The sequence below is a fragment of the Tasmannia lanceolata genome, unplaced genomic scaffold, assembly GCF_043159265.1.
Source record: "Tasmannia lanceolata isolate RefF3 unplaced genomic scaffold, GAP_Taslan_0.1 ptg000018l, whole genome shotgun sequence".
NCBI classification, from domain to species: Eukaryota; Viridiplantae; Streptophyta; class Magnoliopsida; order Canellales; family Winteraceae; genus Tasmannia; species Tasmannia lanceolata.
The window spans coordinates 3,952,735-4,068,007 of NW_027518695.1; the positions used below are offsets into that span (position 1 = coordinate 3,952,735).

At 39.6% G+C, this 115,273-nt stretch overlaps 7 protein-coding genes and 1 long non-coding RNA gene across 9 annotated transcripts; 2 read left to right on the top strand and 6 right to left on the bottom strand.

Moving 5' to 3' along the window:
• Positions 1-1,547: 1,547 nt before the first annotated feature.
• FIP1[V] (FIP1[V]-like protein) lies at positions 1,548-20,544 on the bottom strand. The gene is made up of 9 exons (XM_077361545.1): positions 19,314-20,544; positions 14,035-14,285; positions 9,026-9,152; positions 8,864-8,932; positions 8,626-8,775; positions 8,275-8,376; positions 7,795-8,141; positions 4,929-6,648; positions 1,548-2,936 (listed from the first exon to the last, which is right to left on the bottom strand). The coding sequence occupies exons 1-9, from the start codon at positions 20,430-20,432 to the stop codon at positions 2,340-2,342; spliced, it is 4,482 nt and encodes a 1,493-aa protein (XP_077217660.1). The 5' UTR covers positions 20,433-20,544; the 3' UTR covers positions 1,548-2,339.
• Positions 20,545-38,138: 17,594 nt separating this feature from the next.
• LOC143851097 (DOMON domain-containing protein / dopamine beta-monooxygenase N-terminal domain-containing protein) lies at positions 38,139-41,610 on the bottom strand. Its single transcript, XM_077360425.1, has one exon. It carries the CDS (start codon positions 41,372-41,374, stop codon positions 38,624-38,626), a length of 2,751 nt encoding a protein of 916 aa, XP_077216540.1. The 5' UTR covers positions 41,375-41,610; the 3' UTR covers positions 38,139-38,623.
• A 1,061-nt stretch (positions 41,611-42,671) lies between these two features.
• Positions 42,672-52,579, top strand: LOC143851199 (Transport protein particle (TRAPP) component). The gene is made up of 9 exons (XM_077360545.1): positions 42,672-42,832; positions 43,457-43,545; positions 45,898-45,961; positions 47,278-47,355; positions 50,186-50,262; positions 50,354-50,420; positions 50,521-50,628; positions 52,156-52,221; positions 52,314-52,579. Exons 1-8 carry the CDS (start codon positions 42,761-42,763, stop codon positions 52,183-52,185), a joined length of 585 nt encoding a protein of 194 aa, XP_077216660.1. The 5' UTR covers positions 42,672-42,760; the 3' UTR covers positions 52,186-52,221; positions 52,314-52,579.
• A 2,657-nt stretch (positions 52,580-55,236) lies between these two features.
• Positions 55,237-56,781, bottom strand: LOC143851612 (putative CCR4-associated factor 1 homolog 7). The gene is made up of 2 exons (XM_077361095.1): positions 56,473-56,781; positions 55,237-56,331 (listed from the first exon to the last, which is right to left on the bottom strand). The coding sequence occupies exon 2, from the start codon at positions 56,183-56,185 to the stop codon at positions 55,361-55,363; it is 825 nt and encodes a 274-aa protein (XP_077217210.1). The 5' UTR covers positions 56,186-56,331; positions 56,473-56,781; the 3' UTR covers positions 55,237-55,360.
• Positions 56,782-57,689: 908 nt separating this feature from the next.
• On the bottom strand, positions 57,690-67,924 carry LOC143849542 (RTF2 RING-finger protein). The gene is made up of 2 exons (XM_077358599.1): positions 66,643-67,924; positions 57,690-58,048 (listed from the first exon to the last, which is right to left on the bottom strand). The coding sequence occupies exon 1, from the start codon at positions 67,779-67,781 to the stop codon at positions 66,645-66,647; it is 1,137 nt and encodes a 378-aa protein (XP_077214714.1). The 5' UTR covers positions 67,782-67,924; the 3' UTR covers positions 57,690-58,048; positions 66,643-66,644.
• A 1,987-nt stretch (positions 67,925-69,911) lies between these two features.
• On the bottom strand, positions 69,912-83,278 carry LOC143849544 (stromal cell-derived factor 2-like protein). Of its 2 annotated transcripts, XM_077358601.1 has the most exons (7): positions 82,772-83,278; positions 82,464-82,604; positions 81,268-81,408; positions 70,667-70,716; positions 70,450-70,579; positions 70,235-70,337; positions 69,912-70,070 (listed from the first exon to the last, which is right to left on the bottom strand). In XM_077358601.1, exons 1-6 carry the CDS (start codon positions 82,871-82,873, stop codon positions 70,254-70,256), a joined length of 648 nt encoding a protein of 215 aa, XP_077214716.1. In that variant the 5' UTR covers positions 82,874-83,278; the 3' UTR covers positions 69,912-70,070; positions 70,235-70,253. The 2 variants fall into 2 exon arrangements, with proteins under 2 accessions (XP_077214716.1, XP_077214715.1); XM_077358600.1 differs by having other exon boundaries at positions 69,912-70,337; positions 82,772-83,276.
• Positions 83,279-87,302: 4,024 nt separating this feature from the next.
• LOC143849545 (putative WRKY transcription factor 40) lies at positions 87,303-91,397 on the bottom strand. Its single transcript, XM_077358602.1, has 5 exons — positions 91,266-91,397; positions 91,099-91,164; positions 90,051-90,308; positions 89,742-89,855; positions 87,303-87,923 (listed from the first exon to the last, which is right to left on the bottom strand). The coding sequence occupies exons 1-5, from the start codon at positions 91,320-91,322 to the stop codon at positions 87,576-87,578; spliced, it is 843 nt and encodes a 280-aa protein (XP_077214717.1). The 5' UTR covers positions 91,323-91,397; the 3' UTR covers positions 87,303-87,575.
• Positions 91,398-102,993: 11,596 nt separating this feature from the next.
• LOC143851983 (uncharacterized) lies at positions 102,994-105,384 on the top strand. The gene is made up of 3 exons (XR_013236579.1): positions 102,994-103,411; positions 103,688-103,877; positions 105,076-105,384. It is a non-coding gene; the product is annotated as an uncharacterized LOC143851983 (long non-coding RNA).
• The last annotated feature ends 9,889 nt before the right edge of the window (positions 105,385-115,273 follow it).

Genomic DNA, 115,273 nt, shown 5'->3' on the forward strand with positions numbered 1-115,273 from the left:
TTTCTTCCTTTCTGAGACTTCAATGAATCTTGATGGATCAAGGGTCTAGGATCATGGTGTTCTCAATGCCATCCTGATGGATCAAGGGTCTAGGATCATGGTGTTCTCAATCATGGTTTAAAATTTCGACCGAACCGAAACCGGAATTTTTTGAAGTTCCATTTTTTGCCCTTTACCAAATTTCGGTTTAATGACATTATTTATTAAAAAAAAGAGTGATACAAAATTTCGGAATTTCGGTCCAAAATTTCAGAATTTTGGTCTGAAATTTCAAAATTTGGGTCCGGAATTTGGAACCAAATTACCAAATTTCGGACCGAAATTTTAAACCTAGTTCTCAATGCCTTTCAACCGGCCTTATGGATGCCGTTTGGATAAACAGATCTAGTCATGTGGATTGTGGACGAAGCAAATGTGGGGCCCAATAAACCTTTTAGGAAGGAGCAAACAAGTGACTTTCTTCCTTGGAATTTTCTTTGGGATTTGCTAGCGTCCATCGCACATGCTCTGTCGCATGTCAAAGCAGCCACATGGTCTTACAGGGGTATATGGAGGCAAATCCGTGGGATCCAAGCTGATGATCTTACAAAACATCATGAGGTGACCCACATGGTCATGGTCATGGTCCCATCCAGAACAAACATCCCATGTGTCACATAAAATAAAAATAAAATAAAACAGTTTGGCCTTTCTTGATGGAAAATTGATCAAAGCTTGATGGATGGAGGGTCTAGGATCATTCGATCAAGGTGGTCTCAACAACATTTGGCCGAATTTATGGGTTTTCATTGAGATCAATAAATCTGAGCACATGAATGAGGGGGAAGTGGGGCCAGTAAGTGTCTTTTAAAAAATGGCTTTCTAGCAACCATTTCCCTTTCATTATTATTATTATGACAATAGGATGAAACCAAGGGAAAGTTGTGCGGTTTACCTATACCACGCTAACAATCCATTTTTTCTCTGTTTTACTGCCCCATTTCATGCTCTTCTCATGACTACAAATCTCACTTTCTATCTCGCCTCTATGTCACTCTATTACGCTAGGGCCATGTTTGGCAACCATGACATTTTCTCATGGAATATTAGTTTACGAAGTGATGAAAGAGTAGGGAGAGTGGGAGGGTGAGAGAATTGAAATGGAGGGGGAGAGTGGCTGAGAAATAGGGAAAACAAATTCTCTATTTTGAATAGTTTTCTTTTGTTTTTAGCCACTTCTCAGCCTTTCTTCACTCAGGCCATCTCAACTATCTCCCTCTCTCACCCCCTTGCCCCTCTTTCACCACTTGATAAACTAATATTCCATGGCTGCCAAACATGGCCTAGATAAACAAACATTCCATGATATTTTTTTTGAAGGTTGCCAAACATACCATCTCAAAAAAAAAAAAAAAAAAATTTTGAAGTTTGCAAACATGCCTTTTAAGGTAAGAGCTCTCCTGTGAGAAGCTCTTAAGCCACTCGTGAAATGAACCCTGTAGGTTTGAGAAATGTGTTTGGTAAGACAGTAATCCCAAATGCAATTGCACAGAGTTAGCTCACCACAATGAGGACCAAGGTAATACTTTGATTATCTTTTCTCCTTGATATATTTAACAACTTTATTCCCTGAACATCTGAGGGACTTCTCCCCACGACCAGCCTCTAATTTGTAAAAGGAAACAAAATAAGAATGGAAATTTTTTCGAATTAATTATGAAAATACACACTTAAATACTCCTTCACAGCTTCGTCGAGAAGTTGCAAGCTGTCACAAACATGCAAGGTGGGTAGAAACCCAACAATGGAAGAGTAGACCTCTCAAACGCCTCCCAATCTTCCCTTTCAATCCTTCCACCGACGTGCAGCATTGCTAAGGCTTTTAATCGGCGGCCGGCGAACAGAGAAGAGAATTCTGATTGCAAGCAAAATGGCCGCGAAAAGCCCGTAACTTTCTGATGTGTCACACCCTGTAAAGAACACACCCTGGAACATGACTTGCATGGGATGAAAAAAATAGAAAAACCCTCCCTGCATAGTACGACCTGCTACTCAAAGCAGGAAAGTTTTTTTCAGTCACTGGGGACCCATTTAGTGTTATAATTTCCAGTATCCATACAATAGAGAAACATAAAGATAGCAGCATATGAATGTGGAAAGCAACCACTGTTGATGCACAGTCAGCCCATCACCACGAGGGCGCCGACCGAGGGAATGCTCTTTGAGAAATCCATCAGAATTCAAGATCACATCCTAGGATCAAGAAAGATGGGATCCTTGGGAGTTCCAAGTAAAACTACAGGCCGAGTAACATTGCCTCAAGGCCAATAATTACAGACGCCAAAATGAGTGGTACAAACTTAGCTACTGACCCACCTCCGTTTTCGAGCTGGCCGCTCTTGCTTGACCTCGGATGCATCAGTAGTAGCAATCTCACTCTGGGCCGGCAATACTTCGTTTTCCACCTTCCTGTTTGATGGGGTGTCCTTTTCCCTTGGCATTGGAAGCTTGAAACGCTCGCTTCTCTTCTTCAGCTTCTCAACTGTGTCCAGGTGGCGCTCATCTCCAACCCTGTCTGAGTCAACATGTTGGCATTCTGACATGGCTGCCATGTCATCATCCTTGGGCTCCAAACCAGCATTTTCAACCTCGGAAGGAAGTTGGTCTTCAAGAGCAATACTTGTCTTGTCCAATTCATCAGGCACTTTGTCCCTCAAAGATCTACTGTGAGTCTCCCTTTCACTCTCCTTAACTTTTGACAAGACCGTCGGTGATTGAGCTTTGGAATTAATCTCCCTCTCTCTGTGGCTCGCCCAACGTTCTAATTTGGACCGACCTCTTCTGGAATTCTGTTGTTGCTCATCATCTGAGACAGCATCTTCTCCGTGTTTTCTTGAAGGGTGACGCTGTGGAATCTCATGCTGTTCATTATGATGGTGATGACTTTTCGTGTTAACCTGAACAATGAAAACTCACTTGTAAGCAAACAACCCTTCATGTGGACAAATGGATATCTCATTTAGCAGTCGGATTGTGTCTGTGATCTATTAATGTATTTATGATAAGTTTCCGCCCAGAATAGGACTAGCAATGAAGGTTGGGCAACACTATGAAAGCAAGCAATGAAGTGGCATATCCAGATTCTCAAAGTGACTGCAAGGCTTAACTTCAGGGGAACGTGTGATAAGGAATGAATAGTTTCTTTGATGTTTTCTCTCTTTATACATTCTTTCTTTCCCCCTTTTGTATTCGACCATCTTGGTCTTTTTAATGAATTATTTTGCCATTCAAAAAAAAAAAGGAATGAGTAGTTCCTAAACCAAACTTTACAACATTGCCTTAACGGAAGCTGTGATAAGGAATATGTAGTTTCTAAACCAAAATCCCCTTAACTTCTACACAATAACCAAAATCACGGACAATCCATCAAAATCTCACTTTTAAGTACTTCCTCTGCCAATTTTACCCTTTTAATTTTTATTTTAACCAGGTCAATTAGATTTTTAATTAGTAGTTGTTTAATACTCAACTCTGCTCAACTCAACCCAACTCAACTAAGCCTTTGTCCCAAACTAGTTGGGGTCGGATAGTAGTTGTTTAATATTTATTTTATTTTATCATAAATGGATGCATGGTTTTCCTCTTTTTGTTGAAACTGTCTCTCTGTGAGCCACAGGGACGGTCTGAAGTCCATTTTATAACGACACAACCACAATAGGACCTACTTGATGTTAACCAATCCATGGTGGTTAATTAGATTTTTAATTAGTAGTTTTTTTTAGTGGCTTGATTTTTAATTAGTAGTTGTTTAATATTAATTTTTTTTTATCATAAATGGATGCATTGTTTTCCTGTTTTTGTTGAAACTATCTGCGAGCCGCAGGGATAGTCTTAAGTCCATTTTATAATGACACGGCCACAATAGGGTCAATTTTTTCCGGAAAAAAAACAAACAAAAGCCCCCATTTTAACCTTGGGGCAAGAACCATCAATTCGGTGTGATGCCTGTTTTGCCACTCATATAGCCTAATGGTAGTCCACCAGATCAACAACCTCGACCACCACAATGCCATGAGTACAGTAGGCAAGTGGGCTTTGTAATCCTCAAACCTATATTGAGTAAATAGTGATAAGATAAATCATATTGCAATAAAATAGTGATTTGATTTAAAAAATACGGGTAAAATTGGAAGATATAATATTTAAAAAGGGTACATTTTTCTGTCAAGTTAGGTGACAATTTTGGTTACTATCCAAAATATAGGATAATAAGGGGATTCAAGGTTACAAACTTAGATGGAGGATGTTTTTGGATGTTTCGCTAAATAGAATGCCACTTGGAAAAAATAACCAAGTAAATAGCATGCCACCATGCCTCAAGTCCTAAAGCAATGCTAATAAGCAGTTTGGCATGCAGAAGTGAATCTCTTGAAGGTTTTCCTCTCAATTTACAGATATTATACCCAAAGTGTACAGGTTTTTGTGATAAGTTGAATTTTGAGGAAATAGATTTAAAAAGATACAGTTTTCAACAGTAATTCTGAGCTTCTCCCAGTAGGTTTAATACTGATAAAACAATAGTATAAATCTCACCATAAGAAAAATATAGTTGTAAGTTACTCAAATTAAGCCATCAACATACTGAAAGAAACATCACCTCTTGGGTTTATCATCTCCTAAATACAACAGCAAAAATCTCATATAGGATTTAAATCTTATGGGAGATTGAATCCTCCGATCCTCCCTTCATGAGGATAAATATAATGGGGAAGGATAAACCTTCCCCACTTATCAATAATAACAGAAAGCAAAGTCAAGTTATTTCTTTTGAAGAATTTTATGGTATTTTATCTTCAGTAAGCAAGTCCGTCTTTTCTTGTTGTTTCATCTTGATAGGTTTATCAAATTTGCAAAGAATTTCAATTTGATCATCAAGCTATAAACCATACCTTCTCATTTCGGTGAGCACTGTGGTCATCTTGCTTTCTCTTTCCAGACCCTAGATCGCTCCTTTCAGGTTCTTTAGATTTCCTTGCATTCTCTTTGTGCTTATTATCCTTGTACATGCGTTGGCTATCAGAGGCACTTACAGGTCGATCATTCTGAGTGCTCGACTTTTCAAGCCTGGATTTCCTATCCTCATTACTGAATTGATTCTCACGTGTGTATGTATCCTCACGTCCTCTATGCTGTGAAGGGGTTTCTTCCTCTGCCCGGTGGTCTCTTCTCTTGGGATGCTCACTGTGTCTCCGTTTGTCTTTAAGTTGATAATCCTTGTCAGATCCTAAACCTTTAGGCTCATCTTTGGCCCTCAGATTTCCGACAGATTGTTTGTCTTCTATAACTCGCCCACTCCTTACCACCCCCCGCATTTCTTCTCTTTCCCGGTTTGCCTGTGTATCTTCACGAGATTGTTTCAGTCCCTGCCGATCTTCCCTCTCCCTCTGCCGCCAGCTTTCATCTCTGTGTCTAACAGAGTGGTGATCCTCAGGCATATCTCTTACCCTTTCTTGGTTCTCCCTCTTCCTCTGCTCTAAACTATCATCTCTTTCTCGTTTTCTTCGAGCAGTATCTTCCCTAGCTCTGTAGCCATGGAAACCATCTTCCTTGTCAACATGTTCTCTCCTATGAGGTTCCTCATCCATCCTCCTTTTACTATGAAAATCATCCAACTTTTTTTGACGAATAACCAAAGTATCATCCCTTTCCCTCTGTCTTGCACTTCCATCCTTGTCATAACGGCCTCTCCAATTTCCGTCATCCACCCGTTTCCTCAAATGGAGATACTCATCTTTTTCATTTCTATCAATTTCACGAACATTGCTCCTGTGCCTTGGTCCTGTTTCCTCAACAAGCTCCCGTTCCCTTCTCCTAGTATCTTCATCTTTCACCCTTCTACCATGTGTACCTTCATCTCTTCGTTGCCAAACTCCAACAGAACTATCTCTCTCCTTAGGTCTCTCAAAACCCTCAGCCTTAACCCGTGTATAGTGACCCAAATTAGAATCCCAATCTCTCTGTGGATGAGAATGATACAAATCTTCCCTTCCTTTTGCCAGCATGTGGTTTCGGTCTATCTCTTGTCTACCATCTCGGCTATAGTCATCTCGCCCCCGATAACTACGTTCATCTTCATAATGGTGCCTTTTTGGATCTCCACTCCGTCTTGAACGTGCATCTTGCATAACCTCATCCACACCGCCCTCGGGTCGCTTCTGAAAATCCCTACTGCTCCCTGATTTTGCTTTGCTGTTGCCACTATGTGTGGTCCTTAAGTCATCTCCACTGCCAACATCTTGACCTGCGGGTTGTTCGACTCGAGAGCTCAGTTTTTGTCTCTTAACGGAATGAACCAAGCTGCTATCTCCAGGATTTTCCCTTGGGATCCTCAAATCTGAAGCTATCTCCTCTCCATCTACGTCAATGCTATCAGCCAAAGCATCATTGTCATGCAAGTCATCTTTGTGTTCCACACTCAGCTCCCTCACAGATTCAACTGCAATAGGGGATGACAATTCTGAGGTTTTCTTGTCTTCGTTGCTGTCCTGTGATTTTTCTTTCTGATGACCATCAAATTTGTTTACTCGGGCACTGTCACTATGGATGGCGTCATTTCCATTCTCACCACTTCCATGAGGGCTCCTCTCGCGTGCTGTCCCTTGTGGCCACCTGAAGTTGTAAGGAAGACTCGAGGTGTTCATCAATTCATATAAAATGCTAAGGAACTGAACTAATACAATAAATATAAAGCTTCAAAGACAATTGAAGATGGTGAATGACCAAAAAGATTCTTACAAACAAGAAAAACTGCACCGTAAGGAGAAACAAACAGATCTTGGAAGTTCGATGACAGAAATCTAATCCGCAAAATCACATAAAAACAGTAACAGGAAAAATATAAAGTCATCAATCTATACTCAAATTTATGGATCCTCCCCTAAGACAAGGAATTCACTAAGAAAAAAAAAGGAAGCAGCTCAAAGTGCTGGCTGCCTATTTGTTACTTAAATGGTAAAGGCTAGTGCAATATCTTCATAGTAGCAGGCCCTGGTATTCAGTAGAGCCATACATGGAACAACCAATCTCTCTCATAAACACAAAGTTCTGCTGATTGTGTTTCTGGGTTCACAAAGCAAATAGAGGATATTAGCTTTCACAGTCTTACTATTATTTCTATCTGCTGATATCTTCAAAAAAAAAGAGAAAAAAAAAATACTGGTAAGAGTCTCTTGGAATTGAGTGGGATCAAATCTAGTCAACTGTATTTACCACCGGTCGAGAGAGACGTTAGAAGCAAGATATTTCCACTCAGGGCTTGCTCCCCCCAGTCCATGTTGTGGGAGCTATATCACGCCTTTTTTCCATTCTTCCATTAGCGGTTCCATGCTCCTATCTTCAACAAATTCAGAAGTCAACAGGTTCACAATTCTAATCTTTTCTCAACAAATAAACTAATAGTATCATCTCAACAAATCTTTGATACCTTCAGCAATCCATGTAACTATTGAGATTATATTATTTAATTCCTACGATGGTAGTTTCATGTTCCTGATTAGACGGATTCTTACCCTAGTATCAATTGCCTCACGATCCTGCCTCAACAGATTCATAGTTCAGAATTGACGGGATCATATTTCCTTTTTTTTTAAATCACATACAAAAAGGATCCATAATAGAACCTCACTAGAGATATCTAGTCATTCACAAGAACAAAAAAACATTATAAACAGTCTCAAGTAAATTACAGAAACAAAAAGCATTTTATATGCGTGGATGTATCAAGCATCTAACAACTGCGCTGTAAGTATGCAGTACCTTCCTCCATGAGGCGTGCCATAAGGCCCACTAGGGTACATGGGAGTCCGTGATTTAGAATTGGGATGATATTGAAGGGATGCCTCTGGAGGGAAGGGCAGTATCCCATCACCTTCATGCATATTAATGTGGTTAGGACCCACAAAGGGAGATCTTCTAGCCACTATATCCCTCTTCCTGCCATTATAAGTTGGTGGAAAGCGGTCGAAGTATCCGGCGTCAGCAGGTCTATCATCTACTTCAACTTCATGGCCTCCTTTGAGATCTTCAACTTGGGGTTCATTCTCTGTTTGTTCTAAAGCGCCATTAGCTGTGACAGAATCACCTACGGAATCCTGCAAAACAATCTGTACACCCAAATACCTCCATAAACTGTGTACTTTAACTATTTATATAAAGAGATGCATAGAACCTAGGGTTAGGGATTTAAGTGCCAAAGGGAAACAGAAAAGTTCAATAAGCAGTTCATAAAAGCTTTACCTCTATGATTGCATCGGAATCACGAGTTCGTGGAGGCCTGGTATCTATGGAAGGAAGGCGCTCACCATAACCACCTTCAACCTGTATTTGCCTCCCTGTTGGCTGGTTATACATAAACAAATTCCAAATCATGAATGCCTGAAACCTGACAATGAAATTGAAAAGAGATGCATCTACAAGTAGTGGAAAATATCAATCACATGGAAGGACATATAAGGGAAATAAATAATAACGGGGAGAGAGACGTCTGCGGCAAAACAACAAAAAATGCAGCTAATGAGACGATTTGAAATATACTTTCAGAAAGTTCACACAATGAGTAGCCAAATAGGTACGAAAATTAAGACATACAAGTTGTGGCCGCATCCGAGTAGCTCCCCTTCCAAGCCCTATTCCATCTGCTTGTCTATTATCTGTCCTTCCAAGATGTCCACCTTCAACAGAGACATCATGAAGGCCCGCTGCCGCCGCAAGTTCTGGGGGTAAATCTGGGTCATAATCCTGAAACAAAAACAACACATATTGATATTAGAAGTTTAATAAGAAAGAAATAATGAACCATTTTCCAATATTCCAAAGCCATAATTACCTGCTCAGATCGCCCACTTTCATAAACACGGATTTTGCTTTGCATGGTAGCCTCCAAACGGAGTTGGTCCTGCATAATCCAAATCATGTCCCGCTATTAATATGAGTATACTCAACTAAAGCATGAATTTGTTTCCATAATGTCTACAATACTGTCACTTGCCAGTTGCTTGCAGTAATCTTTCCAGTTGTCCTCGTCCAATCCGAAGTTGAAAAAATCTGATGTATCAACACCAGGGTGTCTCCATGGTTTTTCCTCAAAAGTATCAATGTCAATATCGAATACTGTCCTGAAAAGAGTAAATCAAAACCGTTAATATCCTACAATTTTTGCTTCTCTCAAGCGATGACTTTCAATAATTATGGTCCGCAACTAGAATTTATTTCGTCTTGTCACGGATTTTGGCCTTAGATTTTAAGAGAGAAAAAGCCTTCTTGTTTCTTTCCCCGCTCATAGGCATAAGAAAATAACGAGAATATTGAAGGTTACCTTTTTTTTCTGAAACGTTATAGAAGGTTACTTTAGAAAACATTACGATCAGCCACCACTGAAGAGACAGCATAATAATGATCTACCAGTTACGTAGGATTTCATACTATTTTCTCTTTTCATTCAAAAAATAAATTTTTTTTTTGAAAAGAAATAAAACAAGAAGGATACACGAGAAAGCTCAAGCTAAAAGATAGCAGAGGAGCGAAAAAAAATCTCTAAGGCGGCGGTAGAAAACCCAAAGCCTCCAAACGAACCCCATTCCCTAGCAAGCCTATCCGCCGCCCCATTGGCAGATCTCCGAATATGACGAAAGGAAATACTCGAATTGCCCAAAATGTCAAATAGCTCAGCAAATCTCCATGGGAAAACATGGGAGCTGCTCAACCAACGTATCAAATTGAGGGAATCCCCCTCTACCACCACTCTATCTAAATCTTCTCCCACTAGAAGCTTGATGCCTTGGTGGACCGCATGCACATCCGCCTCGCTAGAGTCAGCCACTCCAAAGGGTCCTGCAAAGCCCACCTCATTGATCCCCCATCATCTCTTAGGACTCCCCAATACCTGCCAGACCCGGGTTTCCATAACTAGAACCATCGAAGTTAAGCTTCAGGAACCCAGGAGCCGGAGGCTCCCATTCCTGCACAATTGAAGGTCTCATCTCCGTGCAGTAGCAAACCTCCCTCCACCCATTTCACAAGTCAAAAGCGGATACAAATTTATAATTTGGAAGGGTCATTACCCAAGAAATTGTAAGAGCCAACATCTTGGTGGATAAATAAGAAGAGCTCTTAGCATACCCCTTGAATATCATGGCATTTCTCTCTTTCCACAAAACCCAAACAATTGCAAGGAAGGATATATATTCTGCCGAATTTTGCCTTTTTCCCCTATAAGCAACCATTGATATATTCCACTGAATTTTGCCATTTTTTCTACAAGCAATCATTTGCCAGCAATCCAATAAGTCAATGAGGTGCTTTGGGAATACCCATGATAATCCAAATATACCCAAAATGCCGCTCCAGATCTCCCAAGCAAGCTTGCAGTGGATGAATAAATGATCAACTGATTCCCCATCTTAGATACATCTATAATCAACATCTTTCGCTCCCTCAAAAAAATCCACCATCTGAAGCTGCTCGCGAAGAGGGGCCCATCCAAACACACAAACCCTGGGTGGAGCTTGGAAAGACCAGACCCTAGCTACTCTGGGGTAGCAGGAAAAGACACGAGGTGTTGGTAGAAACATTCGACAGAGAACTCGCCCGAAGTATTCCAAACCCATACCCTTATAGCTGATTCATCCCTCTTTATGTAGCATCCCTCTAATAGTTCAAAAAGTCTAGTCACCGATTGTAATTCCCTGTCAAAGAAGTTTCGATTGAAAGCAGGCATCCACACAATCCTATCCTCTCTCCTCTAGAAGAAGTCCTTAACAAAGGCCTCTTTCGAAGCTGTCACCGTAAACAAATCCGGAAACAAATCCTTCAATGGACTGGAGGAACACCACTTGTCATACCAAAATGTTACTCTATCAATGGACTGGAGGAACACCACTTGTCATACCAAAATGTTACTCTATCGCCGGATTGGACTATGAATCTAGTGCATGCAAGAAATAAGAGCTTATACCTCATAATATCTCTCCACACAATACAACTAGACTACCTAAAACGGTCCTCTGACTAGTGCCCCACTCGAGACCCATACTTGCTGTCAATTACTTTGACCCAAAGTAAAAGAATAGAATTGCATACACTTCCATGGAATTCGGATATATATATATATATATATATATATATATATATATATATATATATATATATATATATATATAGTGGGCCCCCATGTGATTGGGCGCTTAAGCGCACCAACAGTTTCGTCATATATATATATATATATATATATATATATATAGAGAGAGAGAGAGAGAGAATAAAGTACGTGCAGCTGCACAGATAAGCTCTCTGTGCATGGGTATAAAAATCAGCCCTATTGGTCCATTTTTTGGGGGATCCACAGCATTCATTTGGAAGGCCATTCCAGTGTCTGTCCATTTTCCCCTCCAACTTTGATTGGGTTAGGATGATTCTATAGGGCTGATTTTTGGTACACACCCTATCCATGGAAGGGCCTTCCAAATGAATGCTTTGGATCCCATGCACAGATAGCTTATCTGTGCAGCTGCACATACTTCATTTCCTCATATATATATATATATATATATATATATATATATATATATATATATATATAACTTCAACCTCTACATTCAGTATTACCTTATTTACCCCTAGAGCAATCCTAGTAAAGAAAGCTAGATTTGATCCCATCCACAAGCCAAAAGACTTTCAAAAACGTTGTTCCTAGAAATTTCTTCCCACACATCACATTAAAAAACAACTGGTGAATTGAGAGATGCTTGAACACTTCCACCTGATTTTTTTCCTTATTTCTTAAGGCTGCATTTACACTCTAAAGTTGCATTCTTTCCACCAACAGAAACTTCCCTGTTCCATACACTTCCATGGAATTCGGATATATATAGTGGGCCCCCATGTGATTGGGCGCTTAAGCACACCATAAGGTTGGTGAGCTTAAGCGCACCAACAATTTCCTCATATATATATATATATATATATATATATATATCACAGTTGTAAATTTCGTTTCGTTTCATCCGAAATGGACGAAACGTTTCGGTTTCAGCCAAGAACCAGAACGAAATGACGGAAATTTTGTTTCGTTTTGGATTTCGGCTGAAATTCGACCGAAATTGACCGGAATTTACTGAAATTTACTGAAATTTGACAAAATTTACCAAAAGTTTCAAACGAAATTTTCCGAAATTTCGTTTCGGTGGCCAAAACGAAATTTACAACTATGATATATATATATATATATATATATATATATATATATATATATATATATATATATAGAGAGAGAGAGAGAGAGAGAGAGGGAGAGAGACCAGACACACAATATAAAATTCAAATTCCATTTGAAGGGTAGGAATCACCGAAAATGCATTCTTGAGAAGAATAGATTGGATACATCAAAATAGATTCTTTAAAATACAAAAAAGAAATACTAAAGTAAAAAATATATTAAGCACGTACATATGGTACATTAAATATGTATACAAAGCTGGTACAATATGAACATTAGACGTCATAAAAGAAAACAATATGAACATTAAATACAATGACTGAAAATATGATTTTAAATATCTTATTGCTACCATCTGGTAGAAGACTTCAACCCTTGAGGAGGAGTTGCAGCACCTTAGGCAGAAGTAGAGGATCTAACCCTAGTACAAATGATAACCCTGAAAAAGGATTGGTTTGGGGAAGGAAAATTGGATGCAGCCATGGATGTTACAAGATTGTTGTGGTGTAGAGTGGCACTTGGAGATGGGAACATACCATCTTATAGCAAATTGCACCAAAGTAAAGATCAATAATCAGCCTTCAGGTGTGTTGCATTGGCGAGAAGATGCTCACCATTTATTGATTCATTGTCCAGTAGCGAAAGGATCAAGCTTTGTTTTTGGTCCTGAGGTACCCACGAAAGTGTGGAAATACTTTGCAAAATTTTACGGAAGTCCATGGAAATCTTGTAAAAATCAGGGAAGTTTATGGAAGTTCACGGAAACTATGGAAATTTAAGATGATAACTTTAGGAAATGCTAGAATGAGAACAAATGCACAATTAGAAACCATCATATAAGAAAGACAGCCATCCATGATGGTTTAACAAGATCAAATGCTAAGTGGCATGTGATGCTGTGCATATCTAGAACAGTTGGGTTCATTCTAAACATTGGTATTTCACATGATTTAAAGATGAGGATCTTGACATTTCTTTCACTTTTCAACTTACTCGTCATATTCATGGAATGAGCATTTATACTTTGCTGAATATATGGGTTTTTTTGGTTACGTGGGTGCATGCAAGGAATCAAACTTTGAACTTCGGTCCAGACATACTTCGGACTCTGGTTCCCACAAAAGTGACATATGTCATCCAATATCGACTAATATTAATGGAAGTTTAAAACCATGTCGGTAGCCTTGTTTCTTTGCAGATCTGGTCTTCTTTATTTGGAGTGGGTCATGTCCAAGACCTTAGGAGAGTTGAAAGGTGTTTGGACTTTGGTTCCTTGAACTGTTCAAGGTAAGCTCCTTTGAACTTATGCATCTATGCCATTCTTTCGACTGTTCGGAGAGAATGGTAGAATCTTCGAGGGGAAAGCTAAATGAACCATTAAAAAGCAAAAATACTATGGTACAGTATATGTTGAGAAAGCACATGAGGACAACAGGATCCAGAATCCGAAGGGAGAAATATAAGAATGCATATTATTGCATTCATGATACACACTGTTTCCTTAGCTCATAGATATGCTCAATCAATATAATACAAAGACAACTCAACCCTTCAGTTGAACAATGAAGATTTCATTGTGTATTGGGAAAAAGAATCTACGAGTAGAAAAACTAGTTCAGCTAAGCTAACCAATTGAAACAAGCATAAAGGAAATATAGATGCTTGTGAAGTAAAATAATATAGAAACAAGTAAAGTCGAAGAGAATACCGATGCTTGTGAAATGAAATAATATAGAAATAAGTAAAATCAAAGATAATAAGTTTATGCAAATTTGCAAGCTTACTTATGAGATGGAAGAGTAAATTCCATTCCAGTGCCAAAAGTGCGTCCAGAATTGTTGGGCCAAACAGGCAATCCAAATCCTGAATGAAAACTTTTCTGCATAGTAGGAATGCTTTTAGCCCCTATTGGTCTCCAATCACCTCGCCCACGACCAGGAATGGGACCCATGGTGACAAGAGGACGGATTTGACCTGGAGCACCACCACTAACTGCAATACCCCCGGGTACCACAGCTGCCCCAGGTCTTACATACTGGAAGCAAAAGAAAATTTAACATTAGAGCTGTAACCTAGAATTTGCAAGGAAAATAAGTGGCACGAGCATTCAATAAAATGATGTGAGTGGGCAATCAGCAAAAGTTTAGCGCAATCAAGAACATCTACATAAATATTTCAGTAAGTACTATTTATTTTCCCAACATATCTTCAGTTTCAAACAATTTTCCCAACATATCACAGATTTCATAAATAGCATAAAATACACAGAACGGAATCACATTATTGTGTAGGAAGGATCCATTGCGATCTCCAACCATGTTTTGCATTATGCTGATGATCACTATGACTCTTTATGATCGAACATAAATATATCAAAAAATGATTGTTCACGGTAATTTTTTTTGGAAAAATGACAATTTATTATAATATGATTGGGACAGGGCGTCCCCACGAGCTTACAAGTAATATTATAGTCATTTCCCTGAATCGGGCGTACAAAAAAGATGCAATCTATGTTTCTTCCCTTTGGGCTCCAGCCTTTGCTAGGCTATCAGCCACTTTATTCGCCGATCTCCTACGATGTTCAATCCTAGGATCCAGAAGTCTTATCAAGTCCAATACTTCCGCAACCAATTCATGCAATTTCCAAGGCCCCTTTGAGGAACCAGAGGCCCACGCCACGGCATTTGTGGAGTCACCCTCAACAATTAAGGGACGTTGATTGTTCTCGTATGCCCACCTCAATCCGAAAAGGAGTGCCCTGATTTCCGTTTTGTTTGCATCACAGATGCCAGCCGGTCCGGAGAAGGAGTGCCCTGATTGATCACGGTAATTGAATGGCGTAAAACTATTATGTGTCAGTTTCGAACTTAAAGGATACATGGTCCAAACAGGAAGGACTACAGAATGATTTATGAGATGGAAAAGCTAAATTTCTTTCTTCACAGACACTAAGAAGATTAATCAAGGAAACAAGTTACTACCTATATCAAGCAGGCAACTCAACTCAACTAAGCCTTTGTCCCAAACTAGTTGAGGTCGGCTAATGAATCCTTTAGAAAATTTTCATTAAGAAGGTGAAAGGATCTACCCGGCTCAAATTGACTAAGTCTAATCCTGACACTAGTTGGGTTCGTCTACATGGATCATTTTCTTCCATTCTATCCTATCCAAGGTCATGTTCTCTGTTAGTTTCCTAGCCATCAAGTCTTTCCTCACTGTTTCTACCCAAGTTGTTTTCGGTCTACCCTACCTCTTTTTACTCCATCAACTTGGCACGAGTCACTTCATCTCACTGGAGCATCCAAAGGCCTACGTTGGATATGCCCAAACCATCTTAAGCGGTATTCTCTCATCTTCACCTCAATTGGTGTCACCCCCACCTTTTTACAGATGTCTTCATTTTTAATTCTATCTAACCTTGTGTGGCCGCACATCCATCTAAGCATTCGCATCTCCGCTACACTCATCTTATGCACATGCTGCTTCTTAGTGGCCCAACATTCTGAGCCGTAGAGCATGGCTGGCCTCACAACTGTCTTATAAAACTTTCCCTTCAACTTGGTAGGTATTTTAAGGTCGCACAGAACTCCTGAAGCATACTTCCACTTCAACCAACCTGCTCTCATTCTATGGTTAACATCCTCTTCTATCTCTCCTTCCTTATGTAGGATTGAACCAAGATAGCGAAAGATATCCCTCTTAGGTACCTCCTGTACAATCATATTTACTACACCCTCGTCTCGCCTCCTTACATTACTAAAGTTGTTCTCCATAACTCTAACTTAGCATTAACTCCTACTTTGGTTTCCTCAATTAATACTACGTAATCTGCAAATAACAACACCACGGCACCTCATCCTCGATACCCTCCATAAGTTCATCCATAACTAGCGTAAAAGATAAGGGCTTAGAGCTGATCCTTGGTGCAGTCCTATTGTAATTGGAAACTCACTAGACGTGCCATCCGTAGTTCTGACACTAGTTACTACTCCATCATTCATGTCCTTAATCATATCAACATATTTAGTAGGCACTTTTTCCTTTCAAGGACCCACCACAAACACTCCTGGGAACCCTATTATACGCTTTCTCCAAATCAATGAAAACCATATGAAGGTCCTTTTTATTTTCTCTTAATCTCTCCATTAACCGCCTAATCAAGAAGACAGCTTCCATAGTCGATCGCCCAAGCATGAAGCCGGACTGATTCTCTAACACCTTAGTCTCTTTTCATAGTCTCTGCTCAATTACCCTCTCCCAAAGCTTCATGGTATGACTCACTAGCTTAATTCCCCGGTAATAGGTGCAACTTTGAATATCCTCTTTATTCTTATAAATAAGTACTAGCGTACTCTTCCTCCACTATATCGAGCAGGCAAAAGCAGAATTTTTTTATTATTATTATTTTTTGAATGGTAACTTAAGGAATCCCCCATACAACTCCATCTTTTCAAAATTCAAATCAACCATTGGATTCACCTTGCTATGCATATAAGGAGCCCAAGCAACCTCGAAGGTGAATAAGGCACTGGAGATATCATTGAAGATTGAAAAGACTCAAAGGAGAACAAAATCAAGAGCTAGGATTGGTGCGACTGAATATATTTCATTATTCATCTTAAATACATAACGAAAACTGATGATATTTTAGGATTCCTTTTCAATCAAAAATGGAAGTGAGACTGTAAGTGGAGATAACAATGACTCTCTTAAAAATCCCTATTTTTTAACTCTCTTAATAAAATAAAACAGTTAAGATAACAAAACAGGTAATGATTTCAGCCCCCACAATACAAATGAAACCTCCTAATTGAACCTTCTCCCAATTCTCCAATAGAATGAAGTTTCCATGTACCAATGAAAAGAGGAATCATATAATTTTTTCTTGAACATGAAATGCAGTACACCCTTCTTTACCACAGTGAAGTCAAACAGTGATCGGGAAGGCTTAGGTTAACGGCCTCCCTTGCAATCTAGAGGTCTCCTCAACAGGGAGATATTTCATATTTTTTAGGGTTGAGCATGCAGCTCAATTGCTTGAGGCTTTGTGCCTCATTCTAGAGATCGTCTGTTCAATCCCAGCTTACTTACCAAAAAAACATATAATCTGATGTGGGAAATCCACTGATTGTGCCTCATTCTAGAGATCGTCTGTTCGATCCCAGCTTACTTACCAAAAAAACATATAATCTGATGGGGGAAGTCCACCGAAATTTAGCAAAACTTTATGAGAGACAAACCTTCAGGTCTATAAATGAACTTATTCCTTTTGTTACAAGAGAGAGAGAGAGAGAGAGAGAGAGAGAGAGAGAGAGAGAGAGAGAGAGAAGGAAAGCACAAGTTATACACATCATAAATTATCTTTTTTCATTTCTCAGAAAAAAAAACAAGTCATAGAGGAGGAAGAAGAAGCTAAACATGAGGGTTTTCCTATATGCACTTCAACCTTTATAAAAGGTTGACATTGTTTGCAGGTAATCCATTACTTACCTCATTAGGCACATGAGAACCTGTGCTGCCAAAAATTGGAGCAAACTATCAAGTATCTCATCAAAGATGTGTGAGACCCAAAGAGTGAACCAACATAGGAATCAGGACTGGTCCAACTAAGAATACTCTAGGGGACCACTTCGATCCATAATGGATGCGAGAGTGGAGGTTAAGAAGCAGTTTATGATTCTCTAAGAGTCTCATCTTTCAGTTCCATAGCATCGTCTAACCAATAGGACTAGAAAAATAGGTAATATTTTCAGTCCGCTCATCATGAGTGAACCTCCTATCATAGCATAACCACAGATTTTCCCACTGCTCCCATCAAAATGAACCTTCCATGTTCCAGAAAGAGAAAAGGTTGCACCCATGTCCAATCCACACTATTATAATCAGTATAAAGAAGGTAAACTAGACAACTCAAAATGCACCCATGTCCAATCCACACTATTATAACCTACATAAAGAAGGTAAACTAGACAACTCAAAACATTGAATACTCATCATGCTCTCCGCCACATCAACAAAGTTTATCTACAAAATTGATTAAGTGACGAAACCTCATTTCTATATATCATTTTGTCCCTTTGCTACAGAAAACATGAATACCTAAAAGGAAGCTAATAGAGAAGGATGAGAACTTCTGCCCATTCGGGGCATCAAACTTCTCTATGGCCTGAAGGGGATTCCTAACTTAATTAGGTGATAAAATAGGGTATGTTCCTCTCCCTAGAGGAGATTCCTAACTTAATTAGGTGGGAAAATAGGATATGTGCCGCTCCCTAGCATCTATCAGAATTTTTGGCAAATCTTGGAGCTTTTAGTCACTTTAATGTTGTGTGTGCGGGCGCGCATAGGGAGGCAAGGGTTGTTGCTGATATCATGACCAAGAGCTAGCTTGGGTGTGCAATCTAATTCAATCATGGGTGCAATTTGTGAGTAAATTCGATTAGATTGCAAATTTATACACAAATTGCAGTCACAATTCAATCAGATTGCACATCTAAACTAGCCCTTAGATTTCAAATTTACACACAAATTGTACCCACATTCCAATTAGATTGCACTCCCACAGTAGACCTAACATCGGTGCTTATCCCTTGTTTGTAATGGGATTTCTTGACCTTTCTTCTTGTGCTTCTTTTTCCTTACGGAATTCATTTATGCTGGTAAAAAAATAAAAGAAAAAAGAGGCTGCTAGATGAATCATGAACAAAAGGAACATCCAAAGTGGAAGATATGTTGAGGATAAATGGATCTGGTTACTGTGATCCATATAATTTGTTAATAGCATTCCAATATCTACGAACGCATAGTCCATGAAGGATAGAACCTACAAAATGCAAAGCTCTGACACATTTGTTAAGTTCATAAATGTCCAAAGTAGATGCCAAAAAGAAAATTCACCTTTCAAAGAACCAAAGAACATTTACATTGTACAATGAATCAATCAAGTGCTTCACCATATATTCCCCACTATACAATTTCATTCCAATTCCAAAGGGGCAATAAATACAATCCATATTTAACGTTGTTTTTTTTTACAAGCAATACATATCAAGAAACTGACCTTGAACTGAGAATGGTGTGGATGAAACCCATGATTGCTATACCCAATTCTGGCCGCTACAACATTCGCCATCGCACCGTTCCCTTTACCCGCCTCCAAAATTTCCTTCCTCTCCCCATCTAATCCCGTCTGCACTGATTCCTCGCCCCACTCCTGCTCCTCAATAGGCTGGTGAAGCTGATCAGTGTCTGCTACAATCACCAAATCCTCTCCATCTTCATCCTCATCATCGCTCCCTACCCCTTCATTCCTCTCAACACCAATCGGAGCGCAATTATCGTTCAGAACAATCTGCAGATCGTCCTCGCTATCACTATCCCAATCTTCTCCTCCCCCACCACCGCCACTATCATCTTTCCCACCCGCTTTCACATTTCCACCATTTTCTGTGCCGAGAAAAACCACAGCCCTGCCACTACTATCATCTTTCCCACCCGCCTTTGCAATTTCACCATTTTCTGCGCCGAGAAAAACCCCACCCCCAAAGGGACCGCTCGAGAGGCCTGGAATTATCGGCTCAGAATCCAAATCCCCGATCCCGATATCGATCTCTATCTTATCCTCCTCATCTTCCCCCAAAAAGAATCCACTTTTCTCCACGCCTTCACCCTCAGCAATTTGATCTTTTTCCGATGGCTTCGAAACCCTAGCCTCTTCAACACGTAAATCCGCGACTCCTGCCTCCGAAACCCTAGCTTCGTCCACCGGCGGTACATCTAAGACCGGTTCGATCAAAACCCTAACCCTAGCCGCTCCTTCTTCTTCTTTTTCTTCTTCTTTTTGCTCCAATCCAACATCCTCCTTCCAATTCGTGTGTTTATCAAATTTATCGGTGTCCCCTCTCGCCTCTTTATCAAATCCATAGTCTTTATTATTACCAGATGGATCTAGGGTTTTTGGAGGATCTAGGGTTTTCGGAGGAGCAGATGAGAGAGAAGGAATTGGAATTGGGAGATTAGGATCGGGAGTTCCGTACAAGATCTCCTCGTCATCACTTTGGAAGAGATAATCGGCGGAGGATTTTGCAGAGGAAGAGGGAAAAAGAGGAGCTGTTGAGGCGGAAGAAGAGGGGCGGAGAACGTCGGTGTAAAGATCGCCGAATTCATCGTCGTCTTCCATGGTGAAAGGGTAAAAGAGAAAAAAATACAGAGGATCTTGGGAGAGGAGGCTCTCTTGAGTCGCGTTACAATTCTCAGGAAGACTGAAGACAAAACAAAGACTTATGGTTTTGGGGACAGATTTTGTCACCCCACTTTTAGCCGTTCCACCCCTCGTTTTCTACATTTTCGTGGCAAAACAAATACCTACAGCAACTGATCCGAACCGTCCACTTCATAGGCCTTTGTTTTGGATATGTTATGGGTCTAAAATTAGGGCAATAACGTAATTTTAACATGGCCGGCCAGAAACTCCATACTCACAGCATTTCACATTCAGGCTTTCAGCAACAGAAAAAAGATATGTTGTGGTTGCACGATTGGCGTGGCTTTTGGGTGATAAAAGCTCCAGAGTAAGGCGACACAAATGAACGGTTTGGTCTCCTGATCTCCTCTACTTAAGTTAGAGGCAGTCTCTTTATCTACATACACAAGGCTTTGGATCTTGGAGAAGAAGAGAAGTTTTTCTAATGCGAGACAAGGGGTGTGAATGAGCAGAGCCGAGCTTGGCCCGGCTCGGCTCGCGAGCCTTACCGAGCTCGTTAATAGACCCCCAAAATCCTATATTCACATCCCTTCATCTTTCCTGGACAGCCTTCTCTAGTGTAATTCGACTACTCTTTTTACACCACAGGAGGTGGTCCAAGCAACAAAAGGAGTTCCAAAAAAGAAGTGACATATTTTGCCTCCCCCTTTCACTCTTTGGACAACCCTTTTAGTGTGTGTATACTAGTAAAAAACCTCGTGCATCCGACAAAGAACTGTACGGATCACATCATAGGTCGATCCAAAATGTTCATGTGATGGAACACAACATAAATAGGTTGTGCCCCAAAAATCATTTCCATTGGCTGATCCTAGCCCTCCAATCTATAGAGGTTTCCATATTATGTTGTTCCTCTTAAATCGGATGGTTAAGATCACCCTATAGATTTTTATTAAAAAGCATAGAGGAGGGGGGTAAGATTGAAATTATGTGGCTTTAATGAGTGCATTTGTTAAAAAACATAAAGGATGGGGTAGGATTGAAAATATGTGGGTTGAATGGGTGCCTTTGTTAAAAAAAGTCAAAAAAAGTGATACGTAATTCTCATAGAATTTTGGGAGAAATTCAAATAATTCTATCATTTTCTCTTCTGCTATATAGTATACTAGTAATACCCGACGTGCGATGCATGACACGGCCAAAAAAAGGACTATGATACCCTAAAAAAAGTAGTTAAAAATATGTAGAAACAATAAACAAAAAAGTATGCATAACCACTTACCAAGTAACGAAAAAATGCAAAAGAAAATGTTTTCTAATTATTTTTTGTGTAAAACAAAATATGCATGATGCGGCGGAAAAAAAAGTATATGATACAAAATTTTCTAATGAATTGTTGTGTAAAAAAATAAAAAAAATGCATTACACGGCCACAAAAAGTATATGAAACATAAAAAACGTAATTTAAAAAATATGTAGAAAAAATAAGGGAGGGGGTAGGATTGTAAATATGTGGGTTGAATGGGTGTCTTTGTTAAAAAGCATAAAGGAGGGGTAGTATTGAAAATATGTGGGTTGAATGGGTGCCTTTGTTCAAAAGTATAAGGAGAAGGTAGGATCGAAAATATGTGGGTTGAATGGGTGCCTTTGTTAGAAAAAGTAAAAAAGAGTGAGGTGTAAATCTCACCTATTTTTCAAGAAATTCAAAAAAGCATGGGCTATATATATATATATATATACTAGTGGGACCAACTGTGCGATGCACAGTTTGGAAATAAATTAATATTGAGAAGACATTTAAAGATGATTAAAGAACATAACATAAGAGTGGAGCAAGAATAAAAAAGCATCCAACAAATCCAACAAAGCTATAATTTTGATTGCTGGGATGTGAAATCTATAGAAGCGATAACTTGTTTCCAACATTTGCCTCCCTAGTGAATGACAAAGAGAATTGATTTTTTAATTTTATAATCTAAATGAGTTATTTAGATAAATTATTGCTATGTCATGACATTTTTTTGACCAATCACAGATTTTTAGTGAATAAAGAAGCAAATTATTAAATTAGTAAGTAAATATTTTCTTAACTAATAATCACTGAAATATTTAATATTTTTTTGCAGCAAAAAAAATAGATGTGCATAGGTCCATCGTGCTTTCATTATCAGTGTTTGATTTACGCTAATGAACACGACGACACACAATTTAGTAAGCAAAATAGCTCAAAACTTGGGCCCAATGGGATGGTTTTGGGCAACACACTTGTGATGGCAGTGAAATCTAAATTAAAAAAAAACATAATGGACACAAAGGTGACCCTCTCAACAAAACACATACAGAATACAAAAAAAAAGAAGAAGGAATAAATAATATAACATGGAAATCAGGATTTCTTCATACAGTTATGGAAGATCCACCCACAGTATACACTCAACATGCATCCGGCCTAATGATTTTGCTCCAAATATTTCCGTGTCTCAACCCTAAGGGCCCGTTTGGACACCTCATGCATTTGTATTTTGATTTGGATTTGAGTTTTGGATACAAAACACATCAATCATCTTCATGATCATGTTTTAAGAGAGAGGGAGGGAGTAGGGGAGGTCTCGCTGCTGCCGGAGCAACGTCGAAGAGCAGGCGGTGAAGGAAGTTTCCACAAATATTGATTTCCAAATAATGTTATCAGAATTTTTTGCACTGTTGTAGCGGATTTGGAAATCTAAGGATCTCATCCAGTTCAAAATATCAGCCAAATCCAAATCTTGTGGGTATCCAAACGTGGCTTCTCTAACCTCTTCTGCTCGGAAGAAACCGATAGAGCAAAAAACCAAGTACATCAACCATCCCCAAACCTTGAAATTCGCCAGCTAACTCTATAAATCGAACTCCTGTTCGGCAAAGTAGCAGAATTTGAATTCATGACAGCCTCAACTTCTGACATAGAGAAATTGAGGCTACATCACTCATAAATGCTGGAAAATCTGGGTCATATCCTTCTAGCACGGTGGGAACCTTATAATTCACTCAAGGATCTCTGCAACTTAGTTTCACATCCTTGTGAAGGGCTAAAATAGATGGCCGCTTTGCAAGCGACATGCCACGTGTGAGGGTATGAGGGAGAAGGCTAGGATCCATCGCATCTGTGAGAGGGGTTGGAAAGTTTTATAAGCAATATATATGAAGTTGTGGAATATGAAGAGAGTTAGTTTTGAGATGAGCGATGGAGATTTAAGTTTTAAGCAATTGCGGAGAAGTAAATTCCAATATTTATGTGATTGGGAAGGAATAAGAAACGAATATGTTTCAACAATGAAACGTTTGGAATTTGGAAGAGATTATTTTGGCATTTAAGGAGATGAGAGGAGCAGGAAAAGTCTCGTTATGTTTGTATAGAATAGGAAATATTGGAATGCGGTATGTTTTCAATGATATGGTAACATTTATAATCATCACCAAATTTGTATTATGAGGGATTTATCGTGAAATTATAGATATGATCAATAAGATTAACGCTTTGAAAATAAATTAGAGGAAGTAATCAGCATTTATGGAAGTAAAGATCTTTTGCGATTTTGAGCGTGAAATACCAAAACAAATCAAGTGCCACCTTGGAAATTATATGCCACATAGATTCGAGGGAGGAAGGGGAGGGTTGCCACCTCAGCGGTGAACAGTAAACCCCCCTTCCTCTTTATTATATATATGAGAAAACGGTTCCTACACATATGCGTAGAGAGTTCTCTACACACTAGCTTAAAATACAGTGGGGGCCCACATTGTTTGGGTGATCCAAGCCATCCATTTTAAAGGCCCTCACATAGATAGGGTGTCTACAAAAAATCAGATCCATAGGATCATCCCAACCCTACGATTTGTGGAGGTAAAATGGATGTCTTTAAACCTTCACAAATTAGTCCATTTTTTGCCTCCACAGTTCGAATGGTTAGGATGATCCTATGGATCTGATTTTTTGTGGACACCCTATCTATGTGAGTTATATGAGAAAACGGTTCATACACATATGTGTAGATAAGTTCTCTACACACTAGCTATATATATATATATATATATATATATATATATATATATATATATATATATATATATATATATATATATATATATAGAGGAAAATGATTGTGAGCTTGAAGTATATGAGCTTGAGGGCCCAAACACATGTGGGCCCACATTGTTAGGATGATCCAAAGCATTCATTTGAAAGGCCCTTACATAGATAGGGTGTGTACAAAAAATCAGCTCCATCGGATCATCCTAACCCATCCAAAAGTGGAGGGCAAAATGGACAGACACCGTTTGTCATAAATCTGCCCATTTTTGCCCTCCGCTTTTGGAGGGGTTAGGATGATCTAATGGAGCTGATTTTTGGTACACACCATATTTATGATGGGGCCTTGCAAATGAATGGTTTGGATCACCACAAAAAATGTGAGACCCATGTGTTTGGGCCCTCAAGCTATATATATATATATATATATATATATAGAGAGAGAGAGAGAGAGAGAGAGAAAAGTGTTTCTAAGCACGTGCTCAAAAACACATGTGACCCCATGTGTACCAAAAATTCGCCCTATAAGATCATCCTAACCCAATCAAAGGTGGAGTGGAAAATGGACAAACAATGTGTGTCTATGTTTCTGCCCATTTTTTCCCTCAACATATGGCAAGATTAGGATGGTCCTATAGGGCTGATTTTTGGTACACACCCTATCCATGGAAGGGCCTTTTAAATGAATGCTTTGGATCCCCCAAAAAATGTGGGGCCAGAAGTGTTATCGAGCATGTGCTTAGATAAGCTTATCTAAGCACGTGCTTAGAAATACTTTTCTCATATATATATATACCCCTCATACTCACTTATATGAGGTGACGGCTAGAAACTCATATGGGCCCACATTTTGTGGGTGATCCAAACCATTAATTTGATAGGCCCTGACATAGATAGGGTGTGCCCAAAAAATCCACTCCTTAGGATCATCCCAACCCTTCGAACTATGGAGGTGAAAATCGGCAATTATAAATTTGCCCAAATTTTTCCATTGTTCACCTCCACAGTTCGAAGGGTTGGGATGATCCTATGCAGCTAATTTTTTGGGCACACCCTATCTATGTCAGGGCCTATGAAATGAATGGTTTGGATCACCCAAAAAATGTGTGCCCACCGTGTTTATAGCCGTCACCTCATATAAGCTTATATGAGAGACCGCTCACAAACACCTTCCTGCTCACAAACACCTTCCCATGTACGTGTGTGTGTGTGTATTTAAATATATTAAATCAAGCCTTAACGAGCAGAGCCAAGCTGAGCCTGGCCTAGCTCGGCTTGTTAAGGATTTGAGCCGTGCCCTTACCGAGCCTAGCTCGGCGGGCTTCCGGGCCCGAGCCAAAACTGACACCCTTATGCGAGACTAATAAAAACATTAGATTTAGACTTCATTTTGGATTTAAAATGGTGGTCTGGATCAATTTTAATAAGATATATTTAATTTTTGGCTAAGTTTAGGGCTTAAATGTGCTTCTCAAACTCAATGCTTCTTGGAGCAGTGGTGGAGCCACGATTTATACGTAAGAGAGGGGGGGAGGCTTATACATAAGGGGACAGACTTCAAATTTTAAAGGGGGCTGGGCCCAATTGAGTTGGGTCTATTTAGGAGTTTAGCCCAACTCAACAAGAGCAGCTGGCCCCCTTATGCTACAAGTAGCTCCGCCCCTGTCTGGGAGGAAGATGGAAAGTGGAAAGAGAGGGGAATTACCTCACCGATAGAGGTAACGAAGAACCCTTGAGGCAATAGATCAGAACCGTAATCCATTTTACTGTTGTTTCAGTTATTGCTTCTTTAGTGGTCATCAGCATTTATGCTTCTAGCAATAATCATCTATGGTAGCCAATAGCATTCAAATGGTTATAAAGATTTGAGGCGTTACCGAAGAGAGGATGTTTTGAGAGGAAGGCGAGATTAGGGCAAGAACATGGAACTGATGTTCGTGTAAAGATCTGGATGGTTGTTACCCCACTTGTGTTGGTGAACTGAAAGCTTGACTGAAAGCTTGAGAGCAATGTCGTTTTGAAGGTGACTGATTCCTCGCGCACGGGGGTTGGGGGGTGCAGTGACTTTTCGGATTCATCCTCTTCCCTAGCATTATCTCTAGCCAACTTCATCAAGGACAAGCTCATTTCTACAAATACTCTTGTGTTTATGCGAATGGATGCAGAATCTGAAGGACATCGCCAAAGTGGGAAAGGTTGATAAACTGTTGTCATCACCTCCTGAAATGTGAAAAAATTGAATTGCTGAAAAGGATTGATGATGAACTCAAGTCCTCGAATGAGTCTCCAAAGGAAACAATTCCTCAAGTAAGAAGAAGAAAAACAAAAAAAAATCGGAGAACTTCCTTCAGTAAGACATATACGAAGATGAAAGTGTTTACAACCTCCTTAAAGCTAGCCCACTTGGTCTGGAAGATAGGATCCGGAGGTTGAAGATTACTGTTGGAATGAAAAGCTGTGTTGAGCCTTTACAAAATAGGCAAATTGAAAGTTTCCACAACAGGCAAGTTGAAAACTTCCTTAAACAGGCAGAACAATTCATGGAAGGATAATGAAAAGCTGGAAACATCAACCAATATAGTAAGTCCTGTTGGTCAACGAAATGACAAGACGGGCAGTGGGTAAAATGAAAATTCAAAACAAGGTGCTGAGCTGGAAAACAACCGACCCCTTTACAGCCCAGGAACCCATCAGCACAAGAAAAGGAGTGCAGAAAACTCCATGGAGTGCCCTCTTTGCTCGAAGACATCTCATCCCTCATCCGAGCTAGATTTTATAGCTCCCCTCAATTCAGAAGCGGGCTCAACAGAAATAGAGTTTGAAGGGGAAGATTTTGTGGAGGTAGAAGAAAAGTGGATGTGGTTGGTTACTTCCTAGGAAAGAGACCACACTACATGGCCTTGAGAGATCATTTGGCAAGATTATGGAAGCTAAAAGGTTACTTATAGCTTTTTGGGCTCCAAAGTATTTTCTTCTTATTCAAATTTATGAACTCAGAGGACTATGACCAAGTCCTTGAAGGATATACCAGATACGGAGGAAAACCTCTGATACTCAGAGATGAACCCCTAATATTTTCTGGGAAAAACCATCCTTGTCATCTGTCCCAGTATGGGTTAGATCACTGAGACTCCATTTTAAGTTCTGGACTCACAACGGCTTGAGCAAGAAAGCAAGTAGAATTGGAACCCCACTCCATATGGACGCACAGACTATAGAGGGCACCAAATTGAGTTATGCAAGAATTTGCATTGAAATAGAAGCAGGTAATCCTCTTCCAGATCAGCTTGAGCTGAGAACCCCATCGAAGCTGATTTACCAAAAAGTTTAATATGAGTGGAGACCCCTTCAGCAATGTAAATCATCCAACCATTCAAATAAAAATTGCCCCAAATCCCGCACAACACAAGTAAAATACAAAGAACGGAATGGAGACCTGTTCAGTAGAAAGTAGCTGAGGAGTTCTGCAAGAAGAAATGTCCAACATCAGTTGACCATGGGATATGACAACATGTATTACAGTAACAACTAATATTGAGCCAAGGAGTCCTAAACAAAAGAAAGCCCAAGGAGATTGCCCTTCAAAAGCACTAGTAATTTATAATCCCTATGATGTGTTGGCTGGGGAGGAATCAATTGAAATACAATTACTGGAAGATGAGAGTCATCCAGTGAGTAGTATCTCTGAGATAAAGGCAATATGGTTAGTAACAAAAGTGGGATGAAAACCATCGGAAGCCAAGCCGTTAATCAAGATGTAGAACTTAGCCAATGAAAGTAACTAGTCAACTGGAAGTTGGCGAAGAAGAGCACCCCCGACAAAAGAACACGGATCTCCTCCATCAAAGAAAAACAAAATCCCCAAAGGTTTAGGAGTGGAGGAAAAGCCAGAGAATAATATGATAGACCACCTGGATCACAGTAAACATGGCTCCACCTGAGTTTAGGGACCATGCTCTAGGGATCAAGACATCACGTTCATTTCCTTTTCTCTTGCTTGTTTTGAGTTTGCCTTCAAGGTTATCATGTCCCTAGCTTCTCTTCCCTCTTCCTTAGACATTGTTCTAAGGATTGGGCACTGATCTTGTTCCTGTTGTTGTTTCATCCTTCTTTTCTTTAATATATTGGTAGGGTCTGCCTAATACCAGCTCACCCATCAAAAGAAAAAAACTTAGGGCTTAAATTTAAAAGTGAAGTATTGGAATGGTAAACATCTTTTCTAGGGTATGCTGTTCTCTTTCTAATACTCAAAGCCAGTCTCAAATAATGAGATTTGAATTAAAAACAAAATTTTCAGACGCACCAGTGCAGTACTTGTGGACCGATGGGCCATAGTTCTAGCTGATTGTAGCACTTTTGGTCCGATTAGCCAAACATGAGGAAGATCGACACAAATCTGTACTGATTAGGCCAAATTATGACCAATGACATTCTAGTCGTTTGGCTCTAGTTTTAGGTTTTCTAAATGATTTTTGGGTCCGAAAGGCTAGGGTGTGCTTGAAAAGCACAATTTAAAGTGTGAGTTTTGAAGAAATTAGGTATTTTGAAGGTAAGTGATTTTTGAAATATGTTTTCTCTTTCTAAGTTGCATCTTTTGAGTTTCTAACTTATAGCACATTTCAATCACAGTCATCAACGGGCGGACTGCCAAGAGTTGGTACGAAACAAGTCAAACAACCAATCAATACAAAAAAAAAAAAAAAAACTTAGCTGTTAGAGTTGGTGTTATTTATCATTTATACTTCAACACTCCCCATCACATGTGTCTCCATGTTTTCAGTTGACCATACATACGGCACATGTGGCCCTTCTCTTGGGGTTGGCTGTACACGTGGATTTTTAATATCAAGACCCGGTGTGAGGAAATAGCTTTGATACCTTGTGAAACAACCAATTACTCCAAAAGCTCTAGATGTTGGAGTTGGTGTTATTTAATCATTTATAATTCAGCATATTCTTCTTTAGCAATTTAAAAATGGTAGCCCAAAGTGGAGGCTAATTCTTGACAAATTTATTGATATAAGGGCACGTTTGGCTACCATGAAATTTTTTTCATAATAAATCAGGGGTCTCCAAGTGGAGATGAGGGTGAAGTGGCTAAAAATCAGGAAACAAAAAACAAGAAATTAGCCTCTCCCGTGATGAAAAGCGGCAAATAATCATTAAACAGTAGATTGGATTTGGAGTAGAGTTTTTTGTTTCCTTGTTTTTTTGCTGTTTCTCATCACTGGAGATACTACTTTCCTGTTTTTTGTTTCCTGATTTTTAGCCAATTCACCCTCATCTCCACTCAGAGGAACATGGAAAAATAAAAATAAAAATCCAAAGTGCCCTAAATGTGCCCCGAGAATCATATAATTTCCCCCTTTTGTTTTAGGAAGCGGAAGGTCTTTATGGATATAATCTTAATAGGGATTTGCTAGCATCCATCGCAAAAAGCATTTCGTGGATGGCCTGTGCATGTGAGGGCTGCCACATCATGAATGAAGACAAAATCTGCTGAAAAGTGAGCCTGTGTGGCAGCTCTCACATGCAACATGCCATCCGCGAAATGCGTTCTGCGATGGATGCTAGCAAATCCCATCTTAATATGATTGATTTTTATTCCCCCTGGCTGATTATAAAACTGAGCAGCTTCTCTAATGAAGCATTGAACTTGCGCAACTGGGGGAGTTGAGAAGGTTGAAATTTTCTCAATTGTTCCAGGATGTGTAAGTTTTTCCAAATGGTCCTTTCCTTTTTAGCAACTTGGCCAACACTCCATGTGTGCACCTTGAACCTGCATAATGTGGTAAAACTAGTCATTGCTTTTTGATAGATAGTAATGTCGTTTTCCACACTAAGGGCATGACTTGTAGAAAATTGTTGGACAAAAAGTTTGATCTAAAACTCACGATCAAAAGTAAGATAAGGCAAACCACAATCGCCACATTCGAACAAACATTCGGTTTACACAAAGGCCTACATCCACGAGCGATCCAGAGAAATATTTCACTAAAAATATAGAAAGATTATAATAGATTCCTCATTCTATCAAGCACTGGACTCATTCCCAAACCCTTCTCTTGCAACCCTTTCCCCAAAGAAAAATAAATCTTTCACTTACCTCTCATCCAAGCAAAAAATCCGTCTCCCTCCTTATCCAAAAGCCAAGAGAATCCTTCGGAGAAAACTTCACAAGTCACGTTGTTTTCCTTATTCTCTCCCACAAGGCACAAAACTGTCCTTTTTTTGTTCTTGTGTGCCTTTTCTCTCTTGTATTAATTTTTCAAATAAGTCTTATTTTAGAGATTTCTAATCGCACGAGGAAACCGAAAATAATGACTTTCGGTTTTGTTTAAGGAACCGGATGATGGGAAACAAGGCCACTTCACAACAACTCTGTTAACGAAGGTGAACAAGGGGCCAATGAATGGTGTCTTTTCTCTCTCCCCGCCCTACAAATCAATACATGAATGAGAGCATCTCTTGATGAGCATTATCACGAATAAAATACGAATAAGATAGTAATAGGAACAACTTAATCTTCGAAAACTGCGGATATCGAAATCTTGGGGATGGGCTTCGATTTCAATATCCTATCGAGGAATAAGAGCTTGGGACGCCATCAATCTTTCCCACTCTCGCTCTCACAAACATCAATTTTTTTCCCATTTTCTTGGTTAAATTTTGATTGCCTTAAACTGACATGTTCAGTTTCAAGTATAGAATATGAAGAGTCTATACCAAAATGTTTGAATTGTGACAATTATGCTTGCAAATAAGACTTCAACATGCTTTTCTCATTCTATGTCGCAGAAAGGGAGCTCAGTTTCCTGTAATTTGAACTTTGGATTGGAGGAATATCTTTGTAATTGATCATTCTTAAGGGGAAATGGACAACACAAAGGAATTGGAGTGGCTGGAAGCACAAAAGGTTGTTATTAACACTGATCTTGTCGCTGCAGCCAAATGGCAGCTACATTTTCTTGCTGCCATTGGTAGGCATCGATGTCTCTTCCAGCCCAAAAGGTTGTTCTTAACACTGATCTTGTCGCTGCAGCCAAATGGCAGCTACATTTTCTTGCTGCCATTGATAGGCATCGATGTCTCTACAATGGTCCCATCTTGTACAGAGCAATTTATACGTATCCAGCTTAATGGGTACACGCCCATCTTTTTTCACTGATAACATCTATTTCTCATCCGCAAAATAAATGAAGGAAAATGGTTCATTTTCCCATTTGCCGGAGCAGTTGAATTTTTTGAAATTCTGGATAGTTCAATCCTTTTCTAAGCAATGGGACATTCTCAATATCGTCCTTCGGTAATACATGACAAGAAGACATCCTATGAACTGAAGTAGAGGTTCAAGAGTACTCAGTAGTACATGTTAGTGGGATTCAGTTATAGTTCTGGTGAACTTTCTTTTGAACTTCAAGAGACATTTCGAATTTTCATTGAGGGGAAGTCCTGGGCTCAAGTATTCATGCATGACATCAAGGTTCATTTTGTTCCTTGTATTACAAGGAAAAGAAAGAAAACAAGGTGTATTCTATCATTCTCTTCTGGGGGATTAGTTATAGTTGAAAGAGAGAGAATCATCCTTTGAAGTCTCTCCAAGTGAAAAGATTTGGAATGCAAGACAACAGCACACCAGTGGGGGACCTTTATCTGCTAAAACTGGAATGGTACGAATTGAACTGCGGACAGCAGATTAAGAGAATAAAACAGAACACCAATGATTATAGATAACGAAAAATCAATGTCTTTTTATTTGATTACTGCAATGCATTTCATGATTAGAAAACGAATGGTTGACCAATTGAGCTGAATGTGGTAGAGAGTTTTTCATTAATCAATGTTAGCTAATATTTGGACTTCATAATTCAAGAAGCACATCAGATGTAAAATAAACAGGAACATGAAGCCTTAGTCGCCACAAGTGAAAATCAGTAAAGAGAACTTCTAAGAACTAGTCATTGCTTGCAGTACATCCCAATTTTTATGGCCAATGGAACTGGGTTCAGCATTATATTCAAGACGGCACTCTGGTGAGAAGTTCCTAGTAAATGATGGTCCTATTGGTACAGCATATTCAACCAGGGTTGAAGCAGAAGCTCTGGTATTCTTTTATGGATCAAGTTTTTGATGATGGGGGCCTAAGCAATGTTACCTGGAACGCGGTCCGTTCCGGTGCATGGTACGGAAACGGGTACGATGGTAGCCCGGTACGCGATACGATAGGGTGTATATATATAGAGGAAACAGTTTGTGTGCAGCTGCACAGAGGCGGGGGCCACATTTTTTGGGGGATCCAAAGCATTCATTTGGAAGGCCCTTCCATGGATAGGGTGTGCACAAAAAATCAGCCCTATAGGATCATCCTAACCCAATCAAAGTTGGAGGGGAAAATGGATAGACGTTGTTTTTGCCCATTTTTTCCCTCCACAAATGGCAGGGTTAGGATGATCCTAAAGGGCTGATTTTTCATACACACCCTATCCATGGAAGGGCCTTCTAAATGAATGCTTTGGATCCCCCAAAAAATGTGGCCCCCCCATGGTTTGTGCAGCCACGCACAGATAGCTTATCTGTGCAGCTGCACACAAACCATTTCCTCATATATATAGGAGAAGAGAAAAGAAGAGAATTTTTGGAAAATTCTATGAGAATTACACATCATTTTTTTTGACTTTTTTAACAAATGCACCCATTCAACTCACATATTTTCAATCCTACCCCCTCCTTTATGCTTTTTAACAAATGCACCCATTAAAGCCACATAATTTCAATCTTATCCCCCTCCTTTATGGTTTTTTAATAAAAAATCTATAGGGTGATCTTAACCGTCCGATTTAAGAGGAATTATGGAAACCTCTATAGATTGGACGGCTAGGATTAGCCTATGGAAATGATTTTTGGAGCACAACCTATTTATGTTGTGTTCCATCACATGGACGGTTTGGATCAACCTATGACGTGGTCCGTACAGTTCTTTGTCGGCCCGTGCATCGCACGGGATTTTTTACTAGTGTGTGTGTGTGTGTGTGTGTATATATATATATATATATATATATATATATATGAGAAAACGGTTCCTACACGTGTAGATAAGTTATCTACACACTAGCTTAAAATACAGTGGGGGCCTCATTATTTGGGTGATCCAAACCATTCATTTTTAAGGCCCTCACATAGATAGGGTGTCCATAAAAAATCAGATCCATAGGATCATCCTAACCATTCGAACTGTGGAGGCAAAAAATGGACTAATTTGTGAAGGTTTAAAGACATCCATTATACCTCCACAAATTGTAGGGTTGGGATGATCCTATGGATCTGATTTTTTGTAGACACCCTATCTATGTGAGGGCCTTTAAAATGAATGGTTTGGATCACCCAAACAATGTGGGCCCCCACTGTATTTTAAGCTAGTGTGTGGAGAACTCTCTACACATATGTGTAGGAACCGTTTTCTCTCTCTCTCTCTCTCTCTCTCTCTCTCTATATATATATATATATATATATATATATATATATATATATATATATATATATATGTGAGGAATATGATTGTGAGCTTGAAGCTCATATAGCTTATATGAGCTTGAGGGCCCAAACACATGGGTCCCACATTTTTTGTGGTGATCCAAACCATTCATTTACATGAATCCATCATAGATAGGGTGTGTACAAAAAATCAGCTCCATTGGATCATCCTAACCCCTCCAAAAGCGGAGGGAAAAATTGGCAAATTTGTGGCAAACGGTGTCTGTCCATTTTGCCCTCCACTTTTGGATGGGTTAGGATGATCCTATGGAGCTGATTTTTTGTACACATCCTATCTATGTAAGGGCCTTTCAAATGAATGCTTTGGATCATCCTAACAATGTGGGGCCACATGTATTTGGGCCCTCAAGCTCACATAAGCTATATGAGCTTCAAGCTCACAATCATATTCCTCTATATATATATATATATATATATATATACATATGAGAAAAGTGTAGCTACACATACATGTAGCTAACTTAGCTACACCGACGCCTTAGAATACAGTGGACCCCACATTGTTTCGGTGTTGTAAACCATTCATTTGACGGGCCCTCACATAGATAGGGTGTGCCCAAAAAATCAGCTCCATAGGATCATTCCAACCCTACGATTTGTTGAGGCAAAAATGGACGTGTAAAAACCTTCACAAATCTGTCCATTTTTGCCTCCACAGTTTGAACGGTTGGGATGATCCAATGGAGCTGATTTTTTGGGCACACCCTATCAATTTGAGGGCGTATCAAATGAATGGTTTGGATCACCCAAACAATGTGGGCCCACTATATTTTAAGCCGTCGGTGTAGCTAAGTTAGCTACACGTATGTGTAGCTTCACTTAACTCTATATATATATATATATATATATATATATATATATATATATATATATATATATATATATATATATATGAGGAAAGTGTTGGTGAGCTTAAGCTCACCAAACTTATGGTGAGCTTAAGCGCCCCAATCACATGGGTCCCACATTTTCTGTGGTGATCCAAACCATTCATTTGCAAGGCCCTATCATAGATAGGGCGTGTACCAAAAATCAGCTCCATAGGATCATCCTAACCCCTCCATTTGTGGAGGACAAAAATGGGCAGATTTGTGGACAAATAATGTCTGTCCATTTTGACTTCCACAAATGGATGGGTTAGGATGATCCTATGGAGCTGATTTTTGGTACACACCCCATCTATGTAAGGGCCTTTCAAATGAATGCTTTGGATCATCCTAACAAAGTAGGCCCCAATGTGATTGGGCGCTTAAGCTTACCATAAGTTTGGTGAGCTTAAGCTCACCAACACTTTACTCTCTCTCTCTCTCTCTCTCTCTCTCTCTATATATATATATATATATATATATATATATATATATATATATATATTTTACAAGAATGTCATTCCATTGTACACATACATTTAATACACAAAATATAGAAAACCTCGTGTATGTCATACATATTTTTTCAAAAAGAAAGCTCCCGTTGGAATATATGAATATCCGTCCATAGTCCATACTACATCCATTTAATAAAAAAAACCTCATGTATGCCTTACATATTATTTTTCAAAAATAAAGCTCTAGCTCCAATTCAACCCAAAATATATAAAATTTGTAGCTCTCTCTCCATCTCTCTCTTAGTCTATATGCATCTCTTTCTTTCTCTCCCGCGGGTCGCCGCGGTTCATCATTTTTTGTGATCCGGGTCGCTAGTGAACCACGTTTGGGATCGTGCAACCCCGGATCGCGGATCGGAAGGCGGATGGCGAATCCGGTAACTATGGGCCTAAGCCCGTAGCTCAATTCGAAGGCTTGAGGTCGTGAGCTTGAGGTCTCAAGGTTCAATCCCACCTCGCCTATTAAAAAACATAAAAGAAATTGCTGATGAGAGGGGGATCCCCTCAATGCCATCCACTAGGATTTTCATGCATCTGATCCTCATTGAGAGACACGTGTATGCTATAAAGAATTCAACATGTTATTGTTCCTTTCTCAGAAACCCAGAGGAAGCAAACGCCCGGGCTTGCTTATAGTGGGGTTAGGCTCTTCCATTCTAATATTTTGGAGTTTATCAGATCAAAGCCCATGTTTCAAAATTTTGCTCCTTTTCAGAAACCTATTTCCTAATTAACAGAGAAGACGATTACTGGAAATGCCTATGATTCTACCATAAACAGAACCAGTTGTTAGCCTGGCATGAAGTAGCAAATTAACGAGAGATTTAAGTGAAATCCGATTCGAGCTTCTAGCACGCAGAACCAGTTGTTACCTTGGCATTATATAGCCTGAAAGAGTTTTAAATAATTCTTCCCTATCATTTACTAAATCTCTTTACCTAGAATGACTCATACATCACTTGACCAAACTTTTGATCATTGACCTCTCCTCCTTAATTGGAGGGTTAATTTTAAAGGATATTTGTATCATATCATATAATATATATGTAAAACAGAATCCTGGACGCTGCCGGTCCGCCACGTGGCATCCTTTTTTTTTTTTTTCCTTCTGCATTCAATTTTTTCCCTCACCCTCTATTAAACTATTAAAAAACCCTATAAATCCTACTAAAATCTCTCTCTATTATCTTCTAAACTTTCTCCTTCTGTCCCCCTAATTAGATTCCCTTTTGATTTTGAAAAGTCCCGTCGACGAGCAATTGAGCTTATAGCTAGCGTTCGTTCTGAGCCAGGATCAAACTCTTCTTTTGAGTATGATTGGGCCCTGCAGTGGTAGAACCTGGTGAACCGGGCGTACTAATATCTCCACCATTAAACTATTAAAAAACCCTTTAAATCCTACTAAAATCTTTCTCTATTATCTTCTAAACTTTAGAATATCTCCACCATTAAACTATTAAAAAACCCTATAAATCCTCCTAAAATCTCTCCATTATCTTCTAAACTTTAGAATACACCGAACGAAAATCTCTCTCAAAACTTTTTGCTACCGAATTATTAGCAGTTTCCTAATAACAACAAATAAAATTTCCTAACTCATTCGAAGTTGCAATTTAAAAAGAAAACTAATTAGAAGTTCCTGTGCAACGCACGGGTCTCCAACTAGTTATAGTATGATAGTTAACATGTAATTACAGTATTTGTATCAATGTTCTTTACTTGTGTCTTTGATAAACATTGGAAGGGCATCTGATTAATATTATCCAAGTCTTATATTAGGATGCATTCTTACCTTGATTAGAGCATTTAACAGCATTCATGTGAAATATCTTCAATCAAAGTTCTATGGTAATAGTGTATGAAATATCTTCAATCAAAATTCTATAATAATAGTGTCAATAGTCTGAGCTTCAGCACCGTATTTCTAGTAATGAATCTAAAATTATAAATACATACACCATAATCTAAAATTCTAAATGATTACATTTCAGTCACATATTTCCAGAAAGACACACGAAACCTAAATATATTGAGCAAAAACATTCACAACTTTAATGGATTATTCCTTTGCAGCCAAAAGATTATTGCATAAACCTTTATCAAAGGTAGCATCTTGTCAGCATGGCACCATTAAATGCAGAAGCACATAGAGTGGAGAAATCTAAACCACTGCTCAGAGCAAGTGGCGGGCATACGGATAAAGGACAATTAATTTGTCACGAACTCCACTCGTCCAGAAAGCAAGAATCATCTGGAATTGGAGACATAAATTAGAAGGGGACAGATTTCCGCACTAACATATTTTAATAATGGCACTACTCTTCATCTTACAATTTTTAACTGGCTGTCCAAGTTTATTACAATTCCCAAAAAGCTCTCAGCAGCAAATAAAAAAAAGTGCAGAACAAGGTGATTAGTTCTATTATCAAAACACAGCAGTGTGGAAAACAGTCCCAAACAAGAAAACAAATCCATGGAAGTGGTAGGACAATAAGCATCACACACACTTGGAAGTTGGAATATGACGGAAGCTAAAACAGAAATGAGGAAAAAGAATGTAGAAAGAAAACAATAATGTGATATAAAACAAATATGGTGGTGAATAATGAAATTGCGTAGTTTGGAAAAGATTGAAAGTTCAAAATAAAACAGCACAATCTCTTACAATATGAACAGATTCAAAGAAGAATGTATAACGCTTAAACTTAGACGATGTTTCCTGAATATTACACCATAATATAGGCCGGTAGCTGAAATACTCCAAACCACAATAATATTGTTGAACTTAAGACTCTAGCATGTAAAAGGAAATTGTCTACTGTTGAATATGAGCTGAGCCAAATTACAAAACTGGCTGCAGTCCCATAATCTCAGATGCACATCAGAACAATTGGCCTTCCTTGCTATATCAAAAATGTATCTGTAATTTGTATACAAATTATATGCCACAGGTTAATTACTCATCACAATGAACCAGTTGTGAGGTAAATGAATTCCTACACTGCAACACAAATGCGATGATAAAAACCAATCATCGGATTGCAAAGATCCCTTCAGGCAGACCAACATGGCTCCAAACTCCTCTACAAGTCAAAGATTTCCGTAACTGAAGGAGAAGCATGCTGTGAGTTTCATAACAAGCAAATAATGAAATAAACTTGCCTATCTACTCAGGGGTTCAAGCTGAACTTCCATTCTTTCGGACGGATGTGACTCCCGTTCAGTAAATATTCTGTTAGAGGACAGAAGATCAACAGAGTCATCTTCCTCACTGTTCCCCAATACCCAACTGCCATTTCCCAAGCTTATATCCCTTCTTCTTCGCTTTGCTTCCCAGTACTCCAGGTATAGTACTAGCAATGCACCGGCCAAAAACCAAATTATCAAAGCCCAGTTAAGCCCTTGGACATTTTCACCACCATATCTATCTCCTAAGTGTTTCATCCCACTAATAAGTGCTGCAATCCCAACTACAATGGCACATCTACCAACGATAACATGCAAATACTCCCAAAGGACCCTGCTCGAAGAAATACCCTCCCCATTAGCTGGTTTTTTAGGCCGTAAATATGCATTAACTGGCTGCATACATGCCAAAAGTATGGCGGTTACACCAAACTTAACATGTGTGGAGCTAATAAAGAAACCCCTAAGCTCAGCAGCAGCGAAGAGAACACCAAGAAGGACAATAGCTATTCCCGAATACTGTAAGTACACATGAAGCTGGTACCAACCATCACCTTTCACGTGTTTTAAGTACCTTGCCGCTAATATTCCACCAGGAAGAAGAATACCCCATGCCACGAACATCATAAACCCATGAACAGCTAGAACTGGTCGTAGATCTTGCTCTGCCTCTGCCGACCCGCGCATAAGAAGCACCCGGACAGGCCTACTGCTTGTAACAGAATGCATATTTCTCTCGCTTAGATGGTCCTCAGACCACCGAGCACCCATGGCCCAAATAACTCTAAGAGGAGTCGTCGGGTCAATAATATTTTTACATTCCGCCCTTCCACTACATGAAGGTGCCAAGGGCCGGGAAAACTCAAACGTGATGATCCCACTTTCTGATCTGCATCTTACATTTGTCAAATTCTCAGCTGACGGATGCACGCTCAGTGCATCCTTCCCATCTATCCAGTATGTACTCACATGGCCTTTGCCACTATCGTCAATCCAACCAACATAAGCAAAGCTATTAACCATGCCACTACCAAACCCAATTGCAAGGTAACCACTTTTTTTCTCACCTCGAGCCGCAACAGATATTGAATCACCCAACAATGTCCAGAAAAATGTAACTTGCTGATCATCCAGAACAACACTGTTGTTGTACATATCTGAAAGACCTCCATCAACCACCTGAACTTTCCAACCCATTTTCTGCTCATAGAATGACTGGTAATAAACTTGATCTGGAGTATTCCGGTCAGGCAACCAAACTAATTCTGTTGGACTGGCAGGAACTCCTTCAGATTCTGGTCCACCAGCATAGATAGTCTCTGACATATTTCTAGAAGTTGCATTTCCACCAATTGGGTCAGAAGTAATGTAAAGAGCAACATCATGTCCAGCTTGAATTGAAAATGTCACCGGCACGCCTCTTTCTACTTTCAACACTGGAGCCTCTTTCTTGTTAATGTAAAGAACTTTCAAAGGGTTCGGAGGATTCGGATAGTGCAAGGCTGGTTCAGCCACTACAACCAGCGGTGTCTTTCCATCTGCAAAAATAAGATCTTGGTCTTCCTTATCTTTCGCCTCTAGCGGCCCTAAGCATTCATTTACACCCTCCGAGACATTAAGACTCAGATGCCCATAAGTCACAAGACGTGGACCCCCATGATTTTGAGGAAGGTAATAAGGACGGAGCGTGTCGGGTGGCCTTATCAATCCTAAAGCCCATACCACAGTCATGCTATCAGTTTTACTCACAGGTATGTCGTACTTCTTGTCGATGGATTCTAGAGGCCGCTGATAACGGATAAATGACACCCCATCCCGCCTGTGACCATAAACCAACCTAGTGTTATTCACAGCGACAGGATCAGACCTTTCATAGATGGTATCAGGACAAACACCTTGGCCCGTCCCGTCCTTGTTCAGCAAGCACTCACTATACTTGGTAATGAAGTAGTCTTCGGCGAAAGGCATGCCATTTTCTGTGAACCCAGCGACGGCAACATCGGCATGGAGCATGAATGAGGACGAAGACCCAGGATTGGCCCATCCAAAGGCCATATAATACTGAGAAGCAACAGCTGCCTCAAGCGCAATGTCAATTGAATCATGGTTTAATGTCCATCTGAGACGGAACTCGGTTGAGAGCTTTCTACAGTTATCAAGCATTGTGGGCTGTTTATAAACCCGCCTTTTCTCTCTATCAACAACATCTCCACTAGATGGGAATGGAGATGGGAACGGTGCTAAATCAGGGCTAACAGCGGGCGACATACCAGAGATCGCCTCTGAATTGTTGACCGCATTTCTAAGAACAACATGACCGAAATCTGAAGCAGTCTTTTCGTCCCAAACCGCCACGACTCCTATCTGATCCCACGTATGATTTTTCAGACGCACAACAAAACTCTCGTTCCTATAAGTTCTATTCAACCTCTGGTCCGAGATCGAGAACCCCCGAGTCAGATTCTCAAAATCATCATCTAGGGCACCCCACCATCGGACGTCCTGTCCCTCAATCATATCGAATTCGCTAACCCTAAAAGAACAATCGTCGATTAACCGAATCACACCTCTCAATTGGTGCTGAAGCATGACGAAATCCGATTCGAAATCCACAAAATCACTGCTCTTGGAGCAGTTTCGATCCGAACTCAGATCGCAAGACACGAAAAAAGAATGAAAAACGATGAGGAGATAGAAGAAGAACCACATACCTGACTGATTTACCATGGAAAAGGCAATCGAAAGGCAGATCTAACGATTTACTGAGAATAACTCTTAAAAAATTGTTTCTTTCAAGATTCAAATGAGGACCATACGTGACTGACCGGCCATGGAAAAGGAAATCGAAAGGCAGATCTATCGATTTACAGAGAATAACTCGAAGAAAAATGGTTTCTTTCAAGATTCAAAAGAGAAAATAGAGGGATTAGGGTAAGAGAGAGATGAAGGAGAATACCTGGATCGGATGGGAGCTAGGGTTTTGGAGGAATCGCGTTGGGTCGTATGGAGAGAGTGGAGGGAGGAGTTGACGAGAGAAGGAAGGAATGGAGTACTGTCGTTTTGTCGTGAGTGAGTGTCGTTTGGGTGCGCACCGCGAACGAAAGTGCGTTTGGCACAATGGTTTTCGATTTGCGCAACAAGAGTGGTTTCGGTTGGTCAATGATTTCAGATCCGTGAAGAAGATTCTACCTTAATGTGTCGGGCTGGTCCAACTATGTAGCTGAGCTAATCACTACTTAACACGTGGCAGGGGACCCCATGATCTGGACCGTTCATCGGGTGCAAAGAAGTGAAAGGGCAGTGACAGTGCTCCTCACTATGGATTCCCCAAGCCTAAGCCTTAAAATTTTCATTTCGCAAAACAAATCATATAAAATGCAGGGGTGCAACTCGGGTCGGGTCCAGGCCAACCCAAGAAAGCATTCTCTCAACCCTAATCCGACCCCACCTGAGGCTCGGGTTGAGGATGGTTAACCCTAACCCAATCAGCCTCCAAATCGGGTAGGGTTTGGTTCTGGCTCATCTAGGGCAAAATAGAAAAATACAAGAAAGAAAAACATAATCATGAGTCATGATAAACCTAGAGGACGGAGGTTGGCTTCTGGTCACGTCGGGTTGCCAAGACCTCAGCCCTAACCCAACCCAAGCCAAGATCTGGTTGAACCTGTTGGGTTTAGGTTGAGCCCGACCCAAGTTGCACTCGTAATAAAACGAAGTGTTTGATAAGTGGAGGAGTGCCATTACTAAAGCCATGAAGTGTGAATATCATTTTTGACTACTCCCATTAATTGAACGATCACTCTAGGCCCACTACATCCTGGAACAAAAGCGGGTCTGACCCATAATTTGGTAGTGGCTAATCTACCAATCAACCAAATTCTCAAACCATGACTGACCGTCTGACCTTTTCCAAACTGAAAATCGTCACTGACTCGCCCCGAGTTCTCACACTATAAAATTCCAACTCGGCTCCGAGTTTTCAAACTCGATGCTAGTACAAAGTACAAACTAAAGAAAGAAAAGAGACCTACACCGGGTTCGTTCTTTACTTTTCTTCTCGACTCTCTCAGATCGCTCTTCCATATCATTTGATTCGAGTAAAAGAACGAGACGATGATCGGAGTAGGGAAGATCAAGCAGTACACAAACGTCCTCGACAAACCCCTCAGCAAAGGCAAACAAGAGGTTTTTATCTCTTCTCTCTTCTTTCTTTTTTGTTCTGAAAAATCTCCCCATTTCGCCCTAGAAATTATAAACTCCTACTTTAATGCCTCAAAAACATCATTTTTATCATGAATAATGTAGATTATGCCCTAGGATTCGATTTAATATTTCAAAGCACTGCATCGAAGGAAGCGATTTCATCTGTCAATTAATTTAAGCGAGCGAAAGCAATTTTTTTTTTTTTTTTCATCTTCTTCTTGATACATCACATGTCACGCTGGGTTTCGACACTTTCATTAACTGAAATACATGGCGAGGGTAATTAATTATGTAATTTATCTGTTTTTGATGTATTTCTATTGTATAAATCTTTAAATATGGAAATTTCACCTGTTTGTTCCATATGGGTGGGAGTTAAGAGTTTGGCAGGGTCCTATTGTTACATTGTTATAAAACATTCCCATTCAAGCAGTATGTTTTTGCATTTTTCATCTTTGGAATTTCATTCATAAAAAATTTGAATATCTGTATCACTGTTTACTTTGATTCAAGGTTGGTTTTGAATTGATAATCGCAAATCAAATCATATGCTTGCATCATAGAATGTTAATATGGTTGTTTGATTTATTATTCATTTTGTTGCAGGTTAGTCTGAGTGCATTTGCATTCTTGTTTTCGGAGCTTGTGCAGTACAACCAGACTCAGGTTGACAATATTGCTGAGTTGGAGCGAAGGTGATGATTTTCACATTATTATATATATTTTTATAATGTGGTCTTCTTTATATGTTTCCATTAGAATGCTCCACAATTGAGCTCCTTTAGTTTTTCAAAAACTCTATCTTGTTTAAAATGCATTATCTTCCCACTATCATACGTATATATATTGAATAGCAATGGAGTTCATTCATAAAACAAAACAGAAACCAAACGAAAGCCTTACCAAGATAGTCAGGCCAACAATGTCAGAACGGAACGACACAAACAGCAGCAGCATTTTGTGAAGACAGACCAATTAAAAATTGTTTCTTTCTGCCTACTCAGGCATGTAATCTCTAATGACCAAATTGGGCAGGTCACTCCTTCATTTGCTAATCTGTCAGCCTCTCCATTTCTTTTCTTTTTTTGAAAGGTAGACAGAGCAAATATATTAAAACGGGAAGACCAAGGAGGTCACCCAAGGAAGAAACAAGAGAAACAGAAAGAAAAAGAACAAGAAAAAGAGAAAATACAAGGGCCTCAAGGAGGGAAGAACTCAAAAAACTCCAAAACATCCTTATTTACACCCTCCCGAGCCAAAGCATCTGCCTCACCATTCGCAGATCTTCGCACATGATTGAAAGCTATGGAAGAGCCACGAACGATATCGTGAATCTCATCGGGAATTGACCAAAATCTCCACGGAGGCGACGCAGATCCCCGGAGCCATCTGATGACATTGAGAGAATCTCCTTCCACGATAAATGAGTTCAAAGAACCCCTAATCTGTCAGCCTCTCCATTTCTTCTCTCTTCACATGACAGGATTGGGTATGATGACCATCTAACCTATCTAATATCACTTCAAAAAACATCCACTAGCTTCCTAGGGAAGCTCACCCTTTCTCTACACCATCTAACAATGTTTAGAGTCACCTTCTATAAACAGTCCCCCCTAACAATGTTTAGAGTCTTACTCCCTTCCTAAGAGCCAAGTCTTCCACTTTGGTAGAATTCTTTCCAACCACAGATCCTGCATCCGTAAGTCTAACCTTGCCATTACCATCTTTAATAATTCCTTTCCCTGGGTTCCCCCAACTTGAACCTTCAAAGTTCAATTTTATACTCCCCAATGGTGGGGTTTTCCACCTCGGCACAATCTTCAATTTGAGAGCGGCACTATTCAAGTAAAACTTTTACTTCCTCTTGAACATTGACGCTTGCATACCCTTGAAGCAATGCGTCGTCAATGCCTACTCCACTAACCTACCGTTCACCTTCCCTTTCAGCACCACAGTTACTGAAGCTTTTCTTTTAAAAATTTGGTCATTCCTCTCCAACCAGATCGTCCATGAGATAGCAGGTAGGCATAAGTTCCATAGCATGCTTCCACTTGTCACCCAGGCTGAGACCTTCCATGCTGCAGTGAATGACTATCGATTTTTGTTTCACCCATTGACAAGTAAACAATGTAAAACCATGGTTCCACATCCCCCCCGCCCCGTTTCCCTCTCTCTTTAAAGAAACTTTTAACCACTCCAACTATTCTAGAGTCTATTGCTCTGTTGCAAGGTTAAAAAAAAAAAAAATCATTTATAGAGGCTTTAGTTTGCCCTCAAGGTTGAAGATAGTCTAATATATCATTTATGATTGTATCAGTCCTATTGCTCTGTTGCAAGAAACAAATTTGTATATCTATTATCTAATGAGGTGATTCTTTTTCCAATTTGTAAATATTGTGGTCTCTTTTGCTTCCGGACTAGGAAATCTTAAAGTAATGGTCAAGCATTATGAAATGTCTTAAACTTCTACAGGCCTGTTAAATGAAGTCTTGACAGCAATCTACAGGCCTCTTAAATGAAGTCTTGACAGCAATCCAATCAATCTTTCCTAAGCACTGTTGGCTTCTATTTTTAAACTCATGTTTCACATGAAAATACTGTATATATGTTTCTCCATTGGAAACTTACAGGTTAAAAAAATTGGTTTTTGCTTAAGGAACCACATGGCCGTGCAGTTCTATGCATCTGGTCTATTGCCTTTTATGAGCTTGTTTTGGAAACAGTGAGTAAATCATTTTATGTTATTGCACATGTACAGCTAACCCTGTTATTGTTATTATTCAAGGCTTTTCACTCTTTTACTTGTTGCAATTAGCAGGGTCAATAATTCAACATTGTTCCTGTTCGGTTATATGTAAACTTAAATGAATTTTTTGAAGAATTTTTGTTTCTAAGAAGTTTCATATTACTTATTTTCAGTTATTTTCTGTTCGGTTAGAATTTTGTTCTAGTTAGTCTTGTTTATTTTTTTTTTCAAATTTCTAGGAAACTTTTGATAATGTACTTATTGCAGTAGAGATAATATAACTTTCTTGGAGATGGGGCAGGCTAGAGGATGCAGGCTATGCTGTTGGGGCTAGAGTTCTAGAACTTCTTTGCCATAGAGACAAGGTATGCCATTTTCTTGTACAGTAGCACTAACTCTTAGTGTTACTTTGTTAGCTGGCTTGACAAATGAATGATGCTAATATATTTATAACATGTTACAGATTTATATTGTCTATTGTTTGTACCCTATGATAAATACTTAAGGATTGGAACAAAGGAGTGGTTGTTATCTGTTTGAAGAAAAGGAAGAAACTGATCCTATGACTGCCTTAGATATGTAGGCTACTTTTGCTGGCCAAAATAACATTTCCAAATTATCATTATGTTTATAAATTTATTAGCTGGCTTGACAAATGGGTAATGTTAATAAATAATAGATATGCCGGCTACTTTGTTAGCTGGCTTGACAAATGGGTGATGTTAGTACATTTATAACATTTTACAGATTCATATTGTCTGTTTTTTGGACCCTATGATGAAATTCTGAAGGATTGGAACAAATGAGTGGTTGTTATCTGTTTGAAGAAAAGGAAGAAACTGATCCTATGACATTGTCAGTGCCTTAGATATGTAGGCTACTTTTGCTGGACAGAATAACATTGTGAAATTATCATTATGGAATATGAATCCCCATATGGCATGATGACTGATTGGTGGCGAATGATTTCCCCTTTCTTTTTTTATGGTTAATATTATGATTTATGAGTGCTGAGCTTTGTTATTCATTTGAAGAAAAGGAATAAACTGACCCTATTACATTGCCAGTGCCTTAGATACGTAGGCTACATTTGCTAGCCAAAATAACACTGCCAAATTATCATTATGGAATCTGAATGCCCATATAGCATGATGACTGATGGATGGTGAATGATTTTTTTATTTTATTTTTTATAGTTAATATTATGATTTATGAATGCTGAGCTCTGTTTTTTAGCTCTATATATTTTATATCAAATAGCTAATAGAATTCTCTGAGATAAATCAATGAATGATGAATTTGTAGTTGCTGCTGGTTTTTCTATTCTTCTTCCTGCTGTTATTTTTATATTTCCTAATCATTACCTTTCCCCCTCATGTCCCCATATTTTCCATTTATATATTTTTCATATTTTTCTTAAAGTGAGGCTTATAATCTCCTTGAGTGTTATTCCCCACTTCTTTTGATTCTGCCCCTTTGCATCACTTGGTTTCCAGAACAATGCTGGTTCATGTAAACTATCCAACTGTTTTTCTAATGTAGCATGGGGCCATTAGGTGTATAGCACATGAAATTTCTGGTGGTGAATTCACTAATCAAAATGCAAGTGATATAAGCAAATTGATTTATAAGACTGGCTTCATGATATTGTTGACATGTTCCAATCTGATACCTACCACAGGGAAATAGAAGGGAGACTCGATTATTGGGGATTTTGTCTTTCGTACACAGTACAGTATGGAAGGTGTTATTTGGAAAGGTGAACCCGCTCTTCTTTTGTTTGCAATGAACTATTATATTCAGAAGCAATTTCATTTTATCAGAATAGAAGTATAGAACACTTTACAAGTTCTACCTTTCAAAGTTTCTCATAAGTCATGATGTCTAATATTAACTTCGTGTGAAGCATGACTTAAAGTATCGTTTGATACTAAGATGTATCGGCTAATAAAGTTGGTTTTTAAGTTTGATGACAAAAATAATGAATTTATCATTTAGTACATGCACTCAACTCAACAAAGCCTTTGTCCCAAACTAGTTGGGGTCGGCTATTTTGTACATGCACTACTCATTAAAAAAAAAACCACAACGCCTCGTCCAGTAATTCCTTTGCAGATGGTTTCTAGGAATAACTTTGGCGAGAATGTTCGCAAGATGATCTTCTGATCTGACATATAGAGTTGGAATGATCTTGTCCTCCGCTTTTTCTCTCATAAAGTGACAGTCAACATCTATATATTCCTATCTTTCATGAAATATTGGGTCAGAGGTGATGTGAATGACTGCTTGATTATCACAACAGAGCTTCATGGGACTATCCACTCTGACTACCATTTCCATAAGGAGTATCCTAAGCCACAAAAGATCACAAGTCGCATGAGCATTGGCCATGTATTCCTGTTTAATATTGGATTTCGCCATCACAGTTAAGGTTTTAGGTTTCCGTTTTAGCATGCTTTTCAGACGCCGCAGAAATTGAAACATGTCAGTTTCGGTTGAAAATTCTGGTGAAAATCCTATAAAATTACGGATGCGTATGAAAATAATGCAAATGATGAAAATGTAAAATAAGACTTATGGCAATGTCAGAATAAGCTCAAATACACACTTAGAAGCCATCACGTAAGCAAAACAACCATCATAATGGTTTAACAACATTGAACACCTAGTGACACGCGCGACTGCACATGTCTGATAATTCAGTATGTTAAGTATAAATGATTAAATGACACCAACTTTAACAGCTTAAGCTTTTGAAGTAATTGGTTGTTTCCCACAGTACATACCACATTTCATACATAATTCATATAAATATTTATATATAATGCATATACCACATTTCACAGCCAATTCATATAAATATAATTATGTAATACGCACTGATATAGTATACCATTAATAAACTCAGGATTGATAAACTCGGGATGCTCATAGGTTCTTTTCCATTTTGCCGTCTTTTAAACCTAGTTTAATTCTTATCATCAGCCCCCTCTTAACCAATACCCATAAATCCCAAACCCCTTTTACACCAGCACACTGTCCATCTCGGTCTTCGGCAGTAGTTGCCTTATTGGTGACAACGATTCCACAAGATTGCAAGTGTTTCATTACCCTGATTGAGATTTAGAACTAGAAGGCCCTTCCCCCATGTGTGTTATCTTCCAAAAAGGGTAGAGGGGCTGTTGTGAAATAGAATAGGAAAATGGGTCTGTTGGGTTTGTGGTTGAGATGGATGGAAGATGGGTGGTTGTGGTTGGGTTTTTGCAATGGAGAGATGGAAATGGAAATGGTGGTGTGAGAGGCTGGATATGGATAGGGAAGAGGGTCTACGATGGGCTTAGGAGGAGGATCGGCTCTCTCGTGTTGGGTCTTGGGGTGTCAGGGAGAAAAGAGCTCCACCTCACCATCCTTCTTCATCTCCTAAACCCAATGTTAAAAAAAAGGTCTTCAACTAACAGACCTTAAAATAATTTGTTTGCCATGAAACATAAAGTAGTAGGTATTGGCTTTTCGACAATGATACATGTTTGTTCATACATACGAGGACTCCTAAAAAGGTGGTGTGTAACATTCGCACCAAATTGAATCCTTGTAACCATCATAAGAAATAGTAACTAGAGGACACTAAGTTACCAGGAGAGCAATCTTATCCATTCTGGCAAATCCTGTATGGACATGGATGTGGGTGAGTGGTCAATTGCGATCGATCAACTGTCTTACAATACTCATCCCCATTCTTGTCTAGAGTGTGAAAAATAGCAGCACGAGGCCAATCCTCGGCGATTAATATTTGCCTCACCACACAAGCAAATAAAGCATCCACGTCATCATGTGGCTCATCATCATCATCATATATCAATTCACCGGCCTTTTTGGGGCCATATCCCTGATCCTATGTAGTCAAATCGGCTCCTAGGCCCTATTATAGGGTGGCGTAGGCCTCAGGGTTTTCTGCTTCTGTGAGGCCATCTCTATCATAGAAATCAGAGATGGACTCCACTTTGACCGAGCTGTCTTCAGCTTGCACATACTTGGTGATGAAGCGAGTGGTGGCTAGTGTCGCTTTGATGCCTTTGGAGGCTAAGCGTTCAGCAAATGGGAGCATTTGGTTTGTGTCCTTGGGCTGGAAAGGAAAGGACTAGAACATGGGCTCTGTAAGCTCTCTCTTTTTCTTCTCCATCTTTTTTAACACTATTTCTTGTAAGTCAAAATTTTTATAGGAAAAGAGAGATTTTTTGAAGGAGTTGGTTAGGATTCATTTTTTTTTAATTGACGAGAGATAAAACTAGAAGTTACAAGACAAGAAGCCCTCGAGTGAAGGCTGGAAGCTGAACCTCATCAAAATTCAAGACCTCGGACTGGTAAGTAAAGACAGTTTTGAAATGGGTAGACAAAGTCGGAAACTGCTTGTAGGAAATACCATCTTTGTCCAACCAATCTGCAGCCAATGTTATCTGATGCTTGTGGAGTGACTTATAATTTAGATTGTGTTTGGGGTGTAAACTTTGTTCTTGTGGAACCATTTTATGCTACAATTTCCCTTGAGTATGTCTACCATCTTATGTGTACTTTATTTATTATACCATTAGGTGGCTGACTCACTTGAGAAAGGCACTGAACATGAAGATGAATACATGATCAGTGAAAAGGAACTCCTTGTGAACAGGTAATCATCAGCTTATGTAACTATTAAGTTCGCGTAATGACGTACAATGACAATAAAGTCAGTTTCCTTATATGTCTTTTCTTTTTTAAAGATTCATTTCCATACCAAAAGACATGGGGACATTCAATTGCGGGGCATTTGTTGCTGGCATTGTTAGGGTGAGTATGCTATACTATTGAGCAAGTATGTCATTGGCTTTGGTTCAACTTGTAATCCAATAGCTGAAGATTTCTAAAAAGTTTCTTTTTTGTTGTGAAGGGTGTTTTAGATGGTGCTGGTTTTCCAGCTGTAGTGACAGCTCATTTTGTACCTATGGAGGGCCAGCAGCGACCAAGGACCACCATTTTGATAAAGTTCGCTGAGGAGGTAAGTTCTATGTTATTTCTTGTACTTTTATTATTTTTATTAGCACTTGAGGTTCATCTCTATATGGTCGGTGTGAAACAGCCAGTTACTCCAAAAGCTTAAGCTGTTGGAGAAGGCGTTATATAATCTTTTATACTTTAACAATCCCCCTCACGTGTGGCCCCTCTTTCTAGGGTTGGCCTACACGTGGCACATGTGGCCCCTCTTTTGGGTTTGGCCATTGCATGTGGATTTTTGCTATCTGGGAGGTTTGAACTCAGGACCTTTGGCTCTGATACTATGTGACAACCAGTTACTCCAAAAGCTTAAGCTGTTGGAGAATGCGTTATATAATCTTTTATACTTTAACAGTCGGCATCCCTCTTTTCCAAGTTTGTTGTCATTGTTTGCCATAATAACTGAATGAACCAATGTTAAAAGAGTTTAGTCATAAATAAATGTTATTACAGAACTCTACTCGTAATTGTGCTTGCTAGTTTGCATTCCCCAACTTAACTCGGTTTTATTGTAAAACATCTCTATATGGGAGGGTGACTGTTTAGTTATTATTCTTTCTTTGTCTTCTATAAGGGCTCGCGGTCGTTTTCCCATTTCCTGTAATTTATAATGTTCATAAATTGACTGAATCATATCTTGGTTTTTTGGCTATTCTACCCTTTCATCAATTTTCGTTATATCGCTGATGCTTTTATAAGGAGATTTGAAAAACTGCGAATTTGTGAACTGGATTTCTACATTCCAAGAATGGTCACAGCAATATCAAGTGTGGTGGTGTGTGCCTTGTGTTTAAATTTAACCAAACAGAATGGAGGAGTACCCATCCTCCGACTCCTCGCCCGTTCACCCATTTATGATTGGTTTGGATGCCAAATCTACTTTTTCGTGTTCAGAAGATGGCCTCTTTCCAACTAACCTTCACAAAATCAAGTGGAAGTACGACAGTCACTCACCAAACCACTCATGGGTGCTTACCTTGCCATTACGATGTGGTAGAACCGTCTAATCTACAGCAAAGACATCCCACAGGCCTGTTACATCCAAGGTTTTAAATTTCAACCGAAATTCGAAATTTCGGATTTCAGTCAACACTGAAACCGAAACGTTCCGAAACCGAAATTTCCGAAACGTACCAAATTTCTTTCGAATTTCGGGATTTCGGCTGAAATTTCGGGTTTCGGTGAATCCCGAAATTATAGCCGAAACCGGAATTTAAAACCTTGGTTACCTCTAGCAGCTTCTACCAGTACCCTAGATCCTTCAAACATACATATTCATGGCTGTATTTCTAATTTCTCATATGCTTCAATTTTCTCAAACATCTTGCCTCCTAGAATTGCAGACTTACTGGGGCACGCTGACATTCCAAAACTATGTGACTTTAATACTACTGAGTATTGATTAACTGGTATATCTTTGTTTTATCACACATGGCAAGATGATGTGGCTTATATACTTTTGATCAGCTGAGTCCTAACGAAAAAGTAAGAGATGATTTGACTGCATCTGAACTTTGTTGTTAAATTTTAGGTGCTTCGGAGGGAAGCTAGGCTGGGTTAAAATCCTTATCAAGATCAAGTTGTTTGTAATGCAACAGTGAGTTCCTTCTTGAACTGATCTTATACAATCCAATCCTGTCAACTTATTACTTGTGTCAGCTACTAATATCCCTCCAAATTCCATTGCAGATGTATTGGACTGGAGTTTTCCTACTACTGTCTGCATTATGGTGCTGAAGAATATAGTTTGATAGTTATTTCTGTTTTACCATCGGCAGGGCCACAAGGGTTTCATCTTCCTGTGATTACCCTTAATATTTACTGTAGTGGGCTATTTCTGTTTGAGACTAATTGGTTGCAGGGCTTTACTAGAGGTTGAGAATGTATCATTCATATGCAACGCAATTGTTAATCTTTTCCTGAACTGACTTCAGAAAGAATGCTGGTTTGACATCTGTTTGGCTGGTGCTGTTTCTGATCTGGGATTGGTTTGTTTCAAGCATGGCAAGCGATAGCCATGCCTAAATATTTTAAATCTAGGAAGAGAGAACTTAAGGGCCTCCTTGGATGCCTCAAATAATGGTTTTAATAGTTTTGTATAGAAGTTAATCGCTTTCAAAGTAGATAATATTAGTTGCAAATAAGGACTTAATTTTGATGGTATTCAAAGAAGGGCTGTAATCTTTGAGCTTAGTCTATGGCAACATCAACCTTTGTCGTTGCTATAGCTGAACTAAAAGGAATAATCCTGAACAGAATAAGCTGTACATTCTCGTGCAATTATCAGTTAGTAACCATGGTAAAGAGAGATTCTATACCCTGCCCGATCGGGCATGTAAACTAGTGAGGCATCCACCCTTGATATTTGATCCAACAGCAGTCCACTTTTTCAACTTTTTAAGCGTCTCAAATAACAAGGGCAGATGCCCCGCCAGTGTTGGTGCCCGATCGGGCACCATATAATTTCTCTGGTGAAGAATGCCTAAAACAAAAAGAAACTGTAAGAAACGTGTGCATCCGGAAAGAGATTTTGCAAAAGAAAGTGAAGTTGTATCGTGCAAAAGAATGTACAGGCTCATTACATGAATGCTTATGGAATGCCTCTTTTGGCTTCCACGGGTGAAGGCTTGCTCAGCACTGCAGGAAATCCTTCTGATGTTGAATAATTTCACACTAACCTTTCCAGCACCAGGGCATATGTGGGTAGAGAGTAAATACAACAGTGTCAAAAGTATAACTGCTGGAAATCTACTGTTCTTATACTTTTCTCATGTGAGCTTTTCTAATTAATATGCAGAAATAGCTTTCCCTTGGGAGTAATTTTCTTCAAAAACATTCTAAACACTCCAAATTCCACAAATATCTAAATAATCTTGCAAGAATTTGGCCTTCATCTCCAAACATATTACAGATCAATTCATAGGAACACTTGGAACAATTAGGTTTGGACTGGAACCTTCCAGAACTTCGCTAACTGCAAGTGAGAAACCTCTTGAATTGTGGCACCTTTGAAAACCAGTCACTATATAAATTAGAGCAGTACTTGGTGAATCAAATGTTAATATCCAAGGATAATTGCAGATTAAAGTCAGTACTGGAAACATGACAGTACTTCATGGAACCAGAAACTAGAATTCACTCAAATGAAAACAGTAAATCAAATGACATGGACCCGTGCATAAAGTCAGAGTGCCATAAGATGAGAAGAATCCTCCAAACACGAGATATTTAAAACAGTGTTTTTAGTAACAAATAATTGATACTAAAGTACATAAACAAACAACAAGATGAAACCTGCCAGCACATACAAAGACTTAATTATGAGTAAATTTATATGTGAACATGGTCTAAATTCAAGAACACAAACATATGAGCCACCAAAATGTTGACAATTGAAAATGCAGCAGTGCAGCCAGGAGTCGATCAAATATGGGTTTTGCCCTACAAAGTCAATCGAAACTCCTTTGAATCTCCCGAGTTATGCCCGCATCAACCAAGCACTCAACTGGGTCGTGCCAAGTCGACTAGGATTTGATTTGGCTGCATTCTGATCCGCATCCGTGTTCTGAAACACTCAGCAGGAGAATTTCCATTCCCCCAAAAGAAAAAATATTTATAAGATTGTATTTCTGATGTTCACACTTGATATAGATTTCATCCTCTCAACAAACAGCAGAAGCATAATACCAAATACTGGACCGCCCTTAATGACGAAATGTTTTTCATGAACCAGTAAGTATAATTAGGAGATTGTTATTTTGATTTCACAGGTCAAGCAACGATCTGATAAGAGGAGACTTGGAAGTTCGAATTACAAAAAAAAAAAGACGGCTGCTTCGAGGGATCAAAGGAAGGAAAATGATGAAAAGCTCAATAAATCTATTGATAAAAAAATAAAAATAAAAAACTACAAGTGGTAAGTGTGTAATGGCCAACTAGTGATTTCATGACCTGCTAAACGGCAACATCATCATAAACAAAGGAAGACAATTTAAGAATTTAAGCACCAAAAGAACATCATCAACATTGTAAAACATCAAACAGGATAAGAGGAGAGCTGAAAATGTTGAGCCTACAAATTCCAAGGGGTGGTATTCGAAGTCTACAATTTACATGGGTAAAAAAAAGAAGAAAAGAAAAGAAAAAGATCACGTTATGCATACCTTGCAAGATTAGACATTACACATGTGCTGCAAACAAACAGAGCAGTATCGGATATATGAACGTGGCTTTCCACCACCTCATATATGGAGCTAATGACACTGGCCCAGTGAGAATAAGAAGAATATCTTTCAAAGGAAGAACAAAAAAGAATGGAATCAATGGCTCTTCATGCACAAAACAATGTGATGCAGCATACTTATATTGTGCCCTCGAATGAGTATTAAATGTGGTCTATCTGGTAATAAAGTTTAGTAGTGTCAATACAGTCAAGATCATAACAACACACAACAGCCTAAAGGAAAAGGTAAATGTTGAAGATTTTTTAAGTAACAGCAACTTGAGAAGTTACAGAATACCCAAGTTGAGAAAAATTTAGAACCTTAAGTTTATCTCATGATGATGCAATGGCCGCTCTGTTAAGTCACAAACTGGAGATTTCAAGCAGAGATTTAAGAAAAACAAAGAGAAAATTCATAACTAAATCAGCAACTTTTTTGCCAAAGGTGTACAAATAGAGCTGGGAATTCACACCCACAAATAACCAAACAATTTATTTATTTTTCCTTTTTCTTTCAATGACCATTCACACCATTCTCAACACCCAGACCATACAAGACACCCGCGTATCTCTCAGTCGAGCCATTAAAGAAAGACTCCTTCAACTTCCTGAATGTACAAGACGTAAGCAAGCTATCCGAACCAGCTTGATGGCAAATGCCTACCCTCTCCACATCCAATAGCTCTGCGAGCTTGTTCAATCCGCCATGAAGGCTGTTGCAAAACTTCATCAGATGCTTAATATCATAAACCGTCGGGAAATACATTTTGATCAGATCAAAGAACCCATCTTGCGTATCAGGAAGGTTCACACAAGTAAGGACCTTCAACAAGTACCCAAAATCATACCCACTGTGAAAGGTAACCCAATGAACATTATCATTCAACACAATCCCAGAACTCATCAAGAGCTCACCAAACCGACGAGCGTCAATGCCATTCTCACTGTTCTTCTTAAAATCAATTCCACTTTGACGCAACAATTCAATGGAATCATTAGCAAAGACATCATCAACGACATTGAATTCACGAAAATTGAATTGCCAGACGCAGTACATATCAGTCCCACAGTTAGGGAGATTGCCTTCCTCATCAGAAAATGTTAGCCCTAACTGGATAAGTTTTAGCAAATCAACATTCGCTTTTAGGGTTTGGTAATGGTAATCAGAGCTGGTTTTGAAATTCCCAACAGGACGAAGCACAATACCAGGGAATTCAGTATCCATCGCAATGTAAGGGTAATCATCAACGATCTCTCGAATGAAAGCAAATTCATCGTCGAGATTATCATTCCAAACCTCTCTGATTTGAATCGAGTCGCTTTTTGGTAAGATCGACATTTCCCAAGTACAAAAATCAAATCTAGAGCAACTGAAACCCTAAATCTCATCAACAATCAAGAAATCCCCTGTGAAAACAAACAATACGAATACAGACTCTCGAAACCCTAACGGATCTATTACGATCCGACTCCTGGCGACCAGATCTGCAAAAACCCAGACCAAGCAAACCCTAAATCACCTGAAAACGAGATAAGCATAGAAAGTCTACGATCTATAACAAAGACGAATTATAAAAGCAAAATGCTAAAATGAAGATGAAAGAGAGCGTAGATCTGAGATCAGACCTCAAAATTTCTCAAGTCTCCGGCACGAGGGCACCATCTTGAAACGAAATGAAGAACGAGAGAGGGATTTTTTTTCTTCTAGGGTTAGGTATTCTGTCTTTATATATATACTTTTTTTGTTTTGTTCTTTTAGGTTGGAAAAGGAAAAGTCGGTAGAAGGGAATTTTAGGTCAAAATTCATAAGAAGAGCTTCGAGAAGAAGCGGAGGGAACAAAAAAACATATCCTGCGAGGGAGAGAGAGAGAGAGAGGGGGCTGAGATAGCGGTTTTTTCTCATTTCTGGATTTGATATGAGGAAAATGAATTCAGAGAGAGAGAGGGGGGAAAAAAGGAAAAGAAAAAGGTAGGGCCCATCTTGTCGGTAAAGAAACGGCGTGGAGATCGGTAACTCGGGGGACTTTGAAATACGACTGGAATTTGTCCTGTGTGGAACGGAAATGCGCTTACTTTTCACCTTAAATTACGGAAATGACTTAGACTAGACCGTTCTACTATTGCCTGTTGGAGGAGTGAGATGCGGTTCGCCGCGTCTCAGTTATGATTAATATATGTGGGGCCCACTCTTAAATTGATTGGACGGTTCATCTTTCTCTACTTTCCAGTTTTACCATGCCCAATGTGTGTGTGTGTGTGACGTACCCTAGTCTGGAGCTTTCGTCGCATTATTACTCCATAATCTGACGGTTAGGATCATCCTATGGAGGATAGTTCTGTGGTGGGAATCCGTTTGAGAGAGAGAGAGAGAGATGGGTCCCATCATTTACAACACTGAGAGGCCCATCTTGATTCTTGGGTCCATTCTTAAAAGGGATTTGCTAGGGAGCATAGCAGAAGGCATTTCACGGGCGACTGTTGTATGAGAGAGCAGCCATATAGGCCCACTTTTCAACAAATTTTATCCTACTCATTTAATTTAGAGGAGGTGGTTGCTCTCATCGAGATTAGTCTAAGGCCCTCTTCGTTTTGGATTTTAAGGACTGATTTTGAGTCCAAAACTTGATTATTGGACCCAAAATTAAACACAATCTTGAGCCCAATAATCAGTTTTGGATTCAAAATCAATTCTCGGAATCCAAATCAAATATGACCTACATATAATTGAGTCCAATAATCAGTTTTGACCTCCTAAAATAACACCCTGATCTTATATTTGGTAAAGTTGTCTTCATTTAATAGAAAGCGGTCAGAATTGAATTCCCTAATTTGAACTGTGATGATAGCTGCAACCAACAAGAGCAAAGAATTTCACTGACCAAGTTTTCCTTTCCAATAACATTTGATGAACATTGAATAATCCGTTCTTATATTCACCACATGATTTAGCAAGCAAAGATCGAGTGTAAATATCTAGATGGGAAAAACAAAATATAAAGATCAGGACTACTGTTCTTCAAACTTATTCATACTCATCTGCAGCTTATCTGTGCCACAAACTCTCTCATTGTATAGAAATAAACCCAAGTGAAACCAATCAAGGCTCGGCTACCATCAGGTTCTCTGTCTTGGGTGCAACGCTGCCAAATCTTGAGACTAGAGCCACTCTGCAAGTATTAGCAGAGCCTTGGTGCGTTTAGAGCTGCAGAAAAATATGGCAGATAATCAATTTCTACCGCGATGTTTGAGTAATAATCCATGATCTAGCAAAATCTTATTTCAACTCCTAACCATATGTCAAGCTTCCTGCTCAGTCACAGAAGAAACTTGAAGGGAATAACATCGCTTATTCCTCCTTTTGTATCAAAATTATGCTTAGCATTTATGAGTAATTTTTAGCTCATAGAGAACTTCAGCAATGTTAGGTAAAATAACCCAAATAATACTCATCAACAAATGATCTTTCCTTCTTATCTTGTTAATTTTTATCATTAGGGATCAGATGTCTTATAGGACAATAATAATGGCCAGTTAACAGTGCATGCCAGAATTATTTTTTTTGAAAGGTGACATATTTCATTGATACTATGAAAATTACATTGGGGACCAGGAGTCCCATCCTGCAGTACATAGAATCAAACAAAAAGGTCCAGCGCGTACCCTAGATCAAGGAGGAAAAGGAGAAAATAACAGAATTCGAAACCCTTTCTTCGTACGCCAAATTTCTTGACTAATCACATTGAGAGGGACTTCCCGGCAATATTGCCTCAACTAGTGAAAGACCATGGTCTCTCAAGCTATTGAGGTTCTAAATCTTTACTCGGCCCACCTAGGATCTGGAATTACCTAGAGCAGTCATTGACCCTTGCGATCGCTCCTATTTCTCCTTCTAGCAAATTACCTTACACCAACCTACAAAACTGAAACCAGCTTCATAGATTCCACAACTTCTGCAACTAAATTCCCAACTTCCTTTAACCGTCGCATTTCCAACCTACCTCTACTAGTTGAAACAACCACAAGAATTGTGTCTAAGAAGGTTCCACTAGAAGTCAATTACACTACTCCACAACTAACGAATTCAACTAGAATGGATTCTTTGGAAATCAAGACGGACTCCCTGATAAAATTCCGCAACCTCTCAAGATATGATCCTTTAATCTCATAATCCAGCTTCCATTCCAGCCTCCTTGGCTCTTTCTAATTTCTCCTCTGCGACTCTAGCTTGCATTGCAAGGAACATTTCTCCAGTCTTTCCTAGTTCCTCTTGGTAAGAGATCCCAAAAACATCTCCAATTGCTAAAAAGTCATTAATACCCTCGGACTCTGGATGCCCAGGTTCTTCTAGATTGGATGATATCAAAACACCATTTCCTTTATCATTTCTACCGGACTCATTAGGCTCTACCGTTCGCTGGCCCTCTTCCACCTCTGAATTACCTCGCCCAAGACCCGAATCAGCAACCAGGCTCTCGCGCCTTTTTTCCAGGCTTAAGATTGCCAACTGTTTCTCCTCCTCCCACAGACGCCTTCGGGTTCGCCTTTCCTTTTCTAAAATCTTGTTGGAAATGGACAAATTACGAAGGGGCGTGTGAAGTTCGTCCTCATTGTTCATGGTGGACAGAGAAGGAGACAAGGCCGAGCTTTGACTGACTTCTACTCCTTCATTCATCCATTGCTTCTTAAGAGGAGAAAGTAACATCTCACCAGGGGTAAGCGATTCCCTCCTCGCCAGCTTCTCATTATATTTAAGATTTTTTAGAAGGTCAAGGTCTCCATCCACCAGGGTAAGGTCGCCCTTGGTTACCCTAATTGTAGGCACTGATCGATCTCTACCCGACATGCTCGAACTAAGCGAGTTATCCAGAATTCGTAGGTATTGGTGATTTTCGGACTCAAGTTTTTTCTTTCTACCTTCCCTTTTTCGGTGTATACACTTAATCCTTCTGTTAAGTACTGATAGTCCACCACGGGTAGCCAAGATACGAGCGTCCTACCCAAGACCTCTTGTGACTTTACCTTTACCCGAACGTGTGCGCTTTTCATCAACACTCTTGCTTGCCTTGAGGAACCTATTTTTTAATTTTAAAGCCTTTAGCTCCTTCGCCGACTTTAACCTAAAAGAATCCACAAAATCTTTTCTACTGGCCTTTCCTTTTACGCCGCGTGGAACTGAAATTAATGTTTTTGGTACAGTCCTTACATTAGGCAGCCTCAAAACTCCCCTCGGCGTAGCCTCCCTACTTTCTGACGAGACATGGGCAATCTCAGAGGGGGCAGGCGGGTAGGTGGGCAATTCAAAATTTGAAATAGGGTCCACCACCGGCTCCGAACCGCGCCCAGAGGCCACTGTCACCTTTTCCGGTGGACAGGTGAGCCTTTATCGATGGAAATCTGACCAGATCCCTCAAAAAGGGCCAAATTGTCTTTACTACTGGATTCTTCCACTACCGACATTGCCAGAGAATTTATACTATCCTCGGACACCACCTTAACCCCCATCGAATAAATGGTGGAATCTACTCTTAAATTAATGATGGAGGGATGGATTTCCACAAGAGGAAAATAACCAGGCCAGAGGCAAAGGACAAACAATGAATGTGATTCCCAAAAAGCTGAGTCTCAAGGACCTGACCCAGATGTAGACCCAGGATCTCCACCGTGGCAGAAGACCAAGCATGAAGTGAAATATCATAAAATCGCAACTGAACAGTTCTAGCCCCCGTATTGTATGCCGGGAACCAGAGCTGGAGGGAAGAAAGATATTCCCCAAAAGCCTCACCTCCCCATCGGAGAATAGAGGTGGCCTGGGCCTTAGAGTCAAAGCGAAATAGGATGTCCACTATGTTAATAGCGAAAGGTTTTTACAAATCCAGGAGACCCCAAAACTTTTTGGCCCAGTCCCAAACATCTTCTAAGAGCTAGGAGCCAAATTTCAAACTCCCAATAAGACAGCTCTTAAAGTTTCTTTTTTTTTTCTTCCACTACAGAAGCTGGAACGTCCAAACATTGAATCTCGTCGAATGTGGCGACTTGGACCTTTTTGGGTCTCCACACTAAGTTGTGATTCTCTCTATTTCTAGGTTCCTAACATTTTCTGCATATTGAGCGTGAGCCAAAAAATTTATAGTTACATTTTAAGCATAACCAATCGCTCCCATTCGAGAATGGCCTGCAATTGGACTCCACTGCTCTGTGGTCAGGTGACTTCCTAGCCCCAAAATCTAACCTCCTCCCCCTGGTATCCCAGTCTTCCAAACTCCCCAAAGAACCCGCATGCGATCTAGGTGGGGCCATTGCGACCATTGGGGCCTTGCCAAATTAGATTCTTGCCCAAGCGAACACAAGAATCTTCGGCAGCATGGGTTAAAAATCCCAAGGGATTCAAACACTTCCTTAATAGAATAGCCTCCATCTAGACATGACAAGAAAGGCTCTGATAGCCGCTCAAGGTTAAGTCCACACACACAGAAAAAATCCAACGGTTGCTTAAACTCAGAGACTCTCGGTGGGATATTCCAACGGCTTCTGAAGACATCCCTGATAGTCATTATCTCTTTATATTTTCTTCAATAAATTTCCATTCTCCCGTCCTGGCCCCAATCTAGTTGATGAAGGTTTTAGTCCTGATTTAGTTACCATAGCGACCGTTCTTCCAGCCTGCAGTAGATTGCCTTGCTAGTGCATGCCAGAAATTAAAAAAATGACTGCGAATCTACAAAGGACGTTCTAAGATTAACAAATTGATGGTGCTCAAATCCGGCTGCTAGTGCTAGCTTGGTGGAGCCTGTGATCCTGCACTCACAAAGAAAGCGTCAGTGGGCCCAGAGTTGTGGCTCCGGGTGGCCACTTCGACAATCAAGTCAGAGATGGGCAACACAGACGAGAAGGATGAAGGGAAGGTGTGAGAGCCAGAACAAATTACCAGCAAGATTGGGAGAATGAATTGGATGCATTGGATGCCCGTTTGAGTGTGTGGACGGCGGACGCCCTTTTATAGGGGAGGAGACCCATGATGCCCATGACGCCAATCATGCCCTGATTCATCCCACGTGTTGCGGATGGGGCGGCAGTTACAGTCGTGGGGGCGTGATCCTAGGAATAACCAGGCGGAGTTGGCGGGAGGGTGGGCTTGGCGGTAACCTTTGATTCCTCCTCCTGATGTGGGAGGCAGGTTTCTTGTAACGGTCAACCAGATTCCTCGTTTTTTGAAGGATTTCCGTAGGTCTTAATTTCTGGAAGGTCGGTACCGATGGTGTGAGATGTAGTTTTCGTGTGGTTGTATTATGGATTTGAGGAGGGACTTAAGGTCGAATATACCGATTTTACCCCCAACACAAATCATCACTCAATCACATTCTGTGCACAACCTTGAAGATCTTTCTTGGACGGTCTAAGATTAACAAATCATCACTCAATCACATTCTGTGCACAGCCTTGAAGATCTTTCTTTCACGGTCCTACTACTTGGCAAGTTTCCTTGGCCAAACCTTTGGTGCTGTACATGCAACATCAGCTCTGGCTATGTCTCAGCTACTATAAAGATAAAGATGGGCTTAAATTTCTCAAAAATCTAGTCTTAGTTCAGAGAGTAGGAAGCAGTAGGCAAGGGAATTGAGAAAAAAATGATTTTTCTTTTCTTTTTTATTGTTAATAAGGTTATAGGAAGAAGACTAGAAGACAAAGATAAAGGCGATAGGTGACTAATGAAAATGGAAATTAGAGCTGGACGAATTGATTCTGAATAAGAATTGATAGTTTAAAACATCCTAAATGCCAGTAAGATCATTCATTTTGTCTTCTATGTCAGGGAAGAAGGGGAAGGGGAAGGGGAGGCGAGCAGGCAGCTGCTGAAATACAATAAGGTCTGGCCAGTACAGTGACTAGGAAGATGCGACTAGGCCTTAGCCTTACCTTCGCCAAGAAGGGGATCTCGAGCTGCTTATTCAAGAGAGAGATTGCGAGAGGTGATGTGCATGAGCCCTATTATGTAATGGTCATGCTAGGTAAGTCTCTAATCAGGGATATCGAAGATAAGTCATTTCTGGACACATGAACACACTAGCAATGTGAGGTCGGTAATAGATTAACAGAATTAAAAAAGCATCTTTTTTGGCAAGGCTATCTATCCACTAGTTCATTACACTCCTGATGTTGAAAAGAGACATACAGATCATTTAATTAAGTCATTCAATCATCCAAGTGATTCATATAATAAACCACTTGTTTTCCCTTTGATAATGAAGCTATATTGCACGAGATTATTCCGAAGCCTAAAATATCTTCCTCAATGGTCCTTTTCTACAAATGTCTACTGTCAATCTCTATAAGCCAATGAAGTTTCAAACTATACAGCCATCTTATTCTTCATTTTCGCCCAAAAGGAAAAAGGATCCAAATCTGGTAGCTAAAGGAACATAGAAAAGTTTTAAAAAAAACATAAACAAAACAAACATAATTTTACTTGCATAAGGAAAAAGTATCGATGGGTCATGGGCTGGATCACCTCCACTTTACCCCTCTAGCACTCTGCCAAGTCATTCATCTACCAGCAGAGAAAGTTGTGCAAACTATGCTACACAAATGCAACTATCAACAATCATAGGCTCATCTAGTGCAAGTGTGCAACCTTAACATCCTCCATCATAAATTATTTACATTGAAAGAAGGCTCTTCGCTAAGCAAGGAATGATTTGACACTTTAGGTATCAAACAATACTCAGGTTCCATATCCCTTTGAGCGCTTAAGAGAGAAGTACAATAAATTGACCTCTTGTCGTGGCAATACATAGACACCTCTTACCATGTCACAACCAACAGTTCCATTGCATCCGACAGCCAATAGTCTCTGCCTCATCTAATGCAACTTTGCCGGGGCTAACTAGCCAATAGTCTCCTATGGTGATTGAGATGGTACGCGGAACATGGTTCTGGGCCATTCACCATTGAATGTGACTCATCAAATGCCATAGCATGGGCCGGCAACAAAGCAGTTGGTCTGTGGTAGCTAGCAAACATCATTGATGAAATAAGGAACACCTTGTTGAGCAGATCATGCCTAAGTTTTAGCCTAGGAGGCGATCGGCCAAAGAAGATGCAAACAAACTAGCCAAAGACGGAGCGGATAGGAGGGAATGAAGATCGTACAGTTGAACCCTGGAAACGGGATGGAAGTTTCAGTTGGAATGCACCCTATTCGGCTTCAATGTGATTTAAGGCTTGACCGCCTGAGTCAAAGGAGAGACCGCCCCATTACACCAGTGCTGCGGAATGGGTTTATTGCTTCTGCTGTTTGGATGGGGAATACCGTTCGCTGTCAATACATAAATGATGGTTACTAATTTGCAGAAATTAAATTCTGTACTGGGGTAATCTAGTTGTTCTGGGTTTTTCACTGGTGGGACACCTTGTCCTCATCTAACGCAACTTTGCCGGGACAGACACTAGCACAATTTTTTAAGAAGGGGATGCTAAAGTTGCATTGTTGCTTGCATAAATCTCAGAGCTATAGTTGTCAATAAATGTTTCCTTGCACATTTTGGTATTTCTCGGATGATATCATTGGATTACGAAAACTATGATTAGGTTCATTAATGGACAAGACCAAGATGTGTTATAAGGAGATATCATTTTCAAGACATCAAATGATTGAATAAGTTCATGTGAATCCTACAAACTACAGTCATTTATTTATTTATATATTTTTGAACGGCTACAAACCTACAGTCGGTTAGTGTGACCACTAGCAACAAAATGTTCTCTAGCAAGGGAGACAGTCATTTTTTTCCCTTGCTAGGTTAGTCAGGCACATAAATGCAATCAGGGACAAGGACCTGGCAATTTTGGATGCTGCGAAACTATTTGAAGAGGTAACAAAAGGGGACTTTGAATGCACTGGATCCATAAGAGATGGCACAAATGATTTCCTCTGCTTTAAAAGAATTTCACCACATTCATGGGCAGGCATTGGTCAAAATATTGAGTAAAGTACAATTTCACATTGATAACTTTACATTATGTCCCAGTTTTTCCAATCTACTTTGTCAATGAATCACTCTGTAATCTTTGAATTTTAATAGAAGTAACTCCACTTGATCAAATGCAAAATCAAAAAATCCAGTAGCACATAGAAGCACCATAGGTAGTACGAAACTTCTATTGCTCGCTGATAGAGCAATAGAAAAGGGGACGAGAAATGTAGATCCTAGAGAAGCACCGCTCTCCGGCGGATGGCCAGATCAATAGCCGTCCGCCGGGCCTCTAGTAACTCTCATCTGGTTTGTTTTTTGAAAGAGAAGAGACAAGGGTCTCTCTCTCTCTCTCTCTCTCTCTCTCTCTCTCTCTCTCTCTCTCTCTCTCTGCCTTTGCTTCTCTCCTACTATCTCTGTAATCTCTCCCCCCTTTTGTGCCGTGAACCCTCTCTCTTTCACAGATCTCTCTGTTTTGGGATTTCAGAGAGAGAGCTCAAGTGGGTTTGCACTGGATTTTATGGGTTCTGAATGGATAAGCTATTTTGTGCTTGAAGGTGGTTTTATGTGGTTTTTGGTCTGCTCATTCTCTAGCCATTATACTTGGATTTGATGCGGACCTGTTAAAGCATCATGCGATTTTTATGGGGTTTGCAAGTGTTTTGAGTCAGCAAACCATCTGTTTGACAAAATGCTTGAACCAAATGTTGTGGCTCGGACGACTCTCCTTTCTGTGTATGCAAAATTCGGGGCTTTGGGTGTGGCTCGCCAGTTGTTTGATGTTATGCCGGAGAAGATTTTGGTTTCTTGGAGTGCCATGATCGCCAAATTTTTGAAGCCGTGGAGGCCGTTGGGATGCCGATGAGGCCGGCTTTGGAAGGCCGCTGGTTGGATCTGGAAGGCCGTTGAGGCCCGATCTGGAAGGTTGTTGAGGTTGTGGAAGTCGTGGGAGGCCCGTGGGTTGCCGGATCTGGAGGCCGTGGAGATTGTGAGAGGCAGTGGGTTACCAGATATAGCAATGGGGTTGCCGGATCTGGAAGGTGGTCAGTTGGATCTGGAAGGTCGTGGGAGGCCCGTAGGTTGTCGGATTTGGAGGCCGTGAAAATTGTGGGAGGCCGTGGGTTACCAGATATAGCAATGGGTCGCCGGATCTGGTTATAGGAGGCCCTGGGTTTCTGATTCAAGATCGTGGAAGGCGGCTTGAGGTGAGGGCTTGGTGGCCAGCGCTAATGGAGGTCACCAGATTCAGTGGCGTACGATAGAATAAACGGCTATCGTGCACGGTTAGGGGCGCACAATAGCTCTAGGTCTTCGGGCGGGATTTTTGAAAGTCGAAATTGCTGGCTGGAATGAGATGGAGAAGTTTGTGTGGCATGGCGACGCGTATCATGAATTGGTGGGGCCCTCAAATATGGCACTTTTTGTTGGATTCGATATAATTTAGGTTATTGGGTAATGTAATGGGGAATGGGGATGGATAGCATATAATAGATATGTGAGCTAATCCTATTGTATGTAGGGGGCGGTGCTGTTGTAGCCTGTTAGGGGACAACTTGTCCCTTATTTAGCACTTTTTGGAATAATAAATGTCAATTTAAAAAAAAAAAAAAAAAAAAAAAAAACTTCTATTGCTCGCTGGGCTTAACAATTAAAGATGTAAACATCCCTCATAACATGCCATAACAGTAATCAAGAAGACAATGATGCCATAACTAAGGATTTCAAGTTTTCAACGGTTTCCATCAATATGATGCAGATTACAACAAAATCAAACAAGACAAAATAAGATCATCTATCAAAAGAATCACTACAACATCATAACTCTTACCATTAATTTCTCCCGAGTGGAAGTGATCTGCACATATAAGTTTCCTTAAACTCTGACTTCCTTGACGATGTGAAAATGGATGCATATACTTCTTTCGTAGCATTAGCCGGAACTCTATCGCCCGCCTTGAACCGTTTCAATGGAGCATTCCCATTTGCACCTTTAACAGAATCCTCTGCCATTGCAATCTTCCCATTTCCTTCACTTTTTACCGCGCTCGAAACCACAGCCTTATCATCAACACCGTGTTTTGTACCACTTAACTGCGAAGAACCCAAACAAACACCCTCTTCACCAATCCCCCCATTCCCATTCTTCACCTTCTTCTCTCTCTTCTCCCTCAATTTTGCTCTTTCCTCCTCCATCCTTTCCCTCAACACCGCAACTTCCTCCTCATTTCCATTAATCACAACCTTATCCAACTCCGAAAACTCACGATGGCAAACAAGACAAGCTGAGGATTTCACTTCCTTCAAAGCCTTAGAACTCAAAACATGCCCACAGCTCCTCAAGGCAAAAAACTTATATTTCCCATTGAATTCAAGGCCAGTAATAGGACACTGAAACCTCGTCTCATCATCAATTTTCACTCCGGGAATTTCCGAAATCTGAATTGGAATCATATCTTTAAGACCCTTTATATGACCAAATTCCTTGGGCAATTTCTTCCCCAACAAAGCTTCTACAAGAGATTCTTTATTGAATACATTACCGAGGCGATCTACAACACAAGGGGATTTGAGGGGTTCGAATGAAAGGGCACAATTAGTCCATTTAGATAACCTAGTCTCGTTCGGATCCACCTTATCGGGCTTTTTAACAGCATACATGTTGAGATAACAATCGCGGGATTCTGCCCCGGTAGCTCCGCCATCTCCACCACCGCCGAGAACCCTAATTCGGAGAATTAGGTTTGAGAAGGGGAGGATTTTGGAATCGAGTAGATTGGAGGAGTCTGAAAGGGGTTTTCCATTGAAAGTGAAGTAGAAGGGATCTAGGGTTTGTGAAATTAGGGTTTGTGGGAGGAAGGAGAGTTTGAGGCGGTGGAGGGTTAAATTAGGGCTTACGATGAGAGCGCGAGAGGGGATTTGAAGGTCTGGAGATTCGACGAATACCTGCAATTTCTTCTCGGATTCCATTTCCTTGGCTTGGATTTTCGTTGGATCTGAAAAGGAGATGGCTAGGGTTTGAATGAAGATGGGATATTGGTTGGCTGTCGCTGCTTATTTTTTGTCCGTCTGCTACAGACACCGTCACAGAAAAGGATATGAGGAACAAAGAGAATTTGCACACCTTATAAAATTCCGAGTCAAAAATATCCCATTCACTAGATTGAAGCTTGGAAAGAATCAACGGTCTAAAAGCATTTAAAAATAAGATGGCTATCTGCAAAAACAAATCGGATCCTTCGATTTCCAAATCAGGTACAACACCGAAAAAAAAATTCGATTTCAAATCTTTTCCACCAGACATTATTTGGAAATCTATATTTGTGCAAATCAGCTACAACAGCGGAGAAAAAATTGATTTTCAAATCTTTTCCACGACACATTAGTTGGAAATCTATATTTGTGGCAATTACCTTCGCCGTCGCTGTTCCTCGACCTTGTTGCAGCAACCTCTCCCGTACAACATGAGCATGAAGATGATTGATGTATTTTGTATCCAAGACTCAAATCCAAATCCAAATACAAAAACATGAGGTATCCAAACATGGCCTTAGTTCATGGATAATTTTTCAAAGTGCTGGGGTATGTTTGGTTGCGTGGGAGTGGCAGGGACCTCTGCTGCATGATGCATAGGACTGTTAATCGGGATGGGCAAGCTCGAAGCCCGCCCATTCAGCCTGCTAAAAGCCCGCCCATAATTAAAATGAGAACAAGCAAAACCAAGCTTGGTCAAAAGTTGAAGCCCGAACTCTAATTTGGGTTGAGCTTGATTAAGGGTCGTCCAGCCCGTTATAGGCCCGGGCCCAATAATATATTTACTATATAATTTTTTAAGATTTTTTATGCCCTTAAAAATCAGTAGATATTAATTAAATGGGTTACTTAAACATTATTATCCTATAGGCTATAGTTCGACATTAAATAGGTTTTTTTTTTCTTTCTTAATTTTGCCCCTCTTCAGCCCACTCCAAATGAACGGTTTGGATCATCATATCCTACAGGCTATTGTTCGACCTCAAATTTATTAAATGAATAAGACAAAATCTGGCAAAAAAATCAATCGGTGTGGCTTTTCTCACCGATTGGCTTTTCTATGTTTGGCTTAGTCTTTTCTCGGGCAGAAAATAAGAGGTGATGGGCAAGCCCGAACTCAGGCCGAAGCCCGTTGTATAGACATGGGCTGAGCTTGAGCACCTCAGGCCCGCCCAAGCTCGGCCCGATTGACAGTCCTAATGATGCACCATCTAATTGACAGTCCTAATGATGCACCAGATGGCGACCAGAATCTGTATGCCCAACCAGTTTCATGTTACATGCCTAGATGGGTCACACACAGGGTAGAATAAATTATTTTATATTTGTGGAATTCTCTCGAGCTATCTATTTGGTATGGATCATAGAAGTCTTAGAGACAAGCGTTATTTAAATAGGCTTGAGTAGGAGTTTTAGGGGAAGTGGTCAAGTGGGTCTATAAATGATATGTAATTAGGTTTTTTCAAAGGAACAAAGAAACATATCCCAAAAATTGTGTTTTTGCACACAAAGGAGGGCTGCTCTAGGTGAGTCGAGAGGTTGATCTACCCATTCTTCCTTCTACGAAGATCAATCACTTTGCAAAACCGATTTGGGTTCGTAACATTCCACATGAGAGGAAAGTCTGGACATCAAAAGGTGGTACGTTGGCAGTTGAAAAATAGATCTAAAATCTAATGCAGGTATTACTGTATTAGATTTTTTTTTAGGGGTCCAACTTTTGACAGTCGCATTCATTCGGTTTTATTGACGATTAAGAGATTTAAGCCTCAACTTATTCCCAAGGGTTATATTAAAACTAACAAGTTAGACTTTGACGAGACCTTTAGGCCCTGTTTGTTTTGGATTTTGAGAACCGATAGTGAGTCCAAAACTGATTAAGGATGATTCATTTCCAACTGTCTCAAAGAGAGAAAGGTCTGTATGCAACAGCCTCCTAGTTTCTTTGATCTTGTCTTTCCTTCGTTTATAAAGAAATTTATTGTCTTGAGCAGGACATAAAGAAATTTATTGTCTTAAGCAGCACCTAGAGCTTGGTTCAGTTATATTCATTTTAATACAATTGAGTTAAGATGTACTAGTACTGATTCTTCACTATTAAGTCAGGGCCAAACAAATGACAAGGACAAAGTAACACAGAGACTACTTTCTTATACTCATAAATGAAGGGAAGCGAGAAGAGGATATATGGTGACCAGCTGCATCCTGTACTAAAACCCGCTGTTTCTGATAGGCAAAAATCAATGGTCAGAGCTCACTCTTACCACCTATAAACCATGGTAACACAGAAATGTACGACCTTTAAGAAGCGCTACAACTATAGTCACAACCTCTGATGCCTACTATAAATTATCAGGCCATTGTGAAGTATGGTCATTACATGTTTTTACCTTCGCGAAGTCTGAGTAACTACTGACTACCATTAACAGGAAGGTATACACCTTCTGCAGCCAACCACACATTATGAGGCTGCTTCTCTCTAACACCACAGACCTGTAAGATTATGAAAGTGCAAACACACAGTAAAACGAGAATTAATCAAGGAAAACATCAAGTGCTCAATCTGAAGCATAAAAAAATTGATGTGGAGAATGCCAATTATTACCTCTTGCTGGCCTCCAGGTATCCGAGTGTATTTCTTGTCGTGACTATGTAGGTAACCGCCGGTGTCGACGTGTTGCAATCTTACCCTTTGATCTTGCCTCCAAGTTTTCCCGCTACCCTCAATCTCAATCCTGTAGAAATTGGTCATGCAAGAGATCATAAGCCATCCAAATTATATCAAATGGATGTTACAGACCATTTGAGGTTTGAATAGTCACCTCCAATAGTCTCCAGTATCAGAGTTACCATCCCCTCCAAAGCAGCTCACCTACATGGACCAAAATTAGTTCCACACACAAACATACTCGGATAGCTGGGTTTCCAAATAGGGGTTAGTTTATGATTTCTGTTTTACTGTTTTTGGGGGTTCAAGTTCTATTTTACTTTAAGCAGCTCTCTGTTTAAAATTAAAAGTTCGAATCGACAGGATATGTAGGAAGAAAGAAGTACTACAGTTTTTTCATGCATCTGTGCAGGGCTTCTAGGCCATAGAAATTTTCAAGATCAGATGATGGAATTGCAATGCCTAGTGGGGATATTCCCAGTGAAGGAGAGTCGTGGAACAAGGCAACAATGGGAAATCGTTAATTGTAAGAGGATTAAATTGGGTGCCAAATTACTAATTTCCAACCCGTGAACCCAGTCCAATTCCAATGCAAACCAGTCATTTGGAGGAATAATTGGGGACAGCACCTTGATGTGCAAGTAGATCAACCCATGGTCCAAGACAAGGAGCATTAAATTAAAGTGAACATACTGTAGTTAGACAGAGTTGCATGTGGAAGAATTCCAAGCTTTCAAAGAGAAGGATAGCTGGATAAGACAAAAATGCATGGATATGCATTGAACGGTGAGAACAGCTACGAGCAATAAGGTCGAATTGAAAATGGAGAAACAAAAGAATCAAATCGTGGGCGCATATGAAAAGAGAATTTTTTTTTTTTACCAACTTTATGGAAAGAGAATTAGATGGTAAATTTCTCCCTATGAACAATATGCAAACTTTTCACCAACAATTCGAAAGTTTGAGACAAGGAAATAGTTTGGTGAATGAGTCAACAAGTGATTTCTATTACATGCAAAATGGCTCAGAAAATCGGGAGGGACTAAACATGTTCTCAAAGCCTATTCCATCCCGAAGTTCCAAACACATAAAGAGTCATCAATATGGATCATTTCCAAGGACACCAATTGGAAATAAAAGTAGAATTCCAATCAGAAGGGAGAAATTTTGATGGTTATCATGAGATTGAAAGTACTGACGTTGCTGCCTGGGAATGAGGAAGCGTTCCTCGGGGCTTTAGGACAGTACCTATGGGATGAAGGTTTTATAAGTTGGCTCTAAATACTGCTCCCAATCCACCCCTCAGACAATGTTAGAGAAGTGGGAAAGCATGTCAGTTCTCCTCCTAGAAAACAACAGTCTGTTGGATCGAAGTAAGCTCTTACATTGCAAGAGCAATCAGTAGGGACATAAGTTGTCGGATTCTGCTCAATATTAATATAGTTGAATATTGTTAAAGAAAATGAAGAAACAAATGACGAGACCATGTATGATGATGATGATTTTAAAGTCGAAACAGGACATCACTCACAAAGATGAAGGAGAAAGCTTAGCCGCGCAACGGGTTATATACACGTCAAAAGCATCCAATAATTGGCTTTGACATTATATTCCATATGACATGCACATTGAATGACAAATTGTATGACTAGAGAAATTATGAGAATATTGCGCCATCACTTATGGTTGACGGGTTGAAACTGACACAGGACCACATCTTCAAACATATAAATTGGCTCAAAATGAGAGGTGAGGTAATTGCTTCCACGCATGATTTCTTTTTCTATTGGAAAGAATTATCAGGCTGAGGACATAGATGATACCGTGGATACAGATTCATGCCACATATTAGTGGAGAGGCCATGAGAATATGATAAGGATTTGATCCATAGGGCAAAAGAAACACATACACATTGGTCAAAGACAATCTACAGGTTTGTTTGGCTCCTACAAGGAAGTTGACTTGAGCTCATATGTACTAAAAAACAGGGATACAACTTTCTTAGTATGGGTCAATTTGAGAAAGAAACAGGAGTGTGGATTGGTGTACAACTTGATAGTAGAAGACGACGTGAGCAGAAGTGTGGTATGGAGAAGTTGGAGCCACGTTTACGAGGATTTTGTCATATCATACCAGATGAGATGTCAGACAGATTACCTCTTATGGGGGACACCTAAAATCAGATTTAACTTGTTTTTTATGCCAGCCTACTAAACCTTACTACCGCATGGGGCCTAAAAAGCATGAGGAGAGTAAATGATTTGTTATAGAAGGGGAATTATAAGAAAGGACATAAGTCCATGTCCAGTCCCTACACTTTTGAACCTGAGTAGGATAGAAGTTGGAGCATAAGCATATAATTTAAAAAGAAAAAGAAAAAGTTGGCATATATGCATTGATAGATAGGAGATCAATAAGATAACGATTTAAGTATTGATTTTCAATTCCCCGACTAAATGATATGTTAGATATGTTGGGTAGATCATGAGTTTTTCCAAAGAATGACTTGAGAAGTGGGCATCAGCTGATGCAAATGAGAGAGAGAGAGAGAGAGAGAGAGAGAGAACTTTTAAAACTAGAGAGGGGTTGTATGAGTGGTCAGTCATTCCATTCGGATTAACAATTTAATATACACTCCTAGCACTTTTATGCGCTTAATGAACCAAGTCTTGAAGCCCATCATTAGGCTGGGTTTTGGTAGTTTACCTGACAATATTCTCATTTAGTCACTGTGAAGAGGATCATTTCAGTAACTTATGTGGTTTAGAAAATGAGGAATTGTATGTGTTAGAATAAGCTTATGTAGCCTAAGGGCATTATAGTCTTTTCATATTCTTTTCATAATAAATATATATGTGTGTGTTAGGGCAAGGAGGCTAACACACAATATTCATTCTCAAATCTCTCTGCTAACATGGTATCAGAGCCCTAGGGTTTCTCGATGCCCTAGGGACCTCCATTGAAGACCTCTTGTCTTCCTCCATTGAAGCTCATGCCCATGCCCTAACTTCTTCTTCCATTGAAGCTCATGCCCATGCCCTAACTTCTTCTTCTTCTTCTTTTTCTCTTTCCTCCTCCATCTTCACTGGTTGCCCCCCCTGCGCGCCCCCCTGGGAAACCCAACTTTCGTTGTTTGCCCCCCTGGAAAACCCAACTCTTCACTGGTTGCCCCCCTGCACGCCCCCTCTTGGAAACCCAACTTTCTCTGTTTTGCCCCCCTGGACAAACCCAACTTTCCCTGTTTGCCCCCTTGGAAACCCTACTCTTCCCTGTTTGCCCCCCTGCGCGTTCTCCCTTCTTCTTTTGTAACATCTTTCCCCATCTTCTTTGACCTATAAGGATAGTGTTCTTCTCTTCTAGCCGTCGGGTGTTCATGCCCTAAATCTTCCCATTACATTTCTCACCTTTTTTGGTCGTGGCTCCGCTTTGTTACATTTTTCTTTACTTCCTACTTGATGACTAAAGCTTTGTCTCTATGTTTCGTTGTAGTTCCACAAGTATGAGGCTTCGTGCTTATTTTTTCGGGGTCCTTCCGGCGGATGTTTGTGGTTTTTTCTTCTGATTGTTTATTTTTCATGGTGATTTGCTTGCCTATATTTGGCTGCCCTTTTCTGTGGTTGTCTGTGATTGTTGTGGTGTGTCTTGTCTAGTCTGTTTCACCCACATCCCATTTGAGTTTTGGTGTTTATTATGGCCTTGCAATCAGCTTCTTCTTCCAGTTCATTTCCGGTGTCGGTGACCTCTATGACATCCATTAAATTGGATGGTGCTAATTACCCTGCCTGGAGTCGTTCTGTTCACCTCTATTTGCGAGGTCAGGGCAAGTTACGTTTCATCATGACGGATCTTCCGGATCCTAAAGATGCTGGGTATGATAAGTGGAGTCAGGAGGATGCCCAGCTTCAGTCTCTTCTCTGTCAAAGTATGGAACCAAAGATTGCGAGCCACATGCTATTTCTGGATACATCACGGGCAGTCTGGTTGCGTGCTGAGACACTCTATTCCGGCAGCAACAATCTCACGCGGATTACTGATGTTTACAGTGACTTCTTTTGTATCTCGCGTGGAGATACGACTGTTGCTGAGTACTATTCGGATTTTGTTGGTCTTTGTGAGCAGATTGATATTTATCATCCCCCATCCACCGACCTTAAGGTCTTGGCTCAACAGAAGAATGAGCTCCGTACTACTCGGTTTTTGGATGGCTTAGGGCCTGAGTTTGTCCCTCTTCGGCAGCAGATCCTTGGGTTAGGCACGCTCTCTTTGGATGAGATCTTTTCTCGCGTTCAACGCGCTCTACGTCTCGATCCGGCTATCTCTGTTGCTGGTGACCAGTCCGCCTTTGCTGCCCAGTCTGGTTCATTTTGGGGCACTCGTGCTAGGGGTTGTGGTCGCAGTCGTCGCGGACAGGGCCGTGGCTTGGGCCGAGATTCAAGGGGAGGCCGTATTTATGGGGGTCGTGGCTCACGTTATTGCAGTTATTGTGACATGGAGGGTCACACTATTGATTTTTGTTACAATCTCCATCCCGAGCTGCGTCCCGCTCGAGCCGCCCACTTCACTTCTGAGACACCTGCTGCACCTACTCCTGCTCCCTCAGACACCATGCTTGTCTCTCGGACTGAGTATGAGTCACTTTTGCGCCTACAGGAGAAAGGGAAACAACCGGCTGTTCAACTTGCCACAGAAGGTAGCAACCCATCTTGCTCCCTTAGCCACTCCGCTTCCTGGCTTATTGATTCTGGTGCCTCTCTTCATATGACCAGTAACAGTACACTTCTTAGTTCCTTTACTTCTTGTGCTCCTACTAAGATGGTCACCCTGGCCAATGGGACTCGATGTCCTATTTCAGGCACTGTGACTGTTACAGCCACATCCCACTTATCCTTATCATCTATACTCTGTGTTCCTACTTTTCCCTGCAATCTTCTTTCTGTAAGTTAGCTAACTAATCGCCTAAATTGTTCAGTAACATCATTTTCGTCTTATTGTGTTTTTCAGAACCTTACGACTGGGAAGACGATTGGCTCAGGGCATGAGACAGATGGCCTATACTACCTGAATGATGCTATCACTCCCACGACGTTTAGTACCTCAGCAGATTCCTTTATTTGGCATTGTCGGCTCGGTCATCCTTCTCCTGAGCGTCTACAGCGTTCTTCCGTTGTTTCTGGTGTTATTAGTCCTTTTCATTGTGAGTCCTGTCAGTATGGAAAACACCATCGTGTTTCCTACCGGTCTCGTTCTGTTAGTCGTGTCAGTAGTCCTTTTGAGTTAGTGCATTCTGATGTTTGGGGTCCATGTCGTACTCCTTCTCTGTTTGGTGGGAAGTACTTTGTTATTTTTGTTGATGATTTTTCTAGGATGACCTGGCTTTATATAATAAAGGATCGTTCTGAGGTGTTTTCTACATTTTGTTCATTTTATGCTGAAATTACAAATCAATACTCATGTTCCCTTAAATGTTTACGTACTGATAATGCCCGTGAGTATTTTTCTGATCGGCATGGTTTTCAGGAGTTTCTTTATAATCGTGGAATTATTCATCAGTCGTCTTGTGCCCACACTTTACAACAGAATGGTGTTGCCGAGCGAAAAATATGGGTATCTTGTAGACATAGCTCGCACCATCCTGTATCAGATTCATGTTGCCAAATCTTTTTGGGCTGATGCTATGCTTACAGCCTACTTTCTGGCTAATCGTCTACCATCTTCAGTTCTTAACAATCGGTCCACTTTTTCGGTGTTACACCCTTCTGGGGATCCATTTCCGTTACCTCCCAAGGTGTTTGGGTGTGTTTGCTTTGTTCAGGATCTCACCCCAGGACTTGATAAATTGGCCCCAAGGGCAATCAAGTTTGTTTTCCTGGGTTATTCACGAACCCAGAAGGGTTATCGATGTTACAGTCCTCAGCTTCGCCGCAAATTTATCGGTGCTGATGTCTCATTTTTTGAGGATACTCCCTACTTTCCTGCTTCCTCTTCTTTACCGGTATCTCCTCCTCCATTGCCATTGCCGGTTCCGGTTCCCAGTTTGCCACCGGATCTGGTTCAGCGTCCCTTCCAGGTATATACTTGCAAGCGTTTTACTACTTCAGTTGAGCCTTCATGCCCTGCCATCTCTTCTCAGCAAGCGAGTCCTTTACCCTCATCCTCTGATGATGCTACTCAGGTTGATGAATCTCTTGATGCCCCCATTGCGAGCCACACTCGTTCTCGTACCACTCATCACCCTATTTATGATGCGGTAAGTTATGCTCGGCTATCTCCTTCGTATACCGCATTTATATCATCTTTGTTATCGGTTTCTATTCCCCGCTCTGCTCAAGAGGCTATGCTTGATTCGGGATGGCGAGCAGCTATGGAGGCTGAGATGGATGCTTTGGCCAGAAACCAGACATGGCAGTTGGCTTCCCTTCCTCCTGGTGCTCAGGTAGTCGGATGTAAGTGGGTGTTCACCGTCAAATACCTACCTGATGGCTCTGTTGAGAGGTTAAAAGCACGTCTTGTTGCCAAGGGCTTTACTCAGACTTATGGGATTGATTATGTTGAGATATTCTCTCCAGTGGCAAAGATTCCATCCATCCGTGTATTGATTTCTTTGGCCGTGAATAAGTCTTGGCCACTATATCAGTTGGATATCAAGAATGCGTTCCTCCATGGTGATTTGCAGGAGGAGGTGTATATGGAGCAACCACCAGAGTTTGTTGCTCAGGGGGAGTTGCAGCATACCGTCTGTAAGCTTAGAAAGGCGATTTATGGTCTTAAACAGTCTCCTCGTGCTTGGTTTGGGAGATTCAGTAAGGCCATCCTACGATTTGGTATGAAACAATGTGTTGTAGACCATTCTGTGTTCAGCTCTCGAAGCAAGGATGGTTTGATTCTCCTGGTTGTATATGTTGATGATATTGTTATTACAGGGAATGACAAAGCAGGAATACAATGCCTCAAAGATTTCCTTCAGAAGGAATTCAGCACAAAAGACCTTGGTGTTCTGAGATACTTCTTAGGCATTGAAGTGGCACATTCACAAAGGGGGCTATCTTTGTCCCAAAGGAAGTATGATCTTGATATTTTGGAAGAAACAGGTCTTCTGGGGGCAAAACCTGCACAGACTCCTATGAATTCGAATGTCAAGCTTTCACCTGACCAGGGGGAGCCACTAAAAGATCCTGGTCGATACAGACGGTTAGTAGGACGGTTGATCTATCTCACAGTCACTCGTCCGGACATTGCATATGTTGTTGGTGTGGTTAGCCAGTATATGAGTGTGCCTCGGACATCAAATTGGTCAGCTGTGATTCAGATAGTGAAGTATCTGAAGAAAGCTCATGAGAAAGGTCTTCTCTTCAGGAAGCATAGCCATTTAAGAATTGAGGGATACTCTAATACAGACTGGGCCGGATCTCCTGCTGACCGGCGATCTACTAATGGCTATTGTACTTCATAGGTGGAAATCTAGTATCTTGGAAGAGTAAGAAGCAGGACGTTGTGTCACGATCCAGTGCAGAAGCAGAATACAGGGCCATGGCTTACACAAGCTGTGAATTAATTTGGCTACGGACGTTTATGTCAGAGATTGGATTCTCATACTTCTCACCTGCATCCCTCTACTGTGACAACAAGTCAGCCATTCACATAGCTATGAATCCGGTATTTCACGAACGAACTAAGCATATAGAAGTGGATTGTCACTTTATTCGTCACAGGATTCAGACAGGCCAAATTCAAACCGAGTTCACTCGAACGAATGATCAAATTGCAGACATGTTTACCAAGTCGCTGAATGGAGTTCGATTGAGTGATTTATGTAACAAGCTGGGCATGTATGACATTCATACTCCAGCTTGAGGGGGAGTGTTAGAATAAGCTTATGTAGCCTAAGGGCATTATAGTCTTTTCATATTCTTTTCATAATAAATATATATGTGTGTGTTAGGGCAAGGAGGCTAACACACAATATTCATTCTCAAATCTCTCTGTTAACAGTATGTAAAGCTCAAAAGGTGTTGTTTTATAACTCGTAGCCTTATATTTCTATGTTAGGTGGTACTGAAAGATGGGATTAGAGTTGATGAAAATAAGGCAATTGGTATACTACAATGGCTCACAGTAAGACCGAGGGAGAGGTTTATAGTTTATATAGCTCTTTTTTTAATGTGATGACCTAAAAGAAAACGTAACAGAAGAGCCAAACTCGCGTACCATGGAGAGAATAGTAGTGCAAGCATTACACTTCTGTTAGTGTTTGATCCATGTGAGGCAGAGAGAGAAATTTTGTAAGGCGACGGGCGGCATATGATTTCGGCTAGGTTTTCACAAAGGAAATCCTAGATGCCACCAACCTAAGTGCATAGTTTAAATAGGTCTGCCGAACAGATTTATCAAGAATTCAAGTTCGATCGTCACTCCAATTACTGATTTACTTGAACAAGAGAGGTTGACAAGGTACCCAAAGCAGAGGCAAGTTTCCAATTAGTGAAGAAGATGTTTGAAGCACATCTTTCAGTCTTTTATCCACTTTGAAAAAGTATTTGTGGTTGTTTTGATGCCCCACATATGCATGCAATTTTAACCCCTCAGGGAAACTGGTGGCATATTTCAGAGAAAAGTTGAATGACGCATGATGACGGTATTCTAAGTGCAGGCATTATGATATTGGCAGCTGAAAACAAATGTTTGAAGCCTAGAAATCCCGGATCAAAGTTTTTTTTTTTTTTTTTTTAATGGTTGCAATTTTCGTTCACAAGCAAAAGGAAGACAGAGGAGGTCAACCCTGGACAATACAAAGAGAGAAAATCGGAAAAACAAGACAAAAAGGAGAAGAGAAACATGAATAAGAGTAGATCAAGGGGGCATAAAATCATAAATCTCCAACCCCTGCTTTTCTACGCCTTCCCTAGCTAGATGATCTGCTATACTATTTGCCGATCTTCTAACATGCATGAATATGAAAGACGAACGAGCAACTCGGTCAAGAATCTCATCAAAGAACCTCTTGGATCTAAGATACACTATAGGATATGTTAGTAACCGAACTAATGTGCTTTATTGCTAGGATATGCATGCAGATTATGATCTCATATTAATGGCGAATTGATCTATCAATGTGAAATGTTTAAACGAAGGAGAAGTGAAGTTGATATGATTAGATTAAGTTGAGTATCCAAATAAAATAACCAGTAGTGTTTAGAAAGTTACTTCAATAATAAGGGACTAAGTATAACTAATCGATATGCGAATTACTTTTAAAAAAAAAACTAATCAATATGCGAATTACTTTAAAAAAAAAACTAATCGATATGCGAATTACTTTTAAAAAAAAAACTAATCGATATGCGAATGAAACAGAACTGCAATCACAAGACTACAAAAGTGAGGGATGACGTTAAGGTAATCATTTAACATGATACAAGACAATGATATCAAGTCCACAAAAGTATCGAAAGCTCTTAGATTAGGCTGATTAAGTAGACAAGTATATAAACTACTGTAGCCTATTGTAACAAAAGATCAATTTAATGCATTAAACAACAAGTGAAATCATAGTAATCGTAAACTTGCAAGTTTATAGGGAGTTGCAGTTTAGTGGAAATTTGATCCAAGTAGGAAACAAATATATCATAGATGATGGGTAATAAGATACAATTCAATATAGGTTTGCTTCAACCAGGAATTAATACTAGACAGACACAGATAAGTCAACCTTCAGCTGCTCTGGTAAATTGTACTCAAGAAAATGCGTCAAAAGTACTTTCAAAGAAATGGAATTCAAGCATAGGATCTGGTCATCCCAGAAAATGGAAGGGAAAGCAATTCCACCTCTCAGCTCAAATTGCAGTAACACCTATTTTTTCAAAAATAACTGGGATCTCGTCCGATATTATAAGCAGAACCAAACAACAGACATGTAGGTTCTCGGAATGTGTGGCAGTCTTGAATATACTATCGGCAAACCAAAGAGGCCCATTGGTGAACTGGAAATATCCACGGCATCTTGAGGAGATTAGCATCATCCCAAGATATACTGAACCAAATATATTAATAGATTCATCATTTCATGTGCAGTATGTTCGAAAATTCCTCTGCTTTCTTTCACAATCCCTAAGGCCACAGTTGGATACCTTATGTTTTTGTATTTGGATTTGGATTTGAGTTTTGGATACAAAATACATCGATCATCCTCATGCTCATGTTGAGAGAGAGAGAGAGAGCGAGAGAGAGAGAGGGAGCTCTCGCTGCTGCTCCTGCTGCAAGCTCAAGGAGCAGAGAGGGTGAAGGTAATTGCCACAAAAATTGATTTCCAAATAATGTCTTGCAGAAAAGATTTGAAAAATCAGTTTTTTCTTACACTGTTGTAGCTGATTTGGAAATCTAAGGATCTGATCCGGTTCCAAATCTCAACTGCAAATGTGAGAAATCCAAATCCAAATCTTGTGGGTATGCAAACGTGGCCTAAATGTAATTAAAATCCAGGAGCAGAAATGGCCAACCCATTCTTCCAAAGCTTTTTATCTAAACAAGCAGAAATTTTTAATGCCATTGCCTTCTTAACCCGTTTTGCGCTGTATGTAATTTTTACTAGTCAGTTGATAACTTATTATATATTCATGTTTTTCCCCAATTATTATGATCTTTGATATTGATAAGTTAAAATTGTGGTCTGCCAAACGAAGCACATATGAAGATTATGACAATTCAAATTTCACCAACATCTACCTAATTGCAGTCAAAACGGTGAAACCCTAACTCACCTCCAGGTTACCAGATAGTGGAGACGCGTGCAAGTGGCTATGTAGCCATTTTCGACTTCTCATGTGTTGCAGTCGGATAATAGTTCCAGATTTAATGGCATCACCTTGTTTAGCAGACATATCTGGCTGATTCCTCACAATCTGGAGAGTTCCATATCAAATCAAAATCATACACTAGAAGCAAACCTAACCAAGAAAACGTAACAGCTCCATGAACCCCCATGAGCTATAAAATAAATAGAGTTTCATCCTCAGATAATATCCATCATACGATCACGTAGCCAGAATAGACAAAGACATGATGAAGAAACACAAATGATAATAACTTGGGAGTTGGGACATACAGATATGGCAAGTTCACAAGATTAGTGTGGAACATAAACTCTGAAATTAGATAATCAAAATGTTGAGGATTCATAGAATTGTCGTAAGGCAATTGTGAGCATTCAAGGAAACACATCAACCAAGAAAAAAAAACGCATGGCCAGAAACACATAAACTAGAACAAAAATAAAAAAAGAATGCTAATCAAATCGACTAAACTGCACTTCAGCTGAATAAGTTTCTGCCAGTTTACAATCATAACAAAAAACAGAGATCAACAAAAAAGAAGAAGAAGTAAACTACAAATACTTCTTTGAAGTGTTAAAAAAAGTAAAATTAGAAATAAAAAAAATGAAGCAGTGAATGTGTTGGAATATATCATGCAATTAGTTTTTTTAGTTAAGGTTGTTATGTACTTTGAATTTTGAACATATGTAGAATTAGGTAATTAAGCACATGTTTTTCATGTAAACCACTTCTAAAAGTCTATAAATATAATGAAATGGCACCCAAGACTGTATCAGATTTTCTCCATATTTTTCTACAATTTCTCAAAATCTTTCAGAATGTGTCAAAAAAAAGAAAAAAAAAAGAGCAGGACACTGAGAAACCTATCAATCAACGTAAATTAATGAAGTAATCATGAAGAATGATTTGCCCATGAATGCTGTATTTTCATAACATGAAATTACTCCTCGCTCATTCGACTAATAAAAAGTTGAAGTATAAGCCATGTTGTTTCAGTTTCTCATGAGCAATGTGTGATTCCGCCAAACAAAACTACCTCAAAATGACAAAAACAAGACATAGCAATCCAACTCTTTAGAATCAAAGGATAGAAAAATAATATAAGAATAACACATGAAACTAACCCAATAGCTATTGGAATCATCAACATTGGGGAATCCAGTAACAGACTGTTGGCCACTTCCAGTGCCATAGGGCAAATCGTGCGAATGCAAGCGCACCTTCGTCTTCTCATGCATCAATTTGAGGACCGTCCCATACGTGATCTGCACAATAAAAAAGAAAAAAAATTTCAGAACTCTACTTCGATTCCCCCAAATTAGAAAAGGAGAAGCCGAGAACATGATCTGCAAAAAGCAAAAAAAAAAAAAAATTGAGATCTTTATCTTCGATTCCTCCAAATTAGAATCGAAAACCTACGGTTTAGAAATACCTCGCCTCCTTCAGGAGTAGCAGAGGCAGGGAAAGGGGAGGTTTGGTCGAGATCGAGACCTAGGTAGAGAAAGAAAGCGAGAGCGAAGAGGGAGATCGCCATGAAGAGGAGGAGGAGAAGGAACCAGATCTGTTGCCAGAAGGGGTAATCTGGAGGTGAGGATTCTCTGTATATGATTCGAGTTCGGCCGGTTAGGGTTTGAAGGGAAGGAGAAGAAGAAGAAGAGGTTTGGTTTTGTTGTTGTTTTCTTCGAGAGAGGCCCTGTGGCCCTGAAGGAGCCACGATTCTCCCGCTCTTACTCTCCAGATCGAAGAAGAGATCGAGGCTTTTTCGGAGAGATGGAGAAGATTAGGGTTTCTGGAATCTCTCTCTCTCTCTCTCTCTCTCTCTCTCTCTCTCTCTCTCTTGTCGCGGTTTCGATCTGAATATCGTTGCTATTTCCCGGGGGCCATGATAAATTCGCATCCCCTGTAGGATAATTCGCACTTCTGTAAAACGTCAAAAGGCGTTAAAGTCTGCCAGAATTCTCTTTACAAGTGGTGCGAATTATCATACCGGGAGTGTGAATTTATCATGGCCCTTTTCCGTTCTCTGTGTCGCGTGACTTTTGCAACCATTACAGACAAATTACGTGATGACAAATGGACTTCTAGTTGACGTGGACGATTTTGATTGATTGTTGGAAGAGAACAATGCAAAAACTTGTCGTTCTGTTGCGCGTACCAAAATTACTTGTGACTTTGTGAGAAGGTGATCCTGGCTATGATAAATTCGCACCCAGTAGGATAATTCGCACCACTTGAAAGGAGCGTACGAATGATCCTGCAGGGGTGCGAATTTATCATTTTCCCATAAAATATGCAACTTCTCTTTTCTAATGATAATCAGTGGCTGAGATCATCCAATCATGGGGAGAATGGTAGAAATGGACCAGACTAGAGGTGGCCCACCAGATCAAGAGTCTTTGATCACGAAAGATAGTTCAAAATAGTCTTGAAATCCACGAGACAGGCGGACAGCTTCAATGTAGGTCGTTGTACAGTTTCTCTTAATCGTTTATTCACAAGCTAAATGCCATGTCGGTTTAAGATTATTACAAATCGATTGTGAGTCCAAAACCGAGTCAAAATTACGCAATGGGGGCCCTTCATTTGGTGACCTCCACATCATCTGGTCCCTTCATTTGGTGAGCCCAAATGTGGATATGATATATAGCCTCCAAGATTCTACTACTCGAATTATTTAGGCCCGGTCGGCTTTAGATTTTGACAACCGAAGGCGAATCCAAAACTAATTATTGGACCTAAAATTTAAAAATTACGAGTTCAAAACCGATTATTGGACTCTAGAGTGCAACAATCGCTTTTAGGCTCACAATCAGTTGTGAAAATCTAAGGCCTTCGTTAAAGATTATTTTCTAAAGCTAGCTTAGTATATATCTCCACAGTTTTCATTCAATCCCTCCTGAAATTTCATCTCTGTAAGCATGGTAGAACATATTAATATATTATTTTGAACTCCCCTAAGTTCCTAATAAAAATATCATAATATTATGTATCAATTCAACCAATTAATCATGCATGTTAGGTTCGCAAAAATAAGCTTATTGAAATTAGTAGAGATTGAAGCTTGTCAACGAGGTTGGTGCCTAATATCTTCTAATTCCGTAAGCATTACCCCCTCCCCCTCTCTCCCCCCGTGTTAGGTACCTAACCAATACACAAAAAGCTTCAGAGATAATGGAATGTGTTAGGCTATGCCTGTTAAGATTTGTCATATCAGACCGTTGTATTATCTTGGTGTAGATTAGGCAAGTGGGTTGAATGGGATTAGGCAAGTGGGTTGAATGGGAAAGCTAGCTAGATTAGGTAGCTTAATTAAATTAGCAATTAGGCCAATCTTAGTAGGTAGGAATTTTATATTTATCTCTTTCCATAGTTGTCTTGATTTATTTCTATGTTTATCATGTAAGTGCTCTTTATAAGCACCATCAATTGTCTTTGCAATTTAATCCAAGATATCCAGGTTTAGTGAAATCTTCTCTCCAAAATTTAACATTGTATTCAGAGAGGATCGATCCGCCCCTGCGCTGATCACAACCTCGCAGAGCTCGTCCTCCGGCAGATGGCTAGATTGGCAGTCTGCCGGGCCCCAATCGATTGCCATTGCAAACACAACCTTTTCATCATCTTCTTCAATTCTACCCGGCCATAGTAAGTAAATCGTTAGGTCTTCTTCCTTGTTTGGTTTTATCTCATCAAACTTTGTTCTCTGGCTTGCTGCTCTTTAATCATCCTATACTGGTTCGACCATCCCATCGCAAATCTTCTATAAATCTTATTCTATCCTGCTACAAGCCCCTGTCGTTACATCTCTCCAAAACTAATTGATGAAGATGTGGTCCAAGCTAAAAGACCCATATTTTCGGTGAGTCAGTTCCGGATTTTTGTTGGGATTAAACCATATGCTCTTCTCTTTTGTTGCCATTTGAGATGATATTTTTCTCTCTCTGAGAAATCCCTATGATATCCCATGATATTTATATCCTTTAGGGAAGAGATGGGAAAGACATGATCTCTGAATCTTTGCCAGAGAGGGTTTCTCACGAGATGGGATGGGGATGGAAGGTGTGAAAATATCACCCATTTTATTTTATTTTTTGAATCCTACAGCCCCTTTGTTTTAATTTCTTGGTTGCATTTACATAACACCCCAAATATTTGTAATGACACCCCCTCGCACTAAAGTTATCCGAGTCTCATCTCGTCTTATCCGAACCCAAATATTTGATATGCACAGCTCTCATTCTCTATCCAGATTTTTTGCTGATATTTGCTTCATCATTTTTGCTAATAATTGTCGTCCTTAAGCCGTTGTCGTTTGTCTCCATCTTATTTTTCTTTCAAATCTTTCTTTTTCCAAACTATTTCAGTTGAGGTGCTTCAGTCCATTGAGGTATATGCCGGACCTTTGGGGTGCGTGCCTGAAATAGTAACTACTCTACTCAATTGAGGTACTTAAGTCCATTGAGGTAATATGCCTCGGACCTATGGAGTATGTGCCTAAGTAAGTCTTCAACTTCTTTGTGGATTGTTCTCAAAAGTCGATCCATCTCTTTGCCCATTGTGGCCTTGGTCCATTGTGACCCGTTTTATGTAGACTCGCCATCGAGGCCTTGAGTCACATCTAGCCCATTGTGGCTTCCTTTCGGCAACCGGCTTTGGTGTGCATTTGGCAAGAAGCATCAGTCAAGACCTTCTTCATCAGCTTGGTGTGCATTGCACCTCTAAGTGTGTTGGGGACATTTTATTGTAATCAATTTGGAAAATTTTATTGTAAGCAAACGTTTATTGATTTTCAATCAATATACGTTTGAGGGGGCTTGTTAAGATTTGTCAGATCAGACCGTTGTACTATCTTGGTGCAGATTAGGCAAGTGGGTTGAATGGGAAAGCTAGCTAGATTAGGTAACTTAATTAAATTAGCAATTAGGCCAATCTTAGTATGTAGGAATTTTATATTTATCTCTTTCCAAAGTTGTCTTGATTTATTTCTATGTTTATCATGTAAGTGCTCTTTATAAGCACCATCAATTGTCTTTGTAATTTAATCCAAGATATCCAAGTTTAGTGAAATCTTCTCTCCAAAATTTAACAATGCCCTTTAAACCTATCCCATACGAGGCTGGTCCCAGCTAGTCCATACCTAGGTAGGCCCCCACTCATGACCGTAACACCCCCTTCTATTTCAATATGAAGAGCATTCTATTAATATAAGAGCCATGTTTTGGGGTCATAGGCCCTAACTTAGATGGCGACTTCTTATGGAGTTAGCATCCAACATGAAACACTATAAGCATGATACTTAGACATCTTAATTTCTCATGAGGTCAACATGACACCCTTAGCTTGTCTATGATCCATGCTAGAAATTTTGTGGTAGGTCTTCCAAACACAAGCGAGTTGATGAAGATTTATCTTACATTTTGTAACTATTTGCTGGTACGTACACTATAAGCTTTTCTAGTCTCATCACAGAATGTGTATCATACAACATGTGAAAGCGGCATTCGCTATAAGGAAAAGATCACTTTCTATTAGTGTTATTGTGCAAGAATCTGGTATAGTTGGTGACTCCTCGTGCCCTCAATGATCCTCCACGACTGTAGAAAGATATGATTTAGTGATTGCTACTTTGGCATGTTTACCTGTAGCCATGAAGGAGCGGAATAGAGGAATATTGATGGAAAAGAAGATAAAATAAAGACAAACATCATATGTGCGCAACAAAGATCCTTGATGTTAATTTAGACTATGACTTAGGGTATCTTCCTGATAATCTGATTCTCCAATCCTTCGAAAATGGTTATGGCATGCAATTGTATAGTTTAATCATACCCCTCGCCAATTTTATCAAGTATCTGGTCGGATTGTTTTTCAATAATTTTCCACTGCATCTCACAATTAGCATCGCAACCTCGAAGTAATAAAGTAAAAGAAAAGAAAATAATCACCATGACAAACATCTCAAGGATAATGTTCCAAGTTCTTTTTCTTCACATTTGAATTGTGAAACAACCCATTACTCCAAAAGCTTAAGCTAATAACTTATATTTCAACATTCACTTTTGGCCCCTCTTTCAGGTTGACTATAGACATGCATTTTTAATATAGAGATGTTGGGTTTTGAAGCCAGGACCTGTCGTGAGTCAATAATTCTGATACAGTGTGAAACAACCAATTACTCCGAAAGCTTATGCTGTTAGAGTTCCTGTTATTTAATCATCTATACTTGAACACTTACATCAACTCTTGGGTGGATGAGGAGGGTTGACGATAGAGAGAGCAACAGCGGCCGCTATGGCTGTGGTGAAATTAGGATCTCTTGTTAAAGAAGCCACATATTCTTCCAAAATATTGTTACTGTTGTTATGGTTGTTGTCATCATTGTTCATGGTATCTTGAGATGGTCTTAGTTGTGAATTGCTCTCAGACAAAGTTGCATCAAGTACGAGAGAAAAAGGAAGACCAATGCCTGATCTAATCTCTGAGCTTTGTGAGGTCGAGCCATCGATCCCACTGTGTACCATATGTGTGTGCTCTCCTTCGTAAGTCGCTACGAGAATTGATTTATCCTCCACACATCTTTGTACCTGGAATCCAAACAAAAAGAGAAAGAAGAAGAAGAGGACTAGGATTACATGATAGTTTGAAAATTTACCAAATTCAACTTTTCAAAAGCATTTATGTGGTAAAGTTTGATTAAAAAATTTGTTCACTTTCTTTTTTGAATTGCGTCAAATACAGTTGAAAAAGTCCACTATTCAAAAAAAAGTTGGAAAAGGCCAAATGTAGTTTTATTTGTTCTTCTTCTTTCTTGACGGTATAGATGATAAAATAAATAAAACTTACTTTGGACTACTTGCATATATTATATCTAAAGTTAAACATATTAGATTTTCTTACAATTTGCTAATACAAACTAATCTAGAGATCTAGTTACAACAAAGCATCCACTTTCAAACATTGCTATTTTGTAGGGGAGGAAAGTTTAGTCCTTATTTGCAAATAAGACTATTTGAAGTTTATCTTGTTTGCAATGGAGACGTTAATACCTCTTAGATTTCAGTCTGAATTCTGCTTCAGATACTGGGTGATGTTGGAAGGTGGTTTGCTTTAGCATGGAGCATATGGAGCTGGTCCTCCAGATGGTCTCCCCCCTAATCCTGGGTGGTTAAAAATAAATTTTGGTGTTTTCCAGTTTGGGGAATCCGGGCCCGCTCGGAATTGGAGGGCTCCATAGGGCCGAAGAAGGCTACAGAAGGTGGTCTTTTTCTGATCTGATCGACATAACGGATTCAAACGAAGCAGAAGTTAGAGCAATTTGGCATGGCATTAGATTGATGGTGGTTTGAGAGTTGGAGAATCTTGTAGTGGAAGGGGATTCACTGAAAGTCATCCGGTGGCTAGATGGAAGATCGACTCCGCCTTGAAGATTTACATAATTCATTGAAGAGATCGGCGATCGCATGGAATGGCACTCAATACGATTTCATCACGTCGGGCAATTGGCAAATGGAGAGGCGGATCGTTTAGAGATTTTTTATTTTCTTCCCCCATGGTATCAGGGGCCCTTTGTGTAATGGTTTATGTCCTTGTATCTTCCAATCTCCTTGTATCCTCTTCACTACGACCCCCTTGGTCGTGCATTTTCTTTTTTTGAATAAATTCTTATCAGTTCAAAAAAAAGTATGAACTATATAAATTTAAAAGTTCTTATAATCATTGTTTGTATAATCAAATTTAATTTCAAAGTCACTTGCATATAAGATTATATGAAAAATAATTTTTAGAGGTGTCCAAAGAGGCCCAATACCCCCAAGACTGGTCTTTATTTCAAAATAAGATCATTTTAGTTTAATCTTACTTGCAACTGGGACACTATTGGAAGCCATTAGCTAGATCATTTTTAAGACTATTATAATGATTATTATCTGCACATAATTATATCTAACTTCAAAACTATTTGCAAATAACTTCAAAACCATAAGGTAATGAATTCACCTGTTCTTTTAAGTTTCAGGGTAAACCTAAAACAAATCTTTTGATTTTCCCAAAGTCAATGATTCTGCTTCTTCTTTCAAATACTTGTAATTATAATATGAAAGTTTAAAGAATTGTAATTTGGGTTTGAATCCAAACTTGGGCTCGGGCCCTGTTTGGATTGGAAGAAAAACATTTCGTTCCGAATATTTCTTTTCAGAATATTCCTTCCTTTCCACGATTTAGAGAGAAAGAATATGACTTTGGTCAATTTAGAGGGATATTATCGTAGAATTGAAGTTTCTGTAAATAAAAATTGAATAGTGTTTGTTCAAGTTACATTTTTACATGTGAAATAAGTGGGAAATTTTAGGAGTATTTTCCATTTCCGAACTTTTCAAAAAGTAACTGCAATACAATGAAATTACCTTTTTCTTCACGGGGCATCCTGTAGCTGAACACCTATAATAAGCTCGAGGTGATGGGTTATCTTTGGTTACCTTTTGCCCATACTTCCTCCATTGGTGCCCATCTTTCACTATCTAAAATAGAAAATGAAAAAAAAAAAAAAAATGAAAGAGAGAAAGAAGATCAAAATGTGAAACTACCAATTACTCCAAAAGCTTAAGCTGTTAGAGTTGGTGTTATGTAATCATTTATACTTCACCACAAAATATACAATAACTGAAAAGCTAAGCAGGTCTTTTATCATTGTAAGTATACTTGCAGAGACTTACTAAGCTAGTGTCTGTTGCATCGGTTTTTACGAAGAATTGCGACGACTTTGGTTTCGGAAGTTCCCTCTCCTTTCTCTTGCTTGAGTCTTGGCTTGAGCCACGTTCTAATGTGTCGCCAATATTGTGTGTTCTCGTCTCCTCTAATTGGGCTTTCAGAGTGTTGTATTTATTGTTCATCACCTCAAGCATAAGACGAAGCTGTGCATTCTCTTTGTACAGACGCTCTAATTCTGCTTCAAGAGCTTTTGTCTGAAGAACCTTTAGAACTTGAGAAAACTTTGTTATACACAGCAGTAGACTTCAAAACTAATTATCATAATATGTAAGAGCATGGTAGGCATTTCGCTGCTCACTTTTACAGGAGAGAACAACCATCGCAGAACAGATTTGTCATATTCATTTAATTCACTGCTCTTTCCTTAAAATTGTCTCGCAAATCCCATGTAAATATGTCCTCATACTACATGGAATTTGCTAGGCAATTTCGTGCAGCTCAGTTTTGCAGTAGAGAACAGCCATCTCAAATGAATCAAATGAATAAGACAAAATTTACCAAATGCCTTCCCTCAAAATTGCTTAGCAAATCCCTATTTATATGCAGAGGGAAATGATATTTCCACCTATTTTTTTCAGCTTGTCCACTGCCTTTTTGTCTGTCTTTCCTTCTTTTTTAGAAGAAGAGGAACCAGAAGCGGGTGGAAATTTAAAATTTCTGGCAAAAGCTTGATACTTTCAATTTTTTAAATCACATGACAGAGTAATGTTGATGAAAAATCCAACATAGAGCATGGTAGATTAAGTTTGAGATATGAAAGAATTCGGTACCTCAAGGCAATATTCGCACACACTACTGTATACTTTGAAAACCCCATTTTAAAAAAGCACTTCTATTTTGAAAATCTCTAAGAAGTAAACTAATTGACGGTCTCTTTCATTTCAAATGTAAAACTGTCTCCTTTGGTCTATGATGTCCCCTTGTTACAAGCTTTGTTTGAAACTTGAAAGAATGAAAACAAGGAAGGAAAAGAAAGAAGCAGAACTGAAATACCTTATCATTATCGGGGCGATCTTCTTGACTATCCATGACTTCGGGGTGATTTTCTCTAAGATTATTCTGAAAATGGGAAATGAAAGCAACAAGCATAAGAAGGCAAAGGCATTACATTGAGAGTATCTGATGAAGAGAAAGCAAAGAGCTATTTGGTTATAGCTTACATTGAGATCAAAGCCTAGATAGACATCATTGCACACATCATCGTCCATAAACCTCATTATTTTTCTGGTAAGAAATATATCTTTCTCTCTTTAGTAGAAGGATAGAGGAATGTAGTCTTAGCACGGGTGTTCAAACTTATGATGTTGAAAACCAGATCCAAGGTATTTATGAATTAAGAGCGGGTATATGGCTTACGTAAGGTGCTTACATCATCAACAAACGTAAGCTTATTCCAATTCTTCTCTTCCCTTTTTCAAGGTATGAAACGTACTGTAAGGAGCGAGAATTCCTCAAGTCTTCGTCTTTGTCTTTACCTATAAAGTTTTTTTTTTTTTTTTTTTTCAAAGGCAAAGAACTATATTAGAATAAAATGAGGACCGGGGGCGATCGAGATGTCAATTGTACGGTAGGGATCATGTCCATGAATAATTTTGGTTATGATCTCTGTTCGCGCCATGATGGCCAATTAGATCAACGGTCCTGATCACCAAGCACATATACGAAGAAAGATAAACCGTTGATTTTCTAATTCTTTATCTAATGAAGTATGGGATATCCGTTAGACTTGTGGGTCTTCTTATGATGTTCTACAAGATCAATGGTCGTGATATGTGCCCCTGTTCCCACTTGTGGGACCCAATAATTCTCGAACTGATTGTGAAAGCGACCTGTGTGCTACGTCTATTGTTATAAAAGTAGTTGGGTCGTTGAAAAAAAAAAGATTTTTGGATTATTTATTTATTATTTATTTTTATTTTTTTATTTTTTTATGATATTTTTAAGGTCTGCATGTAACTTTCAGAGTAGCCGAGCACACACGGGAGAAAGACTAAAATGTGGGTGTGCACTGTGCAGTCCTGTTTTTACTTCGGAAAAGCGCGTCTTTCCCTCTTTCTTCTTTGATTTTGGTGGGGTCGACGTGTTACATAAGGGGGAAAACGAGCAACACGAAAGCTTTTGTGAGTGGTGACTAGGAGATGAATCAAAAGCGTACACAGATTAGAAGAAATAATAACTACCGGGCGATTATAAATTCGCACCCTCTAGAGGATAATTCGCACCTCTGTAAAGGAGGGTATGTGGCAGACTTTAACGCTTTTTAACGTCAATTCCACCTTAACTGGGTGCGAATCAATTTGAGAGAGTAATTTTTGGTTAATCATAAGAGGGTAGAGGCAATCAGGCAAATCACACTGAGGTTTACTGAATTGACTAACATTAAAAGGAAACGGTTAGAAGTGCACTAGTTTAACGAGCACCACTGCTGTACATGTGGTACATGTACATTATGTACATTCAACTTGGGCCCACATCATGACATCAATGGCTTCAGCTGGGTGCATACGTCCGTGATTGTCATTTTTATTACCGTGACATTAATTTGAGTCTGAAAAGGATCTGTTTAAACGAATCCCACTGGCACAGTAATGATTAATTCTCAGCCGTAGATTAAAATCGAGAATTCCAGAATCCAGATTGATCTTGTAGACAATCCCATGCTGAACGGACATCATTAGTTAGTCAGATAAAGGCTTACAAAAATCAACGGTTTCAATTTCTAGAGGGAACACAAAACAAGAATGGACAAATCAACGGGTCTGTTTATTCGCCCCCTTCTTTACTTGGACGGCCCCCTCTAGTGTATTTATGACTGCTCTTTTACACTAGAGGGCGCTGTCCCAAGTAAAAAAATGGGGCGAATATACCACTTTCCTAATAACAAATACGTGGATAATTATATTTAGGCATGTCATAAATGATACGCCTTGTCTTATTCTTTCGTCGTTTTATTTAGGGCATATATTCGCACGCACATAGGATAATTCACACCCCTGTAAACAGAATTGAGGTCAAAATGCGTTAAAGTCTGCCACATGGCCCACCTTTTGACGTCAGTTTATTTATTGAATATAAACCTTATTTTTTATAGCCGTCAACGACTTGTTGGAAGTCAAGTAGCAGCAGACAAAGGAATCCGATCCTTATACGTAAGCCAAAAGTTGACGTGAGAGAAGACCTATTCCTGCATTCGTTTAATAACTAGAAGAGTGTCGTTTGATGACTGCAACCCTGCCACCAAACAACTGATTAAAAAACCAGGAAATGTATCATTCCATTATTTAGTCCATTATGAGGTTACCGCGGGGGCATGGCATTTAAACTATCAGGGATTTGCTAGAGTCCATCGCTTAAGGCTTTTCGCGGCTGGTTTGTTGCATGAAGACAACAGCTCACGAGGTGGCTGGCGAAAAACCTTTTGCGATGGACGATAGCAATTCCCAACTATCCAAGCATGTACCACAAACGAGATTTTGTTATTCAATGGGGCCCATGGCCCCCCTCATTCTATATGTTACTCCGCGCCTGCCAGCTAGTATAAGTTTACTACCTCTGCGTGAAGAGCTAGCCACTCAGGCTGAATAACTGCTAGGCCAACTCGATTCCAACATATCAATCCTTTCTTAATTTCTTTCTCTTTTGTTGTAATTGAGATTTGAGGAATGCTAGACTGAAGGGAGCCCTAACAAAAATGAGATAAAAGGGCTCCCCCATTGGCTGCACGTAAAATGAAAAAAATCAACGAATGTTAAATACACTTTGGTGATGTGCAGCCAATGGGAGAGCCCTTTCATCACACTTCTGCAAGAGCTCCCTTCAGTCTAGCCTTCCTCTTGCCGAATCATTGTGATGTTCGTGGTTTATAAGAATTTGTTTGTGTGGTTTAATATGGCATCGGGTGACAACGGCTATGCTTCTTCCATTTTAAGTTTTTTCCTGTCTCTCTTTCATCTTCTTGCAAAATCATTCTCTCCAATCGATCATGGCAGATTCACCAATACGCCAAAAGCTGTAGAGCTGATGGAACGCGATAGGCTAAGCACTATAAACCTGTTCCATACGAGGCTGGCCCCCACCTAGCTAGTCCCACACATAGGTAAACCACCACTTAGGATCTTAACGTTCCACTAAGCTTTTCGCATATGTTGTCTTCAACAACCCACTATGCGGCAGCCTTCACTCTGGCCTTTTTTCTAAGTAGCCATTTTCACAGGTCGTCCGTTCTGCAATGGCCCACTCTGTGGTAACTTCACCCTGCCTTTTTTTTTTTACAAGGAAGCCCTTTCCAGGTATTCTTTTCCATAGGTTGCCCCTTCCATGACTCGAATATGGGATGTGGTGCTTGTTTTGATTCCAAATGTTAGGTATCCAACCAATACGTCAAAAGCTCCAGAGGTGATGGAACACATTAAGCTGGGCACTTTAAACCTATCCTATACCAGGCTAGGTCCCACCTAGTCTCATACCTAGGTAGGCCCCCTCCTCATGATCGTAACAGCAACTCCATCACGGGTCATTTCAAAAAAATAAAATAAATAGTAACTCCATCACCGGTTTCTCCCAACTCCTACCTTCCTCGTATGCTACTCACCCCCACGGACGACAATCTAACTTCTCTCGTATGTGTTCGTCAAGGCCTATCTGAAGGTCTTCTTGTTCATGTCGCCAGCCTTTCTTCTCCCCAAATGAGTCTAGCAAACATTGGAAAGATGTTTGCCTCTCCCTCTCGTGCGAGGATCATGGAGCTATGCTTGCAACTCTAAACCATAAGCAGAGGCAATGCGATCATAATAGATTATCTACAACAAGCCAAGACTTTGGCCAATGGTTTGGCTTCAATGTGTAATCCAATTCTCAAATCAGATTTTGTCCTCAATAATCTCTTTGAGCTCGGTCCAAAATATGGCATGCCCATCGCCACTTTGGTTACTCACCAACTCTCTCTAGATGATCTCCATTCTCCATGATGTTCTTTATAGTCATGAAGTACGGATGCAAATGTAAGTATTCACTAGTAGGGTTGTTCGGTCGTACATGCTTGGAAAGTTGCCTTATTTCCCACCCACCGTGAATTGCTTGGGTGGGAGGGCAAAGGCAAAAATGGAAACATGTGTTTTTTAGTTTTTTCTAAAACCTAATATATAAGAACCCTATATTATGGCAAGAGAGTGCTGGTGGTGAGCGGCTAAGGGAGCGAGGTGTGTTGGCTGCCTCAAAGCTAGAGAGAGAGAGAGAGAGAGAGAGAGAGAGAGAGAGTGGGAGGTGGAGAAAAAAGGGTTTCTGGGGTTCCTCTCGGACATTTCTTCTCAGGATTTTCTCTTGGGGTTTTATTCTCGGGTTACTCTCTATGTAAGGTCTTGGGTACATGGAGCAAGGAAAGGGCTGCGGGTTTATGGGTTTGGGTTTAATCCATTGTAATCCTTGATATTGTTTTTCTCATAGTGAAGATCGTGTTTCTCGCCCGTGGATGTAGGCTTGGCCGTACCACGTAAAATCTCGATGTTCATCTTGTGGCTTTCGTTTATCTATGCTTTTTTGTTTATTTATGCACGATCGGATCAGATTTGCCCCATGGGTTTTCTCAACAGTACATTTTGGAAGACTTCATGAGTAGTTTATTAGTAAAGTTGGGTTTAATGCTACATTTGGTAGCAAAAAGGAGTGAAAACCCACAAGATTACTTGCCCACTATTCTACTTGTCAGTCTCTAGTTGGATAAGGTGCACCCTTTAACTTTACTACTAAAAAACTTTTAAAGGGTGGTTTTATAGTAGTAAAGTTGCGGGATTTATGTCCCTCAGTTTTCTCTCTTCTTTTCTCTTTACAAGAAAACTACAAGGAGACTACTAATCCACCAAAAACAAGGAAGCACACCATGAGGTTCATCACTACTCTATTAGGAGACTACTAGGGGTGCAAGTTTGGCCCTGTCAGCCCTGAGCCCGAACAGGGTTAGGGCTGGATTTTCTAACCCTGAGGGCGGGTCGGGGTTCATTTTTTTTTACCCTGACTCAGGTCGGGCGGGTTTTGGGTTAATGTCTCGAGTACCGTGACCCGGCCCGACCCTGAGTTTTCTATTATAGAATTGAACCATCTGTGATGTTTCTTTTGCTAATGTTTTCTATTATCTTGGATTGATGTTTCTTTAGATTATTATTATTAATTGTCTCTGTTGCCCACATGTTGTTGAATTTATATTGTCTTATTTTGTTCCCTTTCTCTGTTTATTGATCATTTTGTTCCATATGATAAGTGGTTGCCTTATTTTTATTTTTGGCACTCTTAACATGTATTTGCACTAAGGTAAATTAAGGCTGGCCCTGCCCAATCAGGGCCAATCAGGACGGGCCAGGGCCAGCACAATACCCTGTAGGGCGGGTAATGGGTAGAGGTTTTCCGGCCCTGACTCAGGGTCACAGCGGGTCAGGGCCGAGATAATGGGATCCAGGGTTGGGCTAGGGTTTTGAAAAACCCGACCCAACCCGACCCTGTTGCAACCCTAGAGACTACTATCCCACTACTCTACCAGTTGCTAAGACACAATGGTGCATCCAAACAGACCATGAAAAGATGCTCCTGATCTCCAAGCCAAGGGCTATGATCTTTTAAGGGAAATGGTTTATGCATAAGTTGCCAAAAAACAAGTCCTTAAATTTGGTTGGCTTAAGAGTGGGTCATGAATTTTTTTATATGATGAACGATGTCCCCACCCCCTTCGGGGGTAGGACTATTCCCTAAGGATGCACGCATGCACCCGTAGACCACGCAAAGTAGGTAAGCCCGAGTGGGATTCGAACACTCGTCTCCGGGGAGCAAACCCGTGACTTTAGCCAAGAGCCACACCCGTCCGAGTTTTGGGAATGATAGGTTGTTTCTAATACTATGGGGCATTCCTTATATATTAGGTTATTAGTATAAACACCATAAAATTAGGCATAGCAACAATGCAAATCAAATAAGACAATCATTGTGCAAAATGCCTAACTTTATGAGTCTCAACGGAAATTTCATATATACTATTCATACTACACGTACGGGAATACTAGTGGTAGATGCAAGGTCTCCTGATGCACCTCAAACATGATGTATATAACAAAAAACATATAGGCCGTGTTTGGCAACCATGTAATTTTTTCCATTAAATATTAGTTTATCAAGTGGTGAGAGAGGCGTAGGGAAACTGCGAGAGCGAGAGAATTGAGGGGGGTAGAGGCGTGGAGATGGTCAGAAGTGGTTGTAAATAGGAAAAATAACTCTATTTTTTATTACAGTTTTTCTTGTCCCCATTTTTTCAGCCACTTCTCACCCTCTCCTCATTCATGCACTCTCGATTACACCTGGCAAGAAGTTACCCGGACCCGTGGGTCGACCCGGCCCGCCCGTATTTTTCGGGTCCAGGTCACTCATTTGTGATCCGTTTGAAAACGGTCCACCTGGCTCGTAAAAACTGGACCGGTCCAGGTGGACCCGCGGGTGCCCGTAGGGAAGAAGTGAAACAACGGTTTTTGGCATTTTTCCGTAATTTTCATATTTTAATGCATTTTTCGTAGTTTTTTCCATAATTTTTCTATAGAGGTGCCTTCTTTTGGTATTTTTTCCGTAGTTTCTAATTTGAAGCCTTTTTTTACTGTATTTTTTCTCCAAAACTTAGCATCTTACTCTCATGATTATTATTGCTACTTTGCTAGCCACCTTTGCAGAAAAGTACTTCCACCCATCATTTGCAGTTTGCACCTGCCAAAAGTTAACATAAATGGCTATCATCACATGATCACATGCAATTGCAAAGGATGAGCGCAAAGTAGCCTTTGATGAAGGTGGCTAATAAATCCTTATAAAAACAACAAAATCTTAAAAAACAGAAAAAACAAAAAATCATTAAAAAACGTGACCCGCGTGTCCACCCGGCCCGTACGGGTGGGGTCCTGGTCAACCAATTAGTCACCTGTAAGTTTTCGGGTCATTTTTTACTCGGCCCGTTTGACCCGGACCCGTACGGGTCGGGTGAAACCCGGCCCACCCGTTTGCCAGGTCTACTCTCAATTCTCTTCCTCTCCCACCCTCCGTGCTTGTTTCCCACAGTCCCACGACAAGATAGGCTAATATTTCATGGAAAAATATTCATAGCTACCAAACATGGCCTTTGGTCATGTTTGCCATTTAGGCCATGTTTGGCAACCATTTAAAAATATTCCATGGAATGTTAGTGGGGCTATTTTGAGAGATGGGCGGAGAGGGAAAGACTTAGAAGGATGGGAGTGAGGGTAGCATGAAAAGCCCTTGAAAAATATGAAAAAAATAAATAAAATTTGAAGTTGTGTGTTATTTCATTATGTTTTTAGGGTTTCTCATGCTCTCTCGACTTGTGCAGTCATCAACCCTTCCCTCCTTCCCTCCTTTTCATGCAATATTTTTTTCATGGTTGCCAAACATGCGGATTTTCTATTAAATGTCAAGTGATATTTACGCCCCTTTTATCACCAGGGACAACTGGCGCCAATGTATCAATGCCTAAATGGAGCAAATGTACTTGACGTAAGAAAAAACCAGTGGTTTTGATTGCCACGTACACTAGTGCTGGTTGTCCCTAGTGATCAAAAGGGGCGTAAATATCACTTCCCTAAATATCTCTATAGCTATCAAGTGTACTTTACACCACAAACCACTATAATATTAATGAGTCTAGATATATTATTATATGATATATTATAATGCAAAAATGTGGCAACAAAGAAAACTTACCAATCCTTATACTAAATATAAAGCGAGAATCAAGGGTTAATTTCTTCCACTTTTTGCATTATTTCGAATCATATCCCCTACAGAAGACTTTTATAAAATGCAATCTCTAGAGGGTTACGATCATTGTATGGAAATAATCTATGAGTGAGAACCTGTGAGCAGCCACCTCATGGATGAAGACAAAATCTGTTAAAAAGTGAGCATGTGCGGGGCAGAGCTCCAGCCCATCTGAGAAATGTCTTCTGCAATGGACGCTAGCAAATCCCCCATTAGATATATAAAAACTCTGTACAATGAGCATAGCTATTGGGGGAATTGTAAGAGACGATAAGATATTAGGAAGTGATCGGCAATTCTCCTTTCGTTCATATAATTCATTTCCGTTTTCGAATTAATTATTCTCTCCTTTCCATTCCAAGGATCTTTGATTGTCTTTCTGTTTTTCTTTTTATTCGATCGGAAGAAGAGAGCGACAAAGAATCTCATAAGTATTGAAGGAAGACTGCAGAGTAGGGAAAGCTTAAAGCTGATACTCTAAGCAAAAATCCAAGCAGAGGTATGAACTTCAACTCTCTAACGACCGATTATATTTGCAGTGTGATCTTATATATGATTCTTGCAATTAATCCTCGTAAATATTTCAGATGACTAAAAAAAAACACCCTGAATTGCAGAATTTGCTGGAATCCTGCAATATACAATTTTTATTGTTTTCCAACAACATATGTAGAACTGTACTTATGTGTCTCCCTATACTCGCAGTACTGTCATCCTTACTTGATTTGCTTCCAAATTTTTTCACTAGCCCAATTTAGACACTTTCCTTTTACCTACTGATGTTAGCAGAGTATCATAATCAATAAGACGTAATTTCAGGAAATCAAAATTATAATCCCAAAAAGATTTAAAGAAAATCCCAAACTTAAAGGGTTTTATAATACGTTTCCCATTTTCATCCTTTATTTATAATCAATAAGTTAGAAAGCGAATTTGACATGTAATTTCAGCATCTTTTCAAATTTTAAAGGTAAGATCTTTTTAATGCCAACTTTCAGATTCTTAAAATTCGTTCTTGGGAGCCCAATATTATCTGCTACTTTTTTATATGTAAAGATTTTTGAAATTGGATCAAAGTACAATTTATGTAATGATATGATAGATTGTATTTTATGTAATGATATGATTTTCCTTCTTCATTGAAAGGTACTCTTCATGGCTCAAGAATATGACTCAAACTTACTGATGTGGATTAAAAAACTTAGCTTTGTAGAAACGGTTAACCTTCGGCATCATGGATTGAGATCGATAAAAAGTATTCCATCTATCCGAGTGGACTGGGGTTAATTTGTTAGAAGCTGCATTTAGTTGTTGGGACACTAATATGCATGTCTTCCGGTTTGGAAAATTGGAGCTCTGCCCCCACACATGAAGAGATTGGTGAATTGTTAAAAATTGATTCGGCAGGTAATATTATTAGGCCAACCTGTAGAACAGGATGGAAAAACTCAACTAAGTCGTTTAATCGGATTGCCATTGAATACCTTATCGCCTTTCATTACCGACGATGATGACGGCATTATATTACGATCTCTTGTTCAACACTTTGGAGGTCCGGCTAACTGGGATGACAATAACTACAGAAGTTCTGTGCCAATGCTTTTGCATTATGTTATTATGTGACCTTCCTTATCCCTTGCCGGTCCAATATCATTCCGTACTGTTTCTTAGACTTAATAGAACAAACTAAAATACATCTGGCGAATCCAGTTCCCACAATCGTAGCAGAACTTCTCAATGCATTGGATGACGCTCACAAATATCCTCGATCCCCTTTTTTTGGGAACTCCACAAGTTTGTTAAAGTATAAAAGATAAAATGACGCCTTTCTCCAACAACTTAAGCTTTTGGAGAAAGTTGGTTTGTTCACATGGTATCAAAGCCAAAGGTCTCGAGTTCAAACCTCCCGGATAGCAAAAATCCACATGCGATGGTCAGTCCAAAGTGAGACCACATGTGCCACGTGTTTGCCAAGTGGGCCACACGTGCGAGGGAGTGTTAAAGTATAAAAGATAAAATAACGCCTTTCTGGAGAAAGTTGGTTTGTTCACAAAGTTAATCCAAATCTTAAAAGAAAAGATTTGGCTTGCTGAAGACCTTAAAGATAGAATTGTTAATATAATTGTTAGAGGTTGGGAACAACGGACTCTTTTGAGCCTTGATGAAATTGTTGTGCCTAAATGAGTGATGATCACCAATAACTACTAAGTTAAATTACAAAAATCTATGTAAATATTCTTCACCTGTATGTTTACCCACTACATCTTTAGGAGAAGTATGTTTACCTCCAAAACATAAAACAACCTACTGTGAATGGTTATGACGTTGTTTTTTTAATCAAAATACAAAGTAGCTTGCTGTGAAATTGATTGTGATGCTGTTTTTTCTCTGAGAAAAATTAATGCGGACCTGTGGCACATCGCATAAAATCTCTGGTTCTGTTTGATTTAGGCCATGCTTGGCAACCACACGTTTTTTTTTTTCTCACCATGTTAAAAACTATACATGGACAAGGAAAAATAATACCCCACCCAAAATAAGATTTATCTTTTCCCTGCTTTTTAGCTACTTCTCACCCCCTCCTCATTCATGCCCTCTAATATTCCATGGAAAAAAAAATTCATGCTTTCCAAACATGGGTGCTTGTCAAATTAACCCACTTGGGAATACAACTACTACCGACTCCCGGGGGAAAATACGGGTTTGTTACATAAGTAGGAAAATATCAATCCCGTGCTCTTGCGTATAATACTCCTTAGTGCTTCACTCCACCGCTTCGCCTAGCAGTACGACGCTTGTATTGCTCTCCCACAACCCTGTTTTTACGGTTTAGGTTGCTCCCATTTCGCTCGCCGCTACTACGGGAATCGCTTTTGCTTTCTTTTCAGGTTGTCTCTTGCCTGCCCGCGATTTCAACAGCAGTTTGAAAGGAAAAAAATTCAAGGTTGCCAAACAAGGGTGATTGTCAAATTAACCCACTTGAGAAAATATAATTAGATACCAAAGCTATTTCTTCTTTTTCAATGAAATCTTGAACCTAACTATATTTGATTATGTGTAAGCTTACATAACTGAATTTCTCATCTATTTTCTATAGAGTTGCAATTACTATATTTTGCAATCATTATTTGTACTTAACGTGCACATTCAGGATCGATCTAATCCTATTAGTGAACGAACCGCACGTGCAATGCACATGCCTTTTTACTAGTATATATAAATAGCAAAATAAAAAGGGTAGTGATATTCCCCCACCTCGGATGGATATTTTCCCCCTCAACAGATATCGTTAGGAAATACAAAGGGGTGGAGGAGCCACCGTTAACTCCAAAAGGCTTAAACGCTAACGATTTCTGTTGGGGGGGGGGTGGTTATCACTACGCAATGAAAAACCTGAAATTCCAAGGGAAAATATTGGGATTTAAGGATTTATATTATACGGGTGCTAAAAAAGGCCACACCTATTTGTATGATCTCATCCATTCATTTGTTGGTACCTGCCCTAGACAGGCAGTGCCCCCAAAATCTTCTCCATAGAATTTATGAGACCCGGCCTATCCACGACATGTACCCACAAATGAATGGATTAGATCATCCAAATAGGCGGGACTATCTTACTTTGCATTGGTAACAAATGAATGGGTTAGATCATCCAAATAGGTTGCATTGGTAAATTCCTATTTCATGTAATGAACCCTCCATTTTGGAAAGGGATGTGATATATCCCCCCATTTTCTCCTGGTACCTATCCGCTCTTGTGTATTTATGACTACACTTTTTACACTGCAAAAAGGGTTTTGCCAGGGACCATAACGGAAGGCATTTCGAGGGCAGGTTGTTGCATAATAGAGAGCCACCCCAGATGAATTAAATGAATAAAACAAAATCTGTTGAAAAGTGAGCCTATGTGGCTGCTCTTTCATGCAACAGCTCGCCTGCGAAATGCCTTCTGCAGTGGTCCCTACCAAATCCCTTGTGTGGGGAAATTTTTGAAGCAGGATGGATCCATGGACCACGGTGGAAACTGGGAACAACCAAATAAATGGTTTAGATCATTAAGTAATACATTTGCCCTTTGTTTCACTTGGGACAGCCCCCTCCAGTGTATTTGTGCAAAGACTATTTTATACAGAATTTGCTAGGGACCATCGCAGAAGGCATTTCGCTAACTGGCTGTTGCATGAGAGAGCTGGCACATCAGATAATAAGACAAAAGTTGTCAAAAAAATTTGCCTAAGTGGCTGCTCTCTCATGCAACAGGCAGTCCGCAAAATGCTCCTTCTGCGATGGTCCCTAGCAAATCCCATTTTATATTAGAGGGGGCTGAGAAAGGGCGAATATAAGAGATGGGTTAGGCTTAAAATTCCTTTGGCTTGTTTGTTTTACAAGAGATGTGTGAAACTTAGGATTTCCTTGCCTTATTTGATTCACTTGTAGCTCTGGTGCTTGATGAATTGCTTGAAAGAGTTTTAGGTTTTCAGCTTTCAAACTTCTTAAATTTGGGGAGGTATGACTTGTCTTGCCGATTTCTTGTTTTGAAGTGATTTAGGTTCGTTGCTACATATAAGCTAGGGCGAGACATTCGCTCACCCGCTCCTTTTCAACGTCCATCGCCCCAAACAAATAAAACCCTTTTCTCAGCCTGTGTTTCCGTGTTCGAAATCTTTTTCTTTTGTTCTTTTAGTAGTACCTTCAATAGATTTCATAGTTTGATTATGCTTTGGGGGAAGATACATATCTAACTTTTCCTTTCTTTGTTTTTTTTCTTTGTTTTCAAATCTAGGGTTTGAGGTTTGATCATGTTTAGGGAAGAGGGGTTTTGGACATTACCCTCATGAGTTTGGCAGCAGACTCAGCTCCCTCGTGCACTCGTCGGGCAGTGTTGATTTTGCTGCACTTCTAGATGCTGAATTGGGCTCCACGTCTTCTGAGGCATCTGCAGATCATGACAATGATGATTTTGAAGAATTGAGGTACGTCCCAATGAGTTCGTTAGCAGGATATCCACTGTGACTTTCAGAGATTATGTCTTCTACTCTATCTAGATAGGGATAATTTTCGGGTTCAATTTGAATACATACCTTTAGGCAACAAAAGTCTCACTAGTTTTTGTGACTAATCTTATGAAGGGAATGTGAAACACCCGTAGAGAAAACTCCATATGGATTATGGGTGTATCTTATCACCATCCAATATAAGAAGATCAAAGTGGTCAAACTGGGCCTCACTTGCTTTAATTTTTTAGCTTTTTTGGGATCAAATGGGCCTGTCATCGTGATCATTTGTTCTTGATCAATACCTCAATTGAGCACTAACAAAAAAATTGTTTCAGTGCACTTGAATACTGCTATAGGATTATGTTACTATGGAGTTTGTTGCATGCATTTTGATTTTCTGCAATGATATATTCATCTTGAAAGCAGGAAGGTGAATTGTGTGAGAGGTTGGGGAGAGGGAGTGATATTTTAACTCAAATATAAATATAATTGCTCATCGTTCCAGCAGAACTGAATTTGCGTCAAGGTACTTGAATTTTCACAAAGAAAAGAAAATTCTTGATTTCTTACATTCTTCATTTTTTATTTACCGAAGTTTATTACTTTGCTCATAATTGTTCATACTCTATCCGAGGGATTTATGTGAGCTAGTACGCTCTACTTCTGATCTTGATGGACCCGTCATTCGTTAGTGAATTGATAAGTGGGAGTCAGTCATCATTCTTGAGATTTGTAGAATTTTGTTGGTATTAGTTGTAAAAGCATGGCTGGCATACTGCTATAGAGTTATGTTGCAATGGAATTTACTTCATGCGTTTTGAGTTTGTGTAATAGATATTCCTCTTGGAAGGTAAATTTTTAGCCATGGAAGTGAAGGTGATGACAAACCTTCAGCTTCTAGGAAACCTACATAAACCAATTGAAATAAGCAATGAGCTTCCGTCTCTATCTGGAATTAGAAAGGGAAATTATTATTTCTAGTGTTTTGAGAACTGGTATTTGAATAAAAAGATGAGGGACAAAAATTTCATGAAAATTGTGGGCGTTGATGTAAATTTCTCGTCTGTGTAACTTTTTGGGCCTTTTGGCTATTGTATTCAATAAATACTAGAAAAAAGGAAATATTACTTTGCTACTTTGGTTTCTTACCGACTCTCTGTATACATTGTTTTAGGTGTGGCAGAAGCACAAAGAAAATCTGATTCTAATGGAAAGGTCCCACTTCTTTGCTTCAAGTTGTCGTCAATTTTGCCTGCGTGACTTTGTTCTTTCCGGTGGTCTGGTTCTGCTGTACAACGGAAATCATGAGGTGCCTTGCTTGTTTATTCCTCAAAAGTTCAAGAAAGAACAGGTGGTTGCTTGTTAAAAGACCAGTATTTTTCCATGAACTTCAGAAAATTGTGTGATATAATTTTGAGAAATGATGTCCACACTACCCGTTTTGATAATGGCTTCCCTCGCTCGACCACTTTTCTGCTTTGCTACTGAGAGCATCTTGGAAATTTTAACATCCTTTAAAAGCAAATAGAAAAGTGTGAAGAATTGGAGTGCCATTAGTGAAACAGGGGAGATTTGGTATCAGTTCTTTTTTTTTTCAACTGATTTGCTAGGGACCATGAAGACATTTTGCGGAGTAGCCACTTCAGTTGAATTAAATTAATAAGACAAAAACTTAAGCCTATGTGGCTGCTTTCTCATGCAACAGCTGCTCCCCGAAATGCCTTCTGCTACGGTCCCTAGCAAATCCCTTTTTTCAAATAGCTGAAATTTCAGCGTATATTCTTATGGGACCCACTAGTGCGGATATTGCCAATCCCGACTGGTGGGTCCCATATGAGTATGCGGGGGGTCTCATGGACTGTTCCCTGCTTGGACCTACAAAAGATCACCCACATGATATTTTCTGTATGTATATCCACAGATAAACTCTGGCTTGCTATCCCCATGAGAGCGGCCTCACTGTTTTTTGGGTGGATATAGTAGTGGAATTAAGAGCCACCCTCTGGATTCTATTATCCTTTCTCCATCTTTTTCGAAAAGTTAAAAAGAGTATCCTAACTATCATTATCACTGCCTATTTAGAGGCTGTTAATCCAATGTTCAGGATTGTCCAATCAGCTTAAAGTTTGGGGGTAAGGGAGAAGAATTTTGAAAGCAACCTTCAAGGGCCCACGAGAAAAAGGGAGTCAGTCAAGGAGCTTTTGAAGCAAATCAAGTTAGATAAAGGGCGCTGATATTAACCCCCCTTGTAGGCTATTCCTCCCCCCCCCCCACAGCTGGCTAACGTATTCCCACCATTTGACCGGTCTCTCTCTCTCTCCACACACACAACAGAAACAGTTGGTGGGCCCAACAGAAACCATTGGTGGAATGGTGGGCCCATCTTTGAACAACGTAGGCCCCGCCTATACCACACCATAGGATAATCCAAACCGTCCATTTGATGGGCCACAAACATAAATAGGTTGCGTCCCAAAATATTTTTCCATAGGCGGATCCATCTAAATAGAAACTACATCTTATGCAACCTCTATAGATTGTAGGGTTGTGATCATCCTACGGAAATGATTTTTGGGGCACAACCTGTTTACATTGTGGCCAATCATATGGACAGCTCGGATCATCCTATGGAGTTGGTCGTAAAGTAACATTAAAGCCCCTCCACAACATAGATGAAAAATAATGAAAAATGCAAACTTAAGATCACAAACAAGATTTACGTGGTTCGACAATGATGCATATGTCCAAAAGACAAGTGAGAACCAATTCCACTATAAAAATGATAAATAAAGATTACAATGAGACTAACCACACTTCATATAATAACTCTTCTCCCTCTTCTCATCCTGCAAATTCCCTTCCAATCTCTGCTCATGACCAAGAAAAAAAAACCCACCATCTTCTCTAGTGAGATTTCCATTTATACATGCTGTGTTTCTTCCCTGTTTATGGCTTTAGTTTAGATGTCTTATATATCCATAAGTTTTTTCATAATCTATTGCAACTTTGAATCCCAAGTAGAGAACCCTGTAACCTACTTGTCTCCTAGTCAAACTAGGACACTTAGAAAGCAACCCCACCAATAAAGGGAACGAAACAGAATCCAACACATGAAGACATTAAAACCCTTCAAGGTTATTTTTGTTGTCGCGGAAAGCGAAATCTATGGAAATGCACACGTGTGGACATATCCTTTTGGGCCTCGTTTAAGCAACATGACAGGAAGCTGCATTGTATAGATGATTCATCTCTACTTGTGTCTACACAATACAATATCTCCCTATTAGTAAAATAGAAATTTACTTGAATTTGTATTATAATAATTTTGATATATTAATGATATTGTAAATTAATGTATAAAATGACTTATAATCATATTCAATTCATATATCTATATGGTGTAGCGGCCCAAACCCACGACCAATTACATCCGCCAATCTACCACCGGCGAACACATGGAAATACCCAAGATCTTGCACAACCAAGATAGAGAAAATATATACTAACAAACCACAACCACAAAGAGAGCAATTCATAAGTAACAACAAAGAAGACAAGAATATGCGTGGTTCACCACAATGAGTTACTCCACGGACAAGGCAACATACAAATCACTATTTAGAACCAAAATAGTACAATTTTACCTCCACCAGTAAAATCCACCAATAAACCCTTCTCTCCAACCTTTTTGTAGCCACAAAATAGCCTATAAGTTTCTACACCGAGTGTATGGAAAAACCCTCATTCGAGAAGTAGTTGAAAAATCTTCCAACACAATGCTTGTGCTACAATAGACAAAATCTAATGAAGAAGAAGAATGGAAGAAGAAGAATACACCTTGAATAAACAAGAAGATGAGAAAAAACACATTTTGCTTCATCACAAAAAGCCTTCCAAGAGCCCAAGAGAAAAATCCTCTTTTTGCCCTAAACTTTCCCCTCAACCTTGGGTAGACGAAACTTGCCTTTGCTTCACCACAAAAGCCCTTCTAGAGTCTCAAGATAAAACCCCTCTTGCCTTGCCCTAGCTTTTGTTGGAAATTTATTGAGGGTACTGTTGATGATAGAAAACAGAAACTTGTTGCTTCAAGGCGTGATATCACTTTCCTTAAGACAAAATTCGCCCCCACTAGTAGTGTGCAAAGGGGATCCGCGAATTGCCTCCAAGATACAATGAAGCCTAGTAGGGAAGCCCTACTAATGTTTGATGACGCGTAGCACTAGCGGAATCAAACCCGAAATGCCCTTTCGAAATTTCAAGCCTTAGAGAAATCTCTAGATTCTGTTTCTGCAGAAAAACAGTATCTAGAACAGTAAACAAAAGAAAAACAGTATGTAGAAATACTTGGGGATTTTTGTAGGAGTGTAGAAGAGAGTGTAAAATCAGTCAGAATTGCCAATTCGATTTCTATCTGAAATGACTGAAGTTTGCACATTTTTATAGACCATCTGGTGTCTTTTCAGTGTGAAAAGCACCTCTACAGGGCACCTTTCCAGAATGTTTGAAATCTGACCGTTAGATCGCACCCATTGATATTGAACGATCCTGATCGATCCTAGATGTGACTGTTGGCTTGAGTAAAACCTCTCTCCAACCCAGTCATCGTTAGATCAACCATCTATGGTGTGGATCGCACCCCCTTGGCACATGACCGTTGGGGAAAGGGACACAACCCATTTGATCACACCCTTTGACCGTTGGAGTCATGGGTCCGTTGGGCCGACCGTTAGGCCCGAACCGAAGCCCATTGCCCACGCTGCGCGCGCGTGCGCGTGTGCGAACGGTGCGTTGCACCGTCCCGCGGGTCCAACCATGGGTTCAACCCAATGTGCAATCAACAAGAGTTAGAAAAGGTAGTGCTTTATAAGCCATTCTCTTTCTTTTCTCTCATCCGATGTGGGACTATCTTTTCAACTACACTTCTACATCCTTTTGTAAAAGCAAATATTTCTAAGAAAACATTTTCTTTTTCCCAAACGCTTTTGATAAAACATTTTCCAAAACACTAAAACATGTAATATACATGATTTTGAAAATGCAAAATCACTAACAATCCCCCACCATTTTCAAAATCAAAGAAAATTTTCTCATCAGGCTTGGAAATCTTATGCATAGATGAAGGTATCTCTCGATTTGAACCTTCACTTAGTGAGGACATATCAAAGTTAACCAGAATTGCATAGTAGACGTATCTTTGAACTAGCTATTCTATTTGGTTAACCGGATACGTCTCACACACAAGATTTCACCTCTTTGGGCAATTTCTAAAACCGACACATGTACTGGCCTTGTGTCTATATCTTGGTTTCATGAGCGCTCTAGAGACTAGCCAGGTCTCATAGGAAGCGGCACCACTTCCACACTCACATAGGTAGGCTTATCAAGAGTGCCCCTGTAACTAAAACACTCCAACACTATGTTATAAGCCTATTAAGAGTTTAAATACTCAGCCTTCTCCTTTTAAACATTACAGGTACCAAGCACTTTACCTTGTGATGGCAAATAATACAGATTATAGTGCTTGCAATCACTCCATATGATGTACTTGGACTCATTGAACTCAAGACTTGATGTTTATTCAAGTGTTGAGTTGATGTTCCATCATTGGTGAGTATTGGTTAATGGCTTTAACCCCATCCCTAATGATGTTTTACACACCAGATCTCTTGCAAGAGCTTTAGTGAATGGATCAGCCAAGTTTTGGCTCGATCTCACAAAATCAATAGTTACTACTCCATTAGTAAGTAACTCTCTTATAGCACTATGTCTAAGTCCTATATGTCTGGACTTACCATTATAAACATGATTATATGCCCTTGATAGTGTGGCCTGACTATCACAATGGACATAAATCGATGGCATTGGTTTAGACCATAACGGAATTTCCAATAACAAATTCCGAAGCCATTCCGCCTCTTTACAGCATGCTGCCAGAGCTATAAACTCTGCTTCCATAGTTGAAGTTGTTATGCATGTCTGTTTCTTAGAGGCCCAGGAGACTGCTCCCCCACCAAGGGTGAAAATCCACCCACTGGTTGATAAATAGTCTATACGCTCAGTTATCCAACTAGCATCAGAGTATCCTTCTATTACAGTTGGATACCCACTATAACATAAACCATAGTCTATAGTTTTCTTTAAATATTTTAAAACTCTATAGACTGCATTCCAATGAGAAAAACTAGGATTACTGGTAAACCTACTAAGTTTACCTACAACATATGCTATGTCTGGCCTAGTACAAGTCATAGCATACATAAGACTACCAATTACACTAGCATACCCTAGTTGAGAGATAGTCCTACCAGTATTAAGATACAATTTTATATTTGGGTCAAAAGGTGTTGAAATGGGTGAACATTCAAAATGGTTAAACTTTTTGAGAACTTTCTCAATATAATGTGATTGTGTTAGAATAAGACCATTATCCTGTCTTATGATTCTAATACCCAAAATCACATCAGCTTCACCCATATCTTTCATATCAAAGTTTTGAGAAAGATATGATTTAGTACATTTAATGCTTTTAATATCGGTACTAAAAATTAACATGTCATCAACATATAAACAAATAACAACACCTTTGCCACCCTTGAATTTACTGTATATACATTTATCTAAACTCATGTATCTTATAACCATTTGACACTAAGACTTTATCAAATCTTTCATGCCATTGTTTAGGGGCTTGCTTAAGCCCATACAAAGATTTGATAAGCTTACATACTTTATGCTCTTGGCCTGGCAGAATAAATCCCTCAGGTTGTTCCATATACACTTCTTCATCAAGTTCACCATTTAAGAATGCGGTTTTAACATCCATCTGGTGAATGTGAAGTTTGTATATGGAAGCAAGGGCAATCAACACTCTAATGGTAGAAATCCTAGCAACAGGTGCATATGTATCAAAGTAATCAATACCGGGTTTTTGAGTAAACCCTTTGGCAACTAACCTTGCCTTAAACTTTTCTATGGTCCCATCTACTTTGATCTTCTTCTTGAAGATCCATTTACATCCTATAGGTTTAGACCCAGGTGGTAGATCAACCAAAATCCAAGTTTTATTACCCATGATAGAATCCATTTCGTCATTAATTGCTTCTTTCCAAAAAGCAGCATCTTGTGACTTTATGGCTTCTCCATAGGTTTGAGGGTCACTTTCTATGCTAAAGTTTAACAAGACATAACCTTGGAGTTTTTCCCTTGTCCCTTCTACCAGGTAGGTTACAAAGTCAGGGCCAAAACTCCTATCCCTTCTATCTCTTGAACTTCTTCTTATTTTACTAGGTTGTACACTAGGTTCACCAACTTCTGTTTGTGATTCTAAATGATGATCTACAGAAGTTGTAGGTTCAATTTCTTTAGGAATTGAAGTGAACCTATTTTCATAGAAAAAGGCATCTCTAGATTCAATTATGGTATTGACATCTATAAAATCATTGGGTTCTATAACTAAGAACCTATAGACCTTACTGTGACTAGCATATCCCAAAAAGATACACTTAATACCCTTTTCACCTAATTTCCTTAACTTAGGTTTAGGGACTTTAACTATAGATCTACACCCCCAAACTTTAAGGTAACTTAAGTTTGGTTTCCTTTTCTTCCACAATTCATAAGGGGTTATATTAGATTTCTTACTTGGTACCCTATTCAAAATGTGACAAGCTGTAAGTAAGGCTTCACCCCAAAAACTTTTATTTAAACCAGAATTAACAAGCATAGCATTAATCATTTCAGTAAGTGTCATATTCTTCCTTTCTGCTACACCATTTTGTTGTGGTGTATAAGGGGCAGAAGTTTCATGGACTATGCCTACTGATTCACAGAAATGAGGAAAGTGATATTCACCACCTCTATCTGATCTGAGACATTTAATGCTTGTTATACATTGGTTTTCTACTTCAGTTTTATAAATCTTAAATTTTTCTAAAACCTCATCTTTATGACTAAGTAGATAAACATAACAGTACTTAGAATAATCATCAATAAATGTAACAAAGTACTTTTTACCTCCCTTTGTGGGAACACTATGTATGTCACATACATCACTATGAATTAAATCTAACAAGTTAGAAGTTCTATCTACTTTAGGAAATGACTTAGTGATTATCTTGGTTTGCATGCATGTTTTACATCTATCTACTAAGTCATTTTCATATTTAGGAATTAAGGTTAACTTAACCATATTATTCATTTTCCTAGTATTTACATGTCCTAAACGATTATGCCATAAAGATAAAGAAGAATCCAAAACATAAGCAAAGACATTCACTTTATTGATATTAAGTTTGAACATCCCTTCATACATATATCCCTTCCCAACAAAAGTACCCCCCTTAGAAAGAATGAACTTGTCAGATTCAAATACAAGTTTGAAGCCATTCTTGTTGAGAATGCTTCCAGACACTAAGTTATTTCTAACTTCTGGTACATGGTAGACACCGGTTAGAGTGAGTCGCTTGCCAGATGTGAACTCAAGTTCCACCTTGCCCTTGCCTTTGACTTCTGCTGTCGACGAATTTCCCATGTATAACACGCTTCCATCTTCAACTGTTTCATAAGTTGAAAACAGGTTCCTGTCTTTACAGACATGCATCGTCGCACTAGAGTCAATCCACCAATCATTGCCATCTTCAAGCATATTTGCCTCTGAAATCATGGCGACAAACTTTTCTTTGTCTGTTGGTGCACCAGACTTCTTATCCTTAAGAAGTCGGCACTCACTCTTGTAATGGCCCGGTTTGCCACAGTTGAAACAAGCACCCTTTCTTTTCTTATTCTTATTAGTCTTCTTTTCAGGGTGTTTGTTTCTCTTCCAATTGCCTTTTCCTTGTTGGTTCGAATTCTTGACATTTTCCACCAAATGGATCTTAGAGGATACAGTTTCATTTTCTTTTTTGTCTCTGATTCTTGACTCTTCCTCAATCCTGAGGCATTGAGCAAAGTCTTCAATAGACATTTCCTCTTTCTTGTGTTTTAGACTTTTTCTAAAGTCTTTCCTAATTTGGTGGAAGTTTGTCAATAATTGACGGGACAATGAAGGAATCATCAAGAAGGATGCCTTGCAAATGAATTTGATTAATTACATGTTGTATTTCATGTAATTGATCAATAACAGACTTATCATCTACCATTTTAAAATTTAAAAATTGACTCACAGTGAATTTCTTGCTACTGGCATCTTCCGCCAAGTATTTGACTTCAAGTGCATTCCAGATTTCACTTGCTGATCCCATGCCTTGATATATGTCAAATAGTGTATCTGACATAGCATTTAGGATGTGCCCTTTGCAAATGTAGTCATCCTGTTCCCACTTCATCCTTGCACGAGCCTCCGCCAAAGTTTCATTTTCATTTGCTGACGGCTTTAGAGTAGTGAGAACATGGACCACTTTGAGTGATGTCAAAATGAAGTGCAACTTCTTCTGCCAGCGCTTGAAATTTCCTTTGTCGAAACGTTCGAGTTTGACAAAGTCTTGGGTCATTTGACGAACTGAATAAAGTGCCATTGAAACAACAGTAGAAAATCTTGTCTTAAGATTGTTGGAAATTTGTTGAGGGTACTGTTGATGATAGAAAACAGAAACTTGTTGCTTCAAGGCGTGATATCACTTTCCTTAAGACAAGATTCGCCCCCACTAGTAGTGTGCAAAGGGGATCCGCGAATTGCCTCCAAGATACAATGAAGCCTAGTAGGGAAGCCCTACTAATGTTTGATGACGCGTAGCACTAGCGGAATCAAACCCGAAATGCCCTTCCGAAATTTCAAGCCTTAGAGAAATCTCTAGATTCCTTTTCTGCAGAAAAACAGTATCTAGAACAGTAAACAAAAGAAAAACAGTATGTATAAATACTTGAGGATTTTTGTAGGAGTGTAGAAGAGAGTGTAAAATCAGTCAGAATTGCCAATTTGATTTCTATATGAAATGACTGAAGTTTGCACATTTTTATAGACCATCTGGTGTCTTTTCAGTGTGAAAAACACCTCTACAGGGCACATTTCCAGAATGTTTGAAATCTGACCGTTAGATCGCACCCATTGATATTGAACGGTCCTGATCGATCCTAGATGTGACTGTTGGCTTGAGTAAAACCTCTCTCCAACCCAGTCATCGTTAGATCAACCATCTATGGTGTAGATCGCACCCCCTTGGCACATGACCGTTGGGGAAAGGGACACAACCCATTTGATCACACCCTTTGACCGTTGGAGTCATGGGTCCGTTGGGCCGACCGTTAGGCCCGAACCGAAGCCCATTGCCCACGCCGCGCGCGCGTGCGCGTGCGCGTGTGCGAACGGTGCGTTGCACCGTCCCGCGGGTCCAACCATGGGTTCAACCCAATGTGCAATCAACAAGAGTTAGAAAAGGTAGTGCTTTATAAGCCCTTCTCTTTCTTTTCTCTCATCCGATGTGGGACTATCTTTTCAACTACACTTCTACATCCTTTTGTAAAAGCAAATATTTCCAAGAAAACATTTTCTTTTTCCCAAACGCTTTTGATAAAACATTTTCCAAAACACTAAAACATGTAATATACATGATTTTGAAAATGCAAAATCACTAACAGCTTTCTCCTCAAGAAGAAGAACCTTGCTTTTGCTCCACTATAAAAGTCATCCTAGATCCCCAATAGAAAATCCTCTTTCCTTGGCCTAGCCTTTTCTCCTCCTCTCTACATTTTCCCTTTTTCTTCAAACACTTTCTTTCATATAATAAGCCTATATATAGAGAAAACATATCTCACGTAAGAGCCAAGTGGACCCACTCCAAGAGTGAGATAAAGGCAGTGATTTTGTATCACCAACTCAACATATGGGTAGAGAGAGAGAGAGAGGGGATCTGAACACCTGTTTGGCTTCCAAGAAATGCATCATAATGCAGTGAATCTGTGTAATGGGTGTTGGATTGCATTATTCTTACATAAGGTCGTTGTAAAGATAAGATTAATCAAAAAATTGAACGACTTCTTTTGTCGTGTAACATGTCAATTTGTCCGTATGTGGATAAGTGGATTGATATTTTGTCTAATCTATAAGTCAAGCGAAAACTCTTATCTGACTTTTCCTCTCTAGGCCATGAGATATCTGTCTTCGGAACCTGTCAAAAAAAATATCTGTCTTGGTCCTTAAGTTCTTCTTGCCGACTTCTACCAAAGGAATAAACAAATAAGGCAATGCTTTTCCCTTATGAATCAGTTGTAAAACCTAAAGTACTTGGGCCCTCCATCGTTTTGGATTTTGAGAAATGGTTTTTTCCAAGGGAGATGATATTTTCACTCCTTGCAGTACGCATTCGCCCCCCTATAACGTGAACAATGGACAACTTTAACACTTTTTTACGTCAATTCACGTTAAAAGGGGGGCGAAT

Bases quoted from the DNA above. Each gene is read 5' to 3' on its own strand.
- LOC143849544 (XM_077358601.1), bottom strand. From the start codon at position 82,873: ATGGCGATCTCCCTCTTCGCTCTCGCTTTCTTTCTCTACCTAGGTCTC. The intron at 81,409-82,463 runs GTTAGTTTCATG...GGAACTCTCCAG, and splicing joins ATGATTCCAATAGCTATTGG to ATTGTGAGGAATCAGCCAGA. The intron at 70,580-70,666 runs GTGACTATTCAA...CAATTTCTACAG, and splicing joins GATACTGGAGACTATTGGAG to GATTGAGATTGAGGGTAGCG.
- LOC143851199 (XM_077360545.1), top strand. From the start codon at position 42,761: ATGATCGGAGTAGGGAAGATCAAGCAGTACACAAACGTCCTCGACAAA. The intron at 43,546-45,897 runs GTGATGATTTTC...GAGATGGGGCAG, and splicing joins ATTGCTGAGTTGGAGCGAAG to GCTAGAGGATGCAGGCTATG. The intron at 50,421-50,520 runs GTGAGTATGCTA...TTTGTTGTGAAG, and splicing joins TTGTTGCTGGCATTGTTAGG to GGTGTTTTAGATGGTGCTGG.
- LOC143849542 (XM_077358599.1), bottom strand. From the start codon at position 67,781: ATGGAATCCGAGAAGAAATTGCAGGTATTCGTCGAATCTCCAGACCTT.
- LOC143849545 (XM_077358602.1), bottom strand. From the start codon at position 91,322: ATGAGGTTTATGGACGATGATGTGTGCAATGATGTCTATCTAGGCTTT. The intron at 91,165-91,265 runs GTAAGCTATAAC...TCCCATTTTCAG, and splicing joins ATCTAGGCTTTGATCTCAAT to AATAATCTTAGAGAAAATCA. The intron at 90,309-91,098 runs GTATTTCAGTTC...CAAGTTCTAAAG, and splicing joins ATCGCCCCGATAATGATAAG to GTTCTTCAGACAAAAGCTCT.
- LOC143851097 (XM_077360425.1), bottom strand. From the start codon at position 41,374: ATGGTAAATCAGTCAGGTATGTGGTTCTTCTTCTATCTCCTCATCGTT.
- LOC143851612 (XM_077361095.1), bottom strand. From the start codon at position 56,185: ATGTCGATCTTACCAAAAAGCGACTCGATTCAAATCAGAGAGGTTTGG.